This window comes from Castor canadensis, chromosome 15, assembly GCF_047511655.1.
Source record: "Castor canadensis chromosome 15, mCasCan1.hap1v2, whole genome shotgun sequence".
Taxonomy (NCBI): domain Eukaryota; kingdom Metazoa; phylum Chordata; class Mammalia; order Rodentia; family Castoridae; genus Castor; species Castor canadensis.
In genome coordinates, this window is record NC_133400.1 from 2578534 (window position 1) to 2720121 (window position 141588).

Here is a 141588-nt window from a genome sequence, read left to right on the forward strand (position 1 = left end):
ACCCCAGCACACCTGAGCTCCCTGGGCCAACAATAAGCATCCCTGCTCTGCACAGCTGGCTTCCTGGCCACATGTGATTGGTGGGTGGCTGGGCTCAGATCAAGAGCAGCCTGTCCATTGGCTTCCCGGTGGCCAATGATGTGACTTAACACAGGAAGATGGCCTAGACCAATCAGAAGCCCCCTCTCAGGAATCTAGCCGAGGACATGCCCTAGAATGAGGAGTCAGCAGAGGGTGCTGCTGCTGTGGGGTGCCTCTGCGGGGTGGAGAAGGGGACAGCTGGCTGTAATGCATTGATCTAAAGCCCGCAAAGGGCCTGCATTGTGTTTGCTAAGTGTGGGAATATGTCTGATTAGTTAAAAATTTCCTGTTAGAAATCCCAGTGGTTTTGAAAAGCTGAAGCTAGGAGGAAGCAGAAACTTGGAAGAAACACAGGAAGTGTGGGGGAAGGTCCTAGGCCCTGCTACCCAGGGCCCCAGAGAAAGACCCAGAGTGTGAGGCCCACAGCTGGCTCTGGACTCCCTGTTCAGCCCCCTCCTGCCTCAGGTCACAGGCAACCAGACAGGGAACCCCTTTCTGGGAACTGCTTCCTGTGGGACCACCCCCCCACGTCAACAAACCAAACCTACTTGTACATCAATTGCAGAGGCCTCACCTCATGGTTCAAATCCCAACTCTGCTGCTTCCTTGCTGAGTGACATTTGGCCAGTCGCTTATCCTCTCTGGGTTCCACTTTCCTTAGCAGTAAGATGGGAACCCATCTCTCCCTAGCCCCAATGACACTGCTGTAGGATCACATGGGCCATCCACAGAAAGCTCCCCTCAGAGTGCCTGGTGCTTAAGGGACGTTCCACAACCGAACAGTAGCTAGGGAGGGGTTGCTTTTCTTTGCTGCGTTTTGCTGGGAAAAAGGATAACACTGCACCGAGTGGACTTGTCGCTTCACAGAGGAATTTCTGAGCCACGCCAGTGGGGTTCACATCTTGATTTTGCAACTGACTGTGTTTACCTTCTGCAGGTGATTTAACCTGTGTGCCTCAGTTTCTTTACCCGTCAAATAAGGTTGAGAGCAGGACCTAGCTGCCAAAAAATTAATTGAAAAAAATTAAATGAGTAATTGTGACACACTCAACACATACCTGGACCAAGGTTTGTGCTCAGTAAATACCATCAGGATGGTGGCCTCTGGCTCTCGGATTACCTCTGAGGCTCAGGCTGCCTGTAAAAGGTGCTCGCTGGGAAGCTCCAGAGGCTCAGGGCCAGATGCCAGCACCCGGCCTGAGCTGGCCACCGCAGTGTTCAGGAGCCGTGCTGACTGATGACAGAACATTCTCCCCAGTGCTTCATCCTCGTTCCCCTGGGCCTTGGCCGGCTTGTCAGAGAACGGACTTGACATCCATCACTTCTGTCATCAAGGACCACGGCCCTGGAGTGCTGAGCACCCGAGCACCAGCACAGTCTTCATCCATCTGATGCCTGGGACACGCGCACCAGAGCCTCTGAGCTCCAGCATGTCGAGTCCCCCACGTGGCTGGGAACTGCGTGCTCAAGATGGGCCTGATGCTTCCTCCTGTGACCTTTTATCTGGACTAAGTCTGAGAATCCAGAGGATAGTGTGTGACTCTCTGGGACCTTAGCTGAGAGAGTCCACTGACCTCTGCTTCCTCCAGAAAGACAAGAAGAGCCATCTTCAGTGCAACACAAAGTTTAAATGGTGGCACTGGGACCCTGGAATGCTACCTGTCATTGTACTGCCAGGTTCCATTCTGAGGGGGCTTGAGAGGGGTCCAGAGAACCACTGTACAAACAGGCAGAACTTTCACTAGGTAGGCTGCCCAGGTGTCCCCCACCCACCTGGAGGTCACAGACCGCCATGCCCACACATGCCTGTGGCTTCCTGCATCTCTCCTCCATTCTGTTAGTTGTCACAGTGGTCCTCACCTTGCGATATCATTGTTACCTGGCACAGTGGCCATCACGTGGACTGAGTAACAGTGAGTTGAGAGGAGTCCCCAACATGCTTCCCTGGCCCTCTGCCCAGCTTGCTGCTTTCCTCGCCTGTGCTTGCTGGTGGCACGGGGTGGCAGTGTCACTGGGAGGTCGGCTGGAGGGTCATTAAACATTTGAGAGCCAGGAGGGGCGATGGCAGCAGGTGACCTGCACAGATGTGCAACCAGATTCAGCAGGATGAATTCACCAGCCCCAGGCCACACAGTAGCAGAGCTGAGGTTCCAACCTAGTCTGTCCTACTCCAGGACTCTACGCCCATTGTATCATCTTTCTTTCTAAATAGATTCTCACAGCCAAGAGGTTCTCATGGAGCCTTGGAAGCTAGGCACTGCCATCCCACAAGGAGGTCCTGACTGTCATGGCTGCGAGATGGGAGAAAAGCCATACATCTCCATTGGACTCAACTCCTCAGCTCCTTGGTTTTTGAGGAGAACACTTAGGCAAACTTCAAAACCCTATTCAAACAGTTCCTCTTCTTGTAGCTTCTACGTCTTATCAGATGCTCTCTGATTTCCATACTGGCTACATGTTTTTTAAATCTTTTCCAGAAGCTTTCATTCAGGGTCAACTCTTCTGTCCATCAATGAGTGGCCATGCACTGAGCACGTTAGTACTGTGGACTAATTGGGTACATTAAGGATAGAACACGAGGGCTTCACCTGGGGAGGGATCAGATGTGCGCTCCCAACAGGACATAGAGACATCCAGCAAACTTCTCCTTTTCTACCCCAATAACTTCTGGCCCATCTTCAGCCCCGCATCTCTGAGGTCTCCTTCTCCCATGCCTCTTGCCTCTGTCTTCCTGTCTCCCTCTTCTCTTCTTTCCCTCCCTATAGACCTCGTGGTGCTTGGTAGGAAATGTGCCTCACCACAGCTTTCAGACAGGCCCTGTGCAGGTTCATGTTCCCAGGACTCTGGTGGGCTGGTGGGATGGAGGTCCAGTTCCACTCCAGGGAAATGTGGAGCTGAATGGGAGCTGCCACGGGGAGCTGTGGCAAAGCCTAGACATGGCATGAGTCTCCTGGTTTCTGTGCCTTTGCTTCTGCAGTGAGTCTTTGCAGTGAGCTAGCTGTCACTCACAACTGTCCCCATCAGTGCAGAGCTGTGGCCGCACTGCTCAGACCACCCTGAGTTGATGCTGTCTGAATGGCCTGTTGCCTAGGGGCATCAGCTAGGGGAGCTGCAGGCTGGGGTGGGCCAGCACCTAAGTCTCTGCTACTTCCCAGCAAGCCTGAGGACACCCAGGATGCTGAGTGGATGACACTCCCCAGCAGAGGCCACACTGAGAGAAGGATGGGAACCTTCTGCCTGGAGCTACAGGCCATAGGAAAGAATGCCACTCTTTTCCAGGTGATGCCACCCTGCAGCAGGGCCCAGAGAACCGGCCCGCGCTGGGGCTTCTACTCCGGGTCCTGTAGCATGAGTGCTGTGGAAAAGCCCCGTTCCTCTTCAAACTGTCCCTGGGGCATCGCCTTTCACCCCACCCACCCAGAGCCCCACCCTCAGTCCCCAGGAAGCAGCCCAGTGTGGGTGTGTCTTAGGAGGGAGTTGGCTACATAGGCCGCAGAAGGGCAAAGCGGCCACCAAGACCTCAGTGAGAACAGCCCACTGTGACTACCACAGAGGCAGGTGACTCCTGGGCCCGGACCAGGACCATCAGTGGGGGCTGTGACCAGGGTGGGCTGCCTAGCAGAGGCAGGGCCACGGGGTTATTGCAAGTTAGCTGGAGGCACAGGGCAAGACATGGCCTGGAAGAAGATTCTTGGCCAAGGATCTCCACAGACCACCGGCCGCAACTGAAGGATAAAAAATGCCCCTTCTTCCAGGGGAGCCAGCCACATCCCCTCCAAATGCAGTTGGTCCTTCCTCTCCCTTTCCTGAGTGACTGCGCTGGGGAGTCTGAGGCTTGTCCTGGCCAAGTTGGCACCAGCCTCTCAATGTGATCAAATTCATTATTTTATTGCCCTAAGATTAGCCCTGTGTCCCACAAAGTCACTCCTTTCTCTTAGAAAGTTCAGTCCCTTACCAAAAAGCTGAATTCGGGTATCGTGAGCCATACAGAAATCTGGAGAGTAATCCCGTGACCTCCAGATCACGGTGCAGGGGCTGAGTATACACCAAAACTGGACCACCAAGCTTTCCGGAATGACGGGTGGGGGTCAGTCCCGGGCCATAGCCTCACATCCCTCACACGGGACTTGGTTTCCCGTCCTGCCTCTGCTGCCTCCTCTCCCCGCGTTCAGCTTGGGTTAGACGTGGACTTCCCTGGATGGGGTTCAAACATCTATCCGTTTTTATCGGCGTTTTAAAAACGAAAGTTAGTAGCTTCATGGGATGGCTGGGAAGAGGTTGAGTGGCTCCAGGGGAGGAAGTAATACCGGGTAGAACGGGAGTGTCCAGTTTCAGAGGCTGCTCACAGAAAGCTGGGACGGCTTGCGTAGAAAGCGTGTATCTGCAGAGTGCCGGATTTATTATGGTCAGCACAAGAAGTGAAATGGCAAGGAGAAAAAGGCACTTGGGCAACCGAGGACCTGGGTTGTGGGAGGAAATGCTGTTCTTCAGGCTGCGCTGACCCAAGAGGCTTAGCTGCTAGCGTGGTCTGCTGCGGTGCCTGGGCTTTTGAACCTGCTTCCTCCTTTGTAATCTCGGGTCCTTTGGGGTCTTTTGGCTGAGAGCAGGCGTGCTGCCTTCTCTGGGGAAACCCGCCGCCGGTGTGACAGAAGGATGGAAGTGGGAGGTAGGAGAGCTCAGAGTCTCTGGTTACCAGGATTTAGCAGGCCTTTAATCTCCGTGGAATTCCCGGGTCCCCTGGGATTGGGTGGGAGGCCTTTGAGGCAGTGAAAAGTTCACGGTGGTTTTGACGTGGGCCTGCTATTTCTTGCCTCTCCGTCGGGGACCCTGTGAGCGAGCCATTCTTGAAAGCAGACAGAAACGCCTGGCTGCTTCTTTCTGACAGTGACATTCAGCAGCGATTTCGCCTTCCCATTTGATGTGTTTTAAAACGTAGTAGTTACTGCAAACTGTTTCCCTAATTGATCTGGAATGCAGGCTAATTCTTGTGCCCTGAATCGGCTCATGTGTCCCAAATTTGGAAATTGCTGCATACGTTGAAGACTAGCCTTGGTAGGACTGCAATTTAGAGCAGAGCTTAACAAACACTCCCCCCGTCCCGGAAATGAAAGGGGAGGGGAGGGGAGGACTGCGAACTCTGACCTGATCATAATTGTGTTTTAAAACTCCTGCATTGAGGTAGTAATCATGACACAGAGCAGAAATAGAAGTGAGCAGTTATGGACGTCAAAGCTGATTGGCCCTGGGCTAACTAAGCATCTTACATACAGAATGCACTGGATTTTCCAGAATCTGTCTGAGGTAGGCATCAGTGCTTACAAGTCAGCTCACAGATGTGCACAGAAGTGATGTGCTGAGTTCAGGTTTGCACAGACCCTAAGGGTGGACTTAGGGAAAGTCCTCTTTGGCAGAGATTCACTAGGAGTCATTCATGGATACAGAATTTATGGACATTCAGAGACACTCTTTAATGGGACTGATGACACCACTTTGATCCCAGGGACACCATACCAAAAGCTCTGTCTGAGTAGAAAATAAGAACCCAGTACCCCGTTTCTTCTTCGCACTCACCCAGCCCAGAGCCCTATCCCTGCCTTACTTTGGACATTGAATGCCCTACTTCTGTTTGTATTTGATTGGCTAGAAGTAGTCACATGACCACATCGCTGCACAGAAGGCTGGGAAATGTTGTCTTTGGTCCTGGGCAGCCATGTGCCCAGCTAAGTCAACAGAATTCTGTTATTAAAGAAGAGACAGCGCTGGTGGCTCTGTAATCCTAGCTAGTCAGGAGGCAGAGATCAGGAGGATCAAGGTTCAAAGCCAGCCTAGGCTTTATCTAGACTCTATCTTGAAAAAATCCATCACAAAAAAGGACTGGTAGAGTGGCTCAAGTGGTAGAGAGCCTGCTTAGTAAGAATGAGGCCCTGAGTTCAAATCCCAATCTTACAAAAAAAAAAAAAAAAGAAGGGAAGGTGAATACTGAGTGACAACTTGCTGTGTCTGCCATGCTGCCCTCAACTCATGTACCAGCATCTGCCTCAGGGCCTACAACCCAAGTCTTGAATGAGTAGATGCCCTGGCAAAGACCATCACTCCCAGAAAGGAACCACAATCACTATTTCACACTTCTGGACACCCCAACATATAAAAGTCCTCTTATCAGTGTAGGTCAGGCAAATGTTGGGACCTCACTTATGAGGCAAGGTTGTGAGATCACGGACCCCTTCTTCCTTACCTGCAGGACCCCAGTTTTGTCAAGGGTTATAGTAGAGTGTCACTTTCCCCCAAATAGCACCTGTAAACCCCTTCACTCCAGGAAATGGCACCCAATCCCTCCCTTGACTTGGGGCTGGACTTAGCGACCTGCTTCCAAAGAAGAGAGACTGGGAAGAAGGCTCAGGGACCTTGCAGTAGAGAAGTCTGGCATCCACCATGCTGCCATGTCACTGAGGGCACCGTCCCCAGTGGTAGACAGTAACTGGAGAACAAAAAACCACACTGGACACTGGACCCTGGGACCACACAGCACCTAGTGCCCATCACCCTCTGCTTCCTCCCTTTCCCGCCCTCCTCCCTGTCTCTTCATGTCCAGGAATAGCACATGCATTTGTCACCATCCACCTGCTGAAGAACCATGTCACATTGTGAGCAGATGGAGGGAAGAAGACAGAGGTAAAAGCTGACGGCTCTCCAGAACGCACAAAGGACAATGTGACCACTTTGAACTACTTGGTGGAAAGGTCAGAGGTAGCAGGACCCTGCGGCAGGCAGGGCTTCCCCTATAGCCGTTTAAAAACCCAAAGCAGAACTTAAACCAACCACCCAACAAAGTGTAGACGTCGAGGCCATGGAGGCTGCTCTTACTGGCTGCAAAGGCCTGTCCTGTGGGAGCACAGTCCATCAGGGATCGCTGTCAACTTGTCAGCCCCTAAGCATTGTTGAAGAGGCATTTTTCAACTCTGTAAGAGCGAATCTTACCATGGGTTTCTTTTTTGGTTGTTTTTTTGGTGGTACTGGGGGTTGAACTCATGGCCTCAAGCTTGTTAGGCAGATGCTCTACCACTTGAGCCACGCCTCCAGTCCTTCTTGCTTTAGGTTATTTTTCAGGGCCTCGAAGCCCTGTGCATCACCCCACAGGGGCAGTGTGGTCAATTTAGCTCTGATGTGGGCATCAGCTCCACCCCATTTCTCCCCTGCATCTTCCCCTGTGTCTAGGCAGGCAGAGGACAGTGGTGTTTCCCCTGACTTACCTACTCACTGGGGTCCACATTGAGCCCACTGAGCTGGGCACAGGTCTCTGGGGACCCATGACCTCCTGAGGCCACCTCTGCTCAAGACCCGCACAGACATAGTGTCATCTGTAGGTCACAAGGATGCTTTGATGGCTGAGCAGGTGGTGGTGCTGTGAGGACATGAGAGGGTGGGAGTCAACTGGACCCGAAGAAGCCAGTCTCACCTGGAAAGAGCAAAAGCTTACCTGGTCTCCAACTTCCGCCACAGCCCCGACCACCTCTGCTCTGCACACTGGAGCAGGAGCAATTCTCTCAGAACCTAAGTCAGATGTCCTTCCTGTGCTCAGCACCTCCCCAGTGGCATCTCACCATGCTTTGAATAAGTATGGAGTCTCCCTCCCTTCCCTACCTCCTCCCTCCACACCCCTCGTCCTGCTGTGGCCACACGGACAGCTCCGAGTTCCAGAGACATCTGCCCATGAACCGAGTGCTGGCCGACCCATTCCCTCTGCCTCAGAGCTCTTCCCCACACACCTCCTTCTACACCATCTGTCCCCACCCCTGCAGCATCACTGCCCCCCTGACCCCAATTCATTGGCCTCATGGGCTTTTTGCCACTTGATGCAGTGTGCCTTTTCCTACTTGCTCCTCCTGTGCTGTTGGCTGCCAGCTCCGGGCGCCTGGCATGCTGTGGGTGCTCAATGAATACTGAGGGATAAACCCGATCCTGCAGGAAGCATCTGAGGCGGAGCCTTGGAACCACTTCCCTGGTGGGCACGAATGCCCACAGAGCAATTTCCCCGCAGAGAACCGGTCCCCACCCCGCGCCCTGCCCCGGCACAGGGGCTGAGATGTGCCCATAGCTTGTAATACTAACGGGCACTTAAAAACTTGCCAACAGGTGGATCTTACACTAAGCATTCTTATCACAGAAGAAGGAGGAGGAAGAGGAGCAGGAGGAGGAGGAGGAAGGAGGAGGAAAGTTTCAGAGAAGTGGGCCTGTGATAGGCTCACGTGTATAGGCTTATCTCAAACCCACCAAGTTGTATACATTAAACGTGCACAACTTCTCATCTGCCACTTACAGCTCAATAAAGCAGTTTTCAAGAGTGGGGTCTGCCCGGCCTCACACCCTACTCTGGCTAAGGCTCCCACCTCCAGCTCCCAGGTGTGCGCCAGCTCGGGTGGTGACGAGCTCTGATTAGCCTGGTCATTTGTCTTCTTGCAGTGGCACTGCAAGCTGATACAGCACAGGGCCTCCAGAGAGCTTGAGTTTCCAATGCATAAATTAAGCATTCCTGGGCAATTTGCAGATGTGGTGGGCGGGAGCTGTGAGTCCTCTGTGTGCTGGTTTTAAAAACGCTGTGAAATTCTTCCCGCTACCATTCCAAATGCTAAGAAGCACTGGTTTCCCGTGTTGGCTGAACGCCTCAGTTGCCATCACCAACCTGATGTGGGTGTTTGGTGATTCTGTGATTCTATGATGGCATCGGACTGGGTTTGGGGAGAGTATTGTGGCCTACAAGGCAGATCTTGCTTTTCTTAAAATGTGACACTGTTCACGTGTTGGGCAGCAGTGAGCACAACTGCAGGGTCACTTGTCCTGTCCCCAGGATGTCTCTATGAACAGAGCTTCTGCCTCTCCATTGAGCTGAACACCCCTGGAAGAGCTCAGAAGCGACACATGAAAAATCTTGACAAGCACCACCCTTCAAGGCCACAATTCTGCTTCTGGCACTTGTCCTGAAGACATAGCTAATGATGTGATCCTGAAAGAGTTAGCTGCGAGAATGTTTATCACAAGACTGCTTGCAGACAGAGAAACTGGAAACAAGCCCAATGCTCAACCACGGGGATCGGTCAAATGCGGCATGACCACAGTCAGGCATCAACCACCACAAGGTTACCAAGTGCTGCAGCCCCAGGGCCAAGTCCGGCCAAACCTGCCTTTGAAAATAAAGTTTTATTGAAATGTGTGAGTGACGCACAGGAAATCAATGTGAGTCAATGCCCTGTATAGCTATCCTTATCTCAACCAGCAAAACCCCTTGTTCCTTCCTATTATTGCTTATACTCTCTCTACAACAAAATTAGAGATAAGGGCAAAATAGTTTCTGCTGGGTATTGAGGGGGGGAGCGGGAGGGGGTGGAGTGGGTGGTAAGGGAGGGGGTGGGGTCAGGGGGGAGAAATAAACCAAGCCTTGTATGCACATATGAATAATAAAAGAAAAAAAAAAAAAAAAGAAATGTGTGAGTGTGCACATTGTCTGCAGCCAATTGCAACGGGCACCGTGTGGCTCCCAAAGTCAACCCTATTTACCATTTGACCCTTTACAGAAGGTGTTGACTGACTCCTGCTGTATGATGACAAAGAAAAATTCACGGCGTACCACTGGGTGAAGAAACATAGTATAAAAGCTGTGATCATCATTGTTTCATCTCTGAATTAAAACAATCAGACGAGGTGTACACATGAGGATTTTCCTTGGGTCCTGGAATTTGAAATGCCCTGGGAGAAAGTGTGTCTCTAGCTTCTATTTTTCTGTCACAGCACCTACAGAGAAACAAGTGATGACCAGAAAAACAAAATGCAATGCTCATGATCCCACTGAGCTATGCGTCTACCAGGCGGCCTAGATCCCAATTTGCTCGAGCTCTGTCTGAAGCGGGCTCTTGGGCCTTCTGCCCGACTCCTTGAGAAAGCAAAAGAGCCACACCGTGCCGTGGCCTGAGGCTCTCCAAGGAGCAGAGGCCGTGTGTAAAATGATGCTCACCTCACTGCTGTGGGGAGTTCTGCTGTGCATACTGTCGCTACTGTAAGTAAATGGAAGTAAAGTTTTAAATTCTGCTCCTTAGTGACTCTGGCCCCTTCCCAGCAGTTTGAAAGCTGTCTGTTGTTGGTAACGACCCTCCTGGGCAGCACGGGTTTGGAACCTTCCGTCATCACAGGACTGACTCAGAGCTTCCCTGTTTACACTCCTGCTTTTTTATTATTGAATTTTTTAGTGTGTGTGTGCAGCACTGGGGATCATACACACGGCCTTACACATGTTTGCCGTCTCTCCCACTGAGCTACATCCCCAGCGCTTAGTTATTTGAGACAGGGTCGCACTATGTAGCCCAGGCTGGCCTCGAACCTGTGATCCTCCTGCCTTCACCTCCTGAGATTACAGGTGTCGCTACCACACCTGGTGCTACAGATCCACATTTTGATTTTGACGTCCTCAGTAATCTTCTCAGATTAAGGAAGTATCATTCCCGTTTTGTAGTCAAGGAAACTGAGACTCTGAATGCTTGACTGAATCGGCCAGCACCACTCTAAGAAGCCACTCGAGAATCTGGTCGTGTGAATTCAACTTCCACAGCCTCAGTGACAGCTGGGAAACTTGGCAATGAGACAGAGGAACCAAATAAAAGGGTGGGAGAGTGTGCAAAACCCACACCGCCCAGCAGGAGCCCTGCTCTGTCTCCACACCATGAATCCATTCCGATAGAAATAAATGACCAGACAAATAAATGGGGAGAAGAGAATTCCATGAAGATTCCCTGACCATTCATGTGCGTGCTGTGCCCTCAGGGAGAGGAGAAGTCCCCATTCTGAAGAAGGGACTGAGCGTAGCAACTTCCTTCCAGAAGCAGGAAGATGGCAGCCTGATAGGCACCGGACCTGGGGCAGGTCACGGGGATGGTGCAGACCCTGCTGGGATGGGATGGGGAGGACAGTCACCTGGCATCTTCCTCCTGACACCCACCACCCCATGTAAGGAGAGGAAGCCAGCAGACGGACCCGGCCGATGTGCCTCTTCAGGGCACCTGCAAAAACTGTCAAGATCGTTGGGGATGGGGAGTCTGAAGAGCTGTCACAGCGAAGGAGACAGGCTGACTGTCAGGGGGTTGAGAAAAGGACATGAGGTGAAACAGGAGATCTGACAAAGTGTGGGCTTCGGTTAATGGCCACTCTAACATAAGATTAATAACAGGGGACGCTACACCAGTGTTGGGAACTTTGAGCTCTCCTCTTGAATCTTTTCGTAAATCTAAAACTGTCTAAAATAAAAACTTATGCAAAATAAAATATAGACTTCTGTCCGACATCCGAGAGGGGAAGCCGCCCCTCATTTGTACTGAAACCATGGCCAAGGAGCGCGGCCTCCTTGAATCCTCCTTGCCTTCTCCAGCAACTGGGTCTGGGTGGCCACAGGCTCTGCCTCACTCCCTGCACCTCGGAGACAGAAAGCCAAGGCCAGTCTGTGTAAGAGTGAGCCGGTCACAGAGGACAAAGTGCACACCAGGACGTCCCCCTTGCCAGTGCAGTGACTGGGTCTGTGTGGCTGCAAGCTTATGCACTCAGTAGCTGGCGAGCCCCGTCTCATCCGTGCAGCCTCCCTGCCCAGTTCCTGGCTAAGCCTGCTCCATCAGGGGCCTGGCACTGTTTCTGGTGCTGCCGTTGGACCTTCCAATGTCTTGTCAGATGGACTCGGAGGTTGGCACTGAGAGGATGGAGCTGCCACCCACTTGCCCCCCTTGTAACAGGAGTGAAACTGTCACAGCCTGGACCCAGGTCTTTCTGCACACATCACACGGCTTACAGGGCAAAGGCATGGCCTCCTTTACCCTTTGCACTGTGTGTGATGGCTTTCTTTCGTCTTCATGGAAGATCCTCGAGGTCCAGACAGGGCACAGAGACCTTGCCTCCGAAGCTGTTGGCTCCTTATAGTGCAGGGGTCCTTGTATTCAGTCATCACAGGAGGTGTTTCTGTCCTGTCTTTCAGAGGAGCTTCTGAGAATTTGAGGAACTTGCCAAGATCATAAGGTTAGTAGGAGGCAAAGCTGGGGGTAAAACTAGGGCTAAGTCCAACTCATTCCCAATCCCCACCTGGCATCTCGGGAACGCCATGGGTGCTGAGAGTGATGCCTGCCACAGAGGTGCAGGCGGCTGAGGGAATGGTCTGCCCTGGGGTGGCACCTGCCCTGCTGGCCTGCACGAGAGGCTTCCCCTTCCCCACAGCTGCCTTTGCTCCCAGTAGCCACCACCATCAGAGCAGGGGCAATGCCCAGCTGTGGCTGCAGGAGGCTGGAGGTAGAGCTCCCATCCAGCAATCCGTTGTGTCCTGGTTGATTAGTGAAAACCATTAGCATTTGTATGAACTAATTATCTTCACCAACATCCAAACAGTACGGACAAGAAGTGATAGAATGTAGAGTAAGCTTTAAAGAAATCAAAGGCTCCTTGGTGGAGCTCAGGCCCTTCTTGGACCTGGTCCGTCCATAACTGGCCTCTCCTCTGTTTGTGGGATCGATCTGCAGGTCACACGCTGCTTTGGTTTGGGCTCTTAGACAGTTCTGCAGGGTTTCTAACTTGCTAAGGGAGCCAGCCTTATCTAGAGAATCTCCCAAAGGGATGACGGTCCTCAAATTTGCAACCGTGCATATGCTGTGTCTGTCTGCTTGATACCTGGGGCTTATTTGGGGAATGATTGACAGTCACAATTATGGAAATGTACATCTGTTCTGGAATATAAAAGAATGTCGTGCATGGATCTCAAGTCTGTAGTTGAAGGGTTGCTCACCTACATAGACACCCTGCACACTTGGCAAACCCAGAAACTCGCTCAGGTTCCTGCCCCCTGCCCCCAGAGGGAAGTCCTGCGCTGGGCCTTCACCAGGGAGCCGCCCTGCCTGTTTTGAACTTGTGTAAGTGGAATCTTACAGGCTGCGCCCGCTCACACCTGCATTCTTTGGCTTGACGCAATGTGCCATGTGTTTTTGTTGTTTTTATGCTGAAATTTTTCACACATTCAAGAGAAAATCATAGACAACCACGTGCAGAACCATCCAAATTTAGCAACAGGTAACATATTCATGGCTGTCTCGCGTACGGGTTTCAAGGAACAAACACTATCAATTGTAATTCTCCCCCCCAGTCACCTTCCCCACGTCCTTCTTCAGAGTCAGCCACTCTCGCTTTTCTTTTTGGCGGTACCGTGGTTTGAACTCAGGGCCTCGCACTTGCCAGGCAGGCACTCTACCCCTTGAGTTGCGTCTCCAGCCCTTTTTGCTTTACTTATTTTTCAGATCATGTCTCCATGCTTTTTTGCCCAGGCCACCCTCAAACCTCAATCCTCCCATTTATGCCTCTTGTGTAGCTGGGGTTACTGGAGTGAGCCTCCACATCTGGCTTGTTTGTTGAGATGAGATCTCACTTTGTGACTGGCTGGCCTCAAAACTTGATCCTTCCTCTCTCTGCCTCACATGTAGCTAGGATTATAGGCGTGAGCCACCAGTGCTGGCCATAGGCCACACTTCCGAAGTTCATAAACACGTGTTCTCTTGGATGCACATTTCCATAAAAACATAGAGTACTGTTATTTATATGTTGTAAAATGTATGTTTTTTAAGTATCATACCCATGAACAGTGGAGAACGGACCTGACATCACACACAACAGTCTTCCCATAAGGCTGCAACAGAGTTGAAAATTCCCACCACCCAGCAAGACTTTGCTCGTGGCTTTGCAGTGCTCATTTCAGGAAACCTACTGGGCTCCAGTCCAAAGCAGCTGGCTATGTCCAGTACACAATGCCACCCAAATCCCAGGCTCACAGCAAAGGAGGTAAGTACTGTTGTTTCAAGCTGCCATGTTTGAGGCTGTTTGTTACCCAGTGGTGAATTAACTAGAACCCCCAGCGGACTAAAGTCCTGAACGCAAATCCCTGTCTTTGAGCCGATTCCTGGGGAACCCACCCAGGCCGTTGTAAGGTCAGATGTCCTGTGTCCACAGTGTCAGCATCAAAGGCCCGTGACCTCCAGGTCAGTGGCTGTGACTGCTTCAGTGCAGATGTGTCCTGCACAGCTCTGTGGAGATGCCAGACTACACAGGGTCAGGGCATGCACCGACTGGCTGGGGTCAGGGGAGGGGGACACTGGTAGAGGGAGGCACAGGTGAGTGGAAGAAACTCAGACAGGGCTTAGCACCTGCTGGTGATTGTTGGGCCCAAGTCAGCATTAAAAGGAGCCTCCAGTTTCTGTCATTCACACAGAGTGACGCTTTGCACAAGGTCCCTGCACAGTGAAATCATGTATAAAGGGGCCTGGGGCTCTGTGAAGGAGAGGTGAACAGAGGTGTGACCTGGACTCCAGCTCAACCCCCACTCCGAACTTCGTGGCCTCTGGGAGGTAAGTGGCAGAGGTGGGGGAGGGGACCCAGAACAAGAAGTCAGGATTTCCACCCAGGGTGAAAAGACCCTGCAGGGCAGTGGCCAGGAAGAAGGGGCTTTGGTCCCTTGACTGAGACTCCCTCCAGGGAACATCAAAGAGGCCCCCCTGCCTTGGGACCAGACCATGGCCTGGGAACAGGGGCCAGGCCAGTCTGGGCTGAGGGAGGACTGGGAACTGGAACTTCCTTGTCACACATCCAACTCTTCTCAGATCTGATGGGTGGCCTGGGACAGCACGTCCGTCATTGTCACCATAGTGGCTGTGTCTCAGAAGGCTTAGCCAAGTGTCCAACTTCACATCGCTTTCTGTTTCCTGCAAGGCATCCACTGAGCACTCGCACCTGCATCCTGCAGGGAGCAGATTGAGCCCGAGTGGTCCCGGCCAGTTGCACCTGGACAATCACTGTCATCAGAGGAGCTCCGAATTCACAGCTAGACCCATCTGTCGCCAAGTCCATCTGTAAGCATCAACTGTTTTAGAAGTAATTTGCTTTTATAAAATGCACCTTCTTAAGCAGCTGGGCTGTAGCTCAGTGGCAGACCACCTGCCTAGCATGCCGAGGCACTGGATGTTAGCCCTGTACCATAAAAAAAATAAAGGAGCCAGGCATGGTGGCTCATGCCTGTAATCCTAGCTATTCGGAGGCTGAGATCACGAGGATCATAGTTCGAGGCCATCAGGGCAAAAAGAATTCATGAGACCCCATCTCAACAGACAGGTGTGTGCACCTGTTACCCCAGTGATGGCTGGCAGTGTAAAATAGGAGGATCTCGGTCCAGGTAGCTCCAAAATAACTACACAAAATAGGGCTGGAGGAGGGGCTCAAGTTGTGGAGCACCTGCCTAGCAAGTGTGAGGGTCTGAGTTCAACCCCCAGTACCACCAAAAAAAAAAGAGAAAACAAGTAAAAAATCCAAAAGGATTTTTAAAAAATGAGGAAACAAGTCAAAAATCTAAAAAGATTTTAAAATTTTTAATTGACACAGAGTAACTGTCCATGCTTATGGGAACAGTGTACTCCTTCTGTATATGCACCTCAGTCCTGCCACTGTGTGACCTCAGGTCAGTGCCTTAACCTCTCTGGGCTCCCTTCTTCATCTATGCAAAGGACCCTGTGAGGGTTTGTGAGGATCAAGGGAGGTATCACAACACATTAAATATCATTTTAAGCTGTGCTGGCTTTGAGGACACAGGTGTGAAGGAAAGGGAAGAACTGTGGAAAGGAAAAAGTTTTATCTCTTTCAGAAAAACACCCATGTGTCTTAAGTGGAGGTCTGTTTTCCAATTGTGATGACACCAGCTGCCACCCTCCACCCCACTCGTCCTCTGAGCTCCGTAGAAAGGAGCCCAGAAAGCAGGTCCAGGTTGTTGGTGTCTAAACAGGCCCCCAGCCTCTCAGACGCTGGGCTCTGGCAGACCGAGCAGACCCAGCGTGTTTTCCTGGGCGCTCAGGACTGTCTAGACGGGGCCGGGCTGTGTCCGAGCATGTGGCTGTGGGGCCTGACAGGTCCCTTGGCAGCAGCCCGGGCTGACGATTGGCGCCAGGGCCATGAGGATGACAGAGTGGTGAAACCTCCTGAGTTGGGCGTCACATCAGATCGGGTGGCTGCCAGCTCCCCAGCGGCTGATGGAGTGATAGGAGGGACATGACAGACAGCCTGGGGCTGGCCGGCCACACCCAGGCTGGGGAGCCAGTGTGGGCGGTGAAAAGGAGTACGGGGCCTGCAGGAAAGCATCCCAATTCTGTGCACATCACTGGCCAGAGGAGAAATGAAACTGCCACATAAGGAAGAGTGGAGGCATCAGGGCGTGAGGTCACGAGCAGTGTGGGTCTTGTTTGCCTTCCTGGCTTGAAAGGGTATGGATAGGTGGATGGATGGATGGGTGGATGGCTGGATGGATGGAAGGATGGATGGGTGGGTGGGTGGGTGAATGGATGGGTGGGTGGATGGGTGGATGGGTGGGTGGGTGGATGGTAGGGTCAATGGATGGGTGGATGGAAGGGTCAATGGGTGGACTGATGGATGAATGGATGGGTGGATGGATGGATGAATGGGTGGGCAGGTGGGTGGATGGATGGGTGGATAGATGGATGGATAAGATAGATAGATAAAGAGACAGATAGGAAGTAGATTGTAGATGGATCAAATGAGAGAAAGAGATGATAGATGATAGAGACAGGTGGATGACAGATGGATGGATGGATAGATAAATGATAGATGATTGATAGATAGATAGATGATAGATAGATGCTAGATAGAAAGACAGATGGATAAATGGAGGGATGGATGGTGGATGGACTAAATTAGAGCTAGAGAGAGAGAGATGATAGAGACGGGAGACAGGTGGCTGATGGATGGTGAGATGAAGAGAAAGACATGGATGGTAGGAAGACAATACAGATGAGTCTATAGAACTATAGAGAAAAGTGTCAATAGGGATATGCCAGTCAGGAAGATTTGAGCGGTGGCTGGATATTTGACTATTTTGAGGAATCACTTGCCTTTTTAGGTGTGCTGTTGGCACATAGTGTGGGATGTGACTGGGACAACCAGAACTCTCCCATGAGAAAGAGTCATAGAAGACATGATGTGATCAAAGCACAGCATGGAAATATCACAATGAACCCCCCACAGTGTACAAGTAATATGTGCTAATAAAAATAATAAAACAAAACAAAAGAATTCACCCATGAGCTCACTTTGTACCTGCCAAGGAGATGGGCTTCCCTGCGTCTCTTGCACCTCTAAGCCCTTGAACTCAGGATGAAATCAAATAAGGCCACCATGTAGTGAGGGCAAATTGTCCACCAACCCTCTCATCTTAGAATGCGGCTGTCCTGGCAGGGGCAGCCAGCCTCAGGGTTCACTGGCCACATACAGCTCTTTAAATGTAAATAATGAAATCAGATGGGCATGAAAGCCATTTCACTGCTCTAACAGCCACACGTGGCTGGTGGTGACCGCATCCCATGGATGGTGCAGTTCTAGAACTGTCAATGGTCACGGAAGATGGCACTGTTCTGGGGAGTCGAGGTCTGAGGACAGATGGCCAGTGCAGAGGTGGTTTGATGCAGGATGATAGGGTGGCATGAGGGAAATGCAGACTTGGGTTCCGCCCAGCAGCCCCTTCTCTGGGGAGCCTCCTTCCCCATTTCCCCCGGGGCTCAGGAGAGCCCTGTGCTCACGTGTAGTGCAGAGGGCAGACGTTAATTGACATATGCACGGCATGCTCTTCTTGTCACCCAATCTGTGGGTGTCCCCTGTTTGCCAGCCCCCAGAGCTGGCCCCCATGTGTTACAGGGAGCTCTAGGTCTGCACCTGGCATTTCCTCTGCACTCCAAGTTTAGCAGCGTCCCCCCAGCTTTTCACTCCCAGGACAATATTTACTTGTGCCCAACAGACAGAGCAGGCTGGTGATGCCACCCGTGCTCCCTGATGCTCAAGGACCATAAATAGTTCGAGCCCACAGCCCAATCATGGCTCACCACTAACGCCCAAGACCCTTCTACCCACTCTGCCTCGACCCAGGCAGGCCCTGACAGCCCACTGGTCTCTTTTCTGTGATATCACCAATTTCCAAATGACCTGCGCCTACTTACAAGTCTATAAACGATAAGAAATGTGCAGTAGGGTCTGGTGCTCTGCACCAATAATCCTGGTCTCCCACCAACAGAATTACACATTTGTGCCCTGTTTGAGGCCAGTTTGGCCATATGACTGCCCTGACCCAGTGAGGTAAGAGCAAAAGTGTCACCTGCCACTCTGCAAACCAGCCATAGTTCACCAAGCCCTGTCCTTCAGGTTCTTCCCTGGTTTGCAGCTGAAATGTGAAGACAGCGTGGGTCAGTGGCACCTCCAACCTGCCAGGGACATTCTGCATTAGCAAGAAACCAATAGTTGTTGAAGTCACTGAGATCAGAAGCCACTTGTTATAGTGTTGGAACTGGCCCATCGTGACAGCTATGAAGCAGCTATGGAAGTGGTGGTTCCAATAGTTAGACCAAGCACAGGACAGCTTGTGAGTGGTTCAAATGACTAAACGGCTTTATAGGACTTGTCTTCAGAGCAGGGACAACTTTGGAGCTTCCTCACTCTGCCTGACACTGAGCTCACACATCTCAGGGGCGAGGGCACACATGCAACCTTTTAGAACAGGCAAGGCTTTGGAAGAAATGAAGTAAGTCTCTAAAAGGTCCTGTGTTAGCTTTCTGTCACTGTGACAAAACACCCAAGACAATCAACATAAAAGGAAGACACGTTTACTTTGGCTCAGCTTCTGAAGTTTCAGTCCATGGTCCCTTGCTCACCTTACCTCATGGTGCCTGGGAAGAGGAGAGAGAGAGAAGAAGGGCCACATGCCCCCCCCCCACCGCCATGACCCCACCTCCCCGTAGAGCCGCAAGCTGGCGTCCAAAGCCTTTGACACATGGCTTTGGGGGGACACTTATCCAAACTGCAGTAGGGACATTGATGCCTCCATCCTAAGGCTTATGGCGACCCTTGGCACCTGCCACGGATTTGTCTCTGGCACACAACTGAGACCCAGGACCGTTCCAGACTCTAGGGCACTAGTTAGGAACAGCTCTCTGCTACTGCTCAGGAAAGGGACTTCCACAGCCAGACTTCTACATAAAGAGACAACCAGGATGACCTTGGCCGACACTCACACTTGTGCCCCCTGAATCGTTCACGCAAGCCCCCTACATGTGGGCTTTGGCAGATGTGAGTTTGTGCAGCTGCACAGCACAGCTCAGTGCTGCAGGGCAGCTCTACCTGTCAGCCGTGGCTTCCTGCAGTCTTCTGACGTCAGCACCAACCCGTGACTCTGGTTTTCGGTATTTTGCAGATCTGAGGATGGAACCCAGGGCCTTGTGCAAGGTGGGAGAGCACTGCACCCCCCGAGCCACACACCCATGTGCTTCAGGTTTGATTCTTTAAGTGCGCACTGCGGTGATGTGTTTCCTGCGAGCAGAGTAATCCCACAGCAGAGAACACACCTGCCTTCGACGGATTGCTCATGGGGGATGACATCCCTTTCCAATCAACAATCTCACAGGGAGGTTTGTCACGTCATGTGGGAGGAGCTTTCTGGCCAGGTAAGAATCATCACTTCCTAGAGAATTTCTTCCTGTGTGTGTGTCCTGGAGAGAGTGTCCTGGCTTCTTCCACCTGGGTCCGGAGCTGCCCCAATTTGCAGGAGTGAGAACCATGGTGGGACAGTCTGTGGTCCTCGGAGAGAAGCTGCAGGGTACAGAGCACAGAGCAGAGGTGGCATATGCTCCCCTTCATCAGGAGATTCTTCCCCCCATGGCAGCAGAGACTGTTGGAAGTTGGCACTGCTCCAGGTGTTAGCGATGGGGCCAAACATATAATTTTCAGATGGCCATTTCTGTCTCTAAAACGTTAAATACTGTCTGACCACAGTTGCAAAATCCTCGCACGCAGTCGTGGGTTGGCCCCAGTGTTTGGTCCCTGGGCAGAGGCGACTGCAAACACTAAACAATCACTGGGCAGTTCCCAAGGCCCAGAGCCAAGCTCAGAGCTACTGCCGCCCAGGGCCTCCCGGAAAAGGCTGGCCAGGGCTGAGGCAGGAGGGCTGTTTGACCGCCACAGGCCATCCACTGTGGGAGGCCGTGCTGGTCTGTGGGCCCGAGGTTGGACCAGGTCAGTGGGCTGGGAGGTGGAGGCAGAGCAGAGAGGCCCTGGGACAGATGGCATACATGGTCCTGCCTAGCATCTGTGTTGTTCAGTGGATCCTGTGACCCGCGCTGTCACAGGAGGTCTCTCCCTCCCTCCCAATGCTTGGTGCAGGAAGTGGAGAGGGAGCTGGGAGCAGGAAGACCCTGATGCTGAGTGAGCTTCAAACTGAGCACAGATCAGCCTTGGGCCTAGGAGCAGGGCTTTGTGGCCACTTCTGCCCATGTGCCTTGACCCTGTCTGTTCATGACAACAGCTGCCCACCACAAGTCTGAGGATGTCCCCAGCAACAGACACTGGGCCCTCACTCACGCCAGGAAGCACCATCCGTCCAGAAGCAATCCCTGACTGAGCATGAGCTGGCGTCAGAGGATAGCACCCACTGTCTTTGCATGGGACAGCTGAGGTGTGTGCTGTGTCTCCTCCTCAGTAATGCAGTCCTACCTTGCACCCCTGCTCCTTGATGGGTGCTTTCCAGACCCACCTCTGAAATAAAGTCCATGTACCAAGTCCTTGCTGTGGCTTCACTCCTGGAGAAGACAGGCTTTGGCACAGACCTGGTGACAGGAGGGCTGTTGGGAAAGTCCTTTCTGCCACCACAGCTGGTTTCTTCCTTCTGAATTCTGTCACTAGAGACTTCTGTGGGTTTTAAAGACCGAGTGCTGCTCTTAGGTCCAGCAAGTCCTCTTGTGGATACAGAGCCAGAGGAAGTGAAGGTAGGGACTCAAACAGAAGTCTGCCCACACGTGTTCACAGAAGCATGATTCACAAGAGCCAAGACGCTGGGGGCAGCCCACAAGCGGTGGAAAGATGAACAGATGAGCAAAAGGGGTCAGTCTACCCCATGCAACATTAATGAGCCTTTAAGCGAGGAAGTCCTGGATGGGCTTCCACGGGGATGGACCTGGATCCACTCTGCTAAATGAAGGAAGGAAGGTGCAATCCCACTTGCACGAGATGCTTCGCGTAGTCTGCTTGCAGAGGCCGGAAGGAGGACATAAGTGCCAGGGGCAGGGCACGAGGGGAGGGGGCTGGCATTGATGGGACAGAGCTTCTGTTGGAGGTGAAACAGTTTGGAGAGAGGGTGGCCACGGTTGTACCACGTCAGTGTGACCGATGCCTCTGAGCTGTTCACTCAAAGACGGGAAACTTCATGTTAGGTGTATTTTATCACCATCAAAAATAAGAAACTAAGCAACCTAAAAATAGCAGCTGAGGTCTGGGAACATCAGAACCCATGGGAGACAGCATATCAGCCCTCCAACCCCCACCACCAGGAAGCATGTTGTCAAGTGACACAGCCAGATAACTTGTCACCAAGGCCCCTTTTTCCAGTGACATCCCATCTGTCTCACCCCCACCACACCAATGCCAAGCCCACCACTCTATCTACAGAGCCACCTTCCAGACGCAGCTGACAGGGTGGTTCCTGCATGGCCTCCAAGTCCATCAGGTCCTTCTCACATTCCATGTGGCCACAGCACCTGCCCGCTCGGTCACCAACCCGCTCCTCTAAATCGACTCACTTGTCTCTAACAAAATCCACTTTACAAGAAAACTTTGTGTGTCTTACACAAATGCAAAAGCAACAGGGGGAGCCCTACAGAGAGATCAATTAACTACAAAAATGGAAAACGAGTGCCAGGAAAATGGCGCCACACCAGTGGTCACTTCACCCGCACACTGGCTGCCTGAGGCTGAGCTGAGCTTTGTCTCTGTTTAAGATGAGGATGGGGCATGCTGTCCACGTGTGTCTACACAGCAGTGCCAGTCAGAGGCTTCCCATCATGGAATCAGAACTCTTCAGTGAGTGAAATGAAAGAACTTTCTACATTTTTAACTCAAACATGTTTTGGGGTTTTTTGTTTGTTTGTTTTTGGTGGGACTAGGGTTTGAACTCAGGTCCTCATGCTTGCAAAGCAGGTGCTCTGCCACTTGAGCACTTCCAGACCATTTGGCTCTGTTATCTTAGAGACAGGGTCTCTTGCACTATTTGCCCAGGCCCCTTTAAGCCTCAGATCCTCTCTATCTCCATCTTCCAAATAGCTAGGATTACAGGCATGAGCCACTGGCGCCTGGCTCTAGCTCAAATGTGTTTATCATCAGGTCTGGTGTCCCACCAAATATCCGGTCTCAGGAATGCCCAGTGAGCTGGGGACACTGAGGCTCGAAGAACTGCCCAGCTCCCTGGCCAGCTCTGACCAAGTGGATGTGGCTGAGGACTTCATCCTCAGGATGAAGGAAGGAAGTGGAACTGATCCCACTTCCAGCTCCAGCAGGAGAGACACCATGGCCTATGTGGAATGTCTGCAAGGCCATAGGATGGGCAGGCAGCAGAGGGGACCAGGGACTTGACATCCCCAAATCACCATGTCACAAGTCCTCACCAGGTTTCCACAAGTTGACCCAGCAGCCCTCCTCCCCGAGGTCATTTCAGCCCACCCGTCACTATCTTGAAGTGCCTACCCTGACAGCTTGTTCCGACCTGTGCCCACCTCCTGTGTGGTCCCCTCACCCAGGGACCTAAGCTTACGACTCATATTAGAGTTGAAAGAGGCAAGATGAGGTGGCCGGGGTCCCATGGCGAGGGAACGACAGGGCTGTGGCTCCAGACCCCATGCTTGGCCTCTCTGCCAGGACCCCAAAGGGGAGCCATGCCTGGAACTTTGCAAGCCTTGTCTCCATGGCCTGGAACACAGGGCAGCGCCTGGGCCAGCAGAGATGCCCGTCTGTATTTACCCCGTGGCCGCGTCAGCTGCCTCCTCCCACAGCACTGGATCATCGAGTAGACACAACAAACTTTTAATAACTCTGCACGGCTCTGACCCAGAAGTGTATTTTTACCCTGGTGAGTCAGCCATTTATTTGTCAATAGAGGCCAGTAAAGGAAAAAGCCCGGGGGCCACTTATAAACAGAATGTTGCCCCTGGAGACGGCGTCCCAGGAAGCTGAGTGGTCTAGAAACACTCTTGGTCCTGAACCATCTGCACCGCAGACTCGATGCAGGAGGTGTCTGGGAGATGGGGGGGCAGAGGCACTGCGGGCTTGGAAGCAGACAGCATCAGGGCTGAGTACGTGGGTCCCAGGAAAGAGCTGCATCTCAGCTCTACCACCTACAAACATGCAGGCAGGGTTCCTGCACGGGCCTCGGCTTCCCGTCTGTGAAATGGGCATGATGACGCCAGCCTTGCAGGGAGGGCTCTGCCTAGGTTCTGGGACATGGGGTAGACTTCAGATGTCACTAATATGACTAACATGCTGGTGGGGTTGGGATGTCGGTGGGATGGGGAGAGAGACGTACACAGGATTTACTCCCCGACATCTGCTGCATTAGCAAAGGACCTACTGTGTACTGGGCACAGACTGGAAGAAGCATGTGTAGATGTAGCCCCTCTGGAAACAGTAAGAAGTGGAGGACGGGATACTCTGTTCCAGGAGAATCTACCAAAACTCAAAGTACACACGCCCCACGACCCCACAATTCCTCTTCTGAGTGCACACTCAATAGAAACGAGGGCTTCTGTTCTCCAGAAAGGCACGTACACAAGAACGCTCATAGCAGCTGTACTCAGAGGAGCTCCGAACTGCAAACAATCCAGGTATGCATCAACGGGAGAGTGGATAGGTAAATTGCAGTGTATTCAGACAGGAGAATGCTACACTGCTGTGAAAAAGGAGGAAGGCACTGCTGACCTGTCCATGTGGATAAGACTCACGACCAGAACATGGAGGGAATGATGTCAGATAAGTCAGTTGATCCGACATCCAAGGATTGCGAGGACTGATCTACGTGACAGAAGTCCACATAGTGGCCAGGGTGAAGCATTGCCTGGGGAGGCACAGACAGGCAAGTTTGTGAGGGAATAAAATGGTCCATGTCTTGGTCTAGGTGGTGACCACAGGGTCTGTACAACAGTAGCACTCTGGGATACCATGCCTCTTTTTTTAAAGAGTAAGACGTGATCGTGAAACTATTTCAACTAGAATATTATGAGATCCCCCAGTGATCCAGAGTAGCCAACTCAAAAGTCTACAAGGGCCAGGAAGACAATAAAACCGACTGAAGTGGATCAGGTACAAGACAATAGGTACCAGCTGCTCAGATTGCCACCAAGTGTAAGATCTCCCTGGAGATGTGTTGAAAACGAAGAACCCAAAAAATAGCCAGGGCTGAGTGCCCCACCCGCAGGCTGCAACTCTGAGCCCCTGTACCCACCCATGGCACAGTCTGCAATGCAGGGGCTCAGAGACCTAAGGGACTCAGCCACCTAGGTGCAGCTCTGTGAAAGGAAGCAGGTGGTGAGATGCACCCAAGATGTCATCTTCCAAACGCTAAAACGGCCAGCAGGCTGAGGTGGAGAGACTACAAGTCCCAGTTAAGAGCTGTGATGCCGCTTAGGTGCTATCCAGGCCTGGGACTTCTTGGGCGGGTCTCCTAACCTCACTAGCATTGTTTCTTTATCAAGCGGTGCTCTACCACTTGAGCCACACCACCAGCCCTTTTGTGCTTTAGTTATTTTTCAGGTAGGGTCTTGAATTTTTTTTCTGGACTAACTTGGACCCTGAACCTTGTACCAACAGACTCTCTCATAGCTGGGATTATAGGTATGGACTTCCCAAGTGGACACTGGTTCTTGAATGTTAGCTACTTGAGCACAGAATCTCTGTTGTATGGCTTTATCATGCCTCCAGGTTTCCCACTCACTGTAAGTACTCAGCAAACACTGCTTGGTCAGCCAGGTGGCCAGTGGCTCACACCTGTAATCCTAGCTAGTCAGGAGGCAGAACTCAGGAGGATCGTTGTCCAAAGCCAGCCTAGGCAAACAGTTCAAGAGACTCTATCTTGAAAATACCCAACACAAAACAGGGCTGGTAGAATGGCTCAAGTGGTAGAGCACCTGCCTACTAAGGGTGAGGCCTTGAGTTCAAACCACAGTACTGCCAAAAAAAAAAATGTTGCTCGGTCAAATTCATTAAGCAATCATTCTTGACCATATCAAAGGGGTATTATGGGAAATAAATGTCAACAACATAGCAGCCCTTGGTGAGGTAATGGAAATGCAAGGTACTGGCAGGAACACTGCTGTAGGAAGCCAGCTGCCAGCAAGGAGGCTCAAGTTCAGATTCAAACACCCGAACTGGGGGTTCGCTGCAGCTCAGCCATGCAGAGCCATTGGACCTGTCCACATCTTTTGCAGATGTCCTGTGTACTAGACACCAACCTAGAGTCCAGTGTGTGTCCTGAAATGCGATTGTGATGGGTTGTCAAGACTCTTTCAGTCAAAGGTTATGTGAATCCAATAGAAACTTGTGTCAGAATCTACCACCTTCTGTAACCAAATGCCAGGTGCGTAGTGGATGTTCTCTCTCTCTCTCTCTCTCTCTCTCTCTCTCTCTCTCTCTCTCTGTCTCTCTCCCTCCCTCCCTCACTCACTCTTCTTTTTCCTTCCAAGCCAAAAGGAAACAACATGACTGAGACTCCCCTTGACACAACTTATTGACGTGTGAGGCCACGGGAAGAAGAAAAGCTGTCACACTGGGTGACTAGTGCCAACTCCGTCCATCCTCAAGGCAGTGGGATCGCAGCCCCATCCTTCACAGGAGAAAGAGACTTGCAGCCCAGTCCTGAGTTGGATTCCCATTCCCAATACAAGTCGTGTGTCTGAAGGAGGTGGCCCAGGGTGGAGTCAGAGGAGGAGGAGGGGAAGGCGGGCAGGGGAGAGGAATGGCAGTTAGCCAGTCCAGAAAAGACCACAGAGTCCTACATGATAATTAACGTTTACGAGGCACTTTCTGGATCTTCATCTCTTTGCCCCTCAACCACAGCCCTGGGAGGTGGGGTGTGGCGGAGTCAGGGACGCTCATCCCCACTCTGCAGATGAGACAAACAGATTTCGGGCAGGCGAAGCAGCTGGCCTGTGGCCATGCACTGTGTGAGATTCTGAAGACAAGGGAAAGAACCACAGCTCCCACCATCGCCCAGCACTGCCTCCCAGACTCTGCTGGCCTTTCTTTCCCACGAGGACAGCGCTCCCCACAGATAGCCGCGCCCCGCTGCTTGGTTCACGGTTGCCTTTAAGTTGACTCACAGTTTTTACTTCAATAATTTTTAAAAGCAAACTTTAAAGCACTGTGGTCAATGGAAACTCAGTATCTCTTGATAACTAGACTGTAACTAAAAGTAAACACACTAAAAACAAAGTGGGTGATTAAACTCTAGCTAGACATTGCTCCCTGCCCAAGGCTCCATGCCCCAGGCTTTGTGCAAGGCTCGATTGCACCAAGATTGGCAGGTGTTAGAGCCAAGGTAAACAGGCAGACATCCAGCTGAGCTCTCCTTGATGGAATCAGAGGATGTGACATGAATGATAACCCAAAGATCCGTGTTGTGTACCACCAAAAAGTCAAACCTGCAAGAGCACACGTCATCCGGTAATGTGCCCATTGCAGGGTACCTTTCTTTATGGCAAGGACTCCAGGCTCCCTCTCATCGAGAGCACAAAAATTCCTCGTGAAATAAATGTGTTTGGACTTCCACTTTTGAGATAACAGAATAAAATTATCCCCTTGACATTTGGAAAACCATAAGCAAAAAAAAAAAAAAAAAGAAGCAAACAATCCCAAAATCCCTTTTGGATGAGACAGAAGATATTTGCTTCCTAGAGGGCATATGTGGCTGACAGCCACTGGTTGACACACCAAAACCAAATGTCTGGGGAGGGGGACCTCCTTGTAACTCGGTTCCCATGGTTACACAGAGCCTGGAAGGGCTTGGGGATCGATCAGAAACACCAGGGGCAGGACTGAACATAGGAACTCTCCAGCCAGTTGGACACCAGATCTCCAAACGGACCCCAGGGCTCACATCACTGGTGCACTCTAGCCCTTCCTGGGGATCATGAGTATTTCCCATGGATGCATGAAACTGAAGAGCCAGCTCAGGGTCTCCAGAAGTCTGGAGTCATACTGACTGAGCACGTGATGATGAAAATCAGCCTAGGAAAGTGAGAACTCACCTCCTGCTCCACCCTAGCATGCCAGGGGGGCCTCATGTCACCAGAGAGGGCAGCGAGGCCCACTGCAGGAGAAATGGAGTGTACAGGAGGACCTTTGGAAGACTGCAGCTTCCTCCACCATCACCCAGGCTCGCAGACCCTCCATTTCTTCTCTGTATACCTTTAAAATGTGACTGATGTGACAAATACAGGCCTGCCTGGAGTACCACGGGGAAACCCCCTTGGATCATCAGACACACTTAACAAAAAAGGACAGGAGGGTAAACTAGGTCCTTTCCAGAGACAGGTAATGGGGAGGGGGTGGGCAAAAGGAAAGGGTGAATGAGGGTGAATATGTGGATGAATTTCATATTCATATATGAAAATAGAAGAATGAAAACTTTTGCAGTTGTTCTAAGAAGGAGGGAAGGGGATGAGGGAAAATGATGGAGGGGTAAATGTAAGTGATATATTGCAAGCACATGTGTAAATATCACAATCTATCTCCCTGTACAAATATTATCTACTAATAAAAAAAAGCGGGGGGGGAATGCAACTGACCACCAAGGAGACTTTGGAGTGAAATTCAGATCCCATGAGTGTACACACACACACGCCAAAAAAAAAAAAAAAAAGGTTCAAAACCAACTGGGGCCAGAGGCCAGGGGCAAGGCATGGAGGCGCACACCTGAAATCCATCCCAGCTACACAGGAGACACATGTAGGAAGATCGTGGATCAGGCTGATCCCTGGCAAAAAAAAAGCGAGAGACCCCATCCAAAACATAACTGAAGGGGAAAGAAGGGGAAAAAAGGGGCTTGGGATCTGACTCAAGTGGTAGAGCACCTGTCACCCCAGTACCACCAAGAAAGGAGGGCTGGGGACATAGTTCAGTGGTAGAGCAGATGTTTAGCACACACAAGGCCATGGGCTCAACCCCTAGCCTCACACATTAAAAAAATATTCTCACAGACAGACAATTCAAAGACCCGGGGGAACTGCACACAGACCACGGCCCCTGGGCCAAAGCCAGGCCACGAGCTAACAGTGGTTTCTGTTTTATGAAGAGCACTCACATAAAAATTATATGAAGTTAGCCAGGTGCACAACTGTAATCCCAGCACTCAGGAAGGTGAGGCAGAGAATGAGTTCAAGGCCAGCCTGTGCTACATAGTGAAACCCTATTTCCAAAAAACTAAGGGCTGGAGATGTACCTCAGTGGTAAAGTGCTTGCCTAGTATATGCAATTCCCTGGATTACATCCCAGACACACACACACACAAAAAAAAACTATGCATGTCTATATATAAAAGTGTGTATGTATATGTGTGTATATATGTATACACATGAAAACTTTTGTATGTATATATACATATAGTGTGTGTATATATGTATATACATTGTATATATGTAAATATATATATTGTGTATATATATAGAGAGAGAGAATGCGTGTGTATGTGTGTGTGTGTGCGCATTTCAGGGTTGATAAAGTCTTATGGGAACACAGCCATGCCTTTATGCATCACTTATGGCCACTTGCGCACCTCAGTGACAGAGCGAAGTAGGTACAAAAAGAAAACATTACACTCACAAAGCTGAAACTAGGAACCATCTGGACCTTTGCAGAAAAGCATCAAACCCTTCATAGAAAAAGAAGTCATAGTATTCATCAAACAAGAACAGCAAGCACAGAGTGCTGTTCTAAAACCTCACCCAGAATGAAAGCAAGGCTTGCGATAATAACCATGACAGCACAAACTGAAAACTCAATGAAAGTGTTAGAGTAAGAAGCTGCGAAAAGTCACCCAGAGAGTAGTTGGGAGAAGATCAGAAATTCAGAAAACAGTCTCAAGGCCCAATATTCTACAAGAGGAATTCCAGAAAGACAGAAAAAGAAAACTGTAGGTGGGGAGTTGTCAAGGGAACAAGACAAGAAATGGTCTGGTAGTTAAAGAATGAGGAAAATGCCATAAAACATGAAAAAAATGAGTCCTTGCTGCACCCACCTGCTCCCATTATGCCTCACTGTTGAAGACAACCACTGTGACTCTTCCAGCTCTTTCTTCTACAACTTGTACCTTATATCTAATATGTACAAGTTAACTTCTCTTGATTCATCTGTTTTACGTATTAACTATTGGCTTTTGATCTAGTGAGTATTTTAGCTCACATGTTACCTCTCCTCCCTATACCCTCGTAACAGAACGATAGTGTAACCTTCCATAAGACTGGCAGTGTTTTCTCTCTTCTGATGGTAAAAATACTATTCATTCTGAGGCAAGTTGCAGACTACCATTTTCTTTTCTTTTTTGCATAACTTTTTGTTTTTCCTGGACTTAATAGTTGCCTTTAGTTTTCATTTTTTAGCTTGCATTTTTAAGAAAATATTTTTAGAACTCAAAATGTAAATACTATTTAACATGCCTGAATTTTGATTAAAATACTATTTTATAAAGGTAAAAAAATAGTTAAAACAAAAGAAAAGAGAGAAAGGGGAAGCAGAAGAGGAAGAAGGAGGAAGAGAAGAGACAAGCCATGTAGTCAAAGCAACCAAAAGCAACATACAACCCTTGTTTAGATTCTGATTCAAAGAAGTCAATTGCCAACAAAAATGAGAAAATGTGGGAAATTTAGTCATCAACACAATATTGTATGACATGTCTGCTTCCTTCCATCTTAGAGATAATTACTAAAATACTGAAATCGTAGGAGGTCCAGAATTTGTCACAGGATCATCCAGGCTGGTACTGAATTCATTACTGCTGAAGCTGAGTCTGAGAGTCTGAGGGATCCAAGTACTCTCTACTCCTATATGTGCCTTAAACTTTCATCACAAAAAGTTTAAAACAATTTAGATCTTATGGATAAGTTAGAAGTCTTCCTATAGGACATGCCTATAAAATGTGGGGAGACCCAAGCCCGGAGAAGCTGCCCCTATCTCTGCAGAATGGAACCAGCTCTGTGTACATGGGTTCCATGGTTCCTGTCACCCACCAGCCAACAAGAAGGGCTCCTCCAGGCAGAGGCAGCAGCCCTGGCCTGGGTGGGGGAACAGCGCTCTGATGCTCTTCAAAGTGTGTCAGGTTGCGGCCACTTCACAGCCCACCAGGAATTTACGGTCACGGTTCTCTAATTGCGAACCAAACATGAACCTTTTCTCGGCTTGGGAGCTCATTTGTGTTTGGCAAAAGGCAACATCTCATTTCAAAGCTGAGAAGCAAAGACTTTAAAACATAGCTCCAAAGCTCTTTGGCCATCAAATAGGTTTTTCTTTTTTTAAACAAGGATTTGATAAGAGGAAATGAATTAGAAACATATGGATTAACTCCCCCTAAAATCCACATGGGTTTAAAAATGAAGGAAAAGGGGGCTTGGTGAGTATCTTTTCAGTTTTGCTAAACCCCAAGCATTTAAAAAGCAGTGTGAGATGGCCAGTGAAATTCAAAGGCGCGGGGTCAAGGAGATCAAGTCCAAACCCCATGTCTTGATTGGTGGAGTCTGCCCCTCCATCCAAGTCTTGATGGGTAGGGTCTCTCCCTCCCTCCAACAAGCCCAGGTCTTTGGCCCACACACCAAAGAGCTGTGAGCTGAGCACTTCAGCTAATGGTGTCACAAAGTGCATCTGGTCTTTGTAGCCACCCTCTCTGCATTGAAGGAAATATGAACAGCAACATAGCCACGCTGTTCTGATTGCCACCCGCAGACATCCTCTGAAATTCCCCTATAGCCATCTAAGGGAACCAAAATGGCTCCACTGAATGAAAGCAACTAGCTGGGGCTCTGAGTCCTGGGCTGGCCCTGTCCCAGGCGCTACACAAAGCCACAGCAGTGCCCTTCTAGCATCAAAATCTGGACTGCTATACAGGGAGCTTCTGTGCTTCTCAAATGACTGAGAGCTTCCATGCGTGGGAACTGAGCAGGTGGTGGCCACCTCCCTTTGGTACAGGTGAGGAAATTGAGCATCAGGACCTATGGAGGTCACCCACCAAGATGAGCAGCTTTAGTGCTGGTGGTGGGATCCAGGGTTCCCGATTCCCAAGCCACACAGGCTACATCTTAAGATGGTGCCATGCAAGCCAGGCACTGGTCACTCATGTCTGTAATCCAAGAGGCCGAGATTGGGAGGATCAAAGATCAAGCCCAGCCCAAGCAAATAGTTCACCAGACCCCCATCTTAACCAATAGCTGGGTGTGGTGGTTCATGCCTCATGCCAGCTACTGTGGGAAGTGAAAAGTAGGCTTGAGGTACAGGCTTTCCTGGCCAAAAACGAACTCTATCTCCAAAATAACCAAAGCAAAAAGGGCTGGAGGCATGGCTCAAGCAGTAGAGAGTCTACCTAGCAAGTGAAAAGCCCTGCGTTCAAACTCCAATACCACAAAAAGAGAGAGAGAGAGAGAGAGAGAGAGCACACCCCCAGAGTGCACAGCTGCATCCACGCTCGCCCCCACCCTATCAATGTTCTGGAAACAGCAGCCCTCACCCCCCCCCGCCCCGTTCACTCCATATTCCCTGAGAGCTGCAGGAGACACTGATGTCAATGGCGAGAGAACAGATTATGGCACCAAACTGCCTGAGTTGCACCCCTCCCTCCCAGCTGAACCCCTAGGGCTGTGTGATGTTCGGCCAGAAGCCGGCCTCTCTGTGGCCCCTGTGGCTTGTCAGTCAATGAGAGCAGCAGTCCAGCCTCAGGGGCGGAGGAGGGCTTGCATGATACCGCACATGTGAGCCTGTAGCATTTTGGCCAGCTTCTGCTCATTAGGAAGGGCCAGTCACCACACATAAATGACCTCATCATCTAACCCTCATCACCACCTCGACATTATTAGCCCCGTTTGTAGGATGAGAAATCGGAGACTCCAACAGGCTGAGTGACTGGCTAACCAGTAGCAAAGACAGATTTCCAGCCTGATAAGGCGGCTCCAAGGGCCATCTGGGGCCCAGAAGAGACCAAGCTAATTTTCAGTCCACTCAACCCCTCCACCAGTGGCCTGCACAGCGAACAGACCATGCAGCCAAACACCACAGCACTGACCAAATCCAGAACCTCCAGCTGCTGTGAGCTGGGAAGTAGGTCACTCCAATGCAGTAGGTCACTCCAATGTAGTTCTGGGTTCTAATCTCAGATCTGCAACCCCCAATCACATGACTTTTAGCTGAGTTTCATATCCCGTCTGCACAATGAGCCTAATGTCAGCACTCGCCTTACAAGGTTGGCAAAATAAATGACAGAAGAGCCTGACGCTGTCTCTTGGCGTGGCTCCCAGCACAAGCCAATCGCCTAGTAATTGTGGATCCCTGTCATGTGGATAAGCTCCAGCCTCAGCCTCCAGAAGTAGGAAATGTCTGCACAGCACAGAGCGCTTCAGCATGCTTCCACTGTACAGAGGGGTCCCATTGCATCCCAGGTAGCCCGCTGTGTGCTGTGCATCAGAACCTGGCCAGGTGGAGGCTCAGAAATGCAGAGAAAAATCAGCCTCCTCTCGCCTGAGTGTCCACACACACCTGTGGATCTGTCTTCACGGGTGTGCCAGGTATCTAGCAGGTGTCATTTCCAGGAACATACAGGAGGGTGCTTCTAGTCACACTTCCAGAGAGATGGAAGCAATGGCTGTCATTCTCACTGTCTTCAAAGATAGGGTCACATGCATACAGGGGTCTTGTTTTCTGCCCAGCCTGATGGATCTGGACTAAACCTCCCTAAACTGTTTTTCCTCTTTCTCTCTCTCTCCCTCTCTGTCTCTCTCAACATATACTAATTGTACAAAGGGTTTCATTGTGATAATCCCATATACACATATGATGTGCTTTGATGAAATTCACCTATTAATCTTTCTTATCCCTCTTCCCCCAATTTTTTCATCCACAAAATGGGAGCCAACAATACCTGCTCCTGAAAGTTAAAAGCCACTCTGCAGCCAGTGATCCACACAGGTATTCCCACCATCAGACACTCTCCTCTAATCCCCAGTCCGGCTTTACACTAAAAGCCAAGAAAACTGTAAATCCAGACCCCAAGCAACAGAAAAGGGATGAGCCCACCCCAGGATAGCTTAAGATGAGAGAAGCCTTTGCTACATCAAGATCTCAAATCTATTACGTCTGAAAACCCAAGGGGGGGGGGCAGCCCTTTGAAGCCAAACATAAATACAACTGCTTAACAGCTCATTTTAACCATCAATGGGAACCCAGTTGTTTAAATGGACTCCTGTTGCCAACGAGCTCTCTTTGCGACATGGTATTTGTCAGAAATTGAGATTTTTACTTCGCCTCTGCTTTGTTTCTTCAGAGGGTCATCTTTCTGTGAGTTTTCTTTGGCTTCCCCATAGAAGGGTAACAGATTCCTTTTGAAGTTTTTTTATTGATGAATGAGCCGCTATAAATAACCCTCGGTGGCAGCAGCCTGATCTCTGCAGTTTACTCTGGAACCGTAGTAGCAGTGGGAAAAAGGGCGAGTTACGACGGCGTCATGAAATAGCTTAATGGGCTTCATACTGTTTAGCTTAATCTTTACAGATGTAAAAACAGAAATACAATTATTTTAACAACTATTATTACATATTGCTTTGCTAATGCAAACAAAGACTTGGGGTAGTACGAGACGCTGGCCAGAGCTCAGGAGCAGTCATAAACCAGAGGGAGCCAGAGCAGGGGGCCTGGCCAGAACCCCATCCACTGGGGGACAGAGCTTGAGTCACAGATGGAGATGCTTCAGTTCCCCCAAGAAAACCACCTTCTGCCTCTCAGCTTTGCCACACATACACCTCTACACCCAGTGCACACATGTTATGATCTCCTGGTCATTCAAAGCGTGACTTCTCTGGGCAGATTTCAAGTGCATCTCTACAGTATGAATTATGGGGCCTGTGGAGAATTTCAGCTGCTGGGAAAGACAACCCCTTGCTCCTGATGGGGTACAGAGGACTCGCCCTGTTTCTCACACTCCCCAGCTGCCACCCATGTCCTTGTTCCCAACCCACCCCAGCGCTACAGCCCACTCCCCCACCCCCACGTCCAGGGAGCACCCTTCTCGCCAGGGAAGGGAGTCATAACTCACAGGAAAACCTGTCTCCAGACTCTGCAGTTTGGAAGTTCTCCCAGTCCCTCTGGGAAGTCATGGAGATTGCAAGGTGGTAGCAGGGTAAATGCTGCCTTCCTCCTAGATTCAGCAGAGGAATCACACTGGAGAAATGCTACCCTGGTTAGCATCAAGTTGGTGCAAAGCCCACTGCCCTGCAGAGTCCTGTAGAGTGAAGCCAGGCTTCTTCCACCCGTATGAGATCACTGCATGCCTGGGCCAGTTCATGTCTCCTACCCCCTCTGCCCCTTGGTGGGGTTCTCACCAGCAAAACAAGGAGGCTGCCTAAAGTCTGCATCAGTTGACAAATTTGGGCAAAGACAAGCCAAAACATCAACTATGAAAGCTCAGTTGGAGACTGTGGCTTTTCTCCATGGTGGACGCAGACTCTCCCCCCCACCCAGTCATGGGCAGCTCTGGACCACCGCAACCACCACCCAATAGCTGGGTAGATATGGGCAGACCCTTTTAAGAACATCACAGGGGCCACCAGGTCCAGATGCCCCACTTAATCCTGCCCAGTGAGACAAGCCCACCCATCACATGTCCTCTCCAGAGCTGGGGGAGTAAAGAGTGAAGAGAACTACACAGGGGACAAGTCAGCAGAGGCAGGAGACTTGGGGCGGGAAGAATAGGCTGTGTGATGCATCATCCTACAATCAATTGTTGTTCTTATAATGCACCCAGCACTATCAGAGTCCATCCCTCCATCAGGAGAGCCAGGCATCAGGGAAAATGTAATCCTGTAACAAATAGGTTTGAACGGTGCTGGACACCGTGGGAGAAAGGGAAGCAGCAAAAAACCTTAGAACCTTTGCATTTGCTGAGAATTGAGCAGCAGGGGAGACAGGTGCAAAACTCACTGCTGAGTGATCTCCTAATTGTGATGCCTACTACAAAGAACTGTGAGTTCTACAAAAGTGGGAAGGGCAGGCAACCCTAGGGTGGCTAAAGTTGTCCATTCACCGTGGTCCATTAGATACACACGACTCCTGAGCACGCAGACTGTGGTCCATCTGAATTAAGATGTGCTGTGTGCACAAAACACACACGGGATTTGCAAGACCTAGCTTGGAAAATAGTGTAAAATAACTCAATGATTCTTTCTATCAAATTATACGATAAATGGTAATATTTTGATATATAAGGTTGGATATGTAAAATTAAATCAAATATATTACTAAAATTGATTTCACCTGTTTCCTTGTACCTTTTTTTAAGGTGACTACTACAAATTGTTATACTACTCTTTTTTGGTTCACTGGGGAAAAGAAGAAAAGGCACCCCTGATTAACATGCATATGATCCCTAGCTTGAAAAGTGTGGAATTTGGGCTAGGAGTGTGGTTCAGTGACAGAGCCAGGCAGATACCTAGCAAGTGCAAGGCTCTGGGTTCCATCCCCAGCACAGGAAAGAAAGGAAGAAGGGAGGGAGGAAAGGAGGGAAGAGAAGAGAAAAGGAAGGAAGGGAGGGAGGGAGGGAGAAAATAGAGGAAGGAAAAAAAGAAGGAAGGAAGGGAGGAAGGGAGGGAGGGAGAGAAGGAACGAGGGGAAGAAAAGAGAGAAGGAAGGTAGGGAGGGAGGGAGAGAGGAAGGGAGGGAGGGGGGAGAGAGGAAGGGAGGGAAGGGGGAGAGAGGAAGGGAGGGAGGGAGGGAGAGAGGAAGGGAGGGAGGGGGGAGAGAGGAAGAGAGGGAGGGAGGGAGAGAGGAAGGGAGGGAGGGGGGAGAGAGGAAGGGAGGGAGGGGGGAGAGAGGAAGGGAGGGAGGGAGGGAGAGAGGAAGGGAGGGAGGGGGGAGAGAGGAAGAGAGGGAGGGAGGGAGAGAGGAAGAGAGGGAGGGGGAGAGAGGAAGGGAGGGAGGGGGGAGAGAGGAAGGGAGGGAGGGGGAGAGAGGAAGGGGGGGACATGGTGTTCTATGAACTTGTTGGGGGAGGCTGGTTTATGTCATCGACTCCAACCTCCTGGTGTGACGCACTCACAGTGAGGATGATACATGGCTTCTCAAACCTTGTTACTACAGGTCAAGGATATCTTATCCAAAATGCTTGGGACCAGAAGTGTTCATATTTTGCCTCTTTTCCCCAAATTTTGGAATATTTGCACATGAGCCATCTTGGGGAGGAACGTGAAATTCGTTCAAGTTCTATATGCACACAGCCTGAGACAACTTAGTGTGGGATTTTGTGCAGCTGTGTTTCGACTGGGTGTACCACATCCCGGCTGCAGCACCAATGCTGAACCTGACCAGCCATGTGCCTAAGGATAGGCTGCCCCACCCCTCTGAGTGTGAGAGAGAAAGAGAGAGACAGACAGACAGTGTGTGTGTCAATGGAGAGGAAACACCTGCCTCACAAAAGAGCAGTTAAAATTAAATGAGCACATGAGCGTTCTTACACAAAGTGTCTTTTGCCTCCCTGTACACTTCTTTCCACCTTCTTGTGAATCTAGGATTATATCCAGAGAAAAAATTTTAATAGGTAAGTAAATCTCCTTTTTGCTCACTCCTCTCCACCAGCAGCTATTAATAATTAAACTATAAGGACTGTGACTTACAAAGATCTTTGTCCCCGGTTTTCTGTCTTTGCACTCTACAGGAAATATCAAAATGGTTTTTGGTGATAGTGATGGTGAGGAAATGGTGATAGTGACGGTGGTGGAGATTGTGGCTGTGGTAGTGGTCATGATGATGAAGGTGACGATTGATGGTGGTGATAATTATGGTAATGATAATGGTGGCGGTGATAGGACTGATGAAGTAAAAACTTTAGACATGGTGGGGGCACAGCTCAGTGGTAGAGCACCCGCTTAGCAGGCCCAAGGTGTGGCTTGATCTCTAGCATTACAAAAAATAAAGGTAGAAAAAACTATAACAAATGCACATATGTATGAAGGAAGTACCAAAATTCATTGGCATTGCCAGGCCCACTCTCTTGCTGGTAGGACTAGCCCAAGTGATCACAGGATTGCAGACTTCTTGTGATGCTTTTCTGAATATTACACATTTCTTGAGTAAACACATGTCTCTTGGACGTTGGTGCTTTGGTGGAGGGCAACTCTACACAAAGTAACGAGAAAGGACCGCTGAGATCACAGCAGATCAGAAGACTGCGGAGAAAATACTCTGGCCACGTATCAATAAAGGAAAACGAAGAGAAAGTGGAGAGCAGTGCCTGACAACCCTTGCTGCCCCTAAAACCCAACCACGTCCACAGGTGTCACCACAGTGGCTCTCAACTCTGGCCACAGAATCAATAGGACTGCCTAACAAGCTTTAAAAATCCACCTGTCTTGTCTCCATAGGCCAGCAGAACCCAAGTCTTGGAGGATGGGACACAGGCATGGGGAGGTCATCACCAACAGAACAGGCGGGGTGTGGCCTAATGGGTGTGTTCACATTAATGTGGATGTCTTGATGAACACCCCAACAAATAGCAAAGACAAGAAATGAGACACACAGGAAGTCGGTATGTGTCTCTTGAGCCCTATTTCCTTATCAACTGAGTGGCCCTTGCTGAGACTTAGGGCTAAGTGTCTCCCCCAGCCCCACCCATGCTCCATCCCTGTCCCACAACCTCAGTCTGTCCAAAACACCCACATCCTCAGGCACCAGCAAGAGCCCTGCCCAGTCAGTGCTCACTGTGGATTATTCATATCCTCCCCTCCCCATGATCTCGAGATGGAGCCCACAGGGCCTAGTCCAACTAGAAAAAATGTGGGAAAGTTTATTTATTTCTCTAAAACATTCCTGATTTGTAATGTGCTTTCTAAAAATGTTTTAGCTGACCAAGCCCCTGCTATATTTAGCCTCAGCATTTAAAAGAAATGCTCTTTCCACTTTATACGGTGGACTGTGGATGCAAGGGTTTAAAGAAAGCCTGCTTCTCCACCAGTCTTTTCTCTCTGGGATGGGCAGGAGCTGTCCCTTGGCCTCCAGGAATGGCTTCGGTCATCCTCAAGGTCCTTCAGCTGCAGAGCCAGCCTGGGGAGTCTCCTCAGAGCCTCTGTGCTGCCTGGACACAGCAAGGAAGCAGGCATGGGGTTTTCTCCTGCAGCTTGTGCAAATCAGCCGCCATGTTCTCTCTGATGTCCCCTGACACTGGTCCCCACCCCACACAGCAGCTTCTTTTGCTTTTGGTTTCACATTCAAATGGTCGGATCATCTCAAGAGATGAAACACTGTCACATGGGTCCTAGCCTGCCCAGGCAGGAGGGGTGAAGATGTCAGCCCAGGAGACTCTGTTACCTATAGAATTGCATAACCTCAATAGAGTTGTCACAGAACTGAGAAGTGAGAAGGAAGGTTGGAGTCTGCGTGTGTGTGTGTGTGTGTGTGTGGTGTGTGTGGTGTGTGTATAGCAGAAAGATCTATTTGATAGTGCTGTCTGTACATGCATGTATTAACTAATTTCACTCTGCCCATGACCCGAGGCAGGAGGCGTGGTTATTACTCCAATTTTACAGATATGAGCTGAGGCAGACTCATAAAATGAATTTACATTTACTACTCGTGACAGCTCTGTGAGGCGGAATGTTCGCTCCATTAGACAGATGACAAAGGTTAAGAGACAGAAGAGGTAGGTGACTTTGCCAAAGTCAGGAGCAAGTCAGGGTGGAGCTGGGTTACTAGCTTCTCTGAAGAGGGTTAATGTACCCCCACAGCCTACCTGAACATCAAATCATGACTGGGGAGGCATCCATAGGCTGCTGACAACCAGGGTCTTCCCCAGGGCTGACATGTCCTGGAAAAGCGGGTAGTAGATGGAAACCAGCAACCTGGCAGGGCTGTGGGAGCCAGATGGTTGGAGAGGCCTGGGGCTTATGATATCTTATCTGTCCAGATGTGAGTCATGATTTAAATCTAGCACTGTCACAGTCCACCTGACCCATAACCACCAGAAGTTGTCCCTCTCCCTTTCCTGAGGGCTTGACACAGACACTGAGACTCCTTCCTTCATTCCCTCCTTCCTCTGGGCTGGGGGATACCCTCATCCCTGTGTGCTCACATGTCCTGGAAAGGCAGGAACACATCAGTCACATATAGAGCATCACTCAGATGAGCCAAGCATAGCCACTGGCAGCCCTCCCTAGGCTCCAAGATGCCAGGACAGAGGTGCCAGCACCACAGGCATGACCCCTGGGAGCCCACCAGTGGGGTCTGAGTTAGGGTCTGGAGCTTAGCAGAGCTTGGCAGCTTGCTGATGGGAGAATCCAGTGTCCTGGATGCCCCAGCAATGTCTGAGACATCCCTAGTCTTGGCTTTTGGACACCATCGATGTGGTCAGGGCAGCTGCAATCCATCAGCCCCAGGGGAAGGACCGCCAGTCTGCCGGTCATGTTCTGATGCCCACCCCAACTCTATGAGCCATGTTACCTGGGCTCCCTTCTTACTAGAATCCTGGCAGGTTTTAGCTGATCAGAGATGGAAGATCAGGGGGGCAGAGATAGCTCCAGCAACTGAAGGAGGGGTGGCTGCAGGCCAGGTAGGGGTGCATTTGGAGCAGTTTTCTCCTTTGCTGGTCCTTGCTGCTTCCTTCACCAGACCCCCCCCAACACACCCCCAGGAAATAGCCCTCCAGCCTTGTCCTTTGACTATCTAAGTGGGTTTCATTTCCTGCCAGCCCTGACTGATTCTCATACCCGAAAGAAGAAAAGAGGTTGTGGCCAAGTCCTTTTCTCCTCACCTTCCCTTCCTCCTCCTCCCCCACTGCAAGTATAAACAAAGACCCCTGAGCTGACTGTGCACCATGGTCATTATACCTTGGAGCAGATTCTGAGCTCAAATCCACATTTGGACTCTGAGTTACACAACTGCCCAGGACAACTGCATTTGGGTGTCGTTTGAAGAAACAGAATCCCTCAGATCAACCCAGACCTCACCATCCCTACTGCCTCTCCCTGGCTCACTGTGAACACCATGGTACTGCCTGGGCCTGCAGACACCTGGGCCTCTGAAAAAGGACCAGCAGAAAGGGCGTCTTGTCATTTGGCTGGAGGCACATTTTAAACGGCTTTAAATGTATAAGATAAATTTTACGTGTCCAGCAAGCACACGTTCTTTATCTTGAATCATAAACAGTGCTTGCTGTCATTCGTATTTTTTACTCTGTGAAACCACCTTTGCCTCATGGAAGCAAATATCCAGCCGCCATGAGGACAGGCAGTGCACAATCACGGTTCGCCTCAATTGCCTCACACACATTCTTGTCATGTGGACATCAGCCTGCCAACACGTGGGCAGGCAGGCTCTGGCTTTCAGCTCTAATGGTGATCATATGTGACTAATTCTTTAGCCCACCCATGGATACACACTGTCACACTCTGTGTGACACACACAATGAGCCACATGTGGTCTGAGCGAGTCACCGTTGTATCTGAAAATGGCTGCTGACATTCTCAAAACTCTTAGGGTATGGTGGAGAGCCAGGAGGCCATTATTGTTCACAAGAGCCAGAGACCACCCAAAGCCAGACAAAGCAAAAGCACTCTGCACGCTTTCTGCCTGGGTAAATAAGGTAGAGGCAAAGTCCCCAAAGTTAGTAGCTCTTAAGGTCCCTCGAAAAACCCTTGCTTTGTTTCATTTTAATAATGCACAGAAACTACGCCTAGTTCCAGCTATACAGAAAAACAAAACTGTAGAAAAGAACACTATACAGAAAACCAAAATATTTCAAATAATATCAATACTTGGGTTAACTGAAAGGAACAAGTATTTGATCCAAGTCCCACCTACATGCAAAAAGGATGGATTTCTGAGCATGCATGTGTACTGAACAAATGGATATGTATATACCCACACCTACACATCTACACATCCATGCATTTAGACATAGGAATACCTGTTTATCATTATACACGCACCTGTCACCTTCCCCGTTACAATCTGTGCATGTCTCTGTGTGTGTGTGTGTTCCCTCGCCTCCATAAAGCTGATCCCGTGGTGTGGAGGGGAGCAGAAAGGTGCACCTTCAGACTGTGTAAGAGTAAAATGACAAGTGTGCTTCCGGCTTTACCCTAAATAGAGCTGAGCTTTTGTGTTAATTGAGTAGAATATTTGTTGGTCGCTTTGACTCAGAATTTTGAATGAAGGATGGAATCTAAACAAGTTCTCTAGACTGCACAGAAAACACAGACTATGCTGTTCATTTCTTTCAGTGTTCACAAACCTGATGAGAGAGAGGGTTACATGGAATTTCTCTCTGTGTGGACAGACACACAAAAGACACACATAGTCCTAGAATTTCCTGTGCCTTAAAAAATACTGTCCTTGCGATAGTTTTTTTTTAATTTATTGTAAATTTAAAATGCTATCTTTTAAAAAAATCAGTATTAAATTATTTGCTTCTTCAAAGAACAGTTGTCACAAATTAACAAAACACATAAGACAGCATATCAAACACACAAAGGAAAAAGAAAAATTACAAACATCCAACACAGCTAAACTGTTCGTCCTACTTTCTGGCATTTCGGCATTTCCAGGGCTCAGTGGTGTGCCCACAGCTTCCCTGCAGCCTGTCTTTAATCCCCTCACAAGCCAGAGGGGGGGGGGGATGCTGACATGATTCCCCATAATCCCGTTCTTCTCCCCTGCCGCACTGTTTGTTTATTTCCCTAGTAATCCACTGAACCAGTCACTGAGAGGTTAATGAAAAAACAACCTTTATTCACAGAGGCTGAGAGTTTGGGATAACAAAATATCCAGTGACAGCCCTTCTGCTACATTTTAAGTTAATCGTGGTGAGCCTGGGACCTCTCCACTGGAGGCTCAGAGAGTTCTTCAAACCTAAGGCACTGCAGCTCACAGGTCTTCCCACCAGCTTGGGTAGAACCCAATCCTGGAACCAAGTATGGGTCAGGAGCATGTGTTTCAGGACAGCTGCAGGAGTGACTATTCAGAAAGCCAACTCTGCGTTCACTAATTGTTAGGCTGTTGTGCCTCTGGAAATGTCCTTTCAAAAGCCCTCTCCGTAGTTCATAATCGTTTTTACACAAGTCCTGGGAAATATGAAAAAGTTATTTTGACGCCCTCTCTCAGCCTGCTTCTGAGAATTCATTAATTTTTCTACCTTTCCTACAACTATTAAAATTAAAGACCCTTGGAGGTTGAGGAAACTGAGTTTCAGAATCCACAAGAGAGCCCCAACAGACATACCCAGAACAGAGATGCCCTAAGAATCTGAAAGGGTTTTCCCCAAAGTTTGCAGCTGGGCTGAAGTGAAAATCTCAGATCTTTGTTGCTGCCACACTAGGTAAGGTGTTCCTGTCACCTGAGCCTCCAGGCAGGCCTGGGAGGGGCGCAGTTGCCAACTGGGGATGCCCAGGCTGGGGGTGTCTCAGCAAATTCTCCTTCAAGCCTCTTGTTCTTTGGCACCTGGAAGGGCACCTTCCCCAGACACCCAAAAGTCCCTCTCCTCTCTCAACATTAAAAGCTCTCCTTCAATCTGCGTTTTGTTTGTTTCACCCAACTTTTCTTAATAAATGCGGTTCCTTCATTGCATGATTCTGGAAGATGTTTGGAGGAAAACCCAAACATAGATCCTTTTAAAACCAAGGAACTCAAGAAATTTGACATTGTCTGAAGCATATTCCCTCCCTCTCACACCTTCCTGAGTCCCCCGAAATCTGTTGAACCCTTAAAAAAGAAAAGCAAAAGGCAGGGCTGGCTATTCTGGGTCATAGATATGAAGCAAGCATTAAACCGGCTACCACAACGCAGCAAAATGATATAGGGCTGTATGATATAGGGCGCACCTTAATAGCAGCTACTACTTGCTATAGTAAAAACAGCCAAATATTTGGGCAAAGAATGAAACACTTTCCTTTTACTGCCTAGAACAACGTAAGAGAAAAAAAAATCCCCTATTTAAAATAAAAGTGTTATGGCTCTCTGTGGTTTCTCCACCTTAACTTTCATCTTGAATGCTAACAAGGCCCTACATCTCCCCCAGCACCTGAAGACCAGGGGTCATCCTGAGAGCCCCCTAAGCTGGACTTGGGGAACAAACCCAGCTGTGAATGCCCATCACCCAGAGGGGCTCAACACCAAGGCCTGTGCCATACAGTGACCACCGAGCCTGCGATGGTCAGACAGTGGCTATAAGTGGAAACGATCACTGTGTCTGTAAGTCTTGTCCTCCGGACACGCAGGACCCATGGGGAGGGGGTGTTTGATGGCCAAGTCCCCCGGCGGGGATGGGTCTTTGAACCCTGCAAAACGGCTCCCTGTTGCCGGGTAAGTCCACTTCGGGGGAGGCAGAAGAAGGTTGTCCACTATGCGCAGAGGTTGGCAACGCTACTCAAAACCCACACTTCGACCCTAGCAAAGATCATTTTAAAAAGAAAGCGCCGCCTTCCCTCGGGATGAGACCCGCGGTCGGTGGCTCTGAGGAGGCTCCAGCCAGTGCAGGGAAGAGCCGCGCCACTGATGATTTAGTGGAAGTGAAACACCGCGTCCTGAAGCTGCAGGGGGAAATAGGAGAGGAAAGGGATCCCCAGCTGGTAAAAACCGCCCTGGACGTGCGGGTCAAGCATCAGAGAGGCGTTGAATGGCGGCCGAAGGCTGGAGGAGGCAGCCAAAAGCGAGGCGCCCAGCCCGCCGCAGGGCCCCGGCTTGGCGACCCCCTGGACCTCGCCCCCTCCAGCCGGCTTCTGGCCCTGTCTCCCAGACAGGATGCTGTCGATGCTGAAGCTCTTAGACTTGTCGGAATTCTTTGGAGAGCTGCGGGAGGCGGGGCGCGGAGGGGACCCCGGGCCAGCCTCTGTGCGCGCTGGCTGGGGGACCTCCACCATCGCTGCGCCCTGAACTGCGTCGCCCGCATCCTTGATCCCGGGCTCAGAGCCTGACCAGTGGAGGACCTCGGGCCGAGAGGGGCCATCCGGAAGAGGCAAGGGACGCTCGGCTGCGCCCTCGTGGGTGGGGATCACTGGGTCCCCGGCCGGGCTCCCCTCCTCCTGCTGCTCCCCTGCGCCGCCGCGCTCCTGCAGCTCAGCGCGGGGCCGCTTGGCCTCCGGGGGCCCCGCGCCCGGCTTGGGCTTCCTCTTCCGGCGCCGGTAGTTGCCATTCTCGAACATATCCAAGCAGCGAGGGTCCAGCGTCCAGTAGCTGCCCTTGCCCGGCCGCCCTTTCTCGCGGGGCACCTTGACGAAGCAGTCGTTGAGCGAGAGGTTGTGGCGGATGCTGTTCTGCCAGCCCTGCCGGTTGTCGTGGTAGAAGGGGAAGCGGTCCATGATGAACTGGTAGATGCCGTTGAGGGTGACCCTCTGCTCCGGCGCGTCCTGGATCGCCATGGCTATAAGCGCAATGTAGCTGTACGGTGGCTTCTGGGGGGGCTCCGCTCGGCCCGAGGCAGCCAGAGCAGCCGCGGGGGCGAAGGCCAGGGGCAGCCCGGGTCTCTCGGGGCCGTACAGATAGAGCATGGGCGAGGCAGCCAGGGCAGGCAGCCGGGGACTGAATAGGTGGTTCATGGCGAGCCAGAGCCTGCGCTGCGTTCCCAGCGACGCAGGCGACCCGGCGGCTTAGGGACTGCGCCCCGCGCCGCAAGGGCCCTCCCGGGGAGCCCGCCGTGCGTCAGCCCTCCGCTCAGCCGCTCTCCCGGGCCTCTGAGCGCTCTGTCCCTTCTTCATGGCTTTAAAAATGTTAAATAATTGTTGTAAGTTTGCTATTATATGTTGACTTAGCGCTGGAAAATAAATTGTCTATGATAAACACTCGTTGTGTTCTCAGCCCACCCACATTAATTAAAATTTCATTGCTGAAAAAGTCCTAGCTTTTCCCTCCACGTGTCTTTTTGATACCAGCCAATCGGTTTCGGGGCTATTCCTTCATTTGTTTATAGAATTAGTCTGTTGATAAGTCCGCCCACCCAAGTTGAATCAAGCTGTGTTTATTTGGAAAAATTTCCGGGCACCCAATATATAAACGCACTGATCTGATGTTTGAAATATCACGTCCACCCCTTGACGCTGTAAGCACACACGGTCAGGGAGGCAGGATGTGGACGGGTTGGCTCAGAGCTGGATCTGCTGGGCCAGGAAGAAGGGATGGAGATGGGGGGCGAGTTTTACTGCTGGTCGAGGGGAGCCCATAACCCTGAGCCTCCCACAGAAGGTCTTTTCTCCCATAAAAATGTTTGGGGCATGCAGCCCTCCCTAAAGAGATGCTGGACTCACCCGATGGAGGGCCTAGTAGCCCAAGGAATGGACTCCTGAGGAGAGGACCCCAGGAGCCAGCCTCTCTGGCATGGAAGGCAGAGTGCACCCTGGGAGCTGGAGAGGGACGTGGTGCCTGGTCCATGGCTCCGTTGAAGATATGAAAAGAAGCCCTTTTGGAGAATAGGGCAAAACGAAGGTCTTTCTGGTGGGGCTAAGGTTGCAAGCAGTGAACACCATAAAAGGGGAACTTGGCAGCTGGCGAGGAGAGCTGGTATTTGTGAATGCTGGTCTTTCGCTTTATATTCTGTACCTTCCTGTTTATAACAAGGAGGGGGGTTATAACAACTTTACAAGTGCACGCAGCTGGCCACTGCTTACATGAAGCATTTGGGAAGCCTGCTGCCTCTACCCCCACCCTCCACCCTCGGGTGCAAGCACCCCCCACATCAGTCTCATTTTACATTTAGATACATCAAGCTTTCAATCAAAAATCATGAATGATACCGGTTCCAAAGGGGTTGTCTTCCCCCCACTCTGCTGAGGAGGTGGGGGGGGGGCGTGCATGTAGCGTGACCAGTTCCTGTTTATGATCTCTGCAGAGTATTCTTTTAAAGGAAAAAGAAAACACTGAGGATAACTGAATTAGCGTTTCATGAGTAAGTGCTGGGGTGATGCCAAAGGAAAGGGAGGGGGAAGGGTGGCAGGTGGGTGTAGAAACGGCCCACCGCCACCGCCACTGCTGGAGGGGGAGAGACATTACAAGCGCACCAATGCGGGGCGGAGGTGTCCTGCCGCTGCCCCCGAAGGACGGTAGCTTCGCACTCCAAAATAAGGAATCCAGAAAATAACCCAAGTGTTTGGGAGTTCTGGAAGTATACTACCTGTGGAATAAACAGACCGCAGGAAAGTGGGTAAGCTTGAAATACCGAAAAGGAAGTCGCAATCAAGAGTCGAAAAACCGGTTTGGATGCGAGCCCCGCCTGAGGGAGCACCAGGACACGCCCTGGGACACGTCCGGGTCTTCCAACTTGGAGCCACATTTGTAACTTAAGCTGTGCGCGCAGCCCAGCCTGGCAGGCCTAGGTCCTGGGGGTGACCTTCTCCCCAAGGGGGCGGGCGTTGTCCTCTCTGCATCCCTCACTCTCACCGGTGCACCCCCTGTCAATCCTGGAGTGAAAAGAGAGCCTCAATGCTCGCGCCTTTGAGATCTCAGGGGTTGCCAAGACCCAGGGTCACCCAGCCCCTCGGATCAGCGCGCCACCAGCAAGCCCAAGTTTGGCCCGATCCAGCCTCTGTGCTCCGCTTTAACAGAACCAGACTAAGAGACAAACCGGTGTCACGATGCAACCTCCTCCCTCACACCGCAGCTCCTTCCGGAGCTTCCCAGGCACCCGAAGTCCAGCGCGCACATTCCTGACTCTCCCGAAACTGCGCGCCGACCCGGCGCGTCTTCCAAACTCTAAGGCAAATCCAATCTTGAATCCATGCAATAATAAACACCTCCCAATTTGGGCATGGGCTGGAGGCGGGCGGAGACACGCGAGACTGGTGGGCGGGGCACCGATAGTAAAGGGAAAAAAAAAACCCAAAAAACACCCGAGTTCTGCTAGCAGTTTGGAGGCGCACGCCCAGCTCCGCGCGATGGCACAAGTTTGCAATGTCTCCAGGAGGCTCCGGCCTCAGCCCGTTTCCTGGCAGGCAAAATGCCTGGGTGCCCAGGTGAAGAGTTTGTAACTTGAGCCGGAGAGGGACTGCTGTTGGAAGAAACCCCGCGCTGGGCCATTTTTCCGCATTTCCGGGGAGTGCAAAGAACAAGGCCCTAAAGTCCGAGAGCGGATGCGCCCTCGTGCGGAAGCTCAGGTGGCCGAGGACAGAGAGGAGGCCAGATGAGGGGCTGCAAAGCCTGGGACGTAGACGTGAGGAGTGGGTGTCCCCAAAAGGCCAGACACCCACTTGGTTTCCCCAAGACACCAGAAGTTCCTTGCAGATTCCTAAGTCTCCAGATCCCAGAAAAAACGGGTCCTCTCCAAAGTCAGTTGGTGGGAGGCATCTCCCAGCCTGCCAGAAAGCCCTGAGACCTCCCGCTAGCCAAAATGCTCCTGACTGTTGAGGTTTCCAATTCTGCTGGAGCAGACATTGGGTTTCCCACGTGGGATGCAGGCAGACAGCACCATTCCCAGCCCTGGCACAAGGGGGATGTGTGCTCTTCTGGGAGGCTCAGAGCCCAAAAGGTGAGGGGTGAGAGCCAGGAGCTGCTCACAACCCTCCAAGGCATCCATCCTGCCCTTGCCCCAGGAAAGTACAAAGCTGAGGTCAAGTTAAGGATCCTCCCTGTCATCTTTCCTAATATCCACATCCCTTTTCCACATGTGAAGACAGTTGAGAAGCTGTGTGCCCTACACAGCAATGATGTGTATATCGTCTACGTGCAATATCTTTCAGAAGAGCAGGGATGGGGATGGAAAGATGCAAGACAACCAGTCACCTTTCTGATGACCTAAAGACACTAGGGACAAACATGATAATGATATTAATCACTAAAATCAATTGGACACTTCTGTGTGCTGGCATTGTTCCGAGTGTTATTATTAAGTCATTCCATCCTTACAGCAACTCTTAACTGGAAACCTTTATCACTCCCATTTTTGGGACCAGGAAGCTGAAGCTCCAGTTCACTAACTTACCTTGAGTCTCCCATGAGGAAGAAAAGCAAGCACATTATAAAAGCTACCCTGAGTGTCCTTTACAGCATCTCTGAAAGACAGGTCTGAAGGATCCACCCATTTTCCAAATAGCAATACTGAGACTCACACAGAACACTGCAAAAACATGGAGATATGGCACAGAAGAAAATCAGAAGTCACAGGATCCTCCTCCAAACACTGGTGTTCTGGGGTCTGGCATCAGGGGCAGACAGAGATGGGTAGAGACAGAGGTAGGTAGGAGGTAGAAAGAAGAGAAGAGAAGAGCAGAGAAGAAAGAGAAGGAATACCCTTCCCATTGCTGGAAGCTCCAAGAGACCCCAGAGTCCTCACAAATCCAGGACGACACACCCTCCCCTTCCCCCTTGAAAAAAGCTGAGGGAGGGGGGTCTTGCTCTCTTGGGAGAGGGGATGGGGCCAGGACACACGAAGGTAATGGCCGCTGGGCCTGGTCAGCTGATGCCAAGTTGGGCCCAGAGAGCCGGGTGGGGTTTCCAAATGGTGCACTTATTTATAGCTCACCTCATTCCCAGAAATGGTTGAAAGGCTCCAAATGAGGGTGTTAGGGCGCACCCTCTGCCTGCCCAAAGTGTGGCCTGACAGATGCAGCCAACTGAGACCAAAGAGTCCTTTCTGCTCGGTTCTTGGGGGAGTCGTCCCAGCTGACAGTGAGTCCTTTCTATTCTCAGGGTGCAGTGTTGGTGTTAGGGTCTTCAGTCCTCATGAAAATCCCATTACATTAGCCTATCTTCTTTTTTTTTTTTTTCAGTTGTGAAATTGGCCTGGAGGTCATGTGTGAACCTTCTTTAGTCCGTTGATGGGCCGAGCTGATTTTGTGAACTGGGCCTTAGAGAGTGACTGCGCTGGGGTGGGGGTGGGAAGACAGGTATAAAGTAACTCAAGATAGGGTGGCAGCTAGGGCTAGAGAGCTGCAGGAGAGGTAAGTCACAGTGCTGCAGCTGTATGGATCAGAGGGGTTGGAGGGGTTTCCTTGATCATAATGGCAAGGGTGACCAGAGACTGAGGTCTACTTACCAGACCTGAGCTATATCCCAGGTCCGGAAGGGCAGAAGCCTCCTGCTAGCCATCTCTATCTCTTAATGGTGCCTGGGACACCAGCACCCTTGTTAACCCACCCCTCCCTCCATCCTGTGTCTGCATACACTCACAGGATGAAGCCCAAATGAAGACCCTACAATCCTGACATTTGCAAATAAAAACAGACAGCACCCAAAGAGACATGCTCAACTCTGCTTTCATTTGCTGAGGAGCAGGAAAGTAAGAAGGCTGGCACAAGTTAAAGGTGGGTGGCATCTTCCCAGGCACAGGGACTGTCCCCTATGGTTGCTGCCAGCCTTCCAAAAGCCCCTGAAACATTCCATCCACTTCCTTGCATGCCTATGTCAAAAAGCAAACATTTCTAACGCCTTGATGAGCTGAGGCCAGGAAAGCAAGAGGCGGGCAGGGAATGCGGCTCAAAGTTTGGGAAAGTATTTCAAATATGTGGAGTAAAATGGCCCTGGGGAGGGAGAGGCAGCCCCTGGATGGCTCTGACCCAGCCTGTGCCCCCACCTGACACAAGAGGAACCGGACCTGACCGACAGCCACCCCATTCCTAGTGGAGCCGCACCTAAGATATAGAATCTCAGAACCCCTACTTACCCACCTTCAGTCCACCAGTCAGATCAGAGTGTCCAGTCACGGATACCCATGAAGGACAAGGGCTCTGGGAGCCAGGTGTGGGCTGGGGGCCCCAGTGCCTTCTTGAGAGGCATTCCCCATGTACCAAAGCATGTCTTTTTCTGTGTCTCTGTTTCCAGTCAACTCAGCAACTGCCCAAAGACCCCTTCTCCCTCTTTTGGATTTGGGAGTGGGGATGAAGAGGGAGAGACATCATTGTTGAGCTAGAGCTCCTTTTCATGGGGGAGCTGGACTCTTCTTTCTGCACTGAGTGCAGTCACCAGCCTCTCCCAGTGCTGGCAGCGACCTCCAGGCAGTGGTGGGGCAATAGGAAGAGAGGATCCCAAAAGATGATTTATGAGCCAAGCAGTGACGTTTCCAGGACCCTTCATCTTCTTTTCCCTCTAACTTCTGATCTTCATTTCTTTTAGATGGGGGGATGGTGATGGGATAAGCCAGGGTCCATCACTGGAGCCCTGGCTATGCCCAGATAGAATGCGTAGGGTGGTCTGACTACCTGTTCACGTCATAGATACAAAGAGGCCAGAAAAGGAAAGAGGCTCAAGCATCAAAATGTGGTCTTCAAATTCCTATACTCATGCAATTCAGGACACAAGTCCCTGCAGAATTTGTATCTGCGGGGAGGAAAAGCAACCTGAGCTGGAGGCAGTGAGAGCCACCTGGCTGCAGATCCAAGCTGGTTCTGGGAGAGGCCTGGGTATGGCATGACATAGGCAGGCCCTCTTCCTAAAAACTGAGAGGTTGGGGTCTTACAAGAAGCAACTGTGGAGGGCTCATCCAGCTACGGTCTCTCTCTGCAGGCTGGGAGTGTGAGGGCTTCTTAGAACCCACCAGCAACCTCCAAAGGACCCATGTCTGTCACAATGGGATGCAGGTTAGTCACAGTCCAACCAGCCAAGATCAGCTGGGGATGCAAGGTTAACTAACCCTACACAAAAGGTCTCTCTCTGCCCATGTATTGGAGTTGCTTTCATTTTATTTCAGTATCTTTGAGATCTGCCCAGCTGCATCTTCTACTGGCTCAAGAAGGAACATGGTTGTCAGCTTTGTGCAAACTGTGTTTGCGTGGCCCATGCAGCCACCCCCTGCACGGAGGCAGGCAGCTTGGGGTGTGCACTCCAACCCTTCCATCCCCGTCCTCCTTTCTCCTTTTCCCGGAATATCGGAATATCATAGGTTTGTCAAGGACGGAGAGGCCAAAGAAAGACGATGAGTAGGTGCCTGTGTTGCCAAAGAGGTCTTAGAGCGACGGGTAGCAGACGCCCAAGGTGGCCCCAAAGACGCGCAAGACAGCCGGGCAGACGTTTAGGTTCCGCGGGGCTCAAGGCGCACGACTGCGCGGATCTTCCTGCGCAGCTGGAGCAGAGGCCGCTAAGTCCCCAGGCCGGGGACCGCGCCTGGCCGGAGGAAGGCCGGGCTGATATGAGCTCTGAGCGCTGGTCGCGCAGTACTGGGCCCCGCTCTGCTCTGTGACACTTACCCTCGCCTGTCACGGTGTCCTAAGCTTCTGATTGAGGAAAAGTTTTCGGGTTCGGGGAGAGCCCCAAGCACCCAGACAACACAGGGGCCGGGCTCCCCACTCTACCACCCCCAGAGGCCTAAATAAAACTCCAGATAGGACCCCTAGTTGCCCAATTTCCCAGAGGTATGAAAGACCCTTTGCTATGGATTGCACGGCTTTGAGGGGAGAACTTCTCCAGAGACCCGCTCGCAGCGGGGACTTCTTTAAGAAGCCTTCCCAAAAGGCAGGAAAGCTCAGGGCGGTTACAGCAGCGTGGTGTCTTCCATCCCTCTCTGTCCCGCCTCTCTTGCTCCTCACTTCCCGTTTCTCAGGACTTCGCAGAGCAGCAAGTGTTCCAAATGTTAAAATGAGGGGTGAGCTTTCTGGGAGGACTCCTTGAACATTCGGAGAAGAAGAAAGCCAGTCCACTTGGGGTCTGGAGCAGACCAGTTCTCCCCGGGGCAAGTGGCTTGGAGATCGGCCACCTAATGCCACAGCTCAGAGAGGGCCCCTTCCTTAGCCACCTCACTGAACCAAAGCCGCCCGGCCTGGGGCCTGCACGAAGTCAGATCCCCACTTTATGAAAAGGAATAAAATGCAGCCTTTTAAGTCTTACACACTCGCCACCTCCCTCAGGGACCACAGATTCAAGAAATCTGTTTTGTACCCGTGGGGAGAATTTTTATGCTTCAATTTCCCCCTAATTCTATTTCAAATAGCATAGAGTTAAAATGCCAGTTTAACCATACAACATCCAGGTTCATGTGCCACCACTGCACCAAGCAAAGTCCATGTCACCTGAAATGTTACCTTCACAAGAAACCTAGTTGGCAAAGTACAGCTCACCTGCTAGGATGGGAATTGGTGAAGCTGGGTCCCCAAATTCACACGCACAGGCCAGCAGGGGAGTTGTAGGCTTCTGCTAGTTGAACAGATAAGCCATTTCCCCAGCTACATTTCACAAGGCTATGTTGCTATCAAAAAAATTTTTTTAAAAGAGGAGATATCAAAGCTGAAAAGAAAAATAATCCCTTAATATTTAGCATAATGAAAAATTGATACATTTAGAACTCTAAAGGCATCATAAATTATTTTCAAGGGGCAACGAAGCTTTAAGTGTTTTTACTGTGATGGAGTGAGAATTCAGGAAGCAAACTGGAAGCAAAGTGTCTGAATTCACCTCTAGTCAGGCCACTGAAGGACATACTTTAAACCCTAGAGAACCAATCCCTCTCAGACCCCTACAGCCCAGTTCAAATTCTTCTCTGGAAACCCACTGACATGGGCAAGGAAGCCCGCATTTTAGGAAATTGAGGGAAGTCAGGACTTCCCCTGCGATTGCAACTGGCAAAAGGGGAATGTTTATCCTTCCTCTCCTTTGCCTCCTAAATTAGGGACAGCTGGGTATTGAGATGGAGTGGCACTGGTTTGTTTTGACAATTGGCATGTTTTTCTGCATTTAACAGAATGCATTACAGCGAGTGACCTGCTCACGGTCCCTCAGGCAGCTCTGTCCATGGAGGCAGTTTTTCAGATTGCCTTGAGGAAAAAAAAATCCCGGGGTGGGATGATTTGATTAATCAAAAGACTTTTCTATCACTGAAAAAGACAAGACATGGTCCTGTTCTGTGATGATGACCTATATGTGTCTACCAGTACAGCCACCACCTGTACTAAAAAATAATCACAACAGGTGGGTTTGCCACGCCTTGTTTTTTTAAAAATGGAAGAACACAAACACACTGTCCGAACTTTGGGCAGAAAAACAACATGGATTTATTTTAAGGTAAATACAACAATTAAGACCACATAAGACAAACACAGAGGAAGTTAAAATTTTTAAGTATTTTTTTCTTTTAAGAATACTCAGGGTGGCATCTACCATACAGAAACCATCATCCTTTGTAAATAAAAAGTATCAGATACTTCTTTAACCACCAACAAAAAAATAAATTATTTTCTTGTTTTGTAAAAGACCTACAACTGGGTAAAGAATTATATCTCATAATTGTACAGAAGGGGAAAACCCCACCTAGGTTTCTTAAATTCAATTTGGCAGAAATGGTTGGGCAAGATGAAAAATTATCCAGTGAACTCAACTTTAAATATTATATTAATGGCTCTGAACAACAAAAAATAGCCTGATTACAAATCCACACATTTTTACAGCACAGTTAGAGGAGTTTAAAATTACACACAGCACATACATTTTCTATAGAGACCTCGAACAGCTATGGGGAGGCTCTTCAGAAAGTCACCAATGGGTCGCTATGGGATTTGGTCCATAACTTAATCTTTGAACCCCAGTGGAGCATAGCACAGCATCCTGGTTGGGGGGGGGGGCATTTAAAAATCAGGATTCATTTGGCTGGGCTGCTTCCCTTTACAGGGCCTTCCTGGGATCCCAGGAACTGGGCGGCGGATTAGTTACCTGCAGGCTTCCCAGACGAAGGAGGGCTGGCGAGCATGCTCTCTGCTCCCACGTCTGAGAAAGTAGACACATTCTGTTTCTTTTTGCGCCTCTGTCTCTGCAGCCTTGACTGTCTGAGAGGGTCGCATCTGGGAGGCGAAGCCTGCGCAGGCCTGGACCAGGGGGAAGGCTGGGGCGCGTCAGTACTTCGTGCAGTCGTAGGAGTAGGGGGCTGCGTGGCGGTACAGGGATGGCGTGGCTCTGTAGGGCAACTGACAGCTCGAATTGCTCACCGAGGACTCCCCGAGGGTCGAGTTTTCAATGCCCAGCCGGTGGGAGTTGAACATCTCCCGGACATTGGGGAAAGTTTGCTGCTGGGCGGCGAACGTGTGGCCGGGGAGGTGGTTCAGGTCCCCGCTGTGGTTAAGATACCAAGAGGCCGCCTGGGCCGCGGCAGCGCCGGGCTGCGGTGCCGGCTGGGGCTGGGGAGCCGGCGGGGGCGGCGGCGGCGCCGGCGGATGGTGGTGGCCGTGGTGCTGGTGATGGTGGCCCACGGCAGCGAGCGCGCCCTCCTGGCCGGCGGCGAGGTTGAGAGCGCTCAACGGCGACGCGGGGCCGCTGGAGTGGTCCGTCAGGGCCTCGTCCAGGGCAGGCGGGACGCACATGTGCGCCGGCCGCTCGGCCCCGGTGTACAGGCTCATGGCACGCATGCTGCACTGGTAGCCCCCGGAGCCCCCCGCCTCCAAGCCCTGCGCGCACGGCTGGCCGTAGGCGGCGGGCGGCGCGGCGGCGTAGGGCAGCGACAGCGGCGGCACCACCAGGCCCGCGCGCCCGGCCGCGGGGCTCAGCTCTCCACCCGGCGGCGACGTTCGCAGCGTCATGATGGTCTCCACGCTGAAGCCGGGCAGCCCGTTGGGCGCCGCTGCGTGATGCTCGGGCAGCGAGCCGTCGGGGGAGCCCGCGGGAGTGGAGGCCGCGCTGCGCGGGCTGCCCTGCAGTGCGCTCTCGGGGCTCAGGGTCTCCACCTTGGTGATGACCGGCAGTGTGGGCGACGCCGCCTCGCTCTTGATCACCACTTTCTTCTCGGTCTCTTTGGGGGCGTCCGCTAGGGGGGGCCCAGCCGGGGCGCCCTTGGACGCCGCGGGGGGCGGCTCCTTGAGGTGGGCCCGCTCCTCCTTCTCCTTGGGCACGTCCTTCTTTTTGAAGCGCCGCCGGCGCCGCAGGAAGCTGCCGTTCTCGAACATGTTGTAGGAGTCCGGGTCCAGCGTCCAGTAGCTGCCCTTGCCAGGTTTCTTGTCGTCGCGGGGCACCTTGACGAAGCACTCGTTGAGCGAGAGGTTGTGGCGGATGCTGTTCTGCCAGCCCTGCTTGTTCTCCCGGTAGAAGGGGAAACGGTCCATGATGAACTGGTAGATGCCGTTCAAGGTGATCTTCTTCTCGGGCGCGTTCTGGATCGCCATGGTTATGAGCGCGATGTAGCTGTAGGGCGGCTTTACCAGGTCCTTGGGCGCCGCGGGCTGGTGGTGGTGGTAGGGCGCGTAGGAGCGGCCCATGCCCGCGCCGTATTGCTCCGGGTGGCCCGAGTAGACGCCCATGGGGCTGCCCATGCCGCCGTAGGTGCCCGCCGCCCGGTAGTAATTCTGCTCGCTCAAGTAGGGCACCACTCCCAGGGCGTTGGGGTCAGACACGGAGTAGCGCGCCTGCATGCTGCGTCCGAGAGGCTCTCCACCGCCTGCGCGCACGGACCCGGTCGGAGTAGCGCGGAAGGCCTGGAGAGCGAGAGCCGTAGAGCGAGAGAGGAAAGGGAGCCGGCGGGGGAAGCCCCGAGCTCCGGGAAGCCTCGGGGGCGACGCGGAGGAAGGAGATGCCGGTGCTCAGGCCGAGAAGGAGCGCTGGATCTCAGCGGGCTGGGCGGGTCAGCATCCTGGAGGGCGCGCCCCGGGCGACCGCAGCGCCGGCCCGGGAGGGTGGCAGCCCCGGCGGGCGGCGGAGACGCAGCGGGGACGCCACGCGCGCAGTGGGCAGAGGCTGGCCTCTCGGTCCGCGCTAGGAGGGAAAAGACTGGTTTCCAAACCACCCCCCTCCCCTCACCACCACCACCACCAGCAAATCGGCAGCCCTGAGGGTCAGCGAGCCGGGGTCCAGAGTGGCTGCCCTGCCGAGCTCGGAAAAAGAGGCAAAGTCCCTTTTAGGGATTGGGAAAAGTTTCAAAAGTCTTGCTGAAAGCGAGTTTTTACTTTCCTCAGGCCACGCCCCCTCCCGGAACTTTGCACCAATCACCCGGCAGCTGTGAGGAGATGGCACCAATCAGGACGAGGAGCGCCGGAATCCGTCGGCTCTAAGACCCAGCGCGCAATACCAGACTTTTCCGCAGCTCAGTCTAAACTTGAAAAGACTTTTTTTTTTTCAAATAACTTATACCTTACTAAAATTTATTTTATCATCACATTTTTCTTAACGGGCCCACGTGCTCAGGGCAAAAAAAAATGTTTCTTTGCAGAAAAAAATTTAGTTCGAAATAATACCAAATCGAATTGATTCAGGTAAGCTAGCATCGCCCCCCCCCCAAACCCTTGTAAGTAGCAAAAATCCTGGCAGATTTTTCTTATTAATGAGTGGTGAGGAGAATAATTAGATTTCCTAATTATCGGGGGCCAGGTGTAATGAGAAGGGCCTCTCCTGAATGTTGTCCTTATTCAATACAATAATTAGTAACCCACAGGCCGTTTCCAGGTTTAGGGCCATCAAGAAGAACCTATAAATTTGGTTTATGGGAACCAAATTCCCCGGCCCCCACCTCAGGAGTCAGGCTGCGGAGGCTGTTATGAGAAAGGCGGTAATGTCCCCGAAATCGATCCTGTAAATTGCAGTGGATTCAGTTAATCACCCGCGCCACCGTGAGCAGTCTTGTGGGGCTTGGGGACGAGTATGAAATGACTCGGCTCATTTGCCCCTTTCCTCTCCCGCGTAGGTGTTTGCAGCCCACCATCCGGCTTCTCAGTCTCTCCTTTTTCCCACATTCAGATTCCTTTTGACCAGCCGGCTCGTGCGTTCCCAAAAGACCAGAACAACGCGCTGCAGCAGCGCACCTGGCCCGGCTAGCGCCCGCCCGGGCTCCTCGGCCCGGCGGGAAGAAACCCGAGCCCGCTTTCCGCGGGGGCTGCGCCCTAGACCCGCGCAATTAGCGCTGCGCACCGCTGGCTGAAGCCTGGAAGCCTCTCCGGCCGACGCCGGCTGTGCACCCCAGCGCGCAGTCCCCACCTCTGCTCCTGGCAAAGCCTCCGTGAGATTCTCCAAGTGGACGATTTGTATTTTAGTCTTTTAGGTTCTGTTGAGTTTTGATCCAGGTGAGTTGGAGACCAGGCCTCTTGTCAGGGGCTGGGTAAGCCACTGCTAACTCCCGGATTCCATTCTCCAGAACGCTGACCTGGAGCGACTCGGAGGTCCTCGACCTTCAAAAGCTTTCTCCTTCGCTGGACAGTTTGTTTATTTGTGGACTGATTTCTTATTTCTTCATCACCTCCAATAATCGGGTCCCCCTTTGCTTACTTCTCCAGAGACCCTGGGACACCCCTTAGCCAAAACCAAATGCTGGTCTGAAGCTTTCTGGAAGTCGTTGGTCGGGTCGGATTGGAGGAGGACTGCAGATAAAACATGGGTTTTTCGGGCTTCCTTTTTTTGCTCCCTGCCTCTTACTAGATTCTCAGCAAAAGGGTGTTGGGGAATCCTGTCCTCATGCTTAGCCTTGGAAAGGTGGGTGCAAGACAGGGACAGCTCGTTCATTTTCAGTAAAAGCACAGAAGAAAAGATATGTGCACTACTCTACTCGGCTCCTGATGAATTCGAAAATCAAAGGGAAAACACAAGCAGGTTCTGATGGCTCTGATCACCTTCAGTATTCTAGTTTTGAAACACTATTTTATGGGTGTTCTGGATTCTTTCTCTGATTTGGAATTCCCCCCCATTTTTTGCAACAAAGTAAAATAAAGGTGCCCGGCAACAGTGCTCCACTCACAAGTGCACGATTTTAGCCTTTCCCCTTGTTCTAGGACTTTCACTATGGCTTTATTATTTTTAATACCTCTAGTGTTTTTTCATTCGTCTTTAAAAAAAATAATAACGACTGTGACAACAAAAAAAGTGTCTTTCTCCTGAATTGCCCGACGGGCATGCTGAGTTCTTCTCACGATTTTACTGGAAATGGAAACGATTGATCCAGAAACACTTCTCAGTCTGTAGGCTTCCTGAAGGAATAGTATTTACTCTGCTTTTACGAGGTGTGCGTGGTGTGTGCAATCGCTTTATCACCGCATAGGGCAAAAAAACAAACTCGTCAAAGACTATGAAAAAACATCCAAAATGTCAGTTTTCTGCCTGCGTTTGTACCTACAAGGAAGCTCAGATTTAAACCAATGTCATCTGAAAAGGACTTTGCTTAAGTTGCCAAAGATATTAAGGTCCCCTCCCCTAAAGAAAAATGTAGGTGGGAGGGGAAAATCCTATAAGCCAGACAGAAGAGGCAGAGAGACGTTTTCCCTGGCTCCTGGAATTCGGTTTCTTCTCTGCTTCGTAGGATTCTGGGAGAGATGTTTGTTCAGGTTATTAAAACAGCACCGTCCACACACCTGGACTTTGCAAAACCCGTGTTTCTGATCTGTTCTTTAACCTCCCAGAGTATTTCGGATGGAGGACTGCTGTTTTCTTGCTGATTTCCTCCTTCCTGACCTTGTTGTCAGTGAGCCGAAAGCAGAATTGGGCCCCAGAGGGCTCAGTGTGTTTCTAACATAATAAGCGATGAAAAAGGCAAAAGATGTTTAAGTCTCTCTCCCCCACCGCGTGTCACTTCTGGTCCGGGCGCTGCCGGGCTCCTTCACCTGGAGGCGGCGCCAAAACGACTCTGTGGTTGTTGGCGCCATCTTCAGGCCAACCTGGAAACTGCGCTGTAAAAAAAAAAAAAATGACCGGAGGAGGAAGGCCCGGAGGGTGGTTACAATGGAGGTGCTGACACCTTGCGGACGCACCGTCGCATTGCACCGCAGGAATGAGCCCTCGAAACACTGGACGTGGATAAAACTGTGCGGGGCGCGAGTGAAAAACCAAACGCTTTCCCGGTGGCTTTGTCGTGTGGCAAGACGTGATCTGCTGGGAAGCAGAAATTTCTTTGACTTCTCGGGAGAAAAGAACTCTAGGGAAGCTCGCTGAGATTTTAAGCAAAGAGAATCTGCACTTCTCAGATGGCCAAGAGGCTGGATTTCCCCCAGGGATGTTGGACAACTTGTCTCCTCCACCTAAAAGGAGACCTGCAGATGGTCTGGAGTCTGCCACTGGGGGAACAGAGAACCCCAGAAGTGGACAGGTGTGCTTGTCTTCTCCCACAGCTCTCAGTTCCCGCACCCTAGCATCCTTCTAGCATTGCTCAGGAGATGCCTGGGGGTCTGAGGAAAGGCGCCAGAGAGCAACGCAGTCTCAGTTTTCCTAAAGCTACGTTGGAGCCGAACGTTGGGTTGAACAAAGCCAACACTGCTTCTTAAACATCATTGTAATTCAGCTTCTAGAAGTTACCTTTTGGGGGACAAAAAGTGTCTCCCTTGATGAAAGAAGTCCAGCTTTTCCAGGAGTTGAAGTGACCTGTGCCAGTGGAGTGTGGTGGGGTGGAGGTGGGGGCTGGTTTGTCCACTGAAGGACAGTAGAGAAACCTAATGGCTGAGTCTAGTCCTGGACGGAGGAAACTGTTAAAACTGACAAAGGACAGGTTTGAGGCTATTTCAGGAAATGGAGTCCAGTGTGTGTGCATGAGGTATGGTTTGTATCAAAGTTAAGATCTTGTGCACCATAGTTACATGTGATCAGGTAAGAACACGTCCAAGTCTTCAGAAGCACATGTCAAAATATTTAGGGCGGATCGCCATCATCCCTGCAGCTTTAAAAACATTCAGCAGAAGGTGTGGCTCAGTGGTAGAGCAATTGCCTAGCATTCCATCCCCAGCACCATGGAAAAGAAGGAAAGAAGGAGAGGAGGAAGGGAAGGAGGAAGAGAGGGGAAAAGGAAGGAGAGAGAAAAGAAGGCAAGAAGGAAGGGAGGGCGGGAGAGACAGAGGAATGATGGCAGGGGTAGAGGGAGGGAGAGAGGTAGCACAAGTGTAGCTAAATGGATGGCCACTGAACCTGTGATATGAGGGTGTTCCTTGTACCGTGCTTGCAACTTTTCTGTAAGTTAGAAATTCTTCAAAGTAAAAAAATGGGAGAAAAACACCTTTGTTGCTCTGAAAATCAAAAAGATGTGACCCAAAGCAGAGGCTTTCTGTGGAAGGCACAGCACTACATTGAGTGAGGATCTAACGTGCACAGTGCCCGCTTCTCCTTATCATCTGGAAGTTTCTAAAAATATAACCATAAATAGCTATGGCATTTATCACAACAACTTGCAGTTATTTTTTAAATCTGATTCTTTAAGGAGCTTATCTGTCTTATAACTCAAGCATTGCCACAATTAACATAAAGATACAAGACAGCAATGTAGATGTTTTCAAAACACAATACTAAAGATGTGCCGCTCTCTCTCTCTCTCTCTCTCTCTCTCTCTCTCTCTCTCTGTGTGTGTGTGTGTGTGTGTGTGTGTGTGTTTCTGAGAATTGAACTCAGGGACTTGAACTTGCTAGGCAAGCTCTCTATCACTTGAAACACACCCCCAGTCCTTTTGGTTTTTTTAGTTTCTTTTTCAGATAGGGTCTTGAGCTTTTGCCCAGGCTGGCCTCCAACCTCTGTCCTCCTCTCTCCACTTCCCAAGTAGCAGGATTGCAGGCATGCACTACCTTGCCAGGCCACATGTTTCTTCTTAAAGAGAATCAATTACATACTTCTTTGTACTGCCCACTTGACACATGTCCTACATAGTTTCAAACATCCATGTTATTTATCCAAGTCATCATTTAGCTCTGTGTGGCTTCCATGATGTGCCAATTAGTTGTCTAGGCTGGTTTAGGCTGCAGTAACAAACAACCCCATCTCAGCAACTAATTCCAGAGGCAACCCAGCTTGATAGGAGCTCTGCTCACACAAGTCACACAGGAGCATGGGTTTTCAAAGATGGCCTGTTATCCCATGTTTCCCCATCATCTGGGCAGGGGACAAAGGTAGCCCACCCTCTTTGACCCTGGAAGACCCCGAGAAGTCTTCCACCCCAGAGATGACACATGTGACTTCTGTTCATAACTCATATGCCATGGTCATATGTCCCCAACACATCCAGGAAGCAGTAAGTTCAGTCTTCCCTGTGGGCAGGGAGATGGACAAGCTGACATCTGCTTGGCAGTCTGCCACACTCATCCTGACTTTATAGGCAGGTAGTGACTGTACTCCGTCCCTACACAATACTTCAGCACATAGTAGGTGCACAAAGAAATGCTCACTGAATGAATGCATGGCTGTTTTCTCCCGGACATATGGAGGGGAGTAACTAAATGGTTTGCCTGGGATGTCCCACTCGGTCCTCCTCAGGGCAGCACTGCTCAGGCTATCGTCTTGCAGGCTCAGAGATCTTAAACAGCAACCAAGAGATGGACTTGGGCCTCTTAACCCTGACCTTGCTGCCTCTTTGAGATTATGGCTTATGGAAAGCAGATTTAAAAAGCCAAAACGGAGGCTTGTGTGTAAATAACAGTCATCTGTGAGGAGACTTCAGACCAGTCAACAGCCTCTGTGTGAAGTCGCGGCTTCTGACCACATGCTGCAATGTGCACGAATTTTAGCTTTTTGCATCACTAACTTGAAACCCTGTGATTAACCCTAGATAGGAAAGGGCTCACTGTCAGAGTCAGCCAGGAAGCACACCACTCCCCAGAGGCCAGACAGGGGCAGGGTGAGGGAAAGGCCAGGAGGGGGATACTTGGTTTTCATGGAATTTGCCACCTGTGTGGTGGGTGTTCCAAACCCCAGAGAATAAGTCAGACTCAGAATTGACTATCTAGGGGTGGCTGCAGCCAGTGACTCAGAGTGTCCAGTGGTTTCATGCCAGGCTCTCTCAGTAGCACTGAGTGGAGTCATTAAGGATTGAATGAAGCAGGAGCACAGAGGGGTCCCCTGGGGGAATCAGGCTGCCGTGGGCACCCCTGGAGTCTCTTCATTACCAGGCATTGAGAAAGTCAAGGGTGTGCCTGGCTCAGCCTCAGCCCTGCACATGGGCACACAGGGCTCCAAGTGCTGCCCATCCTGGACCCTTCACAGAGCCTTTGCACGTGCTGTCTCCTTTGCCTCACCCCCACTCTCCATTCTTTGCATCTTGGCCACCTCCTCGGAGGTCTGTTCCAACCACCCCTACTTACTTCCTTCCCCTCCCTCATCTTGCTTCATTTCTCAATAGTGCTGATAGAACCTTACCTGTTCCTCTGTCTGGAGTCTGTCCTGCCCCTCCCCATGACAGAAAGGAATCACCAGGAGGGCAGGCAGGACCCATGTACTGGCTGGATCTGTGCCCACTTCGCTGCCTGGCAGACCCAGTGTTCTGTGATTAAAAATTGAGTGAGTGGAAATCACGTGGGGGCTTCGGAGACCCCACCACCACCACCATCCCTGTCTTGTCTGCATGAAGTGCTTCAAGCCCAGAATCCAACTTAAACACTTACGGGCTTATTTCAAGCAGATGCTCACAGGGACGGACAGCTCACCAGAGCCACCCCTAGGGCAGGTGCACAGGTGATGGTGGGCTGAAACCTTCCTTTTAGACAAAGGCGTTTAGAGCCCTTAGCACATTCCAGAACCAGTTCCAAGTGTGGCACTCCACTTTGAAGTTTAATCCTCACCAACTGAGAGGCACATGCCAGAGGCTCATTTGCCATCTCCATTCTACAAATGGAGAATGCAGCACAGAGATGTTCAGTCACTCACCTGGGCTCACACAGTGGGTCAGCTGCAGACCTGGGAGTCCATCCTGCACGGCAGTGAGGCACTGCCCCAGTCTGCCACTCAGAGGGAGCGAGCTAAGAAGGCTAGAAGGCAAGGAAGAGGAGCAATGCAAGTTTCTTGGAGGAGCTGGCAATTAAACTGGGTCCTGACACTGGAGAAAGAAAACCTGACACCCAAATGTTCTTTTTCCTTGGCAGTATGGGTGATCAGATTAGCAAATAAAAAACAGATTCTTAACAGGCAGCATGGACATGTGTGTGTGTATGCACTGTGGGATGTTACCTGTAGTGTGTGTGTATATACAAATATTATATATATTCACTGTTCCCTTTAAGTTTAAATGTACTAGACAAGCCTGTGTTTACCTGGCAACCTTGACCTTGGGGAAGAAGTTTCTTTAAACATGGTTTACTAGCTTCCTCAATAATGTTACTTTTATTGAGCTGTTGATGCAGCTCCAAATCACTGCAGTGTCCAAGTTCACCATGAGAGGAGCGTGGAAGGGGAAGGAGAAGGCAAGGTCTGCTGTACCGGGCAGGGTCAGGTAGGGTCAGGAGAGATCAGCGCAGGCTCCTGCCAGAATGTGGAAGAGACACTGATGGATAAAGTCGGCATCAGTGCCCAAACCCCAAAAGCATCTTAAAATGGAACGGTCTCTGCCTTGCTACATCTTCCCTCCTGGCAGAGCTGGTAACTTGACTGCAGTGGTTCCTTCTGGCAGCTACAAGACTGTGTTTTACATATAGTGTATCTGCCCCAAAACTCGGGTGCTGAAGGCTTGGTCCCCAGCTCGAGGCGCTATTGAGATGTCCACATCACGAGGTGCTTGCTTCATCAGTGGATCAATCCGCCCATGAGCGCAGATCCAAGTGAGCTCTGGAGGTGGGCGCAGATGGAGGAAGTAGGTCACTAGGAATGCATCTTTGAAAGGAGTGTCCTATCCCTGACGACTATTTCTGCTGCTGCCCACTCCTCCTCGTCGTCCTCCTCCCCCTCCTCATCCTCCTCATGCTCTTCCCCCTCCTCTTCCCCTCCTGTCCTCCTCCTCTTCCCTCCTCCTCCTCCTCCTCCCTCATCCTCCTCCTCCCTCCCCCTCCTCCTCCTCCTTCTTCCTTCTTCTTCCTTTTTTCTCTCTCTTTCTCTCCCTCTCCTCTCATTCCTGGCTGCCCTGAGGTGAGCCACTGTGCTCAATGATGTGCTCCCCTCCCCTCTGGAATATTCCATCTCACCTCAGGCCCAGAAACAACAGAGTCAAGAAACCACAGGCTGAAATCGTGAGCCGAGATCTACCTTTCCTCCTCTAAGTTGGTTTTCTCAGGTATGTCATCACAGAGAGGAAAACTGATGAACGCCTAACAACACATCTCAAAAATAGGCCTTGTTGCGCTTTCTTTTCTTGGTGCCTAGGGCTGTGTTCTGTTTCCTGCTGTGTATTTGGAGATGGTAATGAGTTTACTTTGAAGAACTGGACTGGCTCCCACGTGGATGGAGCCTTACTGTGCAGCCATCCATCACACACTGTGTACTTTAAACAAGGGTTGGGGCCCACCTAAGTATGTCAGAGCAGTATGCCAGGGGTACCCTTCCCCTCTCCAGCTTCCATAGAGGATTTTGATTTGTTTTTGTTGGTTTTTCTGTGGCTTCCTCTCTTTGGGTCTTGAAGGAATACATCTTCCCTTTTACTGTTTCTTCATAGCAGGTGACCTCGTAGTCACCATATTTCTAAATTCTCCATCCGGTTAGAAGAGTTCATTGATGCCCAGCCCTTCCCTTCTGTTAGCCACCGGGCCAATTTGGGGTAGGATTTTTTTTTAAGTGGAGTATATGTTTTCATAAGTTTTAGGTCCACAGCAAAACTGAGCAGAAGATAGGGGGAATTCTCCATATGTCCCACCCTCACTTGTGGGCAGCCTCCCCACTAATGACACCCCCACCAGAGCACTGCACTTGTCACAGTCGGTGGACCTCCATCGACAGGTTGTCACCCAGGTCCATGGTGCACATCAGAGCTCACTTGCATTGGGACAGGGGTATGTGTGGCGGGAAGGAGATGAGCGGAGTTGACTTTAAGGTTGGCAGGATGCTGGTTGGCTAAGGGATGAAGGTGGGAGTAAAGCAGGGCCTTGCCTGCCCAGTGAGCAAGTTGGCACTGAAAAGTCACATAGTCACAGCTAGAAGATACACAAATGGGTGGAGAGCAGGAAGAGGAGGAAGGAGGAGGACAGGGATAGTCAGAGGCAGGAAGCCTAGCATGTAACACACCCTGGGACTGGGTAGTGGCGGCTAAAACAACAGGGTGTCTTTGTGACACTTCAGGCTTCTTGGTCTTGCCAAAGCAAAGCCTCCCATGAAATGCCATGGGCTGACTGCTGTTCTCTGGGCCCCAAGAGGAAGCATCCACAGAAGGGGCAGCATGGTGTCCAGAGGACCAGAGGAGTGCCTGAGGTGGAAGGGGATCTTCTAGCTTCCCAGGAGCCCTTCTTTGCTGTTGGTAGAGAGACTCAAGAGTCTGCATTTTCCTTTTTAGAACTTTAGAGTTGCATGTGTCTGCATCTGATACAGAAAACATGAAGCAGAATATGGAGTTTAATGCTTGAAGTCCAAACCTGGAAAGTACAGGAAATCACAAATTCTGGAGGTTCAGATGCACCCATGGGGAGAGGAACAGCTCTCACTGGACCCTCACCTCCCCCAACCCCTGTCTGCCTTCTCTTGTCATCCACTAGGATCTTAGTCACCTGGATCTTAGCTCTAGGCAGCTCAGGGTGAGGCAGGCTCCCCGGCCAGCAGCATACTCCTTCCTTATGCCCACTCCACCACTGCAGGAACCACTGCCCTACATTTTGCAGAAGCTCAGAGAGGTGGTGTGGGATACTCAAAGTCACACAGTTTGGAGGTCTCTAGTCCAGCTCCTCATGCCTGGTCCCTCTTGGCTGTTTGACCATATTCCTTCTCGCATATTCTAAAGAGTTTGTAAGAATACATCAGGAAGAGTCATAGTGAAATCCTTTATTTTGTACAATCTAATACACACTTGTATAAAAAAAGGAAAAAAAATAGACTTAAGAGACAAATGGAAATAAAGGAATATAAGAGAGGAGGGTGAGCTTGTTCAAAGTACACTGTATACATCTTGAGTTTTCACAGTGAAAGGCCCTTGTACTATCAACATATGCTAATTAAAAAGTAAAATAAAAATTTTAAAAAATGAGACCTATCACTCAAATGCAGCATGTGGTCCTTCTTTAAATGAGACAATCAGGGAAACTTGACTATTAACTCAGTATTTGATAATATTGAGAAGTATTAATTACTGTGTCTTTGGTGTAATAGTGTTATGCTAATGCCTTTTTAAAAACTCATCTTTCAGAGACAGTCTGAGATAAAGATAAGATGAGGTCACTTTGGGGATATGTTTAAAATTAACTCTTGGGTCAGTGGGACAGGGGAGTTAAAAAGGGAACAAAATACTAATAATCGAAGTGAAGCAAAGGGGTTTCAAATTATCCTCCTTTTTTTTTTTTTTTGGCAGGATTGGGGTTCGAGCTCAGGGCTTTGCACTTGCAAAGCAGGTGCTCTATCCTGAGCCACACCTCCAGTCCATTTTGCTCTGATTATTTTTGGAGATGAGATCTCCCTCCCAAGTAGCTAGGATTACAGGCGTGAGCCCTCAGGCTCTGGGCTCCTCGCTGCTTTTGTAAATATTGAAACTTTAAACAAAAAGATGTTTGTAGGACTGGTGGAGTGGCTCAAGTGGTAGAGCACCCTGCCTAAAAAGATGTTTGTAAGTAAAAATATTTTTTGAAAAGAGCTCGTAAGGAAATGCCTATGACAAGCTTTACAATCCTAAGTGAACTGCACGTATTTATAGCAGTTGAATTCACAACTGCCAAAACTCAGAGGTAACCAAGATGGGGAGGGCGAATGAACAAATAAACTGTGGTCCATCGAGGCAGCGGCATGTTATTCAATGATAAATAGAAGTGGCCACCAAGCCCAGCTCTGTGACCTTCCGTAGAGGGCAAAACTATGGAGAGAAAAAAGGACCAGCAGTTGGGGGGTGGGTATGAGCTGGAGGAGCACATTTTGGGGGCAGGGAGCCGTTCGGTGTGAGCCACAATGATGGCCGGGTGTCGCCGTGCACCTGTCAATCCCGCAGAGCCAGGGCACCATGAGGAGCCTCCAGCGAGCCCTGGGCTTCGAGTGGCAACAATGTTTCAAGTAATAGCAAATGTACCATTGTGCTCCGGTGATGCTGACACTCCATCAGCCTGCCATCTTCAGCCAGCGCCGGTGTGACCACCTGAGAGACCGCGGGGTCTGCGAGGAGCAATCAAGGCCGGCTTCCCAGGGAAGGAGGGGGCTCTCCGAGAGCCCGGGGATTTGTTCACTCTGACAACCCCAACGCCCAGAGGGTCAGAGTAGGCGCTCACAATCACTCGACTTCCAGGCCAAGCGCGCGGCGCTCGCCACACCTCTTGCGCATGCGCGCCCTGTCAGTTTCGCTTAGCCACGCCTTCCCACTAGTGCGCAGGCGCGCGCGGAGGGGCGGGGGCGAGCCGGTCGCGTGACGTCACTCCGCGCCAGACTTCGTCCCGGGAGGCGTCGCGCAGTGACGGTGTCACCATGGAGCCGAGGGCGGGTGAGGGGGTCTGGCGGGGCGCGCGGGGGATGGTCAGAGGCTCGCGCGGGAGGGACCACCGGGGACGGGCGGGGCGCCGAGGGTCTGGAGGGATCGGTGTCTAACCCGTAGCGGGCTGGGGCCTGGAATCCCGGCAAAGTCAGAGGGAAAAACGAAGGGAACGGTGGAGTCTACGGACCCTGTGCCAACGGTTACAGCCGCCTCGTGCGATCGGGGAAAATGAGGCTCGCAGCTGGACGCAGGGCAGCATTGGAGACCAGTTTAACCCACAGCCGTGGGCCTTGGTCTCCGTAGTCTTAACAAATGCCCTTCCAGAGCCTAGTCTGGGCTCCTCAGGGATTCCTGCAGAGCCGCTGGCCTGTAGGAGGTCACTCTGATACCCATGGGCAGGATGACCCGTCCTTGCACCTGTGTGGCACAAATGTGCCAGGTCTGTTGGGTTCAGGTGCCACAAACAGAACGGATCCACGCCCACCCCTAGGGCGTGAGCAGCTTGACCGTGGGGTAAGGGGAAGATGTGACTTTGGGGGATTTCTACCTGTGCCGGGACCGAGCTGGGGCTGGACATAGAACATGAATGAGACCCAGGCTGATCTGACAGGGCCGAGCCCGTTGGGGGAGCAAAGGACAATTACAGAACATGGTTCAGGCATTTCACACATCAACACGTACCGCCTTTTATTACTCTAGCCACTTCCCACATGCTCATAGCTTTCCAAGAGCAAAGGCCTGCCCTTGCCTTTTTATTTCTCACGCCCCCACTCTGTTCCCTAGCCAGTTTGCCCATTGCTTTATAAATGTGAGTCATGTTTGTGAGTCACTGACTTTCCAGAGCAGGGACCACAATGTCTATATTTCTTATGCCCACACAGCATCCTGAGCAGTGTTGGAGGTATTCTGGGTCCTTTCGTTGCATTGTTAATGAGTGATATATGTAATAGCCATAAAATAATGGCGGCAATGTAGTTGTCTGTAAAAACAAACCAAAAAACAAAACTAGGTTCTCTGTGTCCCTAAAGGAGGGACAACATCTGAGACAGAGTGCTGGCAGAGGTGGCATCGAAACTAGTCCTAAGGGAGGGAAGAGGAGGTGCAAAGGCTGAGAGGGAGAGGGAGGTAGGCAGGTGTGTTGGGGCCAGGGGACACTCGTGGTTGAGCCACTCAAGGCTGAGGTCTGAGGTGCTCGGCAGAATAGGGAGCACCAGACTCAAGCTGAGAGCAGAGCTGGTGCTGAAACTGGGTCCTGAAGGCAGAGTTTGCAGGGTCCAGGAAGGGAGCATGTTCCCAGGCAGTGGCCCCTATATGCAAGACTCCCAGCAGGAGAGTGCAAGCCAAGTCTGGACTCGGCCCTTGTGGCTGAGTCTCTGGTCTCTGAGGTGTGGCTCTACTCGGGTCTGCAGTGGTGTGATCTCACCTTCTATCTTCAGACATGCAGGTGGCCTATATTTTTCAACCAGGGCCAGGAAGCACCAGCGTTTGGAATGGGCCCCAGGTGGCTCTGGGCTTGGCTGTGCCTCTGGGAGATTCAGGTCTAGGCCTCATGCCGCAGGGCTACACTCAGGTTTAAGTTAGGAGACGCACACACCGAAGCAAAGGTTGGAACCAGCCAATTGCCCATGAGTGGGCACTGCCTGAGTGAACTTTGGTCTGTCCCTGTGGTGGGACGCCATGGGACTGCAAAAACAATGAGCAAGCTTTTATATGCCAGACCTGACTGACCTGCAAGGCCCATTCTTAACTTAGAAAGGACAGGGTGCAGGTGTTCTGTATATGTGGGCATATAGTATGTAACCATATACAGAAAGAAGTCGGGGCCAGGGTGGGAGCATCTCCTGTGTGCAGCCCAAGCTAACAGGGGAGCTCAGGGAAGAAACCCATGTGCTGGTGGCCCTGGGGAGGGACCTGTCTGAGTTTGGTCTGGTGTGGCCATAAGCTGCACTGCAGAGGGTGGGGGTGTTACTGGAGTGATGCACGCATGACCTGGGGTCATATGCCCCGTGGAATTCCTTTTTATTTTATCAGTAAGTCACAGCCCTTTGTCGCCATAGGTGTCTCTAAACAAGACATCCGTGAACGAATTTGGGACTACATGGAGTCACAAAATTTAGCTGATTTTCCCCGGCCTGTCCACCACAGGATCCCCAACTTTAAGGTACTGAAGCATTCCTGGAGGAATAACATTAGTCATGCTCCCTGGAGGATTTGAACTCGGGGCACAGTGAGCAGAGGTGTGAAACCAAGACCATCGGGTGGGTGCTTTGTGTTTTGAGACATCACTGTCTCTGTTATGGGGCTCTGCCTGTCTGTGTAAGGCAGGCCGGCAGTGCCCTCTGGTGGGTGGCACTGCAGCTGCTTCTTCCTGTTGGTTACAAAGTAAAGTGTTCTCTCTTTTCACCCACTGGCACCTCTAAGGGCCTGTGGAGAGCATGCCCCCAGGGGCTGCCGGGCCATGAGTGTCCTGGGAAGCCAGGAATGGCTTGTCCAACTCAGGGCCTCGGTTTCCCTGCTGTTCAAAACATAAGACTAGCTGAGGCATCTGGAACAGGGTAATAGAACTCAGTCTGCTTGACAGAAGCAGAGCAGAGCACGGTTCAGAGTCTTTGGTGGCATATTTTCCAACAAGAACAAATGCCCTGAAGGCCAGCACCCGTTTTGACTGGACTTTTTCTCTCCAAGTGGTCAAGCTGTGGTCCTTTGCTGAGCTGGTTCTGGGGCTGGCCTGGCTTCTGGGCTTTGTTAGCATGCTTTATTTTTCTGCATGTTAGGCAAGGAGAGAAACAGTCTTGAAGTGCAGGTAAGAAGGTGAGGGAGGACCAGAACCCTGGGGAGGGTGGAGCTTCCAGGTTGCACTGTTTCTTGATTGGAGGTGGTTTCACAGGTATGTTTTTTTTTTTTTTTTTTTTTTTTTGTTTTGTTTTTTTTTTCATTTTTCTTTTATTATTCATATGTGGATACAAGGCTTGGTTTATTTCTCCCCCCTGCCCCCACCCCCTCCCTTACCACCCACTCCACCCCCTCCCGCTCCCCCACTCAATACCCAGCAGAAACTATTTTGCCCTTATCTCTAATTTTGTTGTAGAGAGAGTATAAGCAATAATAGGAAGGAACAAGGGGTTTTGCTGGTTGAGATAAGGATAGCTATACAGGGCATTGACTCACATTGATTTCCTGTGCATGGGTGTTACCTTCTAGGTTAATTCTTTTTAATCTAACCTTTTCTCTAGTTCCTGGTCCCCTTTTCCTATTGGCCTCAGTTGCTTTAAGGTATCTGCTTTAGTTTCTCTGCATTAAGGGCAACAAATGCTAGCTAGTTTTTTAGGTGTCTTACCTATCCTCACCCCTCCCTTGTGTGCTCTCGCTTTTATCATGTGCTTATAGTCCAATCCCCTTGTTGTGTTTGCCCTTGATCTAATGTCCACATATGAGGGAGAACATACGATTTTTGGTCTTTTGAGCCAAGCTAACCTCACTCAGAATGATGTTCTCCAATTCCATCCATTTACCAGCGAATGATAACATTTCGTTCTTCTTCATGGCTGCATAAAATTCCATTGTGTATAGATACCACATTTTCTTAATCCATTCGTCAGTGCTGGGGCATCTTGGCTGTTTCCATAACTTGGCTATTGTGAATAGTGCCGCAATAAACATGGATGTGCAGGTGCCTCTGGAGTAACAGTCTTTTGGGTATATCCCCAAGAGTGGTATTGCACAGGTATGTTTATTTCGCAAAAATCCATCAAACTCTACACTCAGGACTTGTGCCCTTTTTGGAACGTTTTGTTTCAGTAACAGCAAAGTCGCTAGCTTACTCCCTTCCTCCCCTGCCCTCTTTCTCAGACATTTCCTTGGGCTGAGTCTTGGTTCCTGTCTGGCATTGGCTCACCCGCCTGTCGGGCAGAGGCTGGGCTGAGCCACTCAGGCTGCAGCCGCCACAGCCCATTGCCCTCTTGCTGACTTGCAACTGCATTTGAACAGGGCGCTGCCTGTGCCACGGAGCACCTCCCCCGTTTGCAGGCGTTCAGAACTGCCAGAATCATTAAAGTAAATCCTGACGCTCCCCAGAGACACACTCGCTTCCTCGTCCTCGACGTAAGTGCGGCTCTGTCTGTTTGCCTAACTAGGGATCTTACCTGGCTTGCCAAAGAATCAAAGACCTACAAGTCTTTGCCAGGACACAGGAAGTGAAGGTGGACCCTGATAAACCACTGGAAGGGGCTCGGCTGCTGGCACTGCAGGTAATCCCATTTCTCCAAGCTGAGCCAGCCCTGGGCATGCTTTCCAGGGGCTGGTGAGCCAGTCAGCAGTCCTGACTGTGTCTGAGTCCAGAGACAAAGAACGTGCAGGGTGATGGTGGTGAACACTCACCATGCCGGTGGGCTTTTTCAGAAGAGTGGGGTAACATACAGGTCCTCCTTGTTAGCTTTGGGAAAATGTGATAAGTCATCTGCAAGAATCTGATAAGTGTGTCCCCAAAATATAAACCAGAGGTGCTTTTCAACTTAAATGTCTGGGCCCCTTCTCAAGGACACGAAGAGAAGAACTCCCCCAGGTTTGATTGATCATTTCAAATTTTCTTGGTGGTACTGGAGTTTGAACCCAGGGCCTTGTGCTCTCTAGGTTGCTAGGCAGGTGCTCCACCATTTAAGCATGCCTGCTCTCCCCCAGGTTTGATTTAAGTTGATGTATTATAATTAAACTTAATGCATATAGATATAAAACTTGTTATATATTTTAATGCTCATAGCCCTTAAGCGACTATAAAACCAAAATAAGCTCTAAGTGAAATGCAGGCACAGCTGTAAATGTAACATTCCAGTGCCCTATTAATGTGGTGGCCGATGGCTCTGCTGATGACATGCCAAAGGGGCCCAGCCCGTCTACCATCCCTACGGCGTCCCATTCAGAACTCAGTGGCCCTACAGGAGCCATCTCTGTTCCCACATGACAACTGAAGGAGCCAGGCATGGAGAGGAGAAGGGTCAGTCCTGGTGGAGCCAGCCCTCTGTGAGTGAGGTCCAGGGTGCTCAGAAAATAGTAATTTGCTTCCCATCCTGAGATGGCAGAAATATAAGAAAGTCCTATGTAAAAATTTAATTTTGAAATTTGCTGTCTTTTCCTTGAAAGAGCCAAAAAACATTATTGGTTCCAACACCACGACTGAGAACAGGATTATTTAATAAGATCATACCGCCCCCTGGAGCGACCAAAGATATCCTGAGAAAATGTGCCACCTCTCAGGTGAGTGCTGGAAGAGGGTCACCCACCCAGGGAAGAGCTGGGTTTACCAGTCAGAGTACTGTAAAATATCACGTCACAGGGTCGACATGTATTCTTAAGAATACTAAACAAGCAGAAGTGTTATTCAGAAATTCTGGGTCCATAGCTGACCTGTTCCTAGAACTCAGTTTCTATTTTGCACCAAGTTGGCAAAGCAAGTTACCTGGCGCTCCGGCACCCTCTAGCGTTAGCCTGTTAGCTGCAGTGGGACTTTCAGCTCTGTGCTTCCCTTTGTAGGGTGTAAGGAACTTCAGCACCCCCATAGGCTTGGATTCCAGAGTCCTTGTGGATCTAATTGTGATTGGATCTGTCGCTGTTTCTGAAAAGGGTAAGAAAAAGACGATGTCTCAGTGTGACCGGTTCCTGAAGGTGCCACTTGCAGCTCTCTTTTCTTTTGGTGGGACCAGGGTTTGAACTCAGGGCTTCACACTTACAAAGCTGGTGCTCTACTGCTTGAACCACAAATCTGTGCATTTTGCTCTGGTTATTTTGGAGATGGGCTCTCACATTTTGCCCAGGCTTGCATCAAACCTTGATCCTCCCGATCTCAGCCTTCCAAGTAGCTAGGATTACAGGCGTGAGCCACCAGCACTCAGTCCATTTGTCTTTTAAAGCTGGTGATCGTTCTGCTTATCCTTCGTGTGGAGGAACTGGTTCACCCCTCCCCTCCCCACCCCAATTCAGCCCCTTACAGGCCTTTCAGTTCTCTCTGCAGGAAGAACAAACAAGAGTGCTCTCCCTGTGGCGAAGGGTTTCTCTCTGTTCTCCAGTGAGGTGGAACTGGACTGGCCTTATTTGCAGTTGGGGTGACAGTTGGTTCTGGAGAGTCTCCGTCACATGGAAGTGTTAGGCTCAGAACCTTGGGTCATAAGAGCAGCAGCCTCCTGAGCACTGTGTGCATCCCAGACCTCCAGGGCCTGGGCTTCGCCATTGTGGCCAGTCATGCAGACTGCTCTTGGCCTTTGCCAACAGGGCCAAGCCAGACTGCAGGTGTGGCTCAGGTGTAGAGTGCCTGCCTTGTCTGTGCCTGCTTTGCAGATGTGAAGCCCATAGTTCAAATCCTGGTCCCACCAAAAACCAAACAAACAAACAAATAAAAATAGTAAGAGCATAGGGCCCTTGAGTGGCCCCTCGGTGTCCTCAGACTTGACGTTGACACCAAGTTTACACAAATGTGACCTCAGCTTCTCCTGTGACATTTAAGATGTTCAATGTCCACTTTGTTATGCTCTAACCACGTGCACCTTCAGTGTTGGTAGCATTTTCTTGGTGTTTAGCACCTGAATGTCTGTTTTCAGGCTGCCTGCTGGATGGCTGGGGAATCACTGGGTTCACATTTCTCCTTCTGCAGAGACCTGATGGGAAACTCACTCCTCGGTGTGCCACACCCCACATTCACTAGTGCCCTGTGTGCCCAGACCCCATGGTCACTGCTGCCCCGTGTACCACACCCCACAGTCACTAGTGCCCGGTGTGCCTTGACCTCACAGTCACTAGTGCCCTGTGTGCCCAGACTCCACGGTCACTCCTGCCCCGTGTGCCACACCCCACAGCACTGGTGCTGGCTTGTCTCTTAGGCTGGAGAATTGGAAAGGGTGAAGGCTACGCTGATCTCGAATATGCCATGATGGTGTCGATGGGAGCCGTCTGCGAGGGGACGCCTGTGGTTACCATTGTCCACGACTGCCAGGTGCTTCCTCAAATGGGTCAGCAGGGCCACTGCCAACTGCTCCAGGGATGAGGGATGGAAGAGAGGGTCTGTCCTCATGCCATGCTATGGCAGGGTAGATTTGGGATACTTCTCTAGCCAGCTCTGCAGCTTCTGCTAGGCAATGCATAACTCTGACTGAGGCAGTCCTCTAGTCAGCTCCATTACCCCACTTCTGTTTGGCCAGGTTGTGGACTTCCCAGAAGCACTGCTTGAGGACCACGACCTCACAGTCGACTACATCCTCACCCCAACCAGGGTCATCACCACAGGCTGCCAGCGCCCAAAGCCAGCAGGAATCATGTGGTCCAAGGTGGGTTCTTGCTGTGGCCAACTCTGGCCTCTCCTTGTGGCTCCTTGCACAGTGTCCGCTGTGTGACATGGACACTGTCTGCAGTCCAACAAGGCTATGTGTAGATTATAACCATCTGTGGAGCCTGAACAATTTATCTCCTGGGTTACATCTCCAGACCAGGGCCCAAGAATTTACTTACAAACTTTAGAGGTTCTGATAAGCAGGCAGGTTTTCAAGGTCTACATCATGGGTGGCAGAAGTGACTTCTACTTGCCAACAGTGTTTTTTTTGTGTTTTGTTTTTTTTTGATGTAGCTGGGTTTGAACTCAGGGCTGTACACTTATAAAGCAGGCACTCTACCACTTAAGCCACACCTCTAGTCCATTTTGCTCTGTTTATTTTGAAGGTGGGGGTCTCACAAACTATTTGTCCTGGCTGGCCTTGAACTGTGACCCTCTTGATCTCAGCCTCCCAGGTAGCTAGGATGACAGTGAGCTACTGGTGCCTGGCTTGTTTCGTTCTTTAGAGTGCTCTCCTCTCAGCCCAGGCACAGCCTCCTCTGCGCGCTCTCCTTCAGTCCTCCTATAAATGCAGACAATCCTACCTCAGACCCAGGCCTCCAGGCAGAGGGAAGTGCATAGAGGGCAGGACCTTCTCGAATCCTCTGCCACTGTGACTTTTGTGCAGCACAGGTGCTGGGACATGTTGTCATTCTGCGGTAGGAGTTTGTCCCCAGAAGCTAGCCTGAAGCTCATGATGCTGTGTCTGATGGCAGACAGTCAGAACTATTGAGGAACAGTGGAGAAGCTTTGTGGCATGAGGAGAGAGACACTGAGTCAGGCAGCATGACCGTCCAGTTGTGCACCCTTCACACGCAGCATCTGTGTTTGAAAGTGCCCTTCCTCTGGGAGGAAAATCAACATCCTCTTCCAAGGATGAACATGAACCCAAATGCCTGACACATGGGCCTTGGCCCAGCAGGGCCTTTCCTGCAGGTGCCACAGCCCTCCAGGCAGTGTTGTTGTGCAAGAGCAGAGAGGAAGAAGCAGCATGTGCAACCTGGAAGTGGGTGGGTGGGTCTGTCCAAAGGCACGGGGGGGCCAGGGAGACGATGGCTGTGCCTTTCTGAAAACCAACATGTCCCTTGGTGTCTTTCTGGAGTTCAGGTTCATCTCAGAATTTGGGTCCCTAGAAGTAGAGTCTGCCTCCCTAGACAGAGCATAAATCCTCTTCCTCCTTGAAGTCAGGAACAGGGCCCTGGGAGGTTGTGCACAGGCCTGGACCTCAGTTCTCCTGAGGCCCAGCACTTCATCAAGAGAGTCCGTTGTAGCCCAGCCTGCGTCACGAAGAGAGAGGTGCTGGGGAGTTGCCATGGTTACATTTTATAGCTCTTAACAAGATCTGCTAGCTGAGTGTGACCATCTTTCAGAAGTCAGATCCAGCCAGGGTTCCCCCAAAGTGCCCAGCACTGGAGTTGTGAGGGCTTACTGCTGTGGAGACCCACCTTTCCACCTCTGTCAGGAACCTTCAGACTCCGTGAGGCTCAGGGCATCTTGCTTTCCGTGTTCCATTTACCTCTGCCTGGCTGGCTCTTCGTGAGGATCTTGTGACATGGGCAGCTCTTTTCCAGCCCTGACTGTTCTGTCTTGGTCTTGCTATCCATGCAGCAAAGTGAATTTTTATTGTCATTTGTCAGGAAAAAAAACCCCAAAAAACCTTTAAATTCCAGTAAAGAGTTGGGGTGGGGGTGAACAATTCAGTGCGGGGCTGTAACATGGTTTCAAATGAATGTTTTGGTATCCCAGCATCTCTCCCTGGTAGTCCACCTGCAGACCAGCTAGCTTTAGCTTTGGGAATCTAAGAATTTACATCCACCTTGGAGAGGTGTAAGTCCTGCAAGCTCATAGAGCAGTCGGTCCCACACAGACTAGTTTAAACAGCCTTGACCCGCCTCCAAAGTCCAGTTGGTGCCTCACGATTTCAGAAAGAGGAGACCAGGTAGACATGAGCACATTGCTAAGCGTAGGAATTTAAGCGTAGGTTTGTCTAGAGCTGGGGACACACTCCATTCCCTGGTTTATCTGAGTACTGTCAACACTGACCCCTAGTCTTGGTGCTAGGGAGGTGTAAAATGCTCACCCCAGTGCTTGGAAGCATTAGCTTTTGTCATCCTCATTATCACAGCAGGAGAAATCTGCCTGGATGCTGTGGCAGTGCCCCCTTCACTGAGGATGCAGGGTTCTGCAGGGGTGTACGCCCTCACATTTGGGCTCAAGGACACAGCACTGTCGCTCGCATGGCTCGTTAGGAGGGACGTCCTCGCATGGTCACAGCATGTTCCTTGGCTTAGACACACATTGAGAACAAGGTTTGGGGAACACAGCCCCCACTGTGAGGAACAGTCCCAGGACAGTGAGGCTCAATTTCAGATCCCAGAGTGAGCTGGTCTTGTGGCAGCACAGAGGTCAAGGTGCTCACATACACCGAAAGGGAAGCACTTTTTACTGAATGGTTCTCAGCAACTTCCATAGCTGCTTCCAGATAGAGCCACCTCCTGGTGTTGGAGCTCACTCTGGCACAGGGCTGGGTGAGAGCCAAGCCCTGTTGGAGCCTTTTCCTGCCCACTGACTGTGATCACTCTGTGCAGAAGGACATCTGACATTAACAGCTGTGTTAACAGGAGGAGACACTACCCTCAGAGAGCTGGGTGGGCTGGAGGCTTGAGTGGCGTCTGGGAGGTGGGGTGCGATTGCTGCCGGGCCTCCCCACACTCTGCTCTGAGGCCTGTGCTCGTCCTGTGCGATGACATCACCCCAGCCATTTGGAAGTGTCTACAGCATTTTCATTGATGAACGATAAGCTGTTGTCTCCTGCAGAACTAATAATTTTTGTGGCGGGTGAGTTTAGCGTTAGAAATACTGCTGGCGTCTCTTTATCTCTTTGCCAGCAGCTGTGCAGACATCCCTCGATTCAGAACAAGAGGGGTTTAGAGATCGTCCCTCCCTTATCTCTAGACAAGTTCGGCGAGAGGCAGAAAGAAAAGTAGCTCCTCCAGAATTGCAAAAGCAGCGCGGGGCTGAGTCAAGGCTGGCGCCACGTCCTCTTCCCGGCTTGGCCCGGTGTCGTGAAGTCAGAGTGGACTTAGCGTGTATTTCCAGGGGACAGCAGAGGACGTGGTTTCTGACTAAATCTTTAAGGCGATTCCTAAGTGACCAACATCTGCACGCTTCAGTAGAGTGAGTAAGATTAGCATGTCAAAGAAAGTCCAATTTGTGTTTTTTTTTTTTAGAAAATGCAACGATTGGTTACAGAGGGCAAAAAATGTTTTCTGTTTGATTAACAAGCAGAATCTTTCATTTCACATGGCATGCTGACAAAACGCAATAACTGTTCCTAATTGCCGGCCAGGAAAAACCGAGTAGTGCTCTGTGCACTGTCCAGAGAGTGGCCGTCCAGCTGGCTCACAGCTCCATCCACTGTGGCACCAAGACCAACCCAATCCTGCCTCAGACAGAGATGGCAAATAACAGGAGTGGTGGCAAGGCCACTGCGACTTTTCCACTTGGAACTGTGGAGGGGCAAGCCGCCCGACTCGAAGTCTTGTCGCTCCCAGTGAAAGGAGCAAGATGACTTACCAGGAAGACACATGCACACTTCCAAACCCCCTCCACGTGCCAGGCCATGGTGACGTTTCCATTTTCCTCCAGCTGACCGCTGATCCAAGATAAAGTAGCTTCATGTGATGATCACCAAGGACACTGTGGATCTTCAGCATGGGGCCTTGCACTGAGGGCCCTGCTCTAGCCAAAGGGAGCCTTCAGGCCACTGGACACACAGTGGGGGCCACGGTAACTTGAGGCAGTACTGGAGCTGTGTCAGGAGTTAAGGGCTCACTGGGAGCGTTGGCCCCAAACCTACCCCACCAGATGTCCAGGCCCTATGGCCCTGCTGTCACCCTCTGAGTAGGTCCATCAGCCTCTCCAGATAACCCGTGTTCACAGCTTTCTCTCACTGTAATTGCTATTTTAAATACCAGATCACCAACTTAATGAAATCCCTGAAAACTGGATTGGGACTGGTTCCAGTCTGTGGTTAAGCGTTTTCGAGGACCACAGAAGGTAGAGGGGCCGGGGCGGACTTGGGTCAGCTGTGCATCCTCACCCTGGGGCTTCCTCGACGCTGGCCTGAGTCTAGGCTCCTTCCAGGGGTTGCTCCTAGGCCTGGCCAGGGATCACATGGGGGAAGCTGCTTTAGATTAGGAAAGCGTGATCTGGATGGACGTGTCTGGGGCATGGATATGACTTTAGCTTTGTTTCTTTTGAGTCCCAACAATGGAAATGTTAGAAGAAAAAGTCCTACAGCAGCAAGAGGCCATTTGCCATTTGGAAGGCAAAGCAGTGCCCACCAGGGAGCCAGAGCAGGGTCCAGCGACAGATGGCTCTGACTGAAGGAGAGTCTGGTTGTGAAGCGGATTGGTTGGTGCTGAGTGCTGGGGACAGAACCAGGGAGAATGGGGCAGAACTGGGGGAAACAGGACAGAACCAGGGAAGACAGACAAAGGGTGAAGACCTGTAACCTGTGAGGCAGTGCTTGCCTGCTTGAGGCATTTGTGTTTCTGAAGTCTGGTCTAATGCATTGACTCGTGGCCTGGGGCCTGAACTCCTCTTGTACTTGGGATGTCCATGGAGAGGCTTTGGGGACCCTGGAGATTGTGCACTGAACTGTGGGTGAGTAGGTCTCGGAAGGGAGCCCAGCTTCCCACAAAGGAGAAGAGCCATGGCTCTAGTTGTGTGTCCTAAGCATTAGCACAACATTGACATTGATGAAACCATGTAGTTTCATAGAAAAATTTATAACTGGCTGTCTCACGTGCTGATCTGTGTTTAGATGTCTGCACTTCGTGGGAGTCCTGGGTTGGAGCAGGGCTGGCCTCTGTAACTGCTTTGTGGTTCAAAGAGATAAAAAGCATCTCGAAGAGTGAGAATTATCAAAAGGAACAGAACAGAGTCTGTGGGCTGCTCTGTCCCAGGCACTGCTGCTCACGCTCAGGCAGCACGCATGCAAACTGTCCCTGGTGGGACTGTCTTTCCCGAGTGCATGTGGCAGATGCCCCGGGTGTGACTGACCCTTCAGACCTGTGATGTCAGCTGGAACTGCTTTACTGTTTCAGATCACCCGTGAGATGCTTGAGAAAATGCCAATACTCAGACGTCTCCGTGACCGAGAGCGGAGGGCTGGGAAGGATGTCACCCTTTGAGCTGAGCCCTGGCCCCTTCTGGAACCTGGCTGCCGGCACCCAGATCCCCCAAGCACTGCCAGGAGACCCCAGAACACACCATGGTCAGGGGCAGGTTCTCTGGGAGCAGCCTGTGGCCCCCTGCAGGGGGAGGACGCCCTGCTGACTGCCACTGTGTGTGTGTGTAACCTCCCCCACGATGCCCGCGTTGGGGACCTAAGGCAAGCCCTCCGAGAGCGCCAGCCTATGCCGCCGCGGCTCCTCTGGCCGGGGGGCTTGGTGCAGGGCTGTCCTGCACTACCCAGACCCAGCTGCAGCCCAGCAGCCCACCTCCTGCTTGCAGGGCCTGCACCTGGGTGCCAACACCTTGAGGGTGGCACTGGGCCAGCAGCAGAGGGACACGTGACCTAGTGGGCCACCCAGCAGCACAGCTGCACTGGAGATGTGCCCTCTCTATGGTCGGCACATTTCTGATGTGTGACAACCTTTGCTACTCACCCTGTGGAATTCGGGAGGCTGGGTGGCAGGACATGGTGGACCTGTTTCTGTGTGAGGTGCTCGGTTCGGTCTCCCAGCTTGCTAGGCAGCCACAGCTTAGTGATGCCGCCAGTGAGGAATACACCTCGTGGCACCCAGGATGCTGAGAGCTGATTCTCTCCCGTTCTGTTCTGGGCTTTGGGCTGGGCGACAGTGTTTCCTCTGGAGCACAGGGTGAAGGGACTGAGTGAGCAAGGGAGCGCATGGTGGTGAGTGGTGATGTGATTTAGGACTTAGGAGCTTGGGGTGAGAGGAGGCGATGGGCAGATGAGGGATCCTACCTAGAGAGGCTGTGGCAGGGAAGGGAGGTGGGCAAAGACAGGAATGGGGGACCCTTGGCCAGGCATGACAGGAGGGGGTGCTGTGTTCACAAAGTCCAAGGAGTTCAGTCCCTGGGTAGAAACTGCTTGTCATGACCCACCGTGGGGTGCTGGCAGACAGGAGCCTGCCCACTCCTACAGGGAGGCAGGGCTTTGTCGTAGAGGGGCTAGCCCACAAAGTCACACAGCCGCTCACACTTCCTGCGCCCAGTTCCTGGCTTCTAGGCTGTGGTGCCAACTGCAGTGACCAACTCGGCTCTCTGAGGCACTGCAGCAATTGGTACCAGGAGCAGAAATCCTCCAGGTGTGCGTGTGGGGAAGGGTGGGTCTTTTCAGCATGGCGGCCTCAGGAGGGTAGGCCCTGGGCCTCCCTCGAGGGGGTGTTTTCTCATTGCTTCAAATAAAATGCTGTGGAGACTCAGAGAGGTGTGTCCTTAGGCAGGCTCACTCACTCAGTGCCGTCCTCAACCTCTTTTCTGACTCTCATGAGTGGGTGAGGGGGAGACATGGCAGGCATGCCCACTGCCCTGGCCCGGCCTCACTCTCCCCTGACCCCTTGTCCATCGCTCTGTGCCCCAGAGCGGCCACCCAGTCACTGCATGCTGCCCACTTCACGTGGTGCCCCTTCTCACTGTTGATGTGCTCCTGTCAGCAGGGCAGAGTCAGCTTCCTGTCCCCACCCTACTGACAGGATCCTGACCTGGACTTGGCTGAGTCTGACGCCCACTCCATCTCAGACTGATGGGTATACAGGTCAACAAATGGTCACTCATGTCAGCCAGGTGGCATGAGGTTGTGTCACTTGCAGCCAGAATGATCCGGATATATTGAAATAAATATAGATAATCTGAATCTGTTCACCATTATTATACCTGTGGAAAATTGTATAAGAAAAACTAAAAAAAAAAAAAACAGTGCCTGAAATACAAATACCCCAATGGATCTGCCTGTGGCCCACTTACTGTCTATCCTGCCTCGGGAGGCCCACGAGGGTCAGGTCGCTAGGCTACCGTGGGGAGCACAGATGATAAAACAGGAGCTCTGGACACAGCTACCCGTCCTTGAGGCTCTTGTCTGCTTATTGACATTGCAGCCGTGTAATTCATAGGATGACCACAGGGAGAATGAGAATGACGGACAATGACCACTTGAGAGGTGCTGAGACCGTGAGGACCCCGTAGGTAGAGCTGCAGGGTGTGGGCTTCTCCCTGGCATCTCCCACGTGCCATGCAGCTTTGCAGTGGTGAGAAGACTCATGCAGAATGTGGCCGTACAGTTTCCTAAAGCCCCTGCCACTCTGCCATGACAATCGCCGGGCGCTGAGGGCTGGAGTCTGGCCTTGCTGGTCTGCCCAGCCCTGTGCCGAAGTCAGGAGGCCCAGCCAAGCTTTAGCCTCCTCACAGAGCCCTGGCTCCTCACCAGTTCTGGGTTCTGTGTATCCTGTCAGGTCCGCTAGTCACTACCATTTCGATGCTTTCTGTCTGTAGGAGTAAATTTATCCATTCTGAGAAACACGAAGGAGTTCCAGCCTTGCCCTTGCTGGTTTGTTTCCGGTCTGTCTTCTGGGGTTCACAACAGAAGCTTCAGGAAGAAATAGACCGGGCTCTGGCAGCAATCCTGCCACTGTTTGGCAGGGCAAGTGTGAGATGGCAGGTGCTCAGTCTCTCTGAACTCCTGATTTGCAAGATTGTAAAGCGCCTGCCTGGAGACAGAGGATGCCTGGAAGATTAAGCCACGTTGATCTGTCCTGAAACCCACGCTTGAAGGGGTGGAGCTGCAAAGTATGGAACAATGAGGGAGTTAAATTTTTGCTTCAGCAGATAGCCAGGATGTGATACATGCAAATCCAGGACTTTCCACACAGAGTCTATAACTAGAGCTCTAAAAAAAGCAATACTGAGGCCATGGGATGCAGACCTGGGGTCCCAGACTCTCAGGGTCCTAGCTACTTGAGGCAGGAGTCTTGACCAGCCCGGACAAAAATGCAAAACCCTCTCTAAAAACAAAGGACTGGGGCAAGGCTGAAGTGCTAGAGTCCACCTAGCAAGCACAAGGCCCTGAGTTCAAATCCCAGGACCACACACAAAATAAACCATAGCAACAAAAACTAGTAAGTACTGGGGCACATGACAGCTCAGTGCTCATGTGGACAAAATGATGAAATGATAAAGCTTGCCTGAAAGCCAGCGGAGGTGCCTCTGTGTGGCAGATGGAATGGGTTTCATATCATGAAGACACAAGTCCTCCATACATTGTGGCATCTGTATTCGGCAAGCAAGATTGAGCAGGAGTTTCTCATGGAACTCAGAAGCTGGGTAGTAAATGCCTGGGAATTGTCCCCAACCAGGAATGTCAAAGCACACACTGAAGCCTGGGACCTCAACCAGCAAGTCTGGCACAGAAGAGAACCCCACTGCAGTGGGATCCAGAATGTGAGTGGGATTTCACAGGTGGGGAGGTAAGGCAGGGGGAGACTTAAGGCACAGGCTGAGAAGTGCAACTTGGATTCCCAAATCTTCCATGCATCAAAATTAATTCCAGGCTAGTTAAAACAAAAAGAAGTAGAAAAGGATTTGAACATAAGGGAATATTTTTCAATGCTGGGTTAGGAAAGGGCTCAGAAGACCCTGGATTTAAGGAGGGTTCACTCCTCTGTTCCCTTAGAATGTCAGCTTTTGGTTGCTGTGGAGTCCAAGTGAGCCCACCAAGATGAAGACTTCTCCAAGTAGCAAAATTAACTCATCTGTTTTATGTGACTATTTACACCCGTCCTTTTGATGCCGTGTGATGAAACGAGAAGACCCTCCCAGCATTCCCTGGTGCAACCCGGCCAGTGAATGCAGCTGCTCCCCAGAGAGCTGTGAGCTGGGAGTCTCACCTTCCAGGATTGGGAGCAGGCTGGCAACTCGTGTCCTACTTCTGCTAAAAAGGAGGGAAGGTCGGCAGGACACCCATTTCAACACCAGAAAAGCTTTCATCTGAGGGTGAAGCCCGCACCCCTGCTTTCCCTCTCCCTTGGCTCCTCCCTGCAGCTTCCCACTCCCTAGCCTCTTCTCCATCTTCCTACCCAGCTTGAGTTGTAGGGCTGTGACACAGGTGATAGGAGAGGGCCCAGGAATCTGGGTGGCACTCTAGCACACATGGCTTCCATGAGAAATCAAGGCTGAATGGTGCGAGTTGCTCTTCCCCATTCTCTCAGTGACACAAGGAGAAGAGCAGGGCTGGGGCCAGAACGGGACCCTCTTTTCCCTTGGGGGTGTGATCCATCATGTTCGGCCATCTGTTCAAGAGGACATTTGCACAGAGTCCTTCCATGAGGCAAAGAACTGAAACATAAAGGAGCCATGGTGCTCCGAACACAAGCTGTGTAAGATGTCCAGAAAAACGCCAAGGAAAGGAACCCACCACCTTCACTACAGAGCCACTGGGACTTCATGCATTCTGTCTGTCACCAGATACTGGGATTTGGTACTACTTACATCACTTGGAATGACAGCCAGGATAAAATTCTTTACAACATTTGTGTCCTACTTCTAAGAGCAATTTCTGGAATATTCAGGACAAAGGCTTGGTGCTCTGCTTATACACACAGGTGAGCCTCTGCATTCTTGAGATGTGACTGGTCCATCAGATAAGTACACGTGTCACATGTTCCCAGTGGCCAGGCCCTGGCCCACACACCTCAGCACTATGAAGGAGGAAATGTGTTCTCCCCTGTTTGCAAACAAGACTGATGCCCCAAACTCTTCCTGTCCTGGAGCCAGATCTGGTAGAGCTAAGCCAAGGCCCCCTCTACCCCGATCCCTTCTCAGCCCAGACCCTGTGGGGTTGGAGCTCCTCAAATGCAGGGCTCTGTGTCCCAGTCTGTGTCACCTCATTGTATGCATGACCCTGTGGGCCACTACAAGCTGCACTCACGGGCTTACAGGACTTGTCCAGGGTCCCAAGCCCAGCAGGGGGAAAGCCAAGGTCTCCATCCCCAGCTGAGCTCCTTCCCCTGTCTGGTCTCTCCCTGCTGTCCTGCCAGCTTCAGCCCACAGCCCTGACCTGGGCAACAGCCGACCAGCCTCAGCAAGGGAGGACATCCTGCCCACACCATCTGTGGCCCTGCCCTCTCAGGTCCCGGTCACCATGGCCCCCTAGTTCTCAAGGAGTGACCTGTCCATATCTCACCTGAGATGCTCACCCAGAGGCGGGGGAGGAGGGCCCAGTGCATCTTGGCGAGGAGGTAGTGGCTGGAAGCAGCACAGATGTCAGATGAGAACATTTAGAAAGAAAGAGCTGGTGATCATCCAGGGGTGGAAACTTCAGGGTAAACATGCTTGTCCCTCTGGCTCCCACAGCAGGCATTGACCCCAGCACTTTGCTGGCTGAGTCCCATACACTTTAAGAGACCAGGGCCTGCTGGTCTTATTTGGCAGACAGGTGAAGCAAAGATTTGGATTTGTTCCCTTCACCTCCTGCAGACCAGGAGCCTGGCACCTGCCTTATACCTGCCCCTCCTCAGGCCCCTGGGAAACCCAGCCTGCTGCTGATTCTGCCTCCAAAACTCTGTTACCCTCACCTCCACACATACTCCTGGGACCTCTGTTAAGCTCATCTCCCTTTATCTGCCCTCAGTTCATCCACTGGTCCACAAGGAACTGTCACCCCTGACGCTTAAAGATCACTGAGTTTCAAAATGGTTTTCTTTCTTTTTTGGGGGGTGGGGTAGGGGGACTTTGCATAAGTCTTACTTTAAATCTTGCACAGGATCCTGAAGATATGATGGTAGAAGGGAAAGGGCAGTGCATACAGCCACTGCTCCCAGCATTCTTGTTGATCACTGCCCACCTGATTCCATCCCACAACCTGAGCTGCAGGTGAGGGAGAGAGGACAGTGCACACTTCTCTCCTAGTCACAGTGACTTAACTTCAGTGAGCTATGTTAACTGAAGTGCCAGTGGTGAGACCAGGCTCTGAAGCTCTGAGACCATCCTTCCGTCAGGCGCCTCCTGGACATGGGCAGGAGTCACACCGTGCCATGCTGGCTTTTTGGGGGTGGCCTTAGAAACTGGGGGTTCCACTTTGTCCCTGGGAACCCAGCCCCTCTTGGTGAGCAAGCCCTCCCAGGCTGCTTTTGATGAAGGCCTCTGGGAGAGGAAGGACAGCCAGCACCAGGAGGGGGCACCAACCTGGAAGGGCTCCAAGCCCTGAATTGCCACCCGGCGGCTGCCTGGAGCAAAGATGAGTTGTTCCATCACCCAGCGCTATGGAGCTCCACCAAAGCCATTATGCCCCATCCTGAGTTAAACAGGACTCTCGCTGTTTTGCTGAGCTTTGCTGGAGTGCTCTGTTCCTCAATAATCCATTGCATAGTTGCATTTAAAGTCGCAGATAATGATACTCATCTACAGATTGTGATGTACTTACATATAAGTTTATATTCCTATTGGAGAAATAATATATGTTACATACATAGACGCACAAATGCATGATGCCACAGGCTCCTCTTCACCACTGTGAGAGATGCCTGTATGTCACAAACGTAGTCAAGTTCCAGGGAGAGGAGCCAACTTGCCACCATGCCCCCCACTGAGTAGAGAGAGCAGCTGGTGCTCACCTGAACTCTCCTCCACCATGGCTTGTCCTCAGCCTGCCACCTTACAAGGTTGAGGCAAAGCCATGGACGTTTTGTAGATGAGAAAAGCAGCCTCCATCCCAACAAGGTGACTCCTCCCAGGTCACAGGCAGGCAAGCAGAGATGGGTCTGGCCCAGGTCTGTTCTGTGATGCCTGCAGGAACCCTCTGGTCTGGGCATCAGGGTTGTGCCCTGGGCATCAGGTCCTGCCAGGCCAGTAGGGACCGCTACACCAGCCCTGCCCCCTTGCCTGAAAAATCCCTGCATTTGATTGCTAGATGAGAGCAGAGTCTCTGCAGCATGTCTCCTGGGCATGGCGCAACCTCAGGTCTTGGCGCCCCGCTGCCCACTTCTCTGAGTCCTGGCCACCTTGCCAATGTCAGTGGTCACCAAAGGTTTTTACTGGAGTCCGCTAGGGCCATCTTTAAACAAGCAGAGACTTTTAAATAGGGAAGCCCCTCCCTCTCCCGGGGCCAGGTTTCTTCCTGTGAATGGAACCCTTTATTTTTGATGTCCATAAATCATGAAGGTTAAAATGGGAGTTGACATGTGACCGTGTAATGTGGACATGTTGCACTTGGGAGGTTTGGAAGCAGCGGCACAAGTCCTGAGGTGCTGAGTTGTGAGTAAATGGCACATCTCTCTCGCGGTGGAGGGGGAACTGCTCGCTCAGCCCTCAGAAGAACCCCAGAGCAGGTACTGCAGTCACCCTGTTTCCAGATAAGGAAGGTGTGGTTCTGTGACCCGCCTCGCAGGATTCCACAACAGAGCTGGCCAGAGCCCCAAGCCCCTCCGCCCAGGAAGGGAAAGGGCCCCAGGGAAACACTGGCTGCTGCCCTCCTGACATGAGCAGCCCTTCAGGGCTGTGGACACCACGGCAGCTTGTCAGACATGGTTAGTGGTTGAAGAGCATGGTATTGGAGCCACACCTTGGGGCTTGCCACGTGTCCTAGCTGGGCCACTTCCGGCAAAGTGCTGCTTCTCTCTGTGCCTTGTTTTTTTTGCAGATTAACTCACTTGAGCTTCACAATGTGCTGTCTGCCGTCATCCCATTTACAGAGGCGGAAGCTGAGGCTTGCAGAGGAAGCACACCTGCCCAGGATTTCAAAGTTAGGAAGAGGTGGAATCGAACTCAGCCCTGTGACTACAGTGCCCTTTATCGCCATATCCATTACCTGCTTTCCCTGGATTCTTGGTGTCTCGGGCTGCAGGGAGATGTGTCCTGAGGCCAGCACAGCTGCCTCGGGGTGGGGTTAGAAATAGCCTTTATTTTCTTTTCATTTTCCTGAAGTTTATTTTTTTTAAAAAAGGCTTATTTGTGCAATTAAGAATACTAAATTAATTTTCCACAAATGGCTTAACAAAGGTCATAGGGTCTGAAATACCAAAATCAGGTCACTCACCTGTGCACATCTGTAGCTGCTCGCCTTGGCATCAGTTTTCCCTTGGGACTTATTTTCAGACCCCAGCACGAACTGCAGGAGTTGCCAGCAGGTGGCGCTGCTGCCACGTGACAATCCGTGCCAGGCAGCGGCTTCCCCGCCGCGGATTTACTGGGTTTCCTCTTCTTCCCAAAGGGGTCCTGGCTTCCAAGCTCCTTCCCTGGGACGGGCACTGGGGTGAGGAGCCTTGGGAAGTGAATAGGCCCTGCTGCCGCCCACGTGTCCTGCTGCTTTCAGGAGTGTCCATCGCCCGCCCCGCAGACCCCCTTCCTCCCCACCATTTTGCTGGCTGTGCTTCCTTTGCATGCACAGGCCCGGTGTATGCAAAGAGACCCGGCCTAGGGGTCCAGTGGAGAACAGGGTGGACCAGGGCTGCCTGACCTCCAGAAACACCACGTTCTGATCCGGGGCTCGCTTCGGGGGACATTTCCAAAGGCCACGATGTTTCCAGGGACATTTGAGGGGTCTGCCCCTTTCCACATGGCTGTAACCCAACAGTGATGTCTCTAGTTTTGATGAGCTGCTCATTGTCCCCCAGCCCCAGACTGGAGCCTCAGGCCATCATTCATGGCACAAAACTCTTTAGGATACACCAGGGGATGGCTGGCACCTGCCCCCAGCGATGCTGTCCACCCTAGACAGGCTTCTTCTCTTCTAGGCAAACAGCTGGTGTTGCAAGGGTCAGAGGGAGACCACCACTGGGCTGGGCAGGTCCTCGGGTCTGGCCGGCTTTCAGCTTGGGACAGACACCAGGTGGCCCTGGCCCTGGTGATCTCTGCTCTTCAGGATATCCACGTCACCCACATCCTGGGGCTGGACACAGCTGGAAGGTCCAGCAGGCTGGGGTTCTTATCCATGCAGTGCAGACCAGGCCTGTGCTCTGAGGGAGGCAGGCACTTCCCGCCTTCATAAGCTCTATGGCGAGGCACACTCTGCCTTTCCCCAGCCAGGTGGGTGGCCATGGGCTCTGGTCTGTTACGCTGTGATGACAGGACGGTGTCTGCCTGTTCACAGTGATTGGAGACCAATGTCAGCAATTGCAGGAGCTCAGTGTCTGTGGAGTAGAGCAGCCATGGGGCTCTTCCTCCATCCTGTGGTTTCACACCTGCAGACACCAATTGTCACTCTTCCCTTGGCAGCCCCCAAAGCACATCCAGAAATATGATTGTGGGGTTGGGGGCATAGCTCAGTGGGAGAATGCCTGCTAAGGGCAAGGCACTGGGTTCAATGGGGGGGGTGGAGACAGAGAGGGAGGGAGGGAGGGAGGGATGGAAGGAAGGGAAGGGGAAAGAAGAAGGAAAGAGAAGGAGGAAAAGAAAAAATGTCAAATAATAAGGCCCAAGATGCTTCCTCAAGAAGCCTCAAGAGGTTTGAGGTTTTTCTCACTGACCAAGGGGGTCCGAGGAAGCTTCCACAGGGCCCTTGCACAGTGGGATCACAGTCTATGACACTGGGAGGAAGTAAATGTCAGTGCTGTGAGTAGGGGGCTGAAAGACCAGGCCCTGCCCTACCAGTGAGCCCCTTCCCAGCTCAACAGGAAGCAGGGCAGGGTCTGAGAGCCAGCTGGTGTTTAGAGACCAGTCCCACTACCCCAGTCCATTGTCACCTCCCAGTGGGGGCTGAATCTGATTCCTCTTCTTTTTTTAATTGGAAACAAGATGTGCAGGAAAATGAACACCTTGGCTCCCAGAGCCTTGGAGCATATTGGTTAGGGACCTGGGCACGGGCGCCATGGGCACTGGGTCTGAGTGCAAATTCTACCTTTTGCCTGTTCTGTGTCCAGGGCAAGTCATGCTCTCTGAACTCAGTTTCTGCACTGGAAGGGAGAGCCATGAGACCAAGCTAAGAAGATGCTGTGAGGACGCATGGCGGGGGGGGGGGGGTTGTGCACACCCACACATCCCTCATGAATGCTGGTCCGCCATGCCTGCTGGCCTGGGCTCCAGGTTCTCTCAAGCAGCCAAGGTTACAGGCACAAGAGCCGACCCTGCAGGCAGGCAGGCAGGAGAGGGCAGCAGAGGCCAGGCCCAGCTGCCTCACCAGGGCTTTCCAAGGGCTGAATATGCTGGGAAAAGGGGACCCAAACTTCAGCACTCACCAGAGCCACCTAGCAAACTGGAGACCTCCAGAGGATAATCAGTTTGGGAAGACCCCCCCCCCCACTCCCAGCCCAGCGAGCTTCTGGTGAAGGCAGATCCCAGGGTGCACTCTGAGAGCTGCCTTGAGAGGAGAAGCCTGCTAGGCGCCACTGGCCTCACTGGGGTCAGGAAGATTAGGAAATTCTGCTGGTGGAAAAGTTACTGTTAAAATTCCAACGCTTTGTTGTTTATTTAGAGATGGAGTCTCACTATGAAATCCGGGCTGGCCTAGAACCCCTGATCCTCCTGCCTCTGCCCCCCTAGTGTTGGTATTACAGGCATCACCACCATGCCCAGCAAAGTTCCACCTCTTGAGCCATATGGCTGGCTTCCTTCTCCCTAGGAAGGCAGGGAAGTCTAGGTGCATCCAGAAAGGTGGGAGTCCAGCTGTTCCCAAACTGGTTGCTCACTGTAAGTCCCCAAGCAGGTTCCCTATAAAATATGGATTATTACACCTCCCCTCCCTGCACGTACACACACATCACCAGGACAGGCATATACACCACACCACCAGATCTCTAGGGTGAGAAATGCCCAATCCCCTCTAGGTGCTGGAGAGCTAGGCATCTCTTGGCTCCTTTGGAGGTCATTTCATTAACCACAATTCCCCTACGTCTACCAGGACAGTATGGTCAGAGCCATGGACACCAAGGCTCACTGGTGATTGGCTTGCTCAGGGCAAAGACTACCTGCTATCTTTTCACTATCTCCAAGGAGAACTGCAGGCTGGTAGGTGGCTCACAGGGCTCTCCTGCACCAACAACTGTTCCCTGCCCTTGATCCTCCAGCCCCAAAGAGGAAAGAAAACAGTGAGATAAAGCTGGCTTTTGTGGGCCAGGTGCCTTCACATCAGAAGCCCATGCCTGGATGCCTTCTGCAGCCAGGTGCTACTGGCCCTGGCCCTAGGGGCTGAGGTCCATGCTCGAAGACCCAAAGTCCCTCCTGGCCAGCCTGCAGTCCCACCTGGCTGGGGCCAGGGAGCTCAGAATCCTCACCCAAATGCTTCTGGGAGGCAAGGAGAGAGCATCTGGGCTCCGCTGTACCCAGAGCGTGGGACCCGTTCGAGAAGTGCGGTGCCCTCCAGATGTGCGATGCACCACCAGCAGCTAGGAGAAGTGCATCCTTGCCACATCTTCCAGCCTTTTACTACGGGGGAGGGGGAGCGGTTACATACACTCAGGGCATCTGGGCTGTGATGCTCTAGGGCAAACCCTTAAGATACGCATGGAGATGCCTAATTAATTCTACCTAGGATGCTCTGTGTTAGCTGATAACCCCCTATGCACTTAGGTGATAGAAATTCACACCAGACTCCAAAGTGCTTTTGCATTATAAGGTTGTAACTTGCACATGACCGCCACACTTTTGCGGGAGCCCAGGCGGAAAAAGGCCCTGGGGGAAAAAACCCAACCAAGGGCGGTCTGCGGAATGCAGCGGGGGAGGCGTCAAATCCGAGCATGGATTCGGAGGCGATTTTTCTGCCGCACCTGGCCCTTCCGGACTTGCCTGGAACCGGACTCTTCCACTAGGCAAGGCTGGACTTTCCCTCGTCCTCAGGCGGCAGGTCAAGCCTAGAAGAGAAGCAAGGCTCTGTCCTCTGGTAACCCGGGCCAGTTTTCCTATGCTAGCCGGTTTGGGTGCCTCCCACCCAGCTGGCTCAAGGACGTAGGAGAGCTGGGAGAACTCGCTGAAATGAAGACATCAGCCGGGCAGATGAACAGAAAGCCGAAGTTCGCCGCCACCTGGGACTCTGGTACACCGGCGCCAAAGCTCAAAGCCACGCGCAATGAAGGCGCACGGGGGCCTTTGGCGCTCCAGGCGCAGAGTGAGCGGTGTGGGGGGCTGGAGACGCTGTAGGAGTCCTGGGAGTGCGCCGGCTGGGCCGGAGTTGGGTTTCTCCTAATCAACCCTACTTCCCCAAAGCCTCCATCCTAATTGAGGCGCAATCTCTGGCCGAGGGGAGGGGCGCTCTTGTCCGCGGAGGCCGTCTGGACGCGGACGCCACGTTCCCGCGCGGAGAGGTTTATTTTCCTGGTCATGGTGAGAGATGGAGATACGGAGAGGTGGCCTCCGCATCCCGGGAAGGACTGTGCCTTCTCCCCCTACTCCCACCCCGCCGCGGGGTTTCGAACCTGCTCCGGGAGCGCAAGGCCCGGCGCGTGCAAGCCAACGCGCAGCGTCCCACAGTCCTTGGCCTGACGCTGCGGCCCGCTTGAGCTCCGGAGCGATGGAGTCGCCGGCCTTTTCCTGTCCCCTTTATCTCGGTTTTATAGACAGCTGTTAGTTTGGGACATTAATTGCCCGGGCGAGTTTATTGATAATTTTGATGTAACAGAGCACCGGAGAAATTACCCCCACGTCCAAAACGTCAACTCTGAGAAGAAGCAGGTACAGACTGGAGACCCCACGGCGCGCAGACACTGCGGTGGGTCAGGCGCGCGCACCGACAATGTGACTTATCGTGCTTGTTTTCCTGGGTGGCCAGGATCGGAATAGAGGGGGAGTAAGCGGAAGACACAAGCTTTTTGTTTTTGGTTTTTTTTCTTTCCCCAGAAAAGGAAAAATACGATTTAGGAAGAAAACGTTACCGGATCGGAAATATGCCGGTAGCTTTGCGCTCCCACCAATGGCCCCTTCCAAGCTCAGATTATACCCGATTTGCGATTGGGGAAAACCAAGTATTGGGTACAAAAAATAGTAAGACAAAAAGCAAAACTTTAAAGTTGTTTCATTGTTTATAAAAGCTAGAATAAGAGACCCGTAAAGTCTGAGGCTCAGAGTAAAAAACTCATTGGTCTTGGAGGGGCAAGTTAAAAAAAAAAGTATATATAAACATGTACATAAATTTACATATATGTATGTCCATAAATTTACATATGTATATAGTCTGGTTTTCTCCAGGGGAATTTGGACATTTTAACTTTAACCTTTGATTATTTCTTAAAAATAAAAATGACATTGAGAGGGGCGGAGGGCTCTTCTTAAAAAACAGAAGCCAAGAAAAACCGTTACTCCTGTCCAGATTTTACTTCAATGTGAAATGAAGGGTAAAGAGAGAAGGACTGGCCAAAAAAAAGAAAGAAAGAAAAAAACAAACAAAAAAAAAAACCAGAAAAAGAAAAAAAGGTATTTAGTTACCGAGATTTAAAATTTTTAAAGTGTTCAGAGACCCGAAGTCTTTCTATACTTGGGGTCTGGAGACATTTGCAGACCCTCCCCCAACACGATTTTCATGTGATTTTATTTCTGCTAGATACGGGTTTAAAGGCCATGTACAAATGTTATACATTTTTATTTTTGTTCTTTTTTTTAGGAAAAAAATACACAAAAGGCAAAACATCCTTGAATTGTCATTTTATACAGTGCAGAAGGAAATTTAAAATGTGTCACAAACGCTGCACCCCAGCAGCCAAAAAACTAAAAAAGGGACGGGGGATAGTCCTTCATATTATATATATATTTATATAAAACATATGGAATTTTGTTTTTACATGGATCGGTCTTTGTTTCAAATTTACAATGGATATCTAAAAAAAAAAATCTACACGGCAAATATTGCCAACAAAGTTACACCATTAATACTGATAAACGGAGGAGCCTATGCGGCGTTTCGATTATTAGGGAAAGAAAGAATAAATAACACGATGAGCCTTGCTAGAGTTTTAAAAAGTGCCTTAACCTTTCTGCATCTCGCGCGGCCACGGGCCTCCCCGTCCCTTCCTCAAGCTGTGTTCCGCTAGTTTTCTCCAACCGGAAAGTTTACAGTAGAGATTGGGAGAGAGAAAAACACCCACGGAAAAAGTCAAAATGCAATCCCAAACAAAACGAACACACTGAAGAGAAGAAGGGGGAGGTGGAAGGGGACGGTAGAGGCCACACGGACAGACGGACAGCCGCTCGCTTCTTGGCTCCTTCTATTTTCTTTCAAAGACGAACAGTGGCTTTGGAAATGCAAGTTCTGTGCACAACCATCCACCTGTGGTTGCTGATGGAGACGTCTGGGGTGGGGAAGGAGGTCGCCGTGCCTTGTCCCCTCCTCCTCCCAGCAGAAGATGGCTCTAAAGGGACATTCTTTCAAAAAAAAAGTTAAAAAGATAAATACTCAACCAAAAAATAAAAATATTTGATAATGATGGGTCTCACATGCTTGCATTTCTTCTAAAAAACAAAAATCCTCCCTCACTTTCGCCATTGGGGGGAGGGGGACCTCAGCAGACTTCTTTTCGAGCTGAAGGCTTTCCCCAACACAGCACCTTCGCAGCCTTTTTCAATAGGATCGAAAATACTTATTTACCGACAGCTGCAGTCGGATCAGGCCCCCACCGCCACCATTTTTTAAAATTTGTGAGGGAGTAGGGGAGAAGTGGTCGACCACAACGCTGGGTTTTGCTGGGGATTTCTTTCCAAATAATCCTGTTGGGGAAGGGCCGGACTCTTTTCTTCTGCCGACGGTTATACCTCGAGAATAAAGCAGTTTCTGACGGTGGGCTCCGAGGTCCCTGGGCTGCCGGCCTGTGCCGGGAGGGCCCGCGGCCGCAGCCTCACATCACACAGGGCTTGATGTCTTGGTAGGTGACCTGCTGGTGGTAGTAGGAGCCGCCGCCGGCTGAGTGCATGGACGAGGACGCCATGGCGTTGAAAGAGAAGACAAATTCTTTTCGGTCACACATGCTGGGCGACTGCGAATGATACCGCGGAATGCCTGCAAGGCGAGGCGACAGCAAGGGTTGGGGGTACAAGAGTTAGCGTCTGGGAGGAGAAGGGGCGCTACCCGCGGGCGCACGGGGCGGCCCATCCCGGCTGGGGCGCACGGCAGCCTCCCCACGCGCGCGATGGGTTCCCGGCCTGGGGTGTGGCGGGGCCTGCAGTGCCAGGCAGCTGGGGGGATGCGGCCCCTCGCTTCGCGCCCCGCAGGACAAACCCGTCGCATTGGCGGGGAGCCCTGCTCTGGGCAGCTCCCACCTAGCGGGCCTCTCTCTGCTTAGACACCTCCCCGGCCCCGCGGACGGCTTCCCCAAACCAAAGGAGAAGATGGCCTGCAGACGCGAGAACTTGCCTGGCCTAAGCCCTGCACCGCCACCGCCACTCGGGTGGAGCGAGAGGCCCTAGCAAACCCAGCGACCGACTTGCCATCAGCAAGACAAGCAAGGGCTTCTCCAAGAATCCTTTGGAGAACAGACCCCAGGGCAGCTGGAGCTGGAATGTGCAAGGGCCAAGCAGAGCAACCCCCATGGAGAGGCAGCCCACCAGCCTCCAGGCCTGGCTCTGGGCTCCAGCCTCCTGCAGCCTGCTGACAGCTGACCCCTGACTGCCCAGCTACTAGCTGCTGCTCCCAGAACTAGGCCCAGAAGGAGATAGCCACTGGTGGAGGTTCACAAGCAAGAGACAGCTGATCATCTTTCTCAAGGGGTTGTGTGTGTCTGGGGGGAGGATCTGGAGACCTGAAAACCTGGATCCTGAGAAACAAAGAATGTCTGCAGGCCGCTGTTGGGATGCTTAATGGGTCTGGCCACCACACTGCCCTACCCCTGTCACCACAAAATGCCCCTGGACTCACTGCCAGGCCTGGTTCCCTGAAGGCCTGGGGCTGAACCTCTGAGTGCTGCTCTGGCCGCTTTGGGCCTAACTCTTCCGTTCTGCCCTGGCTGGACAGACTGCTGAGGGCCCTGCCAGGGGATGATGGGCCTGCTGACCAAGGCTGGGGGTCCTGGCTCCATACCGAGATGTTTCTGAGGAGAAGGGACCATGAGGGACCCCAAGGACTTAGATTATTGAGATCCAAAACTTTTTGGTGAGAATGGGGCCTACCTGGTAAGGCTTGGGGCGGCCAGCAGGCAGAGTTGGAACAGAAAGAAACCAATTAGCCCATATCCGGGGCCTCAAGCTGGACTCACCCCTCAAAAGGAGAGAGGTGGGACCAAGAGGCACCCTGGGAACTGGTGTTCCCCTCTGCGTTGGGTCTGAGTCCTAGAAATGGAGTTAAATTCAGCCCAGGGGAGTCAGCGTGTCTGGGGCTGGGTCCCACGGGCACTCACCTTGCAGCTCAGCTGGGGCGTTGTGACTGTTCTGGTGCAGGTACGGCTGATCCAGGGAGTGCGTGGAGAGGCTGCCGGACAGGGGGTTGGCCGTGGGATTACAGGGGGACAAGGGCTGCTGCTTGATGTAGGAGGCGCCGCTGTTGAGCGCCGCGGAGGCAGAGGGCGGCCAGGCTGCGGCGGAGCCAGAGTAGACGGCATGCGGCTCCATGACCCCGCTGGCGGCTGCCGGCAACAGCGGGGAGGCGGGCACCGAGCTGTCGTGGTGCGGGTACTCGCCAGCCGCTGCGCCCCCGCAGCTGCCCATGTACGAGTGGCCGCCGTTGGAGGGCAGGTGGGGCACCGAGTGGCTGGGCAATGCCATGCCGTCCACGTTGCCCGGCAAGTGGCCGTTCATCATTCCCAGGCCGCCCTCCAGCGCCAGGCTGTTGGGAGGGCACGAGAGGCCGCCGGCCGAGCCCTGGAAGCCGTAGGTGTCCGGGAGGTGGTTGAAGCCGAGCCCGTTCATCATGCTGTACATAGGCTTGAGCGCCTGGCACTTCCTTCGGAAGCCGCGCGGCCGCCGCCGAAAGGAGCCCTCCTCGAACATGAACTCGCTGGCCGGGTCGATGGTCCAGTAGTGGCCCTTGCCGGGCCGCCCGAGGCCCTTGGGCAGCTTGATGAAGCACTCGTTGAGCGAGAGGTTGTGGCGCACGGAGTTCTTCCAGCCCTGGTAGGAGCCGCGGAAGAAAGGGAAGCGGCTCTGCAGAAACTGGTAGATCTCGCTGAGCGTCAGGCGCTTGGTGGGCGAGCTCTGGATAGCCATGACTATGAGCGCGATGTAGGAGTAGGGCGGCTTCTCCGGGCGCCGGATGCCGGCGTTCGTCTTCTTGGCCTTGGACTGGCCGGACGACGCGGGGTCCATGGCCGCGCCGCCTCCCCCGCCGCTGCCGCCGCCGCCGCCGTGCGGTGGCTGCTGCTTCTCGGGCGCCGAAGACATCGGGTGGCTGCTGCCGCCGCCGCCGCTGCCGCCGCTGCTCTGCGCCGCGGAGGAGCCGGGAGGAGGAGGAGGAGGAGGAAGAGGAGGAGGGGGAGGAGGGCAAGGGGGAGGGGGCTGCGCGCGCGGGGCTGGCTGCACCTCTGCCGTCATCGGCGGCCACTTCTCCCGAGCGAGCCTCGGCGCGCCCTCCCCCGCTCGCTCGCCCGCCCGCCCTCCCCGAGGAGCTGCAGGATCCGCCGGCGGTTGGCTCAGAGCCCCCCTCTCGCTCCAACTGCCCCCTCCCCCACCCTTTCTCCTCCTTCTTTCTCTCTCGCCCTCCCACCGGGGAAGGAGCCGAGCGGAGGCCGAGGGCAGCCCGGGAGGAGGCCGCGAGGAAGCTCCCCCCGGGCTTTTGTGGGGGAGGCACCACCTCCTGGGGCTGCGGCCGTGCGCCCCCGCTGAGAGCAGCGCTGGGTCCCCGCCGCCCGCGGCGCTCGGCTCCGCGATTCCGGCCCGGGCCGCTTTCACTGCATCTCCGCTCGGCGGCGTCCTGCCGGCCGGCGTAGGACCCTCTAGGAGTTCCCTCCCCTCCCTGCCCCCCTCCAGCCCCCGCCTTGGTGGGCGCTTAAAGGGCCCCCACCCTCGCCGCCAGCAGAACCCGCCCCGCCTCCACCAACCTGGCGAGCAAGTGTTAATGCGCCCTTCGCCCGCGGCTCAGCCCCGACGCGCTCAGGCCCCCGCCTTCTAGGCCCGGGCGGCGCAGCAGGAAACGCGCCTCGGACCCCGGGCCTCCGCCGACACGCACCGCCCTGCGGCAAATCGCAAGTGCCGATGCCGCCAGGTCGTGACCATCGTGGGCATGGCCGGCTTGGCTCCGGGTCCCCGTGGCCGGACGCCGTAAGTTCCCGCGAGGGACCGCCTACCCACACTATCCGCCCCGGGAAAGACTGCGCCGCGCCCGAGATTTTTTGGACTCGCCCAGCAGCGCGCGAGCGGGCAGCCAGCCGCCCAGGGCCGAGCGCAGGCGGAAAACGAAAGCGCAGGGCGGGTCGCGGTCGCTTTGTCTCTGGCGCCTCAGGCCGGACAGTGGGCAAGTGAGAACCTCTGGCCCAGAGGCGCCCGAAACCGCACAGGTTTCCTGAACAAGCGTCCCGCTCGCTCATTCATCCATGCGTGCGCACAGTCGTGCATTAATGCACACGCATTTGTATGCACTGATGCACATGCAAAGCCAGTGAATTACAGAGACTCAGAGGGGCAAACTCACATCCGTGCGTTCATGACCCCACACGCAACACGTGCACGCGCATTGTTGCGCGCTCACACACAACTAAGAGGCCCACGGGACCTTAAATTCGCACTCACGGTCATACACGCACCGTGCTCTGATATAAACTCATATGTGGCCCAATTCTTCCCCAATTCCCGCCTCCCCCCCCCCTACGCACTTTATGTGCGCTTATTTGCCTAGCGGCTCTGAGTCCCCATTTTCCAAGCGCAAGTTCTGATTTCCCGAGAGATGGCAAGGCCCTGGCAGGAAGTTTACACGACTCAACGTAAACACGTTCTGGGGGATTCGTTAATAATAATAATAGAGAATTCCGCGGGCGCGGGGGGGAGTTGGCCTAATGCCCCTGTGGGCTCGGCCTGCCGCCGCCGCGGGGCCTCTGACTCCGCGCGCCAGGCCAGGTTCCGGAAAGCAGACGGCGCGGGCGGGGAGCGCGGGCCAGGGCGGCCCTCGGGCTCCTGGCTGCCCGCCCGCAGGGGGCTCGCACGAACGTCTTCCCTCGCCAACCTCGCAGCGCGGGCGTGCGGGCTAGGCTGGCGGTGGTGGGAAGGAGGTGTTCACCGCGGAGCGCAGGACTGCGCAGGAGCCTGGGCGCAACGCCGCGCGCACAGACCAGGTGAGTGCGGGTCTTGCGCACACCGCTGGGCGCGGGGCTCGACCGCTCTCGCTCGGATCCCGGGTCGGGAGGAGGGTCGGGAGCGTGAAGGGTATTTTCACGTGTCTGCGCAAGGAGCCGAGCAGCAGTGACCCAGCGCAAGCTGGGTCGGGAGGCGTGTGCCGGGCTCTGCGCCCGGCCTGCGGCTCCTTCAAAGCCCACCGGCCTCTGGGGTTTCTCCGGACTCCTGGCCCCCCGCTGCCCACCCCCCATGCCTTAGCTTAGGCGGAAGACGCCTTGCCGCCTTCGGGGCGCCTGGCACGTCCGTGCGAGGAGCTGGGAGGTTTGCTGGCTGAGGTTGTCCGATTGTCGCCGCCTTCCCTGGCCGAGCCGGGTTCGCGGCAGACGAGTCGCCTTCCCTGCGCTGCGTTTCAGTAGTCCCCCGCGCGCCGACACCCCACCCTGCCTGGGGAAAGGGCGAGTGTGGGACGTGAGCGCTTAGTTTGTGATTGTGTATTCTCGCAGACAGACGCTCACTGTCAGACCCACTCTTACTTCACGCAACCCACTTAGCGTTCCCACTCACAGACACTCTCAGCCGGGCCTACAGATTTGCCTACCCCACACGCGAACATTCTCACGGACTGCTCAGGTGCCCCAGCCCTCCAAGAGACCCACAGGCCTCGCCGCTTACGGACGGGAGCACACAGTCTGTGCAGCCTACGTAATGCTGCACTGCGTCTTCGTCCACGCATAGCCAGACACGCTTGCACACACAATCATAAGATCTGCGCTCAGCACCAGCGTACACACACAACCATGCACACGCATTCTCACAGTCTCTCCCTTTCTCTTTCTCTCTCTCCCTTTCCCTCTCTCTACCTGTTTCTTTCTTTCCTGTACACCAGTATGCCTCCACCAGCGCAGGGAGGGAAGTTCCCAGGAAGGGGTAGCTACACAGCTGTCCTTTCACAGAGCCCTGGACTGGGGGAGGCTGCACGGGGTGCATCCCTATCCCCTGGCTTTGCAGAATCCACCTTCGGCTAACTGGGATTTTGCTTTTCCTCTCTTCCCGGCCCTTCTGAATATCACTGTCTTTCATAGGCTCCTTATGTTTTGAGGTGAGTGGCATCTGCCTCTTGGAGGAGGAAGGTGGAGTTGGAGCCCCACTTTGCCTTTACTTATTTCTTAATTATGACTCTGCCGGGCAGGGGGCCGGAGAAAGTGTTCACTTGCCCTGGAAGAGAGGGGGCCCAGCAGCTTAAGAGTCTCAGGGATGTCAAAAGCCCAGGATTTCCCCTGCCCAAATTCCACACTACTGAGATGGGGGTGACGGCAGGGGCCTGAGAGGGGAGGAGGAATGAGCCCCCCCATTCTGGAAAAACCACAGCCCAAACCAGTAGGGTTGTCTGTGAGCCCAGTGACTAAGTTCTTGACTCTTAAGATGCCCTCCCTTAATCTTGTATTTTTGAGGTGGAGAAACTGAGGCCCAGAGAGGCATACCATCTCTCCAGCCTTCCTCTGTCCCCCAGGACAGAAGATATGGCACTGTGAGGGTTTCCTGTCCCCCAGCATAGGCCAGGAGTAAGAAGAGCAGACTGACATCCAAGTACTTGCATTGCCCCTGAGCTCCAGGGGACAGAGACTCATTGAGAACTGAGGGTGATAAAATAATAATGACAACCACAAACACAAGGACAGTGATAGTACTTATCCAGGGCTGACTGGCACAGGGTGCACTGCTCATACTCCATAAACTGCCTGAAGTGTTCTTAACCATCCCCTGGGCCGTGAACCCAGGTGATAAACTGTTGGAAGCGACCTGTATGCCAGGATTCCCCAAAGGTGAGATGTGTAAAATTGGGGGTTTCACCAAATGCCAGCTCCCTCTCACTGGCTCACCGCCCTCCATGTTTGAACCCAAGGCCCTAGCAAATGCCCCAGGGGGTCTTGTTTAATCTTCCCAGAAGCCCTAACCAAATCATTATTATCTTTACCCTCTCTTTATAGATAGGGCTAAGTTAGGACACACTGTATCCTGCAAAGCCAGGATCCAAACCTGGTAGGATTGGAAGACTGAGCCCACCCTCCCCCCCCACCCGCCCCCACACACACCGGAGAGTGAGGTCCAGCGGAGCACAGGACAGAGACCTTCTCCTGCAGGCTCCTTTCTTAGGGCTTAAGCTATTCAAGTAGAAACAAAGACCCCAGGGGCCAAGCTCCTGGGGAAGAAGGGAGAACTGCAGACCGGGTCCCCCGCGGCTTTGCTTTTAACTTAAAATCCATCTAAACCCCTTCCCATCCCAAGTCAGATTTGCACCCTCAGCACCGGCCCCAGGAATCCCCGAATTGGGGAAGGGGTGTAAAAACAGACACGCCTGCGACGTCCCCACTCCCCAAACCCAAGGTATTTTTACTGGCTAATTGCTTAAGTGAAGCCGCCGGGCCGAGAGCGCGCCGTAACCCGAGCGGGGAACCAGATCCAGCCCGGATTGTGCCGGCCGGCCGCGCTGGCGGGCGGGGCAGGGGCGCCGCCGACCACCCACCGAGAGGGCAGCCGCCCTGCTCTGCATTAGCGCCGGCCTGCGGACCCCCCTCCCCACCTTACATCGAGCCCCCTGCGTGGCGTTGTCCAAACGGTGCCTCCAGGTAGGGTGGCCCGGGGGTCAAATCCGCCTTGGGCGCCAGGGGTCGGGAAGCCATATGTCTTGGGGGCGTCAGCGTGAAGTGGAGGAGGAACTGCCTGGGGAAGTCAGACTTCATTGCCGCCCCCCGTAGGGGCAGCAGGGAGGATATGTGGGGGTGAAAACTCAACCCTTGTGTACAGGACTGTTAGGGTCTGGAAGAGAGAGGGAGCCCCGTGCCTGGATTAAAAACCCATCAGAGCGCAGGATTAGCGGGTCCTTCCACCCTAATGTGCGGGGCGAGGGTCCCAACGGCCACCTTGTCGGCAGAGGTGTGAGGCGGGTGTCCGATGCGAGGGGTGGGTATTCCGAATCCAGTGAAGTGTGCAGGAGGGTGTTTTCACATGTGATTAGTAAATCAAGACGTGAGTGACATAACATGCTGACTCTGCAGGCAGAGCACTCTGAGTGGAAAGGGAGGTGTTCTGTGCCCAGAATGTTGTAAAACGTGAGTTCGATGTATGGCGTCACGTGCGAGGTTAGGACGTGTGCAGTATAGCCTGTCACGCCCGTGGAACGCTCTGGTGCTCTGTAATGTGTTGTGGATGTGGACCGCTGTGAGCTCTGCAGGCAGAAGATGGCATGAAGACGCTTGCAGGGTATCCAGAGACTGCGTGTGGGCCATGGATGCAGTGTGCGTTATAGACAGAGGACTTCGTAAGATGTGCACAACGGTGACAAGTGCTCTACCTACCCAGTGTCCGGGTGGAACGTGGCTAAGGTAGTTGACTGCCATGCTCGGGTTTGCATGCAGCCTAACCCAAAAGGATGATAACAACGCAGTAGCTACACCACGATTGGTGGTGACTGAGGCCTGTCTGTGTGCCCTTCTAGGTGCTCCAGGTCACCACCTGCTCACAAAACTTCATGTGAGGCAGATTCTCATTTGATCTCAGGGCCCAGGGAGCAGTGAGGCTCCTGAGTGACAGTGGTTCTGTGTGCTATGAGGACATGAGGACCGTGGTGGTCCTTTGTAGCCCTGTGGGAGGCCATGGGCCCTACAGTGGAACCCCCTCCCCCCATCTGTAGCTGGCTGGGAAAGGTGAAAGGACAAGAGAGCTGTGCAGAGTGGGTGGCAGCAGGGACCCCTGACTCAGGCTTGACAGGGCCATAAGGAAAATGCCTGGTCTGGGCTCACTCACATTTTGGAGGGGCTGACCCACTCGTGTCTGTTGCTACCAAATCAAACTCCAACCAAGGTACTGAGTAGTGAGGCAGATCCAGGCTCTCGGACTCTGCAAGGGGCACCTCCAGGAGAGGAGGGAGGGAGGGGCAGGAGTCCTCTGCCTCACCCAGCCCTGACACACCCACACCCACACCCACACCCATCTGTGGGGACCAGCCTGGCCAAGTTTGGGAAGAAGTTACGACAAGAGCTGTCCCTGTCATAATCTCCTGTCAGCTGTGGGTTAGGAAGAGGTTCATAGTTTGGTTAAAAAGAGAGAGGAAGAAAAAGAGAAAGAGGGAGGGGGGAGGAAGAGGAGGAGGAGAGAGAGGAGAGAGAGAGAGAGAGAGAGAGAGAGAGAGAGAGAGAGAGAGAGAAGGGATGAAGGAGAGAGAAGGAAGGAAGGGAAGGCTGGCTTTGTACTGATACACCAAGCTTGCCCAGTTCCACTTGGCTTTTTCCCCAAAGCACACATTTTCCATGACGCGCTTCAGTGAAATATTTGACAGCATCGTCGCCCAGGAATCCACAGCTCTTTTCCCTGAGCGCATCTTGGGAGTTTTCTGGCATGAGCAGCACAAGGGTGACAAGGAGCCTCCCGGTGTAGTGTTCCTGGGTCCCAGACGCCTGGCCCTCTGCTGTTCTTTCTCTGCACAGAGGCAGGCCTCAGCATCTAGATAGATGACCCCCTCTGCTACTCCAGCAGTGTTCTCAGAAAGATGAGGGGGAGCAACACTCCCTCCTTCCTACATGGTGTGTGTGCAAGGGTCTATGTGTGTGCGGGGGTGGGGGTGTTAAAGAGGCTCCCAGAATTTGTTTCTGATCAAAGGAGCAGAGCTGAAGGACAGTGATGACAACTGATGCTGCAAGGAGAAAAGCAGTGGGGCTACTGCCCCGTTTACACAAAAGGGTGGGGTGGGGCCGGGGGCGGGGGCGGGGCAGCAAGCCTGGGATGGGAGGAGTGTGGGGAGTGAGGAAAATTAATGGGTTTCCAAAAAATAAACCAAAAGAAAAACATCAGTTAAATTTCAGGGGCCAGGTATTACATATTTTTCAGATTTGAGAGTGAGTGATACAGTAAGACACGTGAACTTCATAGCATACACACTGCAGGGCAGAGGGCACCAGGAGAGAGACAGGGTGCCCTGTGAAGCTGGGGTGAAAGGAGAAAAAGCTCACATTTGTTTCTTAATCAAAAGCAGCAATTTGCTCCCAGAAACTTGCCAGTGTGGATACTCAAGATATCCTCAGTTACAGCGTGCGGTGCCCTGTGCATGCCCTGTGGAAACAAATATGGAGTTTCAGGGGGGAAGAAACTCTGGCCAGCCAGGCAGGGCTTGGGGCAGGCAGAAGGGGCTCACCTTCCAGAGATGCTGTTGCAGCCTGGGGCTGGCTGAGATAGGGAGGTAGCTCTCTATTTCCCATCTGCCCTTCCCCAAGTCTAGCCTGGGTCCTTTTGTCCCAACCGGGTTGTTGTCCCGCGGCTCCGGGGACCCTTTGGGGATTTGCATGCAGCATGTTGCAGATAGGCCTGTGTTTGTGTAGGTGAGGGTGAGCCAGTCCTATGTGCACTGCCTGGGGGAAGGTGATACAACTTGGGGTGGGGAGCTGGTGGGTGCATGCAGAGAGCAGACGGCTCAGAAATATGGTGACCCCCCACACACACACCTAGAAAGAGACCTGGAAATATTCAGCCACTAGAACTGAGAGATGCATACACATCTGGAGGGACAGGCAGCAAGGTTTGAGAGATGATGGAGTCTTCCTGGAAGGAGGGCAAAGACCAGGCTGATGAAACTCCTTCAGATGGATTCCCTGGTCTGCAGGATGGGCCCCTGGGGAGGAAGGGGTTGCAGTGGCCAGAGCTCTGGCTCTGAGGCCCACCCTCAGTCCTGATTTAGCATTCCGTCCATGAAGGAGGGGTCCCCAGAGGCAAAAAAGAGTACAGTTCTGCCCTGGCACTAAGCTGGGAGCCTTAGGCAAGTGCCTCAGCCTCTGGGTGCCTCAGTGTCCTCCTCTTGCAACAGAGGAACGTCAGTGCCCATCCACAGAGCTGATCTGAGGAACAGAGGAAAAACATCCCATTTGCCCAGGGCAGGGGGTTGGCAGGGCCAGAATGGGGGTAAGCATGTAAATTCAAACCACTTCAGAATGGTTAAATGAACAAGCAAACAAACACTACCATGAGTGATTGGGAACTTGGACTGTCTGGTTAAGAATTGGCCCCACTGCTCTGTGACCTATGGCCAGTGTCCTTACTTCTCTGGGCTTTGTTTTCTTTAACTGCAAAGCAAGGACAAGAGTCTTATCTCTCTTCTGGGTGGATAAGAGAATCGAGTAAGTTAGTAATTGTTGGCTGTGGTTGTTATTCCTGGGGGTGCAGAGCCCGTTGGAGTGTTTTTTTGGGAGTAGGGTTAGGTGAGATTCTTCATCTCCTTTTTGAGACAGCTTCATAGAATCCGTGGAGCTTGGCCTGGGGACTCAGCCTTGCAGGACCAAGAATTTGGTAGAGTGAAAACCACTGGGGACTTTGGATGAGTGCCTTCCCATCTGGGTTGGGGAGAAGAGGTGAGGTTGGGAGGGGGTGCTTCTCAGGTCCTTCCAGAACTCAGAATGGACCTTTCCACACAGCAGATAGGACACTGTCCGCTACCCACAAGGGCTCCACACCCTCGTGGAGTGGCTGCTGGAACTGGCTACCTCTCTGCTGCAAATGCTGTATGCAGCTTTTTGGCCTCCCCGGCCCCCTTTGCCATTTTGCATGCTGGTGAGAACACAGTACCCACACCCTAGGGCTGCCACAAAGACTAAAGGGAATGGGATTACCATGGAGAATCATTGAATGCCTATGGTCTGGAGTGCTGTGCTACCAAGATCCTATTATTCTGACAGTTGCTCTAAGCCCATTTCACAGGCAGGAAGGCAGAGGCAACAAAAAGGGCCAGACGAATTCCGGATCAAGTTTAAGGCACTTCCCTTCTTAGAAAGGGCAATGCTGCAGACCCCCCCCATGAAACCCCAACTCTGTGCTACTCTGAGGTAGTCTAAGAGAAAGAAGGGAAATGCCTTCTAACTCTGCTAGGCATAAGGCTAACTTAAAAGCGCTCCTGTCTCATCCCCAGCCTTTTCCACCACACTTAATATCAAAATAGTGTCCACCTGGCACTTCCTCCCAAAGGGGCAATGGGAGCCGAACCTGAAGACTGGTGGCTGGGAGCCCACCCCCCATCAGCTGCCACCCCCTCTTCCTGGCATCCTCCCTAATGTCCAGTTTTTCTGAGAAACCTGGGAGTGGAGGGGTGAGCTGGTCTGCTGGCTCCAGATCAACAGTCACCCTGCTTTTGTCTTGCTGGGTAGGGAACTCAGCCTCTCCATGTTCCTTCCCAAGTTTTCTGTTCAGAGGGAATCTGCATCAAGGCTATTTTCAACACAAGAAACTGGAGCAAAGGAGACCCTTGGAGCTGCCCTGGTTTAGTTCCACAGAGGTCAGCGAGGCCCCTGCCCCCAGCCCCTCCACAAACAGACTGGGGAGGAATTCCTTGGTGTCCCCCACCCACTCGCCAAGCTCTGCTTAACCTGGGGCCATTGCAGAAGCTCTCGGCATAACCATGGAGAGCCCAGCACCGAGAGCCCCTTGGAATTTAAAATGCACACTGTCCCTTTTTAAAAGTTACTTTTCTTTTTGGTACTTGGGTTTGTTCTTTTTATTTTATTTTTTATTTATTTTATTTTGGGTACTAGGATTTGAACTCTGGCCCACATGCTTGCTAGGCAGGCACACAACCACTTGAGCCACTCCACCAGTCCTTTTTTGTGCTGGCCATTTTTAAGATAGGGTCTCTCAAACTATTTGCCTGGGCTGGCCTAGAACCTCAATCCTCCTGATCTCTGCCTCCTGAGTAGCTAGGATCATAGGCGTGAGCCTCAGGCACCCAGCGCCCCGGCAAGAGTTGCTATTTTTGTTTCTCACCCAAAGCTCATTTTGTTACTGGCCGGCGCTTTTAAATTCTGCAGAATTTAAAAAATCAAACAGAGGCAAAAACAAAGTAGCTACACAAACATTCTAGTTTTTTTGTTTTGAAATGCATTCAGTGCTTGAACTACACTAATTCTTCAAACCATTAGATCACACCCAATTCTAGTGCCTCTTCGTTTTGAAAGCAATTTCCTTGGTTAACTTGGTTTATCTATGGCACTTCATTTCCCTCACCACACCAATTAATTCTCATCCCTAGTATTTTTTTCTTAGTAGTTAGGAATTAATTGCTTTGCAAAAGTTCTGTCCCTGACATGGGACGATGTGCGAGGCAAAGTTAGCAAGCATAAGCCTAAAATTATTTTAACTATTTTGTTATACTCCTAAGGTCACATGGATCCTCTCTCTTCCCCTCACCTCCCTTTTCTCTGTCAAGGTTTGAGCAAAGTTTGCTTCTCGCCTCAGCAGTAGATAGAGCTTCTGCCCTGCGGGGTCACCATTCCTCCTCCCCCCTCCAGATTGGGCTAATTCACCATGAAAACTAATTTAATTAGGAATCGAATTGGCTCTTTTGTGGGAGCAAGTCAGTGCTCTAATTCTCCTTCACCACTGCCGCAGTTTCCCTGCCTGTTGGCAGAATTTTCAGCTGAAGATCGCTGGCCTCAGCCGTTGCCTACCTGCCCCTAACTTTCTCTCTCTTTCTCTCTCTCTCTCTCTCTCTCTCTCTCTCTCTGTCTCTCTCTCTTTCTCTCTCTCTCTCTCCCTTCCTCCCTCCCTCCCTCCTTTTTAAGCAGAAGGGACTCACTGATTTTGCGAGTCTGACTGGCTCTTTGTGTCATCTCCCAGAAAAGACTGTGCAGGGCTGGAGTTCGGTGGAGGCGGTGCATCCAACACCCGGATACAGCAGAAAACGAGTTTCTTTCTGCGCAGACCGAGGTTCCCTCGATTCCGTGTGCACAGTCCCTGCTGGGTTGGGTGGCCCCACTGCGTCCACCCCGGCAGCGGCGATGGGTCCAAGGCAGACCGTCTGGTTTCTGCGGCTCTCTGATGCAACGAAGCAATGCTTTTAACCGCGGTTTGGGCTAATGATGGGTCCAGCCTGCGTGATCGCGGTGTTTATTTTACCCCTACCAGCTGCCCGGGGGAGGGTGCGCCTGGGCGCCCGGACTTGGGGCACTGGAGATGCAAATCCAAAACCTTCTCTGGCTGGCGCAGGATCTCAGGTGCCCCCTCCTATCTTGTCTTTTTTTACCCACTAGCTGGATCCTGCCTTGGTGGGGTCAGTCAGGGGTGGGTTCAGCTTTCTCTCCAGAGTGCATGGGGCAGAGAGGCTTGGGGGGGGTGGAGCGGGCACTGGGGTGACTCTGGACCCCTGCCCTTGGAGCCACCTTCTGGAAATGAAGGCCAGCATTCCCCTCCTGGACTCTTTTTAGTGGTGGTAAGAATACCCAACCCTGTGTACTCACAAGGGGGGAGAAGGCTGTCATAGGAGTGGACCTCTGCACTGGATCCTGGGTCCTACTTTGATCGCCTCTACAGGGCGATGCCTAGATCTGAGGTCCATGAGGTGGGGGTGCTTCAAATCCATTTTCTCCCTGCAAAACCGAAAAATGCTTTTAGGTGAGAGATTGCTTGAGACGCGGCTATAAGGTAACTGCGAATACCGAAAGTTATGCACTAAAGTAAGGTGTGATTAACACGTCAAAAGTTTTCCACTTGGACATTTCTGGAATTATCTGGAAACTGGACTCTTTACCTGCCTGTGTCAGTGTAGATGGAACCTGGAAGCTAGACCACTGGACAGTCTGTATGTTTCCCCATTTTTAACTCCAAAACCCTCTCAATGTTCAATTCTAGCAGGCGTAGGGGCAAAAGAGAGGAGAGGAAGCCCAGACATAAGGCTCCAGGTGACTGAGGGTAGAAGGGCTGTGCACAGGCACACCTAAGAATGGTAGATGAGACCCAGGCAGGTAGTAGAGACCATGGGGAGCCCCAGGTGGCCCTGTGGCCACATATCATGGAGGTTCCCCCCTCCCAGTAACGCTCTGCCGGGGGTCGCTGCAGCCCGCTACCAAGCGGAGGCCAATGTCCCAGGCCAGTCTCCCCCCACCCCCTTCCCAGCCAGGCGTCCAGCTGAAGGAAGGCCGCGCTGGTTCCAACTCAATTAGCTTGCTGCTGGTAATCTGCTGCTCCTGCAATTAGGACCGGGCCGCCTGGGGGTGGGGGGGAAGAGAAGGTCGGGCAGGTAGAGAGGAACCAATTTGCCCCAAGGCTTTATCAACAAGTGGCTTAACTAGGAATTTGCGTTGACAACTCGGCACCTCCGTCGGGCTCGGGCTGCGGCAGGCCCGGATGACAAGCTGATCTGAGGGGGTGCGACCCGGCAGCCATGAAACCCGAAGCTTCAAAGCCATCCCGAAGTGGCTTCGGCTGCGGCCGCGCGCAGCGTGGGCTGAATGGACCCAGGCGCCCGGGGCGCGTCACCGGGGACATTTCTGGAATGAGGCCTAAAGTTGGCGAGCGCGGGTCGGTGGGCTCTGGACCTTCTTTCCCGGCGAAGTAGGTGGCCATGTATATTTTTGTTCAAGTGGTGTTTATGTTAATGAAAAAAGGATGGAATTACAAACAGCCCGCGGATCGCGCTGCGGCCGCTGGGGACTCGCCGCGCTCGCGTCCCAAGCCCAATCAAAGGCTCACTCCGCCAGCCTCCAGAACTTTAGCAGAACCTCCTGGCCCCCAAACAGGGTGAACTTACGCTGCATCCCCTCCCTCTAGCCTTCCCCCCCCCACCCCAAATTGGGAACTCTGTTTGCAATCAGCTTCCCCCAAGCGCAAAATCATTCTTCCACGGCCCCCCAAACCAACCCTCAGTAGCGCAATCAGGTTTGTGGATGGGAGAAACTAATTTCAGTCTCGCAGTGCTTTAAAAAGGACACACAGATAAGGCTTCCTGGAAACTCCCACCTCCCCTGCACAGCTCTGCTTTCCCCGTCCTTTTCTTTCTTTCTTATAACTAGCTGGAGTTTTGACATTTGTTTCCCAGCCCAGCTGCCCATCCTCCACCCCGGAAAAGTTGTTGGGCTATCCCCAAAGGCTGCCCCAGATCCCCCATTCTAAGAGAATATATTGCTCCTTCTCCTTCTCTTCCAACACCCACCGCCCTGTTTTCCTCCCCTGTTAGGAAAGGACTGTGCTGGACTCAGGCTTTTACCTCCCTCCCTTTCTTCACCTAAATGAGGACCAGCAGTAGGAAAAGCAAAACAGGAGGGAGTGCCCTGCCCTTAGCCACTGGAAAGATGGAGAGATTCCAGGCGTGCGCTGGGAGGCTGGCAGTGATCAGGGCCATGGCGGCGGACGAGAAGGTGTTGCTGGTACCAGGGCTATGACAGCACCAAACCCAGCTAAGTTGCGACCACAGCCTCTAGCTTCCGCTTGGAAATAACTGCACCCCCTGTCCATTTCAGATGCTGGGCCTCTCCACACAGTGAGACTTGGGGAGTGTCTATCTGAGGGGACAACCTAGGGTCTTGTCTACTCTTTTCCTAAAGGACGTTGGATTGGGGGGGATTTGGGTTATCCCAACACACTTCACCACAATGCGCTGTGTAGACATTACTCACTGCCCCTCCCACTCAGTTGAACCCTGGTTTCCATGCATGCCTATGCTGGCTCCTTGCCCAGCGGCCGAAACACCCCAAAGCTGGCTTCCAACCTGGAGAGCGGGACCACCAGTTAACTTTGGAGTGCCACAGTTCCCCATCTGGAGTCTGCTTCTTTCTCACTCAGAGCAGATCTACATGACTTCAGCAACAACGATATTTAGGCCTGGCACGCCCTTCCGAGTCTGCTTAGGATCCAGAGCAAAGAAGTCAACCAAAGATACAAACAAAAGTGGCGCAAGGGAGGGGGAAAAGAAAAGGAGTAATTAGTGGGCCAAATGAAAGTTTTGCGTGTGAACATTCTCTCCTCTTAGGATGGATTGTTCTAACTGCAAGGTTTGTGTAGTGAAAATGCTCACACGTGTGTGGGGTGAGTTACACAGGTTACACATGGTTCAGATTTGGGGACTCCGCCTCATCCTCTGTCCTCCGCCACTCAGGGCTTCATGCTGAGCTGCGGGAGGCTGGCAAGGCCCCTTTGTGGAGGACTGTGCTGCTTAGGATTTCTGTAATGGAGTCCGCAGAACTGTTGGGAGTCTGTTCTTCACTGGCCATCAAAATATCTTGAGGTGGGAGGCGCAGAGGAGGCGTGTGGTGGGGAATGCAGTACCTCGGCGGCAGTCTCCGATACTTAAATTCCCTAACCCACGCCCCTCCCAAATAAGAACCACCAAGACAGAACAAAGTGGGCCTAAGTCACGGTTCCGGCACCCCCTTCTTCCAAAGAGCTACCATTTGTCAAACCCGTGCACCCGCTGACACTTGCTTGACGGGTTTTGTAGCCTTGACATAGAGCAGCGGAGAGAAGAATCCGAGCGGAGAGAGGGGTGCAGGCGCGCGGCACCCTCCCTGCAGCCGGCCTCAATCCGCCCGCCTCCAGCGGGCTGCGGAGGTCAAGGGCTCTGGCCCGCCCACGAGTTTGGTGCAGCAGCACCGGGGGCCCAGGCGCGGAGTGGAAGACCCCGCGCCCCAGCTTCGCGGTGTCCCTCCCAGCCCGCAGCTCCGCTGGGCTCTGCGGCTCCATTTGTCAGCTCGCGCGCGCTCCGTCTCTAAATAACCTTCAGCAGGTGTCGCCGGTCCTCCCTGGCCCCCTTTGCACCCTCGCCAATCGGGATAGATACAGGTTTGTGCCAAGAGCGCTTCAAACCGGCATTTGGTTTGTCGTGATAGGTGGCGAGATGGCTGACTTTTACTAGCTTCGCTTTTTTTTTTTTTTCCCTTGGCGGCTTTCGGGGAACAGAAGGTCAGGCAAAAAAGAGGGAGCAAGCTCTGCAGGAGTGCCGTCGCCCTAGTAAGGCCAATCCGGGGACCTAGGGTCAGTCCTGGCCAAAGATCGTGGCTCCGCTTGGCGCCTGCGCCTCAGCGGCCTGGGCACAGCGGGCGCCGCTTTCTCTCCGCCCGCGCCACTTTCTCTGGGACCGGCGGATGCCAGATGCAGAGCCCTGAACTCGCTGGCGGGGCCCCTTTTCTGCCATTTATCCCATCCTGCAATTAAACTCGAGGTCAAATATCTCCTTAACGACGCTATCAGGCCAGCGGCTCATTAAGGCGTATATTTAGCCATAAAATACTGGTTGTAGCGAGCAGGAGATGGAAATTATTGTGTTCTGGGAATGAATCCTTTTAGCAGAAACCAGAGCTGTTATTTACTACGGAGAACTAAGTACAGGCTCGGTCTTCCAGGCGACCCCGGCAGGACCAGCCGAGCTTCCAGGCCCTTTCCGGCTTTGCCTGCTGCGCCCCCTCCCCACCTCCGCCGCAGGCCTGGGCACCGGTGCGCGGCGTCCGCGCGGACAGCTGAGGCCCAGGAGGCCGCCCTGGGCGCACTGGCCGCAGAGGAGGACGCACTGCGGGGCAAGAGGACGCTCCGGTGGAACGCGCTTGGTCTTGGCGCCAGTATTCGGACCCTGCCCAAGGGCACCCGCAGCTCACTCTCCTGGTCTGCAGTGGGAAACCTTTGGCTGGGCTGTGAGTGTGTGTGCGTGGGGCAGAGAAGGGTGGGCCGGGCCATGGCACACAAAGGAGCGGGCTGCAGATGGATGCGGTCTGCACATCTGAGGCGGTTCTGCTTCCGCTGTGCTGCCGTGGAGTGGGGAGGGCAGGAGGGAGAGAGGGTTACCCAGCCTCTCTGCACCTTGCTGGCCTCATCTGTAAAACGGAGAAGTCATACCTTCTCCCACAAAGCTGAGCGGAACCAAGTTAGATGTGAATGTCAAAGCTGCAGCCCAGCCCTTGACCCAGGAAGAACTTCCATAACGGTGATGGAAAAAAAAAAAAATCCGGACAGCTAGGACTTAGCTGGGTGGTAGGTAGAATGTGTGCCTAGCATGCTAAGGCTCTGGGTTTGAATCCCAGCACCCCCTCTAATTTCTGACGCAGTTGCAGTTAAAATGAACAAGTGAATGATGGGAACTGCCCACACAAGAGGCTATGGAGATCTGGAGTTCAGGCTTGTCTGAGACCCAAACCATCACCAGCTGTGCCCCCCTGGTCCAGGCCCAGGGTCCTATCTGCCAACACCACCTGATCCAGAGCTGAGACTACTTCAGTATCCAAACTGCAGCTCAGCAAGAGATGCCCTCCTCCTATCCTGGGCAGCAGGTGGCCCCTACTGGGAGCAAGAAACTTCCAGATGCACTGGAGATGTTCAGCCTTACTCAGACAGTGCTGGGGGACCAGGATTGTGTGGGTGGGGACATCCCCAAATTTGGCCTCTGGGGAAGTGAGCCACAATCTACAAATATTTGGACAAATGTTTGGAGGGAGTCCTCAGTTTCAGTGTTTGCCCAAGGTCTCCAAGGGGGCATTTAACCACAAGGCTACAGCCCCCTGAGCAGAAGAGCTCTGATCTAGAGGAAAGTGGGGGTGGCTCCCATTACACTGGCCATGGCCAACCTTCCTGGCTTCCAGGCTGGGCAGGATCCCAGACCGTCCATCCCTACTCAATGAATGTCTTGCCCAGAGATCTTGGGAGCTTGTGCTGTGCAGATGTGGGCAGTGTTGGGGTAAGAAAGGTCCTCCAGCCCCTGCTAAAAACCATACGCACACACACATGCACGCACACACATGCACACCCCCAAACCACCACCTACCACGCACACACACACATGCATGCACACACGCACATACCACCATACACACACACACACCACCACCCACCACCCACACATGTGCACACACACACATATATCACCACCCCCCCACATGCACACACGTGCACACACCACCACACACCACACACATGCAAACACATGCATGCACACACGCACATACCACCACCTTACACACACATGCACACACCACCACACACCACACACACACACACATGCATGCACACACATTCACACCCCCACACCACCACCCACCATACACACATATGCATGCACATACCACCACTTCACACACACACATGCACACACGTGCACACACCACACACACGCACACTCACCACCACCACCACCCATCACCTCCAGATCCCTGGGACAGTCTTCTGGTGCTCCTCCTGAAGTGCTGCCCTTCTTGCTTGCTTTCCCCACCACCCATCTGAGAACAGAGGAGCATGGGGTGCCAGCCTTCCTTAGGCACTTCAGCCTCGGTGAGGGGTAAGGACTTCATCTTTGCACACCATGACCGTTTCCAGGGGTGTTTGTTTGCATCTCTGAGAGGAGCTGGATGGTTCGGTACTGGGGTTTGAATTCACAGCTTTGCACTTGCTAGGCTGCTGGTGCTTGGTAGCTGTATCTGAGCTACCCTTTCGCCAGTGTATTCTTCACAAATGTTCTCTTTAAAAGGAAAGAGTTTTAAAAATGTACCAGTGGATTGTAACCACACTCCATATGCTCCATGTGTGACATCCAAGTCTTCAGAGCAGTCAGTCAGGAATGGCACAGACCCCTGTTGTGAGTGTGGTTGGTTCTGGGTGATCTTGGGAAGTTCCACCTTGTCTCTGAGAAATGGGAACTCTACATTAGCTTGCCAAAGACCAGGCATCTGCTTCCAGCATTCAAAGGTGTGACTCTTCTCCTTGATCCATGTGTCTGTCCATCTCTATCACCTTCTGGCGCTTCACAGGCACTCAGTCCCCACCACCCTTTGAGACAGGCAGCCTCATTCTCCCTGTTTTCCAGATTGGGATAGGAGGACCAGAAGTTAAATAATGGTCAGAAGGACACACGGCTACCAGTCGTGGAATGATACTATTCTCTGACCTCTGCAGCTATGGGTGGCACTTGTGTCCATTGGTGAGCAGGGATCTGAGTGGGGCATTCATCCCCAGGTGACTCTGGGTCCATGCTTTCCTGGTGGCTTTGTGACTGGAGCAGGGACCCAGAAACAAATCCAATGGGTTTAACCACATACACACATCACCTACACTAGAGTTTCCATTAAGTGATGTTGCAAGATGCATTTTTGGCTGGTTAGTTCATATAAATATGTGGTTTATTGCTATAAAACAATGTGCATTAGGGGCCTTGGTTTATTTGGGCTGATTCTGCATTACTGAGAAACTCCACGGGGTGAAGACAGGAAAGGAAGACGCTGAGCCAGGACGCTCAGCTCGGCAGCCTCAGGTGAACCCAGTTGCCGCAGCTTAGGCCGACTGCACATTGTATCAGAGCAGGCTGCCTTGCTGCTGTGCTGGTTGTTTTGTTGCTGGGAGGGTCTCTCAACTGAGATGACAAAAGCATCCAGCGTAACTTGGACTCTTGGAAGCCCACAGCTTGTTACTCACAGCAAGAGAATCTGCCGTTCAAAACATTTATTTCATTAAGCTGGTTTACTGTCCGGCGAGCCGGCTGCTCCAAGGAGGAGGCAAAAGTATAATACTCCAGTTGTGACCTAGAGGGTCTCAAAATTGCAGTTCTTATACAAACTAAGTTCTTTCTGTTAGAAAGTAATTTTCTATGCTCTCTTTTCCTCGGAAAGTGAGATTGAATGCCCTCCTTGTGCGAGGCTTGCTTGAGCCAGGCAGGAAATGGCAGAAGATCCATCAGGATTGGGCTCGCTGAGACAACTTGTGCCCTTTGGGGACTGGATCTGGACCTGTTCTGCTGGTTTGCCACCATTCTGCAGTTGACCCATAAGAGACAATGCTCAGGACAGCGGTGTGTGGCCAGGGGGCTCTCAACTCAGCTCTCAACTCAGCATGGATGATGATGTTAGTCTGTGCTTCATCCCCTGAGCATCAGACACCTGGTGGACCATGTGTCTGTTGTCTCTTCTAATCCCCTTATCTGCACAATGAGGGGGACTTCAGATGAGGACACAGAGAGGCAGAGAGTTAGGGACCTGCCACACTGGCAAGTGGTGGAGCCAGGGTCTTCTACAGTACCCAGCTCCAGAGCCACCACTGACATTGAACTTGAGACTCAGGGTGCTGGCAGAATGAAGGTGCCACAGTGCATTGGGCCCTGGTGGGCAAGTGTTAGTTCAGTCCTTCATTTGTGCACTGGGGTTATGCTGACAGTGGCTTTCAAGCACCTAGCACTCTCCAGAAGTGCTCACAGTGGTGTGTCAGGGAGGGTCATTCCCATCTGTGCTTCTGTTCGTGAGTTTTTGGACATTGTCCCTCATAAGGGCATTTTCCAAACAGTATTTGTAAGAACAGTTTCAGACACAAAATGTCTAATTTAGTAAAACTGTATTTGCCTCAAAACCAGCTCTGTGCTATCTTCCAATGATACCGTGTGAAATACACATTTGTGGGAGTCACTTCTGAGTGGGGGACATGAGGAGTGGGACAGAAGAAACAAGAGGGCTGAGTTAGTAAGCATCCAAGCTGCGCACCTCCATGTGGAGGTGATTACTCTTTTTTTTTTTTTTTTTTTTTTGGTGAGACTGGGGTTTGAACTCAGGGCTTTGCACTTGCATAGCAGGTGCTCTACTGCTTGAGCCACTCCTCCAGTCCATTTTACCTTGCTTATTTTCAAGATGGAGTCTCATAAACTATTTGTCCAGGCTGGCCTAAAACTTTCATCCTCCCAATCTCAGTCTCCCGTGTAGCTAGGATTGCAGGTGTGAGCCACCAGATGCCTGGCTGTTTTCTTTACTGTTTTTTTTTTGTTAATTGTGCTGAGTGTGGGTCCATTGTGATGTTTACAAGGTTCTTACAATGTATCAAATACATCATACTTGAATTCCCCCTTCCACCACCCTTCTTCTTCCCCCCTCCACTGCTCTCCTTGATCCTCCTACTGTTCTTTACTTTGGTATGTTTCAGTTTCTCTATAATAAAACAAGAATTAAATCATCTTTCTTTAAAAAAAGGTATGTAACATAACTTAATTGTACAAAGGGATTTCAGTGTGATGTTTACATACACGCATAGAATGTACTCTCACCAAATTCACCCTATGACTCTAAAATGGTCTCTCTTGAGCTCACAGGGACAGGCTTGGTGGGGTTGGGGATCAAGACAGGAAACTGCAGAGTTCATTGGTCCAAAGGATGAATCATGAACACCACCAAAAAAAGCACCAGAAGTAAATAAAAAGGAGTCCTAGGCACTTAAAGCTAAAAGGAAGCTCGGTATGGCTTTGTCTCCCTCTTTCATTTTACTGTGAGAAATATGAAGACCAGAAAAGGCAAGTGACGTACTTACCTTGGCACAGCACCATTCATAGCATACCCAGACTGGATCCCAGAACCGACGTAGACTTCCGTTCCTATTTTTTTTGTTTGTTTGTTTTAAAACCCTGTCACACAGCAGAAGAAAACAATTTAGCATTGGCTGTTTGATCACATCAGTTAAGGCAGCTTTTGACTTTATTTTCTCCCAGGTCTGAAGGCTGGGAGGGAGATCAGGGTGCAGGCATGGCTGGCTGTATCTCGCCTGGCAGGGAGAGGACAGGGCTTCTTGCTCCTCGTATAAGGGTGCTTGTCCCATCCCAAGGCCCCTCCTTCAGGCCATGATCACCTCCGGAGGCCCACCAGCTGCTGTCATCACAGTGGGGGTGAGAACATTTACACATGACTTTGGAGAACACAGAGGTTCAGTCCACACCACTGCTCTGAGAGGTCACTGGAGGCACCTGCAATGCTGACACCTCCCATTGCAAGTTCCTGATGCTGCCCACTTGTGACCAGAGCCCTGGCAGTAGCTTGTGTGTGGGGACCTGCTGAAGACATCTGTAAGTGCAGCCAGTGAACCCTGTACCCTCAGTCAGGCCCTGGCCTGCATTTGGTACAACTGTTGATCCTGGAGTATTTTGAGTGGGTGTGAGTCAGGGGACTGGTGCTCCTGAAGTCACCTGGGAAGAAAGCTGATCACAGGTCCACCGGGGGAGATTCAGGCAAGCACCATGGGCAGAGCCCTCTCTAGAAGCAAAAGAAGGGAACTGTGTTGCAAGAGAACCCCATGGAGAGGTCCCCAAAAGATAAGAGAGAGAAGCCCTGTTATGTGAAGGGTCTCCCCAGCCCAGTGCCACACACAGGAGAAAAGAAGGCTTGGGGGAACCCAGCACAACTCTGGGGTCCCTCATGACTGACCACATGAGAGCCTCTGAGCCCTCTGCAATTCCAGACTCACAGAAACTGTGCTGAATAGCAGACAGTTGAAGCTACTGCATTTCAGTGTGATTTGTTATGCAACTGTAGATAACCAGAAAAAATGTGATTTACATTTTAAAAGTAAACTTTTTATTGAAATGTAACAAACATACAGAGGAGTCCACAAATTAGCTTGGGGAGTTTTTTCAAAGCAAACATGCTCGTGTGAGCAGCATGCATATCCAGATGTACCATCCCCCACTCCCCAGGCCCTTTCAGTTGCTACAACCCCCAGGTGACCTTCCTAATTTGGAGCCATGGGTGGTCCTGCCTGGCTGTGCAGTGCATGGTGAGTGGACAGAAGCAGACAGAATGTGATACTCCCTGCCTGGCTCTGCACACCCCATGCTGTGTGGACAGTGACCCAGATCGCTGTGCAGAGCTATAGTTCATACATTTTCATTGCTGTATAGTACTCCATTGTATATAATGACAATCAACTCATTCATTCTAGTACCGAGGGTCTGGCAGGGATTGGGACTGCCATCAATAGTGCTGCTTTGGACATCCCAGCATCTTTGGGTGGATACTTGTGTATGTTTCTCCTGTGTAACAAACCACCCTAAAATTTAGCAGCTTAAAGACGTAATCATTTTCTTCTTTCTCAGGATTTTCTGAATGGACTCGGCTCAGCCAGGAGGTTCCTCTGCTCCCTGAGATGGAGGCTGAGGCTGAGTGTGGTGAAGACGGATCCCTTTCAATCTGGAGTCATGTGCTATAGAAGCACTGCCCCTCTCGCTGCTTCAGAGTCAATGCTTGAAGGCAGTGCTTGTGCTGTGAGACTTTCAGTAGCAAGTGCCCTTGTGCACACCCTGGGGTATCTCCCCTGGGGTCACGTGTGTGCACATCCATCAGCATGGGCCATGGAAGCCTAGGGAGGCTGGAGAACACCCCAAGTGCTCAGGGAGGAATCCTGTGGACGGAAGACTCTCACAACAGCATGAGCAGGTGCTTCCACAGGACCAGGGCTGTGAGCTCAGACACTGCAGCCAAGTGTGAGAGCCAAACCCCAGCCCCACCAGCCGGGACCTTGGTGGGTGATGTCCTCTGCCTCTGTGTTACCTCCTCAAACACAGTCAGGGAGGTGGCTGCATGGATGGCTGCCACCCCCCTTCCCAAGTGCCAGGTGCCAGCTGCCCCGTGTAACGAGGCCACAGTTCAGTAACAAATAACCACATCCCAGGGGACAGCAGAGGTAGGATGACCACCCATAGGAATAGAACAGAGTCATTGTCCTGCTTTTTTATCCAGCTTAGAGAAAAATGGGCAAACAACAACAACAAAAACCCAAAAAAACAAAAAAAAGGTGTTTTCAAAAGACAGAGACAGACACACAGAGAAAACCACGTGACTGGAGAGGCACATCTAAGCCAAGCAGCACCAAGGGTGGCCACGACACCAGGAGCCTGGCCGTGTCCCTCCCAGCTGCGGAAGGAAACAGCAGGCTGTCACCTGTCACTCCAGCCTCCAGAGCTGTTGCTCTAAGCCACCCTGTTAGTGATGATTTGTTAAGACCCCTAGGAAATGGACACAGATTGCATGTTTCATTTGCCATCTACGGATGCATATGTGTGTTTGTGAAATAAAAGATACAGCGTTCTAGGTCGGTGGGCAGCGAATAAAAGTTAATGAAGCTGACTTACAACGACAGATAGGATTTTATTCAGACATTTTATGTGCTGACAAAGATGAAAACCCAAGACTACTTTGGGTTCCTCTTGTTTTAATCATTCCGTTCCTTTAAACAACAAACGATGTGGCTTAAAGAAACAAATTTTTTTTTCATGAAACAAACAGAAAGGGTTGTCTGTGCACTTGAGTGATCAACCGTGCCCACCAGCGTGGAAACAGACCCTGGCCGGGACAGTGATGTGTGTGGTGTGGGTCTGTGGCACTTGGGGTTTGCTCCATTGAGGGATGGGAGTGGAGTCTTTCCGAGAAATGCACACCCGCGAGACGGAGACACACACTCCCTGGGCCACTCTTGCTCCTTTCTGACTGGTTTGGGGCACAAGCTGTCCAGGCCTTTGGGAACCCAGCAGCAGGCAGCACCTTCTCTCTGCAGGATAGGATTCTGCACCTGGAGACCTGACAGAGTCCATTTGCTGTTGCTCTAATGAAATACCTGAACCCAGGCACCATATAAAGAGAAGAGGTTCAGCTGGGCACTTGGTGGCTCAAGCCTGTAATCCTAGCTATGAAATCAGGAGAATTGAGGTTCCAGGTCAACCCGGGCAACAATTTGCAATACCCTGTCTCAGTGGGAAAAAAACCCAAAAAACTAGGTGTGGTGGTGCTTGCCTGTCATTCCAGCTATGGTGGGAAGCATAAGAGAGGTATAAGGCAGTCCAGGCCATCCTGGGCAAAAAGTGAGACCCCATCTCAAAAATAACCAGCGCAAAAAGGGCTGGAGGAGAGACTCAAGTGGTAGAGCGCCTGCCTCAATAGTGTGAGACTGAGTTCAAACCCCAGCACACATGCACACACACACACACACACACATGCAAAAGGCTTATTTGGGTTCAGTTTTGGAGGCTGAAATTTCAAGAGCAAGTGGCTCCATCTGCTTGGCTTCTGTGGCCTCTGGTCGAGAGCCCCTGACTGTGTCACAGTGTGGCTGGTGACTGACATTGGGATGGGAGTGTGTATGAGAGGGAGGGATGGCGTGACATGAAAGGAGCCCAGAGGGCGCTGAGGGACAAGTCTTGTTTTTTTTGTTAAAACCTGTTCATGCTGATCCCTTTGGAGCAATGACCTGACCATCTTCCACTAGACCCCACCTCCTAAAGGTCCCATGTCACCCCCCAACAACACCACACTAAGGACCAAGCCTCCAACATGTGAACCCAGAGGGACAAACCATATTCAAACCCAAGCCAGACTCCACCTGCCCCAAGTTAGAGCCTCAGCTCTTCTGTGTGGAGCAAAGAGCACCCGTGTCTTTTTTTTATTAGAATATATTCATTATATGGGGGGGGACTCATAGTGACAATTCTGATTAGACTTATATTGTATGTTACATACCTTGCCCGCACCGTTTCTCCCCCTTGACCTCCTCCCCGCCCCACTTACAGCAATTGCAAGAGGCTTCTTTGTTCTATTTCATGTAGGTATATGAAGTCCATCGACCATATTCCCTCACCTTAATTTCCTTTTTCCACCCTCTCCCTCCCTCAAGTATCCCCCCCACATACATTATACTTATTTTACAGTCATGTCTTTCATTATTAATTTGTAAGTTGATGTTCAAAGGGGTGTCTCAAGTGTCTCCACTGTGGGTGCGCTTTACTTTGATCTGTTCAACCCCTTCCATTGCTCTCCCTCACCCCTTTACCTCCTGCCCCCCATTTTTCAACAGCTTCCAGTACCCATCCTTGTACCTCTACCTGTACATCCTATGTTTTACAATATTATTGATGCTCTGTCATTCTCTTCTCCTTTCCCTCCTTCCCCGAGTTCCATGGAGCAGTCCCACTGTCACAGACATGTTCTGCATCTGAGTTTGTATACGATCATGCTTGTTCTGGTGTACATGTTTATCTTTGGATCCACCTTTCATGTGTCTTTTGTGTTTCTGATGAGCACCCGTGTCTTGAAAAGTCGCCAGTGTTCCCAGGAGCCCCCAAATTATTGGGGATAAAGTTCCCAGTGCTTGCCATGGGCCAACTTCTTCCTCTCCCAGCAGTTCCAGTCTAGATGGTTACCACCCTGTTCTGGACCTTTGCCTCCCAGAGCTTGACCAGACCATCATGAGATCCTGGAGAGAAATCCCCTGGCCTCTGGCAGGAGCAGGGAGAGGAGCCTTCCTTCCCACAGCCTAGCAACCTGCAGGAAGGAAATACTAACTCCAGGCCTCTGGCCCCCTTCTTCCACTTCAAGGGGTGGGAAAGGTAAACAAAAACAAAACACAAAAGACGGAGAGGCACGTGTGATGCCGACAGCCCAGGGCCCACAGGCTCGCTGGAGAGAGATGCACTCAAAGGCCATGGCGGAACTCCCACACTTGCCATGTCACTAACGCCCACTCTCCTCTCAGCAGGTCCCCTTGCCCGGCACCCCAGGTGACTAGCAGGGCAAAAATTGCAGGCAGACAAAAGGCAACAGCAAAGTTTGAAAGCGATAGCAAGCATCAGAACCAGATGCGGATGTGGCACCATGGCCTTCCAAGATGGAGGACCAATGTTAGGGTTATCAGGCTGGGAATTTCAAACATGAGTGACTAATACCACCCCTCTGGGCCTCCGTGGGTCTGCAAGGAATGACAGCAATGTCCACATCCACAGGTACCGATTCATTCCTGATGGGAGCTTGCTTGGGATGAGCCCTGGAGGTCCAGCCCTGTGGGCACTTCCTGCATGGCCTGGGAGCCACCAGCAGCACCTCAGGTTTACAGGGACGGGGCAGAGCACACTTCACGTTCAGCTGTTAGGACCCATTTTACGTATTTTACTGATGTGTTAATTTTTTGGTTAAATTAATGGCCAAAAATCAGAAGTTGGTATTTGCTGAGTCGAGCTGGAGGATGGAATCAGGACAACTATAGAGCCTTAGGAATTTGGATTTGGTTGCGAAGGGGAGTGCCTTCCAACAGTGGGCTCCTGGGACTGGAGCTGCCATGGGTGGGCACTGAAGCAGACTCATCCTCCCTAGGAAACGTCTGGTTCTCACGGTTCCAGGCGCTGGGAAGTTCAAGGTCAAGGTTCTGGCCAATTTAGTTCCTGGTGAAAGCTTCCTTCCTTCTTCATTGAGAGACTGAGAGAGATGGAGATAGAGCGAGAGAGAGGGGGGAGGAAAGCGGAGGGAGTGAGAAAGAGAGAGAGAGAGACATTGGCTCACACTGCTGACATATCTGCAGGGAGGGCTGTCAAATGGAGACTCAGGCAGGAGCTTGCACTGCTGTCTTGGGGCAGAGGTTCTTCTTAGAAATCTCAGTTTTGCTCCTAAGGCCTTCACCTGCTTGGGTGAGGCCCATTCACATCGTTGAGGGTCATCCACCTCCTTTACTTAAAGCCAGCTAACTGCAGAGGTCAACCATGTCTTCCACAAGTGCCTCTTCAGATATGCTCAGAGGACACATGGACGCACAGACCTGACCATGGTGGGGGCTGTGCTCAGATCTATTCTGTCTGACTGTGTCCTTCTTCCCTGTAGACCGAGCCTCTGGGAACTGAGCAGGCTGAGAAGCACTTGGCCTGTGCCCCTTGGCCCATCTACCTCAGATGTCTGCCTGATGGCTGCATCAGCATTTTTGTCAACATTCTACATGTCTGAGCTGGCCAAGGTGACAAAATGTCAGCGCCTCAGCCATTGACTGGCCTTCCTGCCACCTGCCCAGGGCACACATGGACAGTCTTCTCAGAGCTGGACCTTGCCATGGGGTGATGGCAGGTCATTACACACGTGGAGGAGGAGAGGGTGACCACAGCAATCCATTCTGAGCACCAGGAACCTTTGGCCACCTTCTAAGTAGCAAGTCCTTTCATTGCACCTGGTGCCCAGACCAGGAAACTGAGGCCCTTCGGGGTGGGGTCCTATGGCTAGTATGTGGCAGGGCCAGCATTCAAACCCAGATCTTCTGGCTCCAGAATCTGTCTTCTGGAGCTGACAGCACATGTCACCTTAAGGCATCACTATCTGTCCCTGTGTCACACTGGGGATGACAGCTGGGGGGAGAACACATACAGTCCCAGCCCTGAATCCCTCTCTGCCGAATGGAAGCTTCGTTGCACTGTTGAGGCAGCAGCTTCTTATCCAGGGGGGGGCTTACTCTCATCTCCGCTCTCTGGAATGCCTTGAGAATCCGGGTCTGCCGAACGCTTTGGAAAAACATGAAAAGAATTTCTCAAATGCCAGCTTTGACTCTTTTAATCAGTTATAGGCTCGCCTCTGGGGTAACCCTAAGACGACATAAAATCCCAAATGCTCACCCCACTGGAGCAAACAAAACTTATTTCCCAGAGAGGATTTGAGCTCTGGGGTGGTGACTGTGGATTTCACATACAAATGCCATCCAGAGAGAGCTGAGTTGGGAGTTGCAAATAAATGAACACTGTGCAGTTCTGTGGTGATGGCAGAGGGCTGTCCTGAGGCAGGGCAGTGGCAGGAAGGTCCCAGACATGTCTACCTGTGGCCTTTGCAGTCCAAGCAATCCTGACAGCCCTTGAGGACAGGGACTCAGCAAACTGCAAGGAAATAACTCTGAGCACACGCATCCAACCACCCGTGTTGAACAATACTTCCAAGTGCCTGGAACACTTTTCAGTGTTTCAGTGTTTCAGTGTTCAGTTTCAGCCTAGCAGGAGGAAGGGGACTGCCTGCAGCTGCAGGTGGAGCCTTCCCTGTGACCATCACCCCCTCCTGGGGACTCTTGCTTCCTCTGGCCGATGAGGGGTAGCTACAGACCACTGTGTCCCCCACCTTGGAGCAGCATGTCCCAGGGAGGACAGCCCTGAGGCCCTGTGTGCCATGCTCCTGGCTTTGTAGAGACTGAGCCTCCCTGAAGATGGAGCCCATGCTGCTGCTCAGGCCAGGAAACGTGAGTCTCCATCATCCACTGCGCCACGGAAACCACTGCAAAATTGCTCCCTTCCTTCTGCGCTGCTCAGGGGCAGCTCCAGGAGGCCTCTGACAAGAGAGCATTGTGTCGTTCAGATCCCGCCCCTGTCACAAAGGGGCCTTTCACTGCCGATTAGGGCGGGTGGGGACAGAGGCCACTCATTTAGCTGGCTCTGGCACAGTGGACTTGGGTCCGAGGTGCTGCTCCCTGGAACCCGTGGAGAGAGACACACCTCTTCTTTGACTTCCAGCTGCTGCCTGAGCCCACTTGGCTTATTCGTCCCGGGAGAGGTGGCTGGCTGTTTACTGTAAACAGAGCCAAGACGGAGAGCTCACAAGGTTCTCTGTCACAGAGTCATTTCCTCTGGAAGAAGGGCTCTGCATAGATGGATGGATGATTTATGGTGGGAACGACCTCCAGAAGGATGTATGAGAGGTTGACAGCCATGGTTGTCTGTGGGGAGCTGCCAGGAGCTAGGAGAAAGGACAGGAGGGAAAGAAAATTCACCCCTGTCCTTGCGGACTTCAGGACAGATTTCTAATTGGAAATTATCTTCTTCCTGCAAAAAGTCAAAGTGCTCTCCCGTTTCGAGAGGGAGGGCGTCCTCCACGAGAAGCCTTCCCGGCTGTGTGTGCGTTGGGAAGATCAGAAATGTAATTGCTTTCGGCAGAACGCGGCCCCACTGTGTAATTAAACTGAGGGGCTGTCGGCTCCCAGAGTTTAAGTGACTTCATGTGCACTTGGCGGTCATGCCCCCTCCTTGGACAAAAGTGCTACTTCATTTTCATGTACAAAATGGTTCCCAGGCCAGGAGGACAGGCTACATTCCTGGCCACCTCTGCACAGTGTGAGGCTTGCTGGGAGTGGTGGTCCTGGATGGCCGGGCTTCCGGGTGGTGCTAAGGACAGAGGGAGGGACAGAAAAGGAGGGAGGAAGGGAAGCCACTACAGGGGCCTCCAGCCATGTTTATCTCCCTCCAGAGCCGGCACTTTCTCTGTGACCAAGGACACCAGCACTCATCAGAGCCAACGTTTTACAGCTGGAGACATGAACGTCCCTCTCTTTGATCTTCCTCTGCCCCATTAAAACTAATAGGAACGACCCCAAACATCTGCATGACCTTGATCAGACAGACTTTCTATCAGGAGGTGGAGGCCGTCGGAGTCCCCAGGTGTAACAGGCTTCATCCTTCTGCTCATGAGACCACAGAGGAACCCCATGAGGGTCTTGAAAAAGGACATGTGGGGGAGAGCATGAACTGAGTTCATCACACAAACTGAGGAGCTTCTCTGAGCTGCCTGTTTGAATGTGCAAGATGGAGATAATAATGACGTGAAAAGGGTACCCACCTCCTTATGTAGCTGGGCTGAGAAGGGCTGAGGATAAAGCTCAGGCATCCTAGACTCAGAAAATGCTGTCACCACCACCATTATTTTACTTTCATTTTCACTCCTGAGGAGTAATGCTGCACCAACCTATCATGTTAGTGAGGACCATGTCTTCGATGCAGGGAGTACGAAGTCAGTCACATCCTTTGCTCTCGGTCCCTTGGCTGTGTGGTGGGCAGCTGGAGACATCACCAAACAAAGAAAAAACTCTGTGATCAGAAGGTCGATCCTGGCTTCTGGGCACAAGTCTGCTGCAACCTGCACCGTAGCCATTAGCAAGTCACTTCACCTTGTCTGTCTGTACCTTTGCTCACCAGCAGGAACTTTGTTGGATGAACACCACCACACATTCTAGCCAGCCAGCTAGAAATCCATTTAGAAGGAGAATGGAGGCTGTGGAGTCCAGCGGTTAGAGTGTGTGGGGGTGTTGGCACCCAGCCACCCTAGCTCAGTGGCCTGCACTGACCAGCCCTCTCTGGGTCCTAATCTCCTCTGCTAAACGTAATAAGGAGAATGGTTTGAATCACGTAGAGTTGTTGTGAGGAGGAAGACATCAGTTATGCTTCCAGGGATGCTGGCTATGAGAGCCCAGTGCACCTTAGCTGTTGCTGTTACCATGTGGGGTTATGACCACGCCAGGCAGAGTGATGTGCGTGCTGGGACCAAGGCCTGCTCAACCCATGAGCAAAGGAAGGAGCTGTGCACTGTCCGATCCAGAGGAAGGGGATTCGCTCCCCATAATGGACACAAATGCCATTTAGACATTGTATCTCTTTTGTTGTTGTCACTTCGGTAATTTGTTGCATCTTAAGGAATTTGTCCTTTTTATCTTGTTGTTGATTTTATCGACATAAATCCGTTCATGTTTCCTCAGAATCTTTTTCAACACTCATAGGATCTGTAGTGATGTCTCATCCTTCATCCTGGAAATCAATGATTTGTATTTTCTGTGCTTTTATTCCTGGTCACTTGAGGTAGATGTTTGTCACTTGTATTAATCCTTGTCAAACAAATCGCTTCAGCCTTACATTGTGTTCTTTCGATTCTGCTTTTTATCTTTACTACTCTGTTCTCTGGCTTACTCTCACACATTTTTCTTTCTCTAGCTTCCTTGTGTGGCTGTCTAGAGTGCTAACCTCAAAGGTTTTCACTACTAACACAGCATTACAACTATAAATTTCTCTTCAAGGACCGCCGTAGCTGCAGGCCACAGATTTAATATGTCATCTTTTTACTGATGCTCACTCTGCCTCGTGCTTTCTCCTGGGCCCTGCATTAGAAGTGTGCCCCTAACTTCCAAGCGTTCTGAGACTTTCCCCGCTATCATGTTGTCCAATTCTCACTGAATTTCACTGTGGCCTGAGAACATGCGCTGCTCTCTGCAGCTTGTCCTGGTGGTTTGTCTTCACGTGAACTTACGAAGGACAGACATTCTACACGTGCTAAGCGAGCATTCTGTAAATTCAGTCAGGTCAGGTGGTTAATAGTGTTTCAATTGTTTTGATTTTTATTGATTTCTCTTCACTACTTCTATTGACGGCTGAGGGTGGTATTTAAAAAGACTCAAGTCACCACTGTGGAGCTCTTTGTTTCTCCCTTTTTAACCATAAAATTTTGGTGTTTGGGGTGTTTTGGATTTCAGATTTTTGGATTGGGGTGTTCAATCGGTACATGCACATTTGTAGTTATAATATATACTATGTAATAGACGTAACGTGTATATGCAGCACATATGCCTACTGTACACGTTTCCATCCGTGTCCCTTCTATCCTGTTCTGACCATCTCCTCCTCCTTGCCCCTTTTCGAGAAAACCACGTTTATTCTTTTAGAGTTTCTTTATACTCATAAAATAAAATGCATGTATGTGCTCTTGAATATATATATATATATAATAATAATTCCTCATACACGAATGTTTGCACCTCATGTAAACCATTTCGCAATTTGACCTTGCCCTTGACAGTGCTGTTTTCCTGGAGGTTCAACAATAGCTTCCTCACACTTTGGGACAGCCTTGTAGAATCTGCCAGGGTTTATTTAGCTGGTCCAGCATAGGTGGAGAGGTGGAAGAGCTGGAAACTACCATGCACGCTTCTGAAAGTCAAAGATTCATGTTCACGCCGTGCAGCTTTTGAAAGCATGAGGTCCGTGGGTGAGGAAGGGCTGCAGTGAGATCAGGTGGAAATGCTGGGTGGGGTGAGCAAGCCCGTTATTAAAAGCTGAGTCTCAGGGATCGTGCTAGCACAGGACTCTGTCAATGTGCAATGTGCAAGTGATTTGGAGCCCCCTTGCTTTCTTTGCAGCAAACAGAGAAGCAAAGAAGTTAGCAAGCTTTTTTTGGCAGAGGAAAAAACACAAAACGCCCAACCACAGAATTCTCAAAAATATTGCTAAGCACTAATTTTGCTAACATGTTAGACAGTCCTTGGATCTAAGCAATCTTGTTCCTCGGCTGGAAACAGTTCCCGAAAGCCATGTGATCCCGATTCCACCCTGGGTATGTGGGGATAATGAGAAAATCAGCCTGGCCTTCCCTGGTCTTCCAGCTGATCGCAGTGGGGCATCCCCAGTGCTTCAGCCCAGGGTCCACCCAAAGCATGCCAGCCACTTCCAAAGCCTCAGCCCTGCCCTCCTGCACTGGTGGTGTCCCCCAGACCCAAACCCACTGCCCGGGTAGCTGCAGCACCAGAAAATCACCCTTGGGAAAGACAGGGCTCCTTAGGTATCATCTCCTGATCGGTCAAGGTCAGCGCCTTCTCCAAAACTGACTGAATAATGAGGCAAATAGGACAACATCACTGTTAAGAGGGTAATGAGTCACAAATGCTATTTCGATGGTTTTCTTTGAAAGAAATATATCCAAGCAAACCAATTTTAATTAAAGATCTTGTCTTTGTAATCAGGCAGCCACAAATGAAGGCACAACCGCTTTCATGTGGCAGAATATACACAGAGCTGAGCTAGCTTTCCCATAAAAGGGCAGAGTTTTTTTTTTTTTTTTAAGTAAGAAAATAGTTTGTTCCTAACAATGCAGGAGATGCAGTGAAAAGCTATCTTTTGCAAAGTATAAAATTGTGAACCATCCCATGGAAGCCATGCGTTGATGTTAAACCAATTCAAACATTTGCCAAATTCATATGCCAGCTAGGATTATCCTATCCTTGGAGATTAGACATGTGAGCCTGATTTTTAAGTGAAAAAAACACAGCTGAAACCCAAATAAACATACCTACAAGAACATCTAAGGCTCAAAGGGCTGAGAGACAATCGTCAGCACCGCAGTGTGTATATCTGCGGAAGAACCAACCTGAACTCTTAAAACGATGTTTTGATTTTTAGCTTCAAACCACAACAGAATGGAAATGCCTCCCTTATGTACGCTCTCCCCCCAAAACCAGCGAGGAGAGAATCATTTTCAGTTCAAGATGCGATTTAAAGATCCCAGGCATGGCCAGGTGGCCTTCTTGCTGATTCATTGACAATATGAATCGTGTCCCCACACAGAACAGTCCTTAGGTGACCGCCCTTTGGACAGCTCCTAGCACACTGTGTGGACCACGCCCTTTGCACGTGGCCAGCTGCCCTCCAGCTAAGAGGGCTTCAGAGATGGTGGTGTCTGGAGTCTCCCACACAGGAACTGGAGGGTTCTATGACAATTGTCTGCTAAGCTGGGTGAGCCTCGGGTGGCAGCCAGGTGTGTGATCCTACTGACTTCTAGGAGTTTTGAACACATTTTCCAGGGATGGACTGAGTGTGTAGAGCAATCCTACTCAGGAATTGAGCTTTGCCGTTTGATAATTCTGAGAGCACATCACGGGAAAATCAAGCATGCTAAGCAAGCCAGGCGCTGTGGCTCACACCTGTAATCCTAGCTACTCAGGAGGCAGAGATCAGGAGGATCGAGGTACGAAGCAAGCCTCGGGCAAATAGTTCTTGAGACTCTAGCTCAAAAAAAACCCTTTACATAAAAGAGCTGGTGGAGTGGCTTAAGGTGTAGGCCCTGAGTTCAAGCCCCAGTACTGCAAAAAAAAAAAAAAATGCAGGGCATCCCTGCGACACCCGTGCTTCCCACATAGGCTGTGACGTCCCCAAGCTGGATGGCAGCTTGGTTATGAGATTGGTAGCTTTGGCTCTCATTTCTTCTGTTTGGAGAGGCCATGCTGTGCTTGGCGTGTTGCCTGTGCTGCGTGTCCTGTCCTGGATCGCATGTGGTTGAATGGCTGCAAGGGTTGGGGACGGCACACACCCAGTGCTCAGGAGCCCCTCATCAGTATCGTTGCCCTTCTGAAACAGGCAGGGCTGTGTGGAATTCCAGCACAGTGGCAAAACCCCAGGGTTAATCTGACAGCATGGGTGGATTCTGCCTCTGCTGACACAGTCCTGTGTCTTGTGGTGCTGGTGTGAACATTAAATCAAATTCTCACAACAAAAACCCTAGCCTGATGCCTCCCTAGAACTGGAGCAGCAGTGAGCGATGGCTCCATCTTGTGCTGATATTATCACAGAAAGCAGAGGCTCTTTAATATTTGCATATGAAATCCTTTTCCATTCTGTAAACAGTTCTTAAAATGCCACAAGCTTTAAACAGAATTCTCAGATGAGCCAGCAATTCCACTTCTAGGTATCTGCTCCCCCAACCAAATTGAAAACATCTGTCCACACAAAAATGTGCTCACAGATGTTCACAGCACCATAATCCAGAGTATCAAAATGTGGAAACAACCCGAATGTACATCAACAGTGAGCAGATGAATCGAACTCAGGCTCGTCATGCAATGGAATATTATTCAGCCATAAAAAGGCGCGAGGCACTGAAAATGCTGTAACATGGATGGGACCTGGACAGATGGGACAGAAGGACAAATGTGTGATTGCACTTGTCTGAGGCATCCAGAGAGGGCCAATCCATAGAGACAGAAAGCAGATGGAATGGGTTCAGGAACTAGGTGGCAGTGGTTGGGGGGCAGGCAGAGTCAGTTTCAGTGGCTGCAGAGCTTCTGTTTGAGGCAATGAAACTAGACTGTGGGGTGGTTGCGCGCCATTATGGCTGTGATGGGTACCTCTGTACTGTACACTTAAAGTGGCTAAAACAGCAAATTTCACGTTGAATATTACCAAAAACCAGCACCTGTGGCTCACACCTGTAATCCTAGCTACTCAGGAGGCAGAGATCAGTAAGATCATGGTTCAAAGCCAGCCAAGGCAAATAGTTTACAAGACCCTATCTTAAAAGAACCCATCACAAAAAAGGGTTGGAGGAGTGGCTCATATGATAGAGCACCTGCTTAGCTAGTGTGAGGCCCTGAGTTCAAAACCTAGTACTGTCAAAAATAAGATAAAAATAAAAAATGCCATGAGTGATTCATTCAAGTTCTTGTGTGGAATTCCTCGGAAGATACAAGAGTACCTTCTAACAGGCTTGTTACAAATGAACCAATATTGAAACGTTGTTCCCTAAAGCCCACAGCTGGCTGGAGACTCAGGCTTCTGTAGGACCTGCTCCTGGTTTGAAGGAATGTAGCCTGACTTGCATCCACCACTACTTAGAATCACTAGTCAGAAACCTGAGCTCTTGATGTAGTTATTACTACAAACTCCAGCAATTCTGGGAATAGATGTTATTTACACAGACAGAAAAACAGAGATGTAATGATTTGGGGTAAAAACAATGGGGCCTCACAGGCAGTATCTGTCAGGTTCCTACAGAGCCTAGTTCCCTTGCCCTAAAAATCTCCGTGCTCCCCCTCTGCTCACCTCCCTTCTCCTAGCCCCAGCCAACCACTGACATTTTTACACAGTCTGCCTTTTCCAGAATCCAGAGATCTGGCATCACACAGTGTGCAGGCTTTCCATGTGGTTCTTTCACTTAGCGATGTGCATTTAATTTCAAGTTTCCTCCTTGCTTTTTTTCCTTCTTCCTGGTACTGAGGCTTGAACTCAGCACCTTATGCATGCTACTCAAGTGTTCAATCACTGAGTGACATTCCCATTAAAAAACAAAATAAAAGCTGGGCGCCAGTGGCTCATGCCTGCAATCCTAGCTACTCAGGAGGATTGTGGTTCAAAGGCAGCCTGGGCAAATAGTTCACAAGACCCTAGCTCAAAAAAACACAACACAAAAAGGACTGGTGGAGTGGCTCAAGGTTTAGGCCCTGAGTTCAAACCACAGTACCGCAAAAAAAAAAAGAAAGAAAGGAAAGAAAAAAAAAAGAAAACCCAACTTTGAGACATGGCTTTGCTGTATAGCCCAGGCTGGCCTCCAACTTGTAATCCTCCTACCTCAGCCTTCTGAGTAGCTGGGATTACAGGTACACCCACCACACCTGGTTCTTCCATGTCTTTTCATGACCTGAGGCTCACTTCTCTTTACTACGAGAGAGTGGAGAGAGGAGACAAAGAAGAAGAAAGAGGAGAGGAGAGAAAAGAGAGAGAGTGAGAGAGAAAGAGAGAGACAGAGAGAGAGAGAGAGAGAGAGGATGGTGGGGTCACAGATAGAATTCAAGTGCCAGTTTAACCCACCAACTAACTGAATGAAGAATAAGTGAATTAGCAATAATAATTCAGAAATGTGAGCTCTTTATGAATACATTTATTACTCCAAAACCCCAGTAATTCTGGAAACAGATGTCATTTACATAGAAATAAAAGCAGATGTTGACTGGGGTGGATGCAATTGATTCATTTATTGTACCAGGCTAATCTGACAAGCTGATACCCCAGAGCCAGGCACAAATTGCCTATACTCCTTTGGTGTCTCTCCAGGACCTCCCTCATCAATGTCACTGGACTGAGTGGACAGACATCCAGCCCAACACCCAGCTGAGCAGGGTAGGGGATGGCTCTGTCCTGCCCCCTCCCCCAATGCTCTGGGGACTTGCTGGCATTCTGGAGAGGAGGGGACAGTCTGGACCTGAGGAAGGGGAGGCTTGAACATTGACAGAGAACCATGCAAATGTCTGGTCAGAGACAGGACTGAAGTTTGTGCCCCCTAAGCCAAGGAGCCTCTAACAGAGGCTACAAGAACTGTCACACATTCGGGTGCGCGAGGAGCCTGCCATCGGGTTTTGGTGGTCCTGAAAGTGGGAAGGCTGCACGTTACCCTGGCAGCGAGATGTCACACGTCAGGTTATGGGGACTTGGCCTCCCTCTGAGCCAAGGTGAAGTCTCAGGCTGACCTGTGCTCTCTGGCTGCAGTGCTTCTCCACGAGTGCTGAGCTCCTCCTTTTGCCCCGTCCATGAGCTCACCCTGTGCCTGAAATGTCCTGGCCACCTGCCTTCTCTTGGCCAATGTGCCTGCCAGTCACAGACAAGACACAGTCTCCTTGGGAAGCCCCCTCCTCCGAAGTCCTCCAAGACCGGGGCAGCCCCCACCCCATGTGGTCCATGCCTTCGGATAGCTGCTGTTATCTTCAGCTGGAAACAACAGGAACCAAAGTAACAGTAGCTTAAAGGAGGTAGATTATACTCCTCTTTCCCTCCCAGGTCTGGGAGAAGGGCCTCTCCTCCATGATGTCCTTAGAGACACTCAGCTCTACCACATGGGGGGCTCTGTCCCAAAGTGCCTTTGTTCAAGATGCCCTCTTCACCCCAGCCATCACCTCTCCACTCCAGCCAGTAGGAAAGAGGATCATGCAGAAGAAAGGGTTCGGGACTCGGGTCAGCTGTTGGATTTGTTTAGTTTTAAGGGGTGGGGCTGCTATCACATTCTGCCTAATCTTATTGGCCAGGATGTAGTCACATGGCCTCCCCTAGCTGCAAGGGAGACTGGGGAATGCACTTTACCTGTGGGTGGCCACACACCCAGCTGCACATGGGGCTCTGTTACCACGTTCCTTGGTGTGTCTCAGCACAGAGCCATGATTGTCAGAGGTTCTAGGTAAATAAATGACACTCAAATGACCCAGTGAATGCATGGATGACCTGGCACAGGGACTGAGCCATGGCACTGCTGGCCAGAGTGGGGTTTTGCTGCTGGGCAACCCCAGAGAGCCAGGTCTGATGATCAGAGTGTGGCAAGAGGCTCCAGGACCTTTGATCTCACTGCCACTGAACGCGCCCTGTAGGGAGTGTTGCCCCGCCTTTGCTCTGGCTTCACCTCTGCAGACTGTATTGCATCTTCCTCTCCAACTTCTGGGGTCTGGGCCTTGCTGAGAGTGTCACAGGTAACCCCAACCCACTGTCTGCATTTCATTTATCCCTCATCACTGGGGGTCCCCCTGCAGACAGCTTGCAGCAGGATCACCTTTTACGAGCTAATTAGCAGCAGACCCTCCCCCGCCCCAAGACACCAGGCAGATGTGGGGCAGCTCACTTTCCACCTTGAGGCCTGTTGCAGTGGAGGCTGAACTGCTGAGTGTGGGGACAGGAAAAGAAGGGGGGCTCGATATCCTTGCGGGGGAGAGAGATACCCCTGAACTTCCCCAGACCAGGAATGAAAGAAGAGGGGTGGCCAGGAACCGCCCACACACTTCCCCCATCTGGCATCACAGCTGGCCCTCCTTAAGCTCCACTTTGACCTCAACACGCGAAGAACTCACGAGCCTTTCTCTCCTGGCAAGAAACTGATGAGGGGCCCTTGTTCAAATCCTTCATCCTCCCAGTGCTGGGAAAGGGGGAGAAATCTCCTGAGAGCCAGGAGGTAACTTGCAGCTCCTATGTCCACCACCTCCTTTGACAGAGGGGAAACTGAGGCTCAGAGGCGGGGCATGAGTTGCCCAAGGTCCCAGGAGAGCTGGGATTCAACCCAAGACCTCCTGATCTCCATAGCCCTCATTTCCTTGTCAGGTCTCTGCAGAAGAGTCCGTTGTCCTCTTGCCTCAATTATGCTTGGACCAAGAACAAGCGTTACTGGATGTCAGGAATTTATCCCTCGCCTGCTGGGAGGCTCCAAGGATCTTGTGTTATTATTGCCCTGTTTATATCATCAGAGGACTTCTCTCAGGGATCCATCATTCCCCCCTGGAATGGGAAAACCGAAGTACCAGGAAGTTGATGAGATACATCTTAGGAAAAGTGTCTTCCAACCTCCTGGGACATCATGACCATGGCCCATTGTCTGGGCTGGTCCTGTCTCCCATTCAAACACTGGACATCTGAGGGGCTGGTTTTGCCTGGTTTCTTGCCCCAGGGTTCTTCTTCAGCTGAGCACAGCATTTGTAACATCACCAAGCAGCACTGCCAAGAACAGAAACTCCTTTGAGTCTCAAAGAACTGAATGACCTCACAAAATTAAGAGACAGCTGGCTTGAGGAAGTCAACAAGCCTGGCTTCCAGCTGGGATGGGTGACTGGAGACCTGAGCCTCGTGTTTCAGATGAAGGGTGGGATTACCTGCTGTCCACCTTCCTGCGCTAACAGCCCAACGTTAGAGCTTAAGAATTCTAAGTCAATGCAAAACCTGGTCCAGGCTCCCACATCTGAGCTGGCCTCCCCATCATGAGCTGATATGGGACACCAAGCCCCTGCCCCTTGCAGCCTTTCCTTCCTGGGGAGGTGGGCTGCCCAGCAAGTTCCTGTGTTGGGGGTGGACTCATGAACTTGGCCCCTTGCTAATTATCCCTTGGATTGCTTGGCCTGATAACTGTTGCACTTGGAAATAAATGACACACTTTTCCTACATCTGCTCCAGATTTGCATCTCAGAAATTAGAGAACTCAGTTAGGTGGAATTGTATGGCAGTCCAGGGTGGGCCTCAGAGAATGGCACTGATTGGATATTTTGCCCAAATGAGAGGAGTTTCAAGCCCTTCCAGGAAATTGAGTGGAACACCCAAACTGACATCCAATATTAACTATTCTATTTGTATAGTTGTTCTGTAGAGTTCCCTGGCATCCAACATCTGGGAGCGAAATTTCTAAATGGAGAAACTGAATACCTGGTTGCAATGGTGCTCATCAGAGCTAAGAAATTAAAATATTACTGTATATACTCCAAGACAGGCTGCTCATAAAGGTAGAGCTATTAAAATATGATTAGCCCAACCGTATTTTGTCTCAAAAATGTCATACACCATTAAAGTTAAAAAGACTTTGATGCAAATATGCCTGGCAAAGGCCCTGCTCTGTCAGCAGCAATGTCAGAACCTGAGAATGTTCTCTGCAAATATACAGGCTCCCTGAGTGAGGGGGGCCCAAGGGGCTCCTGGGCAGCAGCACCCCAGTGTCTTGAGACAGTCCTGGCAGCTTGGGAGGCTCACAGTGAAGCCTGGTTCAGGTCCCCTGAAGTGTAGGGCACAGGCCAGGGCTAGGTGCAAAACTTAACAGAGTGCCAAAAATCTGGATCATTAAGATAAATATTTTAGTATAAAAGTAGAAAAAAAATTAAACCACACAATTCTGCTTGCTGCCACTGGTAAGCCTGTTTTTTGTTGTTTAGGATCAGGATAGGGGGTGGCCAGCCAAGCAGGGTCAAATAAGGGCCTGGTCAGATCCTGTCCTTATTTAAAATTTTTTATATTTTCACTGGGTGTGGTGGCTCACACCTGTAATCCCAGCTACTCAAGAGATGGACATCTGGAGGATCACAGTTTGAGACCAGCCCAGGCAAAATGTTCTCAAGACCCCGATCTCAACCAATGGCCAGGTGTGGAGGTGTGGACCTGCCATCACAGCCACAGGAAGGAGCACAAATAGGATCACAGTCCAGGCTGGTCCAGGTACAAAGTGAGACCCTATCTCAAAAATAATCAAAATGGATAAAAAAGGCAGGTGGTCAGGGTGGTTCAAATGGGGGAGCACCTGCCTAGCAAGCTTGAGGCCCTAAGTTCAACCCCCAGTACTACCAAAAAAAAATTTTTTTTTGGTAATTCGATCATCATGGAGGAATTACGTTATGCAATTGAGAAGGGAGGTTTTCAGCCTCCAGTAATTTTGCATTCAAGGCTAACCCCTGCTCACCTCACCCCAGTCCAGTTCCTGCTGGGGGAGAAGTGCTGGGTAGCACATGCCCTCTGTGTTCCCCAATCAGTCTCTCCAGCTCTGCTAGGAGCCACCTGGAGGCTCCTCTTGCCCCTGGAAACCAGCACTCGACCTATCCTTTCTTCCTGCTGGACTGGACAGAGCCCCTCGCGCTGCTGTCAGGTATCTGCTCTGCTCCAGGGGACCCCCAACATCTCCACATCTCTGCCCCAAAGTCCTTACTTGGGAGCACTGTGCAGCCCTCACGAATCCTGGGAAGCCTGCAGTGGACTTGGGAATACCCTAGCTTGACCCTGCAGGGCAAAAGGGGCCAGCATCCCTAACCTGGTAGCCAGCAAACTAGGTGTGACCACATCCAGTCCTGTGTCTGGGCAAGTCATGACTGAGGCCCCATGAACCTCAGTCTTCTCCTTTGCACATGGTGACTGTCAAAACTAACCCCGCCCATAGCCTCGGTTGGAGCCTCTTCAGCCTGAAGTCAACCTGGGAAATGTGTCCTGGTTCTCTGGGGCTGTCACAGGCCATGGGCAAGTGTTCTAGAGGATGACTGGGAGGAGGGAAGCCTGCGTGACAGCAGGGGAAGCTGGCACCATCTGCAGGGGACACTCTGGATGTTGGGAAGGACCCTTGGTCACTAGGGCTGCTCCTTCTGTTGTGTGAGAAGCTCCTTTATTATGACATCAATTAATTGTTAATTTTTTTGGGGGACTGAACTTGGGCCTTTGAGCTCACTAGGCAGGTGCTCTACCACTTGAGCCCCACCCCCAGCCCTTCGTGTTTTAGTTATTTTTCAGGTAGGATTTTACATTTTTGCCTGGGTTGGACTGGACAGCAACTTTCCTGTTTATGCTTTCCACCTCCAGGGATGCCAGAAGCATGCCACCACGCTAAGCTTATTGGCTGAGATGTGAGGGTGTGTCTTGGTAAATTTTTGCCCAGGCTGGCCTCAAACCAGGATCCTCCTGATCTCTGACTCTTGAGCAGCTGGGACTACAGCTGTGAGTCACTGTGCCTGGCCCTGAAAAGCTGCTTTTAAAAGATATTAGCTGTGTGCTAGTGGCTCACACCTGTAATCCTAGCTACTTGGGAGACTGAGATCAGGAGGATCACAGTTCAATGTCAAGTCAGGCAAATAGTTTGCAAGACTCCACCTCCAAAATAATCAGAGCAAAATGGACTGCAGGTGTGGCTCAAGCAGTAGCGAGTCTGCTTTGCAATTGTGAAGCCCTGATTCCTGGGCCCCATCACAGAGCCACTGAACCAGAAGTGTGCCAGTGGGTGCAAAGTTCACTTCTGACCCCCTCCCAGGTGCCCACAAATAAAACCAGTGCCATTGTCCTACTGCTGGGGGAGGGTCAATTTTGAAGTGCCAACTCCTGGGCTCCCAGGTCCGGTTGAATCTGAACCCTGAGGTGCATCCCTGGCTCCCTGGAGCTCTCTGATAATCCTGCTGTGCAGTCTGGACTGAGAAACGCTGGGTGCTTCCCTGAACAATATCACCCGACTCCCAATCCGAGCAGACGACCACTGAGCGCAGGTCCAGAGGACAAGTGGACGGGTGGTGGACAGGAAGGACCGGGGGACATCGCTGAGGGTCAGCATTCAGCAGATGGCCATGAAGAAATGGATCGGGTTGGACCATCACAAAAGAAAGCTGTATCTGGAGGCCTGGGCAAGTTATTCTGAGGGGTTGGTTTTTCCTTCAGCCACTGAGGCCTGGAACGGGCCCAGACATAAGAGAACTGACCATGCTGCTCACTTACGGTACAGCCACGCAGCCTTGTACCCTGCTGAGAGAACCATGAGCTGCAATGACAGCCCCCATGTGCCTGGCCATTTTTTGTCTTGGCCCAGACCCGAGGTCTTACCTGGCATTTTCACTATTATTATGGGTTTCTCACGGTGACTCACCTCCCACACTTGCGCTCTCCCCTGGGCTGGAGAAGGAAACCTCTCTGACGTCCGCCCTGCCCCTGTTGTCTCAGACTCAGGCCACATGGAGGGCAGCCCCGTAGTTGTTTCCTGGGGTCTTGGCCTTCCTTGGAAAACGCGTGGTGTCAGTTTTGCCAGCAGTTTTGGGCCAGAGCATGGGATGCTGAAGGCCAGGAGGGGACCGTAGCCCCAGGCACTCCTTCTGGCTGGACCTGGGCAGGTTTTTGGTCAGATGTGTTTTGCTGAGCCATGGCCCGAGGAGGAAGGGAACTGAGCTAGCCTCAGACAAACCTGGGTACATTGGGACTGCCTAGGTTCACATCCTAGCACTGATGTGGACCTGGGGAAAGTATTTGAGAAGCAAAACCAAACAAAGCTCTCAACATGCCTCAGTTTCCCCATCTGTTAAGTGGGAATGATAACCATGGTGCCGCATGGAGCACTCTTGTCATAGTAAGTGCTCAGGGGTCTGCCTCTCTCTCTCCCCTTCCTCTTCCCATCCTCCAATCTATGTTTGCTTTTTATTTTTTAAAATTTTTGTTTACCTACTTACTTAATATATTATCATTAAAAAGTCACCATATCCTTTAATCTCCACTTTTTTTTCCCACTATGCATCAGAATTCATTTCTAGGGCTCAATTTATTTAACTGGAATGCCTCTGTTTAAGGTTTTAACAATACGTGTTTAAAGCACCATGTAGAAATGTAACTGACTCTTGGTGACAGGCTGAGCAGAGTCAGAATCCAGCAGTTTTGAGGTGGATAAAGAGAGAGTGAGCCGCACAAGCTGCAGTGTCTCCACAGAGTCTGAGCGTGTGAAGGGCAGAGGTTGAATCACCCACTCATCCCTCCACCCACCCATCCATTCTATCCACCACCCTTCCACCCATCCATCTGTTCATCCATCCATCCATCCATCCACCCATCAATTCATCCACCATCCATCCATTCATCCATCTCTCCATCTATCCACCCATCAATTCATCCACCACCCATCCATTCATCCATCCTCCCACCCATCCATCCACTTGTCTGTCCACCCATCCATCCACTTGTCTGTCCACCCATCCATCTATCCATCCACCCATCTCTCCATCTATCCACCCATCAATTCATCCACCACCCGTCCATTCATCCATCCTCCCACCCATCCATCCACTTGTCTGTCCACCCATCCATCCACTTGTCTGTCCACCCATCCATCTATCCATCCACTCCATCCATCCATCTATCCATCCGCCCATCTCTCCATCTATCCACCCATCAATTCATCCACCACCCGTCCATTCATCCATCCTCCCACCCATCCATCCACTTGTCTGTCCACCCATCCATCCACTTGTCTGTCCACCCATCCATCCACTTGTCTGTCCACCCATCCATCCACTTGTCTGTCCACCCATCCATCTATCCATCCACTCCATCCATCCATCTATCCATCCACCCATCTCTCCATCTATCCACCCATCAATTCATCCACCACCCGTCCATTCATCCATCCTCCCACCCATCCATCCACTCATCCACCCATCCATCCAACTGTGCAAACATTTACTCCTTGTATCATCATTAGAGCCCCAGACTCCTCATTGTATCTCCATGACAGCTCTCCTAACAGATATCACCGCTACTACCTTCTTCAGAGATGTGAGGAAACTGAGGCAAAGTGACTTACTCAAGGTCACACAGCTCCACCTCAGGCCTGTAGACCTCTCAGTACTGGTGCCTAGAGATGTCCCCATTGTACAACCTGGTGATTCCGAATAATTAAGGGTGGAGGTGGGTGATGCCACCATTTGTGTGATCTCTGGTTTCAGGGTGTGGCATGAGTGGCCCAGGACTTTTGCAAACCTCTGCCACTTGGTCTGGAAGTTTCCTCCTGGGCAGCTGAACTTTGGATTTGGCATTGCTCCCTGGGGGACATGTTCATGGAGAATCTAGGGAGGTCAGCTTCGAGGATGGATTTGGGGACTTTTCTTGGAAGGAGGATGTCTTATCCATTAGAGTCTTGTGCAGTCGTGTCTGGGAACAAAACCACATTTCCTGTGTTTACTGAAACTGTTATGTAGGATGAGCAAAGACTCAGGTCATCCAGGCCCCAGAGCACATTCCAAGGGGCCAGCTGCCCAGGAAGTAGATCGGGGTGGGGGTGGAAGGCGCCCAGTGAAGAAGTGGGGTGGGGCCAGGTAGGAGGCATCTTCAGGACCCAGTATGTTTGGCCATCTAAGGTGACAGAAACTGGGTGAAAAGCAGTACCACTTCCATTTTTTCAGAGAGGTGAGGAGATTGAGCTCAGAGTAAGAGTTTACCATCAGCACCATCACCACATCACCATCTTGATCATCATCACCGTGACATCTGTCATCACATCACTATCATCACCATCACACTATCATCTCAGGAAGGACAGCAGCTGCTGCTGTTGAAGTGACTTTTGAGGGCCAAGCATGGGGCCCTGTCCATCCCTCTCTGAAGCAGAGAAGCGTCATCCCCACCACATGGACAGAGAAACTGAGACTTAGAGAGTTGGATACTTATCCCAAGTTGTGCAGATGGTGAGAGGCAGAGACTGAACCCAAACCTGGGGCTGTCTGGATCCAAACATGGCAACCACACTGGGTCCATACTAGGGCTTGCAAATTCCATTGACAGGTGGAGAAACTAAGGCTGGAAGGGGGGCAGCCAACTCTGCTTCTGTTTGAGTAGCACACAAAGGAAAGGGCTTGTTCACCTGCACAGATGGTTTCTCAACTTTTTGCTCCCTGCCCCAGGAATACAAATATATCGGCCCAAGAGACCTCCTGCACCTTCTTCAGCAGATGTCCATCTGTAGTTGGCACCCCTCTTTTCCCGCCTTCAGTGAACCGGGCCAATAGGGGCTGGCACCAATGAATCCTGGGTCCTGGCATTAAGATGTTGGTGGGGACTCAGGAGAGCACCCTGAGGCAGGGTGCCCTGCATGGGTTGGGGTCCAGCCCCACCTAGGCAAGTCTTAGGTGTGTG

General features: G+C 51.7%; 4 protein-coding genes and 1 long non-coding RNA gene across 10 annotated transcripts; 2 read left to right on the top strand and 3 right to left on the bottom strand.

Moving 5' to 3' along the window:
• Nucleotides 1-41940: 41940 nt before the first annotated feature.
• On the bottom strand, nucleotides 41941-47752 carry Foxl1 (forkhead box L1). 6 transcript variants are annotated; one of them, XM_074055522.1, is made up of 3 exons: nucleotides 46781-47752; nucleotides 45468-46330; nucleotides 41941-45317 (listed from the first exon to the last, which is right to left on the bottom strand). In XM_074055522.1, exon 3 carries the CDS (start codon nucleotides 44760-44762, stop codon nucleotides 43728-43730), a length of 1035 nt encoding a protein of 344 aa, XP_073911623.1. In that variant the 5' UTR covers nucleotides 44763-45317; nucleotides 45468-46330; nucleotides 46781-47752; the 3' UTR covers nucleotides 41941-43727. The 6 variants fall into 6 exon arrangements, with proteins under 6 accessions (XP_073911623.1, XP_073911621.1, XP_073911622.1 ...); XM_074055520.1 differs by having other exon boundaries at nucleotides 45468-46616; XM_074055521.1 differs by having other exon boundaries at nucleotides 45468-45763; nucleotides 46376-47752.
• Nucleotides 47753-51900: 4148 nt separating this feature from the next.
• Nucleotides 51901-55943, bottom strand: Foxc2 (forkhead box C2). The gene has a single exon (XM_020159371.2). The coding sequence runs from the start codon at nucleotides 55467-55469 to the stop codon at nucleotides 53964-53966; it is 1506 nt and encodes a 501-aa protein (XP_020014960.1). The 5' UTR covers nucleotides 55470-55943; the 3' UTR covers nucleotides 51901-53963.
• Nucleotides 55944-67206: 11263 nt separating this feature from the next.
• Mthfsd (methenyltetrahydrofolate synthetase domain containing) lies at nucleotides 67207-81622 on the top strand. The gene is given in 9 exon segments (XM_020159372.2): nucleotides 67207-67306; nucleotides 69355-69458; nucleotides 71285-71398; nucleotides 72434-72547; nucleotides 72824-72914; nucleotides 74164-74276; nucleotides 74482-74607; nucleotides 79760-80092; nucleotides 80094-81622. Coding segments are annotated over 9 exon segments (1149 nt in total). The 5' UTR covers nucleotides 67207-67290; the 3' UTR covers nucleotides 80232-81622.
• An 11535-nt stretch (nucleotides 81623-93157) lies between these two features.
• Nucleotides 93158-96996, bottom strand: Foxf1 (forkhead box F1). The gene is made up of 2 exons (XM_020159370.2): nucleotides 95918-96996; nucleotides 93158-94584 (listed from the first exon to the last, which is right to left on the bottom strand). The coding sequence occupies exons 1-2, from the start codon at nucleotides 96894-96896 to the stop codon at nucleotides 94424-94426; spliced, it is 1140 nt and encodes a 379-aa protein (XP_020014959.1). The 5' UTR covers nucleotides 96897-96996; the 3' UTR covers nucleotides 93158-94423.
• A 1528-nt stretch (nucleotides 96997-98524) lies between these two features.
• Nucleotides 98525-119428, top strand: LOC141417336 (uncharacterized). Its single transcript, XR_012441860.1, has 2 exons — nucleotides 98525-98779; nucleotides 118399-119428. It is a non-coding gene; the product is annotated as an uncharacterized lncRNA (long non-coding RNA).
• Nucleotides 119429-141588: the final 22160 nt, after the last annotated feature.

Bases quoted from the DNA above. Each gene is read 5' to 3' on its own strand.
- Foxc2 (XM_020159371.2), bottom strand. From the start codon at position 55,469: ATGCAGGCGCGCTACTCCGTGTCTGACCCCAACGCCCTGGGAGTGGTG.
- Foxf1 (XM_020159370.2), bottom strand. From the start codon at position 96,896: ATGTCTTCGGCGCCCGAGAAGCAGCAGCCACCGCACGGCGGCGGCGGC. The intron at 94,585-95,917 runs GTGAGTGCCCGT...CTCGCCTTGCAG, and splicing joins CGCCCCAGCTGAGCTGCAAG to GCATTCCGCGGTATCATTCG.
- Foxl1 (XM_074055522.1), bottom strand. From the start codon at position 44,762: ATGAACCACCTATTCAGTCCCCGGCTGCCTGCCCTGGCTGCCTCGCCC.